Source organism: Dioscorea cayenensis, chromosome 20 (genome assembly GCF_009730915.1).
Source record: "Dioscorea cayenensis subsp. rotundata cultivar TDr96_F1 chromosome 20, TDr96_F1_v2_PseudoChromosome.rev07_lg8_w22 25.fasta, whole genome shotgun sequence".
In the NCBI taxonomy this organism is placed as follows: domain Eukaryota; kingdom Viridiplantae; phylum Streptophyta; class Magnoliopsida; order Dioscoreales; family Dioscoreaceae; genus Dioscorea; species Dioscorea cayenensis.
The window spans coordinates 27472267-27598431 of NC_052490.1; the positions used below are offsets into that span (position 1 = coordinate 27472267).

Sequence of the window (126165 nt, forward strand, 5' to 3'; positions counted from 1 at the left end):
ATAGCCAAACAATGCTCGTCTTGTATGCAAATTGCTCCATCACTTGCAATTATCTTAATAAGACCCAACAAGGTCAAATCAAGCCTAACTACCGGAAAAAACTATTGCATAATAAAAAGAAAAAAAATCAATCCATTATGTCAAATAGCAATCAGAGTGATCAAACTCAAGCTATGTGACCCAAGTTATCAAATCAAGGTTGGAGGACTCAAACAAGTGAATGCCCACAATTTAAAACTAAACCAGAATCATAGTCAAGAGACCCAAATTATGAAACAAAGAGTTTTGGTAAATAACAAAAGAAGTAGAAGATTTGACATCCTATAATGAAGAAATGGAGATAGATGTCAATTCCAACGAGATTGAGGAAGAGAAAGATTAGGTGTTAGAAGCCTAGGACTATGAAAGTAGAGTGACACAGGCACCAAAGATTGGAGAGAAAGAAAGACATTGAATCTTGGGATTACTTCTTTCTTTGCAATAGAGATATTTTACATTTTGACATTTATGAGCCAGAAGTCACGACCATACTTCCCTGTATAGATCAACCTCGAAATCATGCATGGTTTTAATTTTTAAATTGACCATTTTGAAGTTTTGACGTGCCTTTTACATTTAGTTGGCTTTGCTTAGTAGTTTTGTCGACAATCTCACTGAATATTGTTTAAGAATTCAGAAACAATATATTAAGAAGTATTATTTTTTGTCAAAATATTTGGTGTCTAGTTACAAGGCAGGCATCTTGGTGGTTGGGATGCAAAACCACCTGAGACACTGCCTCACCTCCTTAACATGCCTTGTTTTCCTAAGCCCTAAAAGCTTGAATATCTGCATAGTAAACCAATGATCAAAATACAAACCAATATGATAGAAGGCATTGCAAATGCCAAACAATGATAGGTAGATCTACAAAAGTAATTGATTTGATGCAGAATAAGGTCAGCACTTTTCACAGCACTACTATTTAACGCAATTTGGTTTATAAAGTTCTAAAATTCCAAATCTTGTGTTTTCCTGAAATTATAAAGTAGTTTGGTAATCTCAGAGTCTTTGCAGGCTAGGGTACTGCTGAAAATCTAGTGGATTGGTTTTTGAATTATATTCCATCTATCAATACATTTATCCAGCAAATTTCAAGTTCGGATAAGTGTTTATCTTGAGTTTATCTGGTTTATTTGTATTCAGAAAACTTCACTTGGATAAGGTCTCAAGTCTCTTATAAGAAAGAAATGGATCTTTTCTAAAAATTAGTCCATTAATGAATGAGATGAATTCATGTTAGCACAATGCTATATTTTTAGGTGTGAATCTTAAATTTTCTAGGGTGTTGTTGCCCTAGTTCATCCAGCAGCACAACAATTTAACTCATTTGGAACCACTTGGTTGCATATTCAGCCATCTCATTCAATATGTGACATAATATGTTAGTTTAAATCACAGTTGGACTGCATCCTACCACATCAGTAGATGCTCTCGGCATGGAGACCTCACTGAATATGAAATTGCCTATGTGATTAATAAAAGCACATCTTGAAAAGAGCTTTGTGTCTTGGCAGCATGCATTTTAAGTCCTTAAATAAGGCATTCTATTGTACTTCTACATACATTAAAAAAAATTAGATGACATAGTGAAAAAAAAACCTTGCTTTGTTTATAGAGCAGTTGCCAATACTTCAACTAAACTCTGCATTTCAACAGCTGCCTTAAGAGAATAGCAATCCAAAAAATATGATGATCATCTCACTCTAGTTCCAAAGGGCCAAATTAGATAGAACAATGGGAAAATTAAAAAAAGCTGATTATGAATTGGAAGAAATAAATCAATGTCTGGCTTGATCCCCCTTACCATTTCCTTTTATCAGCAAATTTCACTTGTAAGTATATTGTTACAGCATAAAAAAATGCAAAATAATGATTATTATCAAGAAATAAAAGGTACTGATGATGACTAAATTTCATTCCAAAGGCTGCAGCCATTTTCTCTCTTGAGGAAAGACCAACTGACATTATGCATTCTGCCCCCTTCAGTCCAATTTTAACCAAAGCCTCTTCTTGCCTCTAACAGTCCTAGTAAGGCATCCCAATTAACAAGGTCACGCTTCAAAAAATCAATTCAGTCCACTTGTGTCGCTACTACACATTCCTATATGTTTCTACCTTAGCGAAAGCCTTTTGGGCTTTTATCAAGCAACTTATCAATAAAAGCTTTAAGCAGTAAGAAGCAAGCATTGTGACTATATTCATACACAGTTATGAAAAAAAATTATATGAGTAAGTTCTTTTACATCATTTTTACTTTGCTACTTCAGATTAAGTCAGTTAAAGAGTAATTGATTCTTTCTAGCTTGCTTGTCCATGATATAGTCTTGCAACACCACCCAAACATCATCTTTAATCAACTCTCCAAGTGTCTTGTACAAGAAAATGGGATCCATCCACGAGTACACTAATTTTTTAACAACAGCTTTTGATCAGTCCTATAAGTATCTACCCAGCTTCTTACTAGCTTAAATTTTCAGGCATATAAAAACAGCCTTCCAGCCATTGGAACTTCAGTAAATGGAATTCACTTTAAAAGAACCAGAGAGAAAGAAATCAGAGAACAGCAATATATCATCTGTTCGACCAGTAGCAACTGCTCTCAATAACAAGTTTCTAGTAACATTAAGCTCACCTATTATCATCCCACTGTTCCCACACAAACTGCGGCTACATTTGATGATGTTTACTAAATGCCTCCCAAAAGTCATCCCTTTAAATTACTAACATTCTGGCAATAAACATCAGCTAGAAACTACTTCATATTAATCTAAACATTACTGAAAATGACCAGAATAAATATTTACCAACATGATACTGCAGCTCAGCCAATACCATTAGCTCAAACTGGAAAGTTCCAACTGAAGCACCGCTGGAAGGTAGCCACATCCACTCATTAATTCCTCTTTCCAATTTCTTTAGCAACTTGCAAGCATCCTCCCAATTTCAGGTTCTTGGATGCACTAACATGGACTTCTTAGCATCAATCAAATTCTCAAACCTTATTCTCTTACTAGCAGAGTAAATGTCCCAAATATACTAAAAGAAATTAACACATAAACCAAATTAGAGGTCCCCATAGCATAGCATTAAAATCCAAGCTCAACTGTGATTGCACTGATGGGACCTCCAATGGAGTAAAATGCATTGAAGTCCTCTTATCCTCAAGTTCAGAAAAGCCTACAACAATCTGAATTACCTCACATAATTTTTCCAGTGACCAATTGTTAAACATCATCATAGTGTCATTTAATTCATAAGCAACAAAATTCCCTACCCACATACAAACCAATATATCCTCTTGTCATCATTCCCACTAAGGAAAACAAACTATCTTCTTCAAACATAGCTAGTTGATCATTTAGATTTGGATTTCTAGTTCATAGGAAATTTATCTAAGGAAATATTGAAAAAAATAAAGTAATGAAATCATATAAATTTCTCGTTATAAGAGGATTGATATGTTAGCAAATAGAAGTACCATGTAAATAGCAGTGTATAAATAAAACCAGATACCATAATGGAGTTCAGAAAAACCAAGAAATTCAAGGTAACCAATATAATCTAAGGTGTTCCTCACCTAGGGTAGCTTTCCCAAGTTGCCCACATATGAGTTCACTGTTCCGAAAATAGACATAGCCATCTCGTGGACACATTGTCAGGCAAACTCTATCAAGTTTACTGAAGATTTTTTCTTTGACAGTAAAATTCAAATAGACTCTTGTATTTGCATTAGGCCGTACAAGAACACTGAAGAGCTGCTTTCCAGTCCAAAGTTCAACAGGCTACAGAAGACCAAGTATTCAACATAAGCAAAATCAAATGGTGTCAACTAGTTATAAATATAACATGATTGGAACATCTTGTTTTTCCAATATATTAAATGAGAAACAACATAGTTGAGATGCATTATGTTCTAATTTATTCCAAAAAAAAAGTAGGCAAAAGAAAAATCCTACACAGTATTCACAAAAAGCAAAAATGAAATGGTATAAACAAGGTATAAATGATAAACAGTATGACTAAGATGGAAATAAATGACAAACAACATGATTACATTTTAGCTCAAATATATTGTTAACTGTGCAGGAAAAGAGAATCATATACTCAATATTTTTCATTTGTGGATTTTAGATCAATATAAATTATATAAAATTTAACATGTTCAAAACTAACATTATGTTCTAGTATCTTGAATTGTGAATAAAATGCAGGGAAAAAGAAGTTGTTATGTATGCAAATAAACAATGTAATGGGAAGATCATCTCATTTGCACATTTGTTTTATTCAATTCCAAGTAAAATCCCATCCAACCCATATTTGTTTGCAAGGTACCAAATACCACCTTACAGTTTTCATTTTCTATTTCTAACCCCTCCAGCTTGCCAGCCATTCTTCTAACCTCTCACCACCTACTTTGCATCTGCCTTATCACCCATGCCCTTTTCATCTTTATATCCCCTCCTCTCAATCTCTACCTTCCCCATCACCTACTCTACCTCACCAACATTTCTCAAATTAAATTATTCACTCTCTTATGCAAAGAGCAGTACTTTCCAAAAGCTAATAGATCCTGCAGTCCATCATTGATACAGTCAACAGTATTTTCTCTAAAATGAACAGACTTTTGGCCCAAGTACCCAGAATTTTGCAAGTGGCTATTTAGCTCCTAAAATAAGTGGTCAAGTTGTCCATTTTCATAATTTCCTTCATAAGCTACAGGAAGGAAGATTTTTTTTTATTTATTTTATTTAAGGTTGTAAATAAGGGTCGTGACTAGAAGATTTTATCCTTATGCCCATTCTTTTTAGTGAGAGATTAACAATGGGTAAGGCAATGTAACCTACCAAGTCTGTCAGTTTATCAGACCAATCATCATTAAACTATACATCACCCTTGTTCTATCCTGGCGTACTAATTCTTCCAGTTTTCCATTTTTAAGTGTTGGCCTGCATTACTACCCATACTATACCATGCCACATTTCTATCTAAATCAATGCTACCTATTTTTTTCTATTGCTTCAGTCTATTTCATTGCTCACTAGCTCTAACTCATCATCCCTTTTCTCTTTCTACCCCACTGGCAATCATCTCTCTCCCAACCCTAATGGCTTCTGTATCTCTACATCCAGCATCTTCCTTTCACTACCTCATTGACCAGCAACCCCCTTTCCTCTCCATGTTAAAACTTCTCTAAAGCTTTCACTATTTTATTACTCTTCTCTATCCATCTCAAAACTATAAATGCTTTCAACTAAGTTAGGAGCATCAAACACATAAAAAAAAACAAATTGAAAACCATTTCACGCAAAGAAATAGAAAATGAAGGTAAATTTGGGCGTGGAAAAACCACCAAACTTTTAATATATAATATTAATTTAGCTCTTCTGTGAGGCTTAAAAGCACTAATAATTGTTGGATGCAAAATAAATCAGTGTAAATGAAGGGGAACAACGTAACACCTTGATTAAAGCTAGCGTTGGTATGTCAATTGATTCCATTCCATCACCCATATATGAGCACAAAAGACAGAAGGTAGCACGGTCATAAAAGGTGTCCTTTCTTGTGATGAGATAAGATGAGGTCAAGAAATCTTGTGTTGAAGCCACTAGTATTTCCCCATTCTTTGGTGTACACAGATTGTTTTGCACCTGTTAAAACAGAAATCAAGTTGTGAATCAATCATCAAAAGCATCTGTGATGGCAAATATAATATCTTGATGATTAAACATTAAATAAAGACAAAAATCCAAATCCAAATTAGATAATTGGCACCAAATGAATATAAAGGCAATATTATGATTGCCTCATGGACTAAAAGAACTGGAAGAACTAAAAGAGGCACTTATGAGAAATTGCACGTAGTCCCTATTGGCTGATTCCTTATGTATGAGATTTGCATGCAGATTATTCATATTCACTTTTTCACTTTTCATGCTTTCTGGCCAAGTTTCAATCATTGTGCATATATTCTTTGAATTGCTATGTTCCTGTCAAAGGATTCTGGTTAGCCACAAGTCAAACTTTTAGGCATTTCAAACTTAAAAACTTATTTAAATGTTACAAGCTTGATCCCAACTTATTAAGCCAGCTGGCGCTCAAGCTTGACAAATTTCAAATTAATTAGAAAATGACCAGCTCAAGACGAAGCTTGAAGCAAGGCACTTTGAGAGATTTAAATAGAGATCAACCATATTTAAGAAACAAATTGATGACCAGGTTGCACATAGTTATGTCATTATGCAGCATCATCTAAATAATGTAAAAATGAAATGATATGTAATACATGCATTATGCATCTTGAAAAATTATCTAAAAATTAAAAGACCAATCAAGGCAAACCCACATGAGTTGGACCCTACCCAATCTCCTCTCAAGGTAGAGCTCATGCTTGACTAGGCTACACCAGCTTAGCACATTTCATTAAAAATCCAATCATGCTCCAAATGCTTGCAAATGTAAATTTTTCATACTTGCAACATTCAATATACCCAACTTATGCAAGACATTAAATAATATTAGTCATCCAACGTATAACTAATCATGATCAACCATTATCTCTCTTCATCATACTACTTTTGTCACCCTTTATCAATAAATCCGAAGATGCCAGCATGATTTCAAATTAGCTTCTTCTATTCAAATGGAAAAAAATATTTTCATCACTACTTAAGGATAATATGTTAATTATAAGAACTTAATACTTTCCAATTGAACCAAGGGGCATGCTATCAATCATAAGATTCTAGCTGGTTAAATGGCTGAGCAAAGAAATCCCAAAAATTTGTATAATTAAAAAATTATGTTATGGAAGAATTGAGTAGTAAGTAAAAACATAAAAATCTTATCACACACATCAAATATTGAGTTTTTTATCCTCTATAATTCAGAAGTCGTCTTTATTTTTGGAGCTCTTTTAAAGCCATAAGCCGACACATCACTAAATATAACTTTCCATGTAATCCTAACCAAGGTGGAAAGATTCCCAATCATGAGGTAATTGATATTCAGAAAGGAAAACTAGAAACTTCCAAATCCTAGGACTAGAGACAGCTAAAGCATTTTCACAACCAATTCAACAACTGTTAAATTAGTTCTAGTACAATTGACAACAAAAGTATCACATTTAATAAAATAACATCTAAATTCATGATAGAAAGATCCACAAAAGTAAAATACATAAAAATGGAAAAAGTAAAAGATACCTAAACAAACTATAAATGATAATGACCATACATAATGTATCTAGCAACAATATAACTCTTTGTAGTAATTATAAAAATATAAATACTCTATTTGACAAACATAAATATACCAAAATTAAGTCTAGCTCCTGATAACTGCATTATGGGTCATTTGATCAAGATACCAGCAAAGCACCTGTTAAAGCTAGCAGTACTTCTGCTTCTTTCGTCTCTAGAAAAAATTGTGATTACATTTAAAATATTAAATCCTAACTTCAACATTATGTTATGATTTTATTACATCATCCTTATTTCTGCCTCTTGGAAATATATGTAAGATTGAAATTCAAAAAAAAAAAAATAAAGAAAGAAAGAAAAAACCGATGAACCAGAAGATATTCTTCAACAAACTACTAGAAAAGATTAAGTTGTCCTTTGAAACATAAAACCTACTTGAATATTCTCAAATTAAATGGCATTCCCACAGGTTACATTGTAATAACAAAATACAATTTCCCCTTTTCATGTAGCATAGTTTAATCCAAATCACAATAGCCACACACTCATTTCTACAGGGTTCCCTGGTGAGAATTGCACACAATTCACCCTAGCTAGACAACTTCAATTATCTCAGAGATGTCTTTATTGTACAATACCAAAAGATGCAATAGTTGGGATGAGAAGCTTTCAAAATTTAAAACAAATCCGATAAAGAAAAAAATATACCCCCATAAGCATGAGAGCTTCTGTACGAGCTTCTTCTGTTTGAGGAACATGTAAATTCATCTCATCACCATCAAAATCAGCGTTATACGGATTACAAACAGACTCGTTGAACCTCAATGTCCTCCATGGCATTATCCTTGCCTACATGAATACAAATAAGTATGACGAAAACTAAATAGAACAACAGTTATGTAATAAAGAACAAGTATAACCCTGTGAGCCATAATTGACATTCGATGTAAGCTTGGTTGTCTGTTAAATAGAACCACATCTCCATCTTCCAGATGCCTTTCCACAATATAGCCATATTTCAGTTCAGCAGCAACATTTTTCTTCTCACCATACTTCAAGTGCTTGAAGGATAATTATTTTAAACCGTTAAGCTTTACTATCAATCACATTTTATAAGAAAAATTATTTAACAGTTCCAGCAGAATATTTTCTTTCACATTCCATTGGATAAATTTTATTTCAAATAACCCCATCCATTTCAAATTCACTAACTTTATCATCCATTGCCCCTTGCAATTACAAAAGTTAAAAGAAAGAACAAATACTGATGCAATATAAAATAGAAGCAAAGGTATTAAAAAATGGTTTCAAAAGTAAATAAAAAAAAGGAATAAATTGGGCAAAGGACCAATTGATAACACAGCAAATTGAAGGGAACAATAAGGAAAATAATACCCACAAGGATATTTAGATAATTTTCTACTTATAAGATTTGTGCATAAGCACTTACAGCCTTGTACCATCCAGAAGCACAACAAAATTGGCACCTGGATATTTGAATGGACCATTCCGAACACATTGTCTTAGTTTCTCTATGTTGTGACAAGAAACTCTTTCTGGGAAGGTTAGCACCTTGGCTACTAATATAGGAATTGCAACCTAGAAACAATAAAATAAATCACAGATATCATAAATACATATGTAGGATTGGGAAAAAGAAAAAGCCAATATATGCCACAGAAACTGAAAAGTTAAACTGGTTACAAGACAAACCTCTGTGATTTTCAAATTTGGATCAGGAGAAATGACCGTCCGTGCAGTATATTCAACACGTTTCCCCGATAAGTTGCCACGAAAACGTCCTTGCTTTCCTTTAAGCCGTTGTATAAGACCACGATGCTTTGACTCAGTGAGAGAAGGTGCTTCACTATTAATATATTCAACAACCTGAGTTTGAAGGTGAGCCCAGATTTCCTACAAAATAAACAGTCCAAATAATAAATTTATTCAATTCACAGATGATAGAAGGCCTTGATGGTACTGGATGCAATCTGCAGTAGAACACTTTGCAATACCAATAACTTAAATTTGATGACTAAGCATACTCAATAGATGCATGATACACATCCATGCCACACATTCAAGCACAATGCTCATTGTTAGAAATATAGTAGCACATCGGTTGTGTAATAGAAGTGTAATGGGTTTATATAGGTATAGGGGTTGAGCCACTAAGTCTTGAGACTTTTTAGTGTAAGACCCCTAAGCCCATATAGAGCCCATATAGGGTCCACTAGTACTAAAATATAAAAATCTAACATTGTATCAGAGCAATATAGTGGAGCCACCGAATGTGTGAGCATTTGTATTAAAAAGAGCTGCTAAAGGCAAGAATGTAGTATAAATGCCGCCATTTATGAATTTACATCAGAGAAATTCTGAGTTGATGAATGATATCAATATCAAATACTCTATCTCCAATGAGTCTAAGCGAGGATTGCTGAAATCAAGACAAATGGTTTAGAAATATCTTACCCTATTAGCTTCTAAATTTGTGTGCATGGTGTACTTCATCAAAGGGGCCAGCACCAAAGGGTAACTTTATGTACAACAGCTTGTGTACACCAATAAAGGCATATGGCAACAGAAGATCCAAATTTAATGCCTATCAATCAAGCCCTTCTTAAATTTTAATTTGGGTTTGAGCAAAATTAAAATTGCAATGGGGTTTGAATTCAGAGGCACTTGTATTTTTGTTGACATATATGGAAGTCAAAGACCATTTAACTGAAATGCCATATTTATTGCCCTAATTTGCAAACTTAACCCAATAAAAGTCAAAAGATGTGTCTTACTCTGTTCAGTTTTAAACAAAACTGAACATTCAATTTTAGAATTTCAACTCGAGCATCTTCAACATTAGAAGAGTCAGAAAGAAAGGCGTCCTTCATGGAATAGATCATTGTTCAAGTGATATTGTAATGAATAAAGGGTGGCTCATAACAAACAAACAAGCATGCACGCAAGCACCTAGGCAAGCACCAAAAAACACACACACACACACACACACAAAAACCCAAAAACAAAAGCAAAAAACAAAACACAACAAAAACAAAAGTGTTCTTTTGGCTCATACAGAAAAGAACCACCACCAAATCCTAATTTCCTAATCATACTTAATGAAGTTCAAAGTTCTTCCAAGTTTTGTTAAAATTGAGTTTCAATAACAAAATCCCCACACGCCATGTGGAGAAGTCCAAGTGAGGTAATTTTCATTTGCACTAGTTTCTACAGAAAACAGAGCCCAAAACTTTTTTTTTTCAAGGTGACAATTCCACATGCGGTTTCATAAGAAAATATATATATAGTTCAAATATTCTTGAAAAGCTTAGCAAGACAGCTAGAAGCAACAGTCCAAAAAAATTGCTAGAAAAAAATAAAAACCATCAAAATGAATCTCACCCAACATTTGAATAAATAGCCAGAACCTTCAAGTTCCTCCCGAAGAAAAGAATTTGTGTTAATTATAAGCCTCAAAATGCTAGTAAGGCTGTCCTCATTGCTGCAAGTGAAACAATAATTATGTGTTAAAAATTAATATAGTCGGCAAAGATTACTTATCATAACCCTTTGACTTATGGTAGCTCAATAGACAACATTTTGAACACAACTAACCTTGATCTTCCAAAATCAACAAAAGCAGAAGGGCGTATAGCTAAAGGTGGTATCGCTACGTCTGTCACAATAAGCTTTTCTGGCCTATCATAAAGATTCAACAATTCACAATCCTATAGAACACAAGAAGTAATAATATCAAGAGAACAAGCAAACATGTGCATTGTAAAATGAAGTTCATGTTAAAAAGGAAAATTAACAGAATAATGAACCCGTAGGGTTGTTAACTCCTAGAAAAGCATCAACCTCATCAAGCATCTTTTTGAAAAGCGAGAGAACCGTAAGAGGAGTAAGAACATGAAGCACTTGGGAAGACTGATTTCCTCTTAGATGTGATAATGCAGCACGACACTCATCTGAACCTTTATCAAGCATTTTACCAAAATCTTGCACAATAGCCAATGGACCTCTAGCTTTCTTCACCACACCTGCAATTGAAGATCACATTAGGCATGAAATGGGCGCAAGCAACTCTCACAGCAGAGAAGACTCTTCTAACCCATATGAGACCAAATAATGATCCCACAAGTACTTACAATCTTACAATTTTTTGCCCCAGAGCAAGACCAAGAAATGGTTACAAATTCCATTTGCTCAAAGGAATTAAAATATTAATAAGTAAAATCAATCCAAAGCTACAACAAAAGTCAAGTGAGAATATAATTCTTTTCCAAAGTGCTTAACTGCTAGCATCTGGTCCCTGATTTTTACCTGACATTTTTGAACATGGGAAAAGCCCCTGTTAACACTATCACCACTAATCTATTGAAAGCAAATGAGATGCACATACTTACAACAAAAGATCTTACTTTGATTCTTGAAACAGCGCCTCTTTGGTAGGTCAAGGAAGTTGGTGTTAACTAGGAGGGAAGGGTTTCACATATTCACCTAACTTAGAAGAAAAGAGGATATGGTTGTTTGTGATCAGGCAACGCAACAAGTTAAAGCAGGGCAATGCTACTCTCTCCATAGCCATTGCCCCTGCCATTTCGTTACAGATGAGATCTTCTACATAGTCAATAAATATAAGGACTTGCAAACTTACAACTTTCCAAAACTAGTCACACCATAATAATATAATCCAAGTCAAACCAAGGTTGTTTTCGTAATTATACCACAATATCTCTGCCTCCTCTTCACCCCCAACCCACTAATCCATGATCTCTGTCTCCTCTTCACCCAAACCCTAACCTCTTTCGCCGACACTCTCATCGCCGAGGTCACCTGCGTCGAGGTCCTTGATCCTGACGCCATCACTCCGCACGTCGCCGGCCCCGTGAGCCCGACGCCATCACTCTGCACGATCTCAAGATTCACCGCCCGCCCCAACGCTCGATCCGAGGTCCATCCCCGCCCAACTGGTAACACACACACTCCCTACCCTAAATTTCCTCTCTCACCACTCTGATTCGACTCGATCCAGCGAAGTTGGCCGCCGTTCACTGTTTCCAAGGCTTCTCGGCTTTGTTCTGCTCTTCACTTAGGTTGTGTTCAAGCACATTTTGATCTTGCTCAAAGTGTGCTAGAACCATTAGAGTAATTGTTATTTTAATCCGTTACTATCTTACAAACGGATTATAAATCCGTTTGTAATTTACCAATGGATTATAATATCCATTTGTAATTGTTATTTTTAAAATGATGTATATTTTATCTTTTTAACATTCATTTTCTCTTGCAATAATCAATACATTTACAAAATCTAAATATTCTAATTTTGTTTGAAAAACTTATTACGGCTATTTTTATATTTAAGTTATTGTCATATATATTTTTAAGAAAATTATTGGTCTTGAGTAATTAAAAAAGTCCCTAATAATTTTTTGTCCTTTTTATCCTAAAGAATATTTTCATAAAAAAAGGTTAATAATCTGTAACATTAAACATATCTAAAAGGAGTTAATATATATTCATAAAAATAATTTAAAAATTATTATTCTTTGGTGATTACAATTAAAAAAATTATTTATACATATACATAAATTTATTAAAATCAACTAGAAGTGAAATTTTATTTAATAAAATATAACTTTACAAACGGAACCAAACTCCGTTGCTAATTTACAAACGGATTATGTATCCGTTGTTAATATACAAACCGAATTTTAATCTGTTACTAATATTTAGAAACCGATAAAAAATCCGTTACTATTTTACAAACGGACTATGTATCCGTTGTTAATATACAAACCGAATTTTAATCCGTTACTAATCTTTAGAAACCGATAAAAAACCCGTTACTATTTTACAAACGGATTATGTATCCGTTGTTAATATACAAACCGAATTTTAATCCGTTACTATCTTACAAACGGATTACAAATCCGTTTGTAATTTACCAATGGATTATAATATCCGTTTGTAATTGTTATTTTTAAAATGATGTATATTTTATCTTTTTAACATTCATTTTCTCTTGCAATAATCAATACATTTACAAAATCTAAATATTCTAATTTTGTTTGAAAAACTTATTACGGCTATTTTTATATTTAAGTTATTGTCATATATATTTTTAAGAAAATTATTGGTCTTGAGTAATTAAAAAAGTCCCTAATAATTTTTTGTCCTTTTTATCCTAAAGAATATTTTCATAAAAAAAGGTTAATAATCTGTAACATTAAACATATCTAAAAGGAGTTAATATATATTCATAAAAATAATTTAAAAATTATTATTCTTTGGTGATTACAATTAAAAAAATTATTTATACATATACATAAATTTATTAAAATCAACTAGAAGTGAAATTTTATTTAATAAAATATAACTTTACAAACGGAACCAAACTCCGTTGCTAATTTACAAACGGATTATGTATCCGTTGTTAATATACAAACCGAATTTTAATCCGTTACTATCTTACAAACGGATTACAAATCCGTTTGTAATTTACCAATGGATTATAATATCCGTTTGTAATTGTTATTTTTAAAATGATGTATATTTTTATCTTTTTTTAACATTCATTTTTCTCTTGCAATAATCAATACATTTACAAAAATCTAAATATTCTAATTTTGTTTGAAAAAAACTTATTACGGCTATTTTTTTATATTTAAGTTATTGTCATATATTTTTTTAAGAAAAATTATTGGTCTTGAGTAATTAAAAAGTCCCTAATAATTTTTTTGTCCTTTTTATCCTAAAAAAATATTTTCATAAAAAAAGGTTAATAATCAGTAAAAATTAAACATATCTAAAAAAGAGTTAATATATATTCATAAAAATAATTTAAAAATTATTATTCTTTGGTGATTACAATTAAAAAAATTATTTATACATATACATAAATTTATTCAAATCAACTAGAAGTGAAATTTTATTTAATAAAATATAACTTTACAAACGGAACCAAAATCCGTTGCTAATATTTAGAAACCGATAAAAAATCCGTTACTATTTTACAAACGGAGTATGTATCCGTTGTTAATGTACAAACCGAATTTTAATCCGTTACTAATATTTAGAAACCGACAAGTAATCCGTTACTATTTTACAAACGGAGTAGAAATCGGTTGGTACTTTACAAACGGAAACTTAATCGGTTGCTAATATTTAGAAACCGATATATAGTCCATTACGATTTTACAAACGGGGTACAATTCCGTTGGTACTTTACAAACGAAAATTTGATCCGTTTCTATTTTAGAAACGGATTAGCCACCGATGGAATTTACGTTTTAAATTTCGAAACGGTCCTAAATTTTGTTTGTAACATTGTAACGGACAGTCTAATCCGTTGCTAATCGGTTATTAAATTGCAACAGAAACAGTCCGTTGCTAAATTACTGTTTCTAATTCAACAGTTTCTTGTAGTGAAAACATGCTGAAACGAAGGCTTTTTCTGCAAAAGAGAATCAAAGCAAACAGAGAAAAATTAGAAGAACAGATGCACTAAAATAGATCGAACAAGATGGAGACCGATCATGTAGCTTCGAAAAACTCACATTCGCCGAGGGCCGACATCCTCGATGAAGGGTTCCTTGGTACATCGCAGCTTCTCCTCGCGACGCACCATCCCCATGGCCATCGCGGCCAATGGCGATCGCCGGGAAGGGAAAACCGATTTTGGGAATTGGGGTTTTACTCTGTCAACAAGCACCAGAGGTTTTATTATATTTTTATTATTATTATTATTATTATTATTATTATTATTATTATTATTATTATTATTATTTGCATGTGAATGAGCAGGCTTCATCGGGTTGGGTCCGGTTCAAGCTTGGCTCAAAATTAATATATATATATATATATATATATATATATATATTATTGCATTCAAATGAGCCAGGCTTGATCGGGATGGCTCCGGTTCCAACTTGGCTCAAAAATTGGTAGATTGAGCTCAAGCTCGAAATTATCTTGAAAGGTGAATTCAAGTAAGGTTAGGTTTATCTTTAAATTATTATAATAATTATTATTATTGGAAAAATTTAAAAACCTTTGTGATTTCCATGTTTTACAAAAATAGAAGTAGAGGTTTGTTTTTTTTGTTTTTAAACTAGTTGTTAACAATATTAACTCATGGGGGTAAAATTATCATTTTATTTAAAACCTTGCTCATATGGTATAAAAAAATTATATATTTTAAATATATTAATTTTTTCTAAAATTTTAATAAATAAAATAAATAATGCTAAAAACCAAATAAAATTATGTCGAAAATCATGTTTTTATGCCACACGGTGGTTTTTAATATAAATTGATGTCTAAGTTAACATCATTAACAGTTTATTAATAGGTTTTCTCTTTTTTGCTAGTTGGAGAAACCACATAGTTTAAAAACAAAAAAAAAAAAACTTCTGTCCCTATTTTGTAAAATTGGGACGCCACAAGTTTTTTTTTTTAATTTCTTTTTTTTCTTTGATAAATAGATGACAATCGCCCTTCATTTAAAGAAAGTCAGGGATGTTCACAAACATGGAGTGCAATCATAAGCTTAACAAGCACCTATACCCTCACCTTGCGTGAGTTTTGATGTTCAATTTTGGGTCCTCTCTGAAATAAACACTTTATAGAAGGGACTCAGTACTAATAAGCCAAAAGACCCATTATTTCCCATGCTGAATCTCCTTCTTACCCACCTGCATTGACTGTCTATCCTACTACTGTAAATTTAGCTCTGTTAGAAGAAGGAAGAATGAAGGAAAGAAGGAGTGGATCAATGCTCATTTCATATGTATGTGAATAAGTGTGATCAGTGGGGCTTCATATAGAAGCTAAGTATACAGGTATACGCAAGTATATACATACATACATCTAATATACATACACATATCTAACACCCCCCCTCAAACTCAAGGCGGATCATGTGTCTTGAGTTTGGACAACATAAATAGATGCTGATCACGTGTCTGGGCTTTAGTGAAAAAATCAGCCACCTGAACCTCGGTAGGAAGATAATGAAGCGACACAGTATGAGCACGGACGTGACAACGAGTGAAGTGTGCATCCACACCAATGTGTTTGGTCAGCTCATGCTTGACCGGATCAGCAGCAATCTGAAGGGCTCCTGTACTATCACAGTGAATAGGTATAGGAGAATGAATCGGTACACCAAAATCCTCTAGAATGGAGCGAATCCAAAGCACCTCCTGTACAGTAGAAGCCAAAGCACGAACCTCAGCCTCAGCACTGGACTTGGCAATAGTCTGTTGTTTCTTAGTCTTCCAAACAACAAGTGAAGACCCAAGAAAGATACAGTAGCCAGTGACAGAGACCCTATCATCAGGGGAGCTGGCCCAAGTAGCATCAGAGTAGGCCTGTAGCTGAAGAGTGGACTGGTGTGAGTAGAACAAGCCACGCGAGACAGTGCCACGAAGATATCGCAGGACCCGAAGTAGATGTCCATAATGAACAGTGGTGGGAGCCGCAACAAACTGACTGAGAATGTGCACAGCATGAGAGATGTCAGGACGAGTGACAGCAAGGTATACCAAGCTACCAACAAGATGCCGATAGCGAGTAGGATCTGGTAATGGAGTCCCATCAGAAGCACGAAGCTGCAAATGCAACTCCATCGGTGTAGCGGCAGTACGAGTATCGGTCAAGCCAGAGCGAGCAAGAAGATCAAGAGTGTAACGCTGCTGAGATAATCGATAACCATCAAGATGAGATGTGATCTCGATACCCGTAAAAATAACGAAGCGGACCTAGATCGCTCATTAAGAAGGTCTCACACGCTTCGCTTCACAAAAAGTAATATGAGCGAGTAATCATCACCAGAAGAATCATATCATCCACATACGAAGAAGAATGGTCCCAGCCACGAGGTGAAGAATGAATAAAGATCGCCGGATCATGGATGCTCGGAGTAAATCCAGCAGACCTCAACAATCAGATCTGAATCTCTCAAACCGAGCACGAGGGAGCCCCGCTGAGACCATAGAGAGCGTGGACGAAGACGACAAACAGATCCCCGGAGGCACTCAAGGCCGGGAGGAGGAGTCATGTAGACCTCCTCTTTCAGGTCCCCATGAAGAAAGGCGTTCTTCACATCAGTCGATGAAGAACCCACCGACGAATGTACCAGCAATGACAACTAATGTACGAACGAGTGTGCATGTGGGCTACAGGGGCAAAAGTCTCCTCATAGTCACGACCATACTCCTGCTGAAAGCCACGAGCAACAAGACGTGCTTTATAGCGCTCGAGAGATCCATCAGAACGGGTCTTCACCCGATAAATCCAGCGACAAGTAATAGGGAATGGCATGGGCAGGGAGAGGGACAATATCCCATGTGTGAGTCCGAGACAAGGCATCAAGCTCCTCAGCCATGGCGGTCCGCCACTCAGGGGATCGAACCGCTTCCCTGTAGGTACCGCTCAATGACATCTGAGATACTAGTGCTAGAAGAAGCATAACGAACAGGTGGATGTAAAGTGGAGCGATCTCGTAAAGAGTAAGGAGAAGAGGATACCTCAGGAGCTGGATCAATAGTAGGGGAGGCGTCAGAAAGGACCGGCACTGGTGGAGTCACAGTGGGATCTCGACGATGGTAAAGGAAACGAACTGGCGGGTGAGCAGGAGGGAGGGAAGAAGAAGAGGTAGACATAGTAGGAGATTCAACAGATAGTGGAGAAGGAGGATCAAGAGAGGAGTGACTAAGAAGCTCTGGAGAAGTGAGGAGAGGAGGAGATGAAGGTACAAGGGAAGTATTTGCAGGAGAAAAGGGAGGGAAAAGAAAAGAGAGAGGAACCGAAGGAGAGGGAGACTCAGTGGAAGAAGGAGAGGTATAAAAGAGGTTGTCTTCATCAAATGTGACATCTCGAGAGACACGAATACGACGGGTAACAGGATCATAGCAACGGTAACCTTTATGTTCAAGGCTATATCCCAGAAAAACACAAGAGACACACTGGGCGGTGAGTTTGGTCCGTTCCCGAGGTGAGAGCAGAACAAAACAGCGACAACCAAAAACACGAAGATGATCATAGCGAGGAGGTGTGCCATGAAGACACTCTCCCGGGCTGCGATCATGGAGATGAGATGAAGGCTGAAGGTTAATTAGATAGACAGCCGTACTAACAGCATCAGCCCAAAAATGAGGAGGAAGAAAAGCACCAAGAAGAAGGGCACGAGCTGTCTCTAAGATATGACGATGCTTGCGTTCTGCTACCCCATTCTGAGGATGAGCCCCAGGACAAGATAACTGAGGCAAGGTGCCCTCAGAGGACAAAAAAGCACGAAAAGCGTGAGAAATGTATTCACCACCGGAGTCAGATCGAAAGATCTTGACTGAGGCAGCAAACTGGGTGTGAACCATGGCTATAAAAGATCGATAAATAGACAATAACTGACTACGATTATGCATAAAGTAGATCCAAGTAAAGCGAGTGTAGTCATCAATAAAAATAACATAGTAGCGGTTACCTCCTTTAGAAACAAAAGGAGCGGGACCCCAAACATCAGAATGAATAAGTTCAAAAAGAGCAATAGTCTGAGATACACTCATAGGATAAGGACGTTGGATCTGTTTACCAAGCTTACAGCCAAGACAGACAACATCAGAGGAAGGAGAGACGGCTCCTAGGACGCCAAGACGAATAAGAGATAACAGACGAGAGTGACACAAATGACCAAGACGATGATGCCACATATGAGGAGATAAAACGGTAGTATGACAGTGATGAACGGCCGTAGCGGGAGATGATAGGTGAAGGGTATCTAACACATAGACTCCATCATGGCGGCGGCCAGCTCCAATCACCTTCCCACTTTGATCCTGCACACGACATGAGGTATAGTCAAAAATAACCTGACAGCCATAATCAGTAAGCTGACTAACAGACATAAGGTTCATAGATAAACGAGGAACATGAGATACAGATGGAATAGAGAAGAAAGTAGAAGAAAAATGGCCAGTAGATGAAATAGGAAGCAAGGTGCCATCAGCAGTACGAACACGTGTAATATGTAATGGTGGACGTGAATGATGAAGATAAGTAGCATCAGGAGTCATGTGAAGAGAAGCACCAGAATCAAGAAGCCAGAGAGGACAGGAACTACCTGGAGCAGGAGGAACCTGAGCTGACCGTGCATGACCAGTGGAGTCTGCGAGATGAGACTGCTGAAACTGGCGAAACATCGCCAACAACTGATGATCAGCAGGTGACAGAGAAGGAGAAGATGATGGAGCCGGAGACGGTGGAGCAGGAGAGCCCTGAACAGAATGTGCCTGCTGGTGGGAGTGAGGCAGTGGTAGAAGAGGTGGTGAAGGAACAGTACGTGGAAGTCCACGCTGCTTCTTCCGACACTCACGCTCAAGATGACCAAACATGCCACAGTAGTGACAAATCACAGTGCGTTTCGGCCGTGTAGAAGAAGAAGGCCGAGGGTCTAGGAGATGAAAACGAAGAGACAGGAGAAAGGCGAGGGACAGCAAGGGCACTACCTCCCCCTGTAATGGAAGCCCGGAGACAGGTTTCCTCAGCACGAACAAAAGTGAAAGCATCATCCAAAGAGTAGACCGAGGGGGCATGCAGCAACTGAGCCCGAGTTTGCTCAAACTCAGGACGAAGACGCATAATGAACTCATACATTCGTCGTGTCTCATCATGATTACGGCGACGTGAGCAAGACTCAGAACAAGTAAGGATCTGGGCAGAATGAGCAGAACAATAAGGAGGAGTCAAAGCATCAATCTGACGCCATAAGGCACAATACCGACTATAGAACTGGTCGACAGTATCCTCGCCTTGCTGAAGACTAGAGAGAGTCTGATATAGGGTGTAAAGTTGCGCCTGACTGGAACCACAGTAGCGACGCTCAAGATAATCCCACATCTCCCGAGCAGTGGGAAGGTCAGCAATCTGAGTACGAATATCAATAGTGACCGTCTGACAGATCATCATCTTAGCTGTAGAATCGTCAGCAGCCCATTTCTCAAACTGCTGCTCAAAGACCGTGAGAAAAACAGAGGCCTCGGTGGAGGGAATGGTGTCAGGAATAGAAGGAGCAGAAGGAGCAGTACCTGTACCGTCAACATGACGAAGAACACGAATGCCATCGAGAATTCGCTTGAGAGTGAGCCGCCATGCAATATAGTTGGTGCCATCAAGTACAAAATCAGAATGATGGAGATTGAGATGACGCATATCAGATGGCACCCCACTAAATCCATAGCCATCCATATTAATTATATATATAATAATAAGATTTTTTTTTTTTTTAGTCACATGTACAGTGTACAGGAACAATCAACTCAATGTAGTTGCTTTTGAGGACAGAGAGCCACTTGATCTTGGTATCATATGCTTGGAAAAAGGCATAAAGCCTTGATTCAAGGAATTTGAAAATAGATGGCTCGGTCGACCGAACATCATCTTCCCATGAGTCGCGGGGCGACGAGATTATCGTCCGTGAGCTACCGAGTCGGGAGCCGGGCGCGGGCGAGCAGTGGGCCGAGCGCGCTGCCGAGGCCGGAGCCGGGCGCTGCGGGCGCGGGAGGCCGGGGCTGGGGCTGGCTGGGAGGCCGGAGCCGGGCGCGCTGATCGGAGGCTTTCGGGCCGGGCGCGGGCCGAGGCTCTGGAGGCGGCGCGTGGTCGAGGGGTGGAGCTGGTGGCGGCCGGGTCGCGGAGCCGAGCGCGGCAGCTGGGGAACGCGGGTGGGGGCCGAGCTGGGGGGGGCGGAGCCGGGTGGGCGGGCGGGTCGCGGATCCGTGGAGCCGAGGGCGTGGAGCCTGGGGCGCAGAGTTTTTCTTTTTGAATGTATGAATGAGGGGATGGAAAAGAAGAGGTATAAGAAAAAGAAGGAAAAAAGAAAGGACTGGCCGGAGAGATGGTCGGAGAGATGGCCGGAGAAGATGGCCGGAGAAAAAACCTAGTCTGATACCATGTTAGAAGAAGGAAGAATGAAGGAAAGAAGGAGTGGATCAATGCTCATTTCATATGTATGTGAATAAGTGTGATCAGTGGGGCTTCATATAGAAGCTAAGTATACAGGTATACGCAAGTATATACATACATACATCTAATATACATACACATATCTAACAAGCTCCACCGTGCCAAATCTTGTCCAGTTGGTATTGAGCCAGATTCAGATCATGTTAGCTATTTGCACCTCCAATTAAATTTTCTGTTGCCTAATTAAGTGGAATCAATTGAGGCTATATTTGCTGGAACAGAGTTGAAATTTTCTTCAATAAGACTATACACAGCTAAACTAGGCAGAATTCTGTTTAATTGAGTCTAAATCAACTAGTGGGGCCTAACCAAGTTGAACCTAAATGTGGGCACTGAATTTTGTTTCTTGCTATGCTGGTTGTATTTTAAAACTATACCTAGGTTTTTGTTAGCCTTTCAGGAGATCCATTTGATTTGAACAACAAAGTTTTGATTGTTTCCACCCGATTATGCTTTCCGCCTGAATGTGCATATTTCAATATGCAAGCATTGAGTAGGTTTAGCTTTTAAATGTGATCATAGAATCTTATTTTTATTTGGCTCCGTTTTCAATAGCAAATTATCACACTTACAAAATGTTGATTTTACAAAGATGTGAGTGCTATTTCTGTTATACATAACACAAAATTCTTTGAGAGTAAAGCTTGTCAAACTATTCTGCTACAATGGATATATTGAACATTTATCTCCTGATCAAGTTCCCGATTTGTTTGATTTGACTTTTTAGTTGGTACTTGTCAAATAATCTTGTTAACTGACACTATGCCATTTTATCATGATTCTTTCTTTTTTCTATGCTCTTCTTGATGTGCTAATGGTACATCTCAATACTATATACAAGTTTTATATGATTTGCTATTCCTGCTAATGTTTTCAGGAATCCTCAAACTAAGTGGTAATAGTTAATTTTTGCAGTCACTAAAAATTATTAGTTTATGTGGATGGGAGCCTCGGCTACTTCCTTATTCTGTTGACCATGAAGATCATTCGAGTCCTGCAAATGAAGCCCATTCATCAGGGTCTTCAGTACAGATCCCTACTGATGAAAAGATTATAATATGTCCTGCAGGCCATTCTGATGATGTTAAAGTGGATAAGCATATTCCGCACACTCTTGATGAATATCAATATGATCCAACTTCGGTTGTATTGGACTGCAGACTTTGTGGAGCATGTGTTGGATTATGGGCTTTTACAACCACGCCACGCCCTCTGGAACTTTTCAGTATAATTGCTTCCCCAGATTCCAATGGTCAAGATGAGTTATTGACTTCTAAGGATCTCCATAGCGTTTCAGGTGTTCTTAGGACAGAAAAGATGAAAACAAGCAATACGACTTCTAATGACGGGACTAGTGGTACTGAATATAATGGTGTGACAGCCGGTGAGAAGCCTCTTAGGTTAAATTTGACAATTGCTGGTGGTCCTCCACCAACCAAGCAAAGTTTTAAACCAAGAGTATCTTTTCCTATAATTAGTCGCCATTTAAGAGCTCAGTTGGGTCCAGATTTGTGTTTCAGAAATTATCATTCATCTGGTAGTTCCACATGCGGATGATCTGCCACAAAATAAGAAAGACACTAATGATGTTCCAGTTATATTTGAGCACTCAGGGTCATTGAAGCGCAAAAGAGTAGATGATGTTACTATTCCTGAACATAGTCAGGTCAGTGATTTATTCCTGTAAAAAGGGATTCACTCAATATCCTCTTGACTGAGAATAATGATGGTATCTTCTGATGTCTCAATCCTTGATGCTCTGGGTTGTCCATCTTTGCAGGAACACTTTGTCAATTCTGAAGATCAATTAGAGATTATGCCAAATGGTATTAATGATTCTGGCACTACTGATAATAACCCAGGATATGCAGGGGAAGAAGCACCCCATGCTGTCGGCGCTGTTGGAGATGATGCTAAAGTTGAAGGGTTATCTTCTACTTCAAATGCTACTGCTATCTCTACACATGCTGATGTCATTGAGAAAGACACCTATAGTTCTACAACTAAGAAGTTGGCTCTCCAAAAGGCTACAGAAAGCAATCATCATGAAGTATCGGGTATTGTCAAAAACTACTACTTTGCTATGGTGTTTCCTTTAAGCAACTTACTGAGTCCAAAAAAGGTATGTTAGTTCTGATGCAACAATAGATCATCAAAAGATCAATGTGTTGAGAATAATTGTCCAAATGCATGTCAATAATAATGCAAATGAAGCACAAATGCGTGACAATGTTCAATATTTGTCAATGTACATCATGCATATTAGCTTTAACACAGCTAAGGAAATAATAAATACAGTAGATTCATAATCATTGTAGGAAAATGATCAGTTGGAGACATTGTTTAAGGTTTTCTCTCTACTTGGACTTGTCATTTGTTCATAATACTGAACATGTTGCTGTCAATGCGATGGCATGTTAGATGATCTCATTTATATTAGTTTTCTTCCTTATGTTAGCTTAAAGAGATGAACTCTAGTACTATTATATCAATACAGAAATCCAGCATGAGTCTTTAAGTCAACTGTTGAATGTTAATGTTTAAATTTTTAATAAAAGGATTTGACTTAGTGCTATGTTTCCTATGTTTATCACACACTATAAAGTAAGCTTCGTTTAACATGACATATCAGAGAAATAACTATATTGATCAACTGTTATGATTTTATGTTTCTTACCCCTCCTTGCAAGAGCTATATCACCTACTATTTTTTGAGGGAGAGAATAACCTTCTAACGCTCTTTGAGAGAGAGAACCTCCACAAAAGTAACAATCTAAAGAACTATTATTCACTGGTAACTAAAAACTTCAAATAGCCACCTCCTGGCCTATGCCATGTGCATCACCCAAGTTCAAGTCTAACTCAAACACATGATACATACTAATTAAGGGTAAACAACCTAAATAGTTTCCTACTTTTGCACATTTCTATTTTAATCACTTAGTTTTTAAAAATTATAATTTGGTCCCCAATATTTAGTTTTTGTTACAATAAGGTCAATCAGATTTATAGTGTTAACGGCAATTATACGCGGCTTGCCACATATGAGGTTGATGACGTAGAAAAGAGATGCCACATAGTAAGCCACGCATGATCGCAGTTAACATTGTAAGCTCGAGTGGCCTTCTTGTAATAAAAACTAAATGTAGGGCATCAAATTGTAACTTTTTAAAGTTGGGTGACCGAAATAGAAATGCACAAAAAGAAATAGAGGCGTATTTAATAAATCCTAAATGCTAAATCTTAAGCTACTATGCTTTCTTCTGTTTCACTCTTTCATCAAATGCTCATTTAGATGATCTATGTTAGTCGGATAGCTCTGATTACATGAATTGGAGATCAGACTCCAACAATCTTCCTTGGTTTTCTTGGCTCTACTTGATTAGACAGTGGCTTCCCTAATTATTGAGTCTTTTCAGTTGAGTTGTCTAAGGGTCTAGGTAGGACTTATGTGTTGGCCTCATCATTAAATAGTCACATACACAGGTGAACAAGTCATTCCATGTTCACCAACAGATCTGAGGAACCTATTTTTCTATTATTAGATTGTTAGGCTGTAAGTAGTTCATCATCCAATGGTATACATTCCCAAGCCCAGTGAAGTATGGGAAGGTCTATCTCCAAATTTGTTTCACTGTAATTTGTGGGATTCATACCTATATTCGTATTCAACTTCTATCCAGTTTCAGATTAAATTCATAAATGTCAGATTTCTTTAATGTTTGGAAAAATAACTTATCTCTTCAACAATGACATTATCACTTAAGAACTTCAATGTATAACTGGAAGGTAACGGTATTCATTGTTTGTGATCGGAGACATGCAATGAGAAGCCATTGCAAGTCTTTGAAGTCTGCTGTTCCTGTGTCATGTAGTCTATCATGTGTTTTAGCAATTGAATATCACTGTTTTCATTCATAGTTTTAGTTTGCTGGCTTCAAACAAAATGTGACCAATGTGTTTTTTGATGTTGTGCCTCGGGTAAAATATTTCAATTTAAGTTTTGGTCGTGTTTATAGATGCCATTATTTATCAAGATCAATGGATAATGAATTCTAATTCGTTAACTAAATGTAGATGCTCGAGATGCACACAGTAAATTCAGAGAGTTTGATCCAATCAGACAACATAGTCCATTCTGCCCATGGATTGCTCCTATTGATGGAAAAAGCACTTATGGTTGGAAACTAACTCTTTCTGCTCTAGTTCAATAGGAGAAGAGTTCTTCTCTTCCTTCTTCGCAGTCAGAGGCACCACCTGCTTTACTTGATGAGGTAAACTTTCATTGCCTAGTTTCTTCATCAAGTCTCATTGTTTCTAAAGCTCCAACATGCACATTGACAAGGTCTAATTTGATGAGCCACTCATATTGGTGAGAGATTTATATTAAATGCACTACACTACTTTTATTGTTACATTCCGCTGTTTTGCCATATTCGTCTTAACAGGTTGATGATCCGGTCGATTCTATTCGGAAACTTTTCATGTCCCCGGCAGCCAAAAAAATAAAAAGCAGTCATTGAAATGACGATCACCACATCGGTTCTGGACATTTGCTGTTACCGGGTTTTTGACAGTGGTTGGTCTGACCGCACAAGTTAGCACCCGGAATTTGCACTAACTACATCCATGTGGATGGCATTTTGAGGTGTTTTGTTTCCTATGTGAAAATTTTATGTGTATTACATTATATAGGCAACAAAGAGCTGTGCTGAATTATCGGAAACTATAGTGAGTTGATGAAATACAAATTTCAAATAAATTATTTGTCTTTAAATGTCTATTATTTGATGTTGTTGTTCCAAAGGTGTTTGAAATGATCAAGTGAAACTTGGCTTCCAATGTTGGCATATTTTTTGAGAAATATGGAATTATCAGCGTGATCACTGTAAATTTATGGTTATTTTTGTGCTTGCAAACAGCTCAGGATACACTCTTAAAGGAACTTTGGTCGATTGGCCCCTTTGTGTGTGTGTGTTTTATTTAAATGAAAAGAGTAATTCAAATTGTTTATTCCGAAATAAATTATGAGGAAAATGTATTTTCAGCTTAAATCAAACAATAATTCTCAATACTAAATGGTTATATTATAGTTAGTATTAAGAGTTACTAATCAACCAAAATGAAAAAAAGTTCTATATTAAAACAAAATTTTACTAATGACCCCCTTGTGTGTGTGTGTGTTTTATTTAAATGAAAAGGTGAGTATTTGAAACGACCAGGATTTTTGTAAATGTTTTGTTGAATGTAATGCATCAAAATCATTGAATATGTTTGATGGGGATCCATATACTATAATTGTTGTTGCATACATACTAGATTTTTTTTTATTAAGTGGATAAGCTATGTCAAACTCGTGCATAGACAAAGAGTTAATATTGCAACCCACTAATGTTTTCATCTAGGAATGTCACTGGGCCCCGCTCCCAACAGGGAATCCGATTCCCCCTTGGCGGGGCCAAGGTCGGGGAATTCTTTAAGGGTCAGTGGTGGGGTCATGGCCGAAAAAAATTTCTCTTTGGGGTCGGGGCCAGAGCCGGGGCTAGGGAATATCCTCCCTGCCCCAGCTCAACCCCGAAATATTAAATATTTAATTTAAATAATATTTTATGTTGTAAATATCTAAATAAAAATTGAACAAAAAACCATAAATTCAAGAAAAGGGGGGGTTGTCTCATGTCTATCCCTGATCTATTTCTGTAACATACTGGGCATACTTATTAAGATAAATATCCCTAATATAATTATATAACTCTATTATATCCATAGATTAATCTCTGCTATTCAGAATGAAATAAAGATTAAATTTTAAAATTATGCTTACTAGTTCCATGGATTATTGCCATAGCGAAACCCAAGGAAACTTATAATAATAACTAGTTTACCAACTAGTTTATTTATACTAGAAATTGAAATAAATTCTGAAATTAATTATAAACTTAACCTTACTAGTTCCATGGATTATTGGCATAGCGAAACCCAAGGGAACTTATAATAATAACTAGTTTATTTATAGTAGAAACTGAAATAAATACTAAGATGGCCTTTGCAAAGATAAAACTATTTTAGCTTCTAAGATTATATTTGCAAAAATAAAAACTACTTTAGCGACTAAAACTACTTTAACAATTAAACTATTTTCATAACCCATTTTTATGAAATTTTCGTAATTCAGGAGTGTCTGAAAGAAATAATCCTCGCATCTTCCTTATCTTTCATGGATTCAAACCTTATCTCTGATGCCATAACCTTATGTTACTAGATTTTAGTTTTTCTTTTCTTGCCAAGGTATTGGTTTTCCTTACTGTTTGCCTCAATCACAAGCCTACAAAAACAAGTTAAATGATAATATCATTTTATATATTCCTTCAGTCATCATATCTATGCTACTCTTTTCCCCTCAAAAAGCCACTTGCCTCAATGGGTACTTTCTTCGCCGGTCCTTTAGCCTTAAGAATATATATACTTACTCTTAAAGTTATCCCCCAAAAATCTTCTCTTCCAAATTCATTTGTGTGAGGACATTTGGCCATTCCATATTGGTTGATTTGTTTTTCAATTAAATGAATGAATTTAAAATAACCAAAACATCACAATCAATGGTTGATGCTTATCTCCTCTATCATTAATATTTCTATAAAACCCATTTCGGTTTTCCATGATTAGTCTTTGAGAAAAGCACCAACTATAAAACTTTTGAACATCCGTGAGTGAGCATACCGGGCCTTTGTTCCCTGGTAATTTGTCTGGCCGGAGCTTTTTATGATTTGTTAAGAAGGTAAAAGCAGACCATAATGAGCATTCCTCCAATCATAACCATCCATTACATGATTCGCTTGCTGAAGTGGCCGGCACCGGTTCCTCTACTCCTGCGGCTCAGTATATCATCACTCTAGCTCTCCACCTCCCCTTACCGAAACCCTAACCCTAAATCCCGAAATCCCGGACTTTCCCTCTCCTTCTCCCTCACTTCCACCTTTCCCTCTCCTTTTTCCTCTTGCCCTTTCCTTCTTCCTCTTGCCCTCTCCACCGTCGTCCTCGCCAAAACCCTAACTCTAAATTCCAAAATCCATGATCCTAACATCAGTTCTGATCTTATTTCCATCCTCTCTTTGATGCTACCCTAAATCCTCGAATTACCACTTCGTCTACAAGGATGTCGAGGGAGACAGTATGCAGTGGCGGACTACCACTCCTGCTCCTCCTTCGATGATGAAGTAAGTACATGGCCACTCTCTAGATCTCTCTCTCAATCACCAATAGAGTAGATTTCAGTGTTTTTAGTTTTTTTCCCTTATTGGCTGTAGCCTTAGCAAAGATGGGTTCTGCTCGCTTTTTCAATCCATCATGGAGTCAAGCTCGAGCCCTCTCTACTGGAAAATCATCAACCCAACCCTCTCACCTTCCCATCTTCAAGGTAACACTGTGAATAGATACTCTCAAGAGAAAGATGGATTCCTATTATTTTCTCTGGATTAATAAAAAAATATGGAGGTAAAGAAATTAAAGAAAATAAAATGGCTTAGTTGATGAAATTTTTACTTTTGGTTTTAATTTTCCATGTTTTTTCTTGATCCAAATGTAATATTAATGGTTAGTTTTTTTTCCTCAATCTGAATACTTGATGGTTGTTTGCTTAAATGCTTGCTAGATTTGTCTGGCTTCACTCGTAGTGTGTACAAAGGAAATCATGTACGTTTGGTGACGGAGAAGTAAGTCTCATAACGATTTTGGTTGATAAAAAATGAGGTCTTATTATATCTTGATGTTATTATATTTTTTTAATATTTTTATTACTCATTCATGTACGTTTTAAAATTATTTTTTATATTCTTTGGTGATATTGTTAGTTAAATAATTTTTTTTAGCATATAAATTATTGATATTCCAAAAAAAACATTAACCAACTAAGATATACTCTTTGGTGATAAAGTTTGTTAAATAATTTTTTTTAAAATTTGATAACTTAATTTTTTTCCCCAGCTATTTTATTTATAAGTTCTTTGCGAGTTTATATATATATATATATATATATATATATATATATATATATATATATATATATATATTTGGTGAGATCTTTTTACATGGAAGTATAATAATGATGGATGTTTAATTGTTGTTTTTTTATAAATGTGACCCACCTAAGTATAAGCATGAGCCACAATGCGTACTCTAGATTTTTAGTGATTTATTTTTGACTTTTTTATGGTCTTATGCAGGAAACAAAGTAAAAAAAATTGATCCTTTTAGCTATGTGTTTATATAGAAGAAGAAAAATCGCATAATGGTTTTGGAATTATTGTGTGAATATTTTGAAAGAAGGATGGAGTTGTATTTATGCCATGATTTGTGGAGGTGGCCAAAAGGGCAAATGAGTGAAAGAAGAAGGTATTGTGAATAGTGAAGTGAACTTTTTTCCTGTGACTTTTTATTATTGGAGATCTACTAAGTTTTTACATCTATATATATATATATATGTGTGTGTGTATAAAGTTACTCGATTTTTGGTTTTTGTTTATTTGGTTGCTCAATGAATTAATATGATGATATTGATAAAAATAAAATTACCATTTGGTTTAGTTTGGTTATGTTTGTAGTATAAAAAATAGAACATGGATTAAGTTATAGACTACTTTTCACTATTCAGAATTTTTATTAAAATAAGAAGCTATGTTAATAAATAAATAGTTTCTTATTAAATTAGATAAACCAAAAGAAGAGTACAAGCGATCATAAAAAAAAAATTGAAGTAAATTTTTTTATGGTGAAGGATATATATACACACATGGCATGGTGCTAAATCACAATCAAGCCTATATTTTTAAAATGAAACAATAAAAAAAAAGAAATTAAACGTAATGAAAAAAAAAATAAAAAAATGGTTGTAAAAATTTGGGGGATTATCTGGTAATAAACTTTATACTTTTTAAAAAGAATATAAGGGGGAAATGAATTACAGTGATTCGTTGTTAACTATAGTGATTTGTGGTTAACTTGGTAGCTTATCATGTGTTGACAACGTTGTGTCATTATACCGATCAAACACATCAATTCTTAAAAGTTTTCCTTCCAAAACATATGTATAAACCTATATTAATATTAAAAATTAAATAATTATAATATAATATAAATATATAACTATTTAATTGAAAATTTCTAATAGGTTATTTTTTATGATAAATTAAACTTATAAATTTAATAATAATAAATATCTTATCAAACTTATGAAATTATTATTTTTAAAAATAAATATTTAAATATAAAAAAATATTATTATTTATCATATATCTATGTCAAATTATAAATTTAATAATAACAAATATCCTATTTTATATTAATTAAAACATTACATTTATATATATATATATATATATATATATAACTATTTAAATATAAAAAAAATTATTATACATCATATATCATATATATCAAATTATAAATTTTATAATAAGAAATATCTTATTTTAGATTAATTTAAATATTACATATATATATATATATATATTACATTAGCAAACATAAATCTTATATTATTTAATGTAAGTTCATTAATCAATCAATTAATGAAATTAGTATTTTTTTAAATAACTTTGAAAATACAAATATAAATTAATTTATGTTACTATAAATAAAAGTTTATTAATTAAGAGAGGAAAAACAAAAGAGATAACTCTCATAAGATAAATATCAAATACAAAATTTCGTATTACAATCAAATAGAGACCAGAAAAGATAGAGCCTGTGTGTGAACACACACATTTATATATTGGATATTTTTTAAATCAACATAATTAAGAGCTATTTTTTTGTTACATCAATAAAATATTAGAATAATTTTCCTTTTTATAAGATATTTTATTAAATCAATTAATTAAGATAATTTTATTTGGTTTTTAGATAATCTAGTAATACAAATATACATAAATAATGGTTAAAAAATCTTCAGTATATTCAAAATTGCATCATATCATTTCTTGCTCAAAAGGATTTTAACAAAAAAATGAAAATATTTCTTATAATTCAGTACTCTTTTGGTAATTAATATATGAAAAACATCATAATTAGAAAGAATATGCAAAAAAATTAAAACAATTTGAAAAGAATTAACACTAAAATATGGTTGGTATTAAATATTTAATTATTATGTTTAAGAAGATTTATTGAATAATATTTTCCCATAACTTTGTCATAAAAATACAAAAATAGTAAGAAAATTTAAAATTTGAGAATATATACTTTTCATATTGAAAATTATCTTAGAAATTTATATTAACAATGTCAGTACACTTTTTTGATATATTGAGCCCGCAGCATTAGCGCGGGTCTTTACACTAGTATGACATAATAGACACCATCCTTTATTTGGAAATTATTTATAATTAAATAAGCATTAGTATAAAAATTAAATAAAATCTTAAACTTATATTAACTATATTGCATTTTTAAATTTTTTAAATTTTACAAATAATTTATTGGTGATTGTGTATGTTGGAATTTGTGCTATGTTGTATTTGTAAATGAGTTTGTCAATTATTAAAAACTTTTATGGTATTTTTAACAAATATTTTATAAGTTTTATTTTAAATAATAATATATTAATCTATTAATCAGGGCTAGGAATCCCCGAACCACAAAAAATCCCCTCAGTGACGGGGACGGGAAAAAAAATACCTTGTATTGAAATTTGGGGCAGGGCGGGAAATATATCCCTAGGTGAATTTCTAACCCGTTGACATCTCTATTTTGACCCTGTGTAAGCTGATGTTCAAATTCGCTTCTTCGGTAAAGATACGAACATTCTACACAGAGACTTGGTGCCAATAAACTAATACGTGTATATCAATATTTAGAAAAAATAATAATAAATTTTAGAACAAAGTAAAATACAATATTTATATTTAGTGAACAGTCATGTTATCTTAATATTATTATATATGATCCCAAAATTATAATTTATCTTTTTCTCTAATGGTGATGATGTTTCAGCAAAATTCTTCATATAAGATAGGTATGAAAATTAACGAGCAAGATGTGTTATCCTCATTGTCTTTTTAACAATGATTTTAAATTGACATTATATTTAAATACATATGTATGTATGTAACAAATAAGATGTTTACTTTTGTTTAGTCTAGCCCATTTGGTGAGTGGATGAAATAATAGTTGGGCTCCAAGGCCCAAGTTATATATATATATATATATATATATATATGTCAACTTTTGGAGGGCAAAAGAGTAATTGAAAAGAGAGACTTGGATGATGGTCTTCCATTAGGGATGTCAATTGGCCCCGGCCCGATGGAAAACCCAATTCTTTGCCGCGTTGGGGCTGGGGTCGGGGAATTTTTTCGAGGATTAGGGCCGGGACCGAAAAAAAATTCCCCATCGGAGTCGGGGCCAGGGCCGGGGAATATCCTCCCCTCCCCGCCCCACCCCGCCCGGCCCCAAATATTGAATATTTAATTAAAATAATATATATATATATATATATATATATATATATATATTATTTATGTTATAAATTTCTAAATAAAAATTAGAAAAAGCCAAATATTTATTTATTTAATTAGTAAATTATTAATAATTAAATAAACATCAGTATAAAAATTAAATAAAATTCTAAACCTATATTAACTATATTGAATTTTTTAAATTTTTTTAAATTTTACATATAATTTATTGGTGACTGTGTATGTTGGTATTTTGTGTTAAGTCGTATTTGTAAATGAGTTTCTCAATTATTAAAAAATTTTATGGTATTTTAGCAAATATTTTATAAATTTTATTTTAAATAATAATAATAATATTTTAATTTATTAATCCGGGTCAGGGAATCCCTGAACCCGAAAAATGCCCATGGGGACGGGGACAGGGAAAAAAGTTTCCCTATATTTAGGTTCGGGGATGGGAGTATAATTTCGGGGTCGGGGCCCGGGAATGTATCCCCCGAGTGAATCCCCACCCCGTTGACATCTCTATCTTCCATCATTTTTGTATGATTGAGGAGAACTGTACCCAACTTTGGGGGAAAAGTGAGAAGAGAAACCAAGAAGAAAGTGGAAGGAAGAAAGAGAGGGTTGAGCTAGGGCAAGAGGTTGATCGGCAAATCGGTGTCAGAGTTCATCTAAACTTGTTGGAGTGATCCTTGCAAGTAGCTCTCCTCGGCCTTAGGGTTTGCTTCCTTATTTTATCTTCTTCTTGATGCTTGTTGTGTAGATCCATTCTTGAGATGATGAATGTGTTGATGAAATCCTCTTGTTGATGCATTGTTGTTATTCCTCTAGTAGTATCTAGAGAAGACTTTTCTCATTTCATAGTTGATATAGTGAAACACATTTAAGAGGCTCTAAGGAGTCCCATGATTTTTTCCTCGATTCGAAGGGTTTTCCATGCTATAATCGCTGTTTTGCATTGTTGTATGTTTGATCATATCTTTCTAACAAGAATTGAGGGGTTTGGTAGTGTTTTAAGCTTGTTTTGAAGCTTTCAAGGTTTGTAGAAGGCTTGAGAAGACAATAGAAGCCTCAAAGAACCTCTACAAACTTGGCCATGAGATATACATGCCATATACGGGCCCGCACAAGGCCACATGTAAACAGTAATTTTCTTACAGTATAGTGAATATCGTTTTTGCTACAGTGCTTGTTGTTTGGAGAGTGTGCGGGCCGCATACTGGCCGCATAGGATCGGCAGTGAGGTTCACGGACAAGTGTGTGCCCGCGCAGACGAACCACACAATATGTGAACAGTAACATTACTATAGTGATTTCCGCTAAAATTTTTATTGTTCAAAAAAACCCAGAAAACCACAACAATTCAAATTTGTGATGGGAAAGGTCCCAAGCACTGGTGCCATCTTCATGGATTTCAGTACAAGCAGGTAAATTTTTTTTGTTTTACTTTTAATAACTCATGTAAAAAATTTTAAAATTAAGAAAGAGTTAATTTTTAATGCATGTGGTTTATTTATTTAAAAAGGAATTAGTCTTACTTTGGTTTATCTGTTTACCAGTTTTGATCCCCATCCAAAGGATGAATTAAAGTTGAAGTAGTGCAGTTGAGTTTTTTTTTTCTTTTCATTTGCTTGTGTATATAATCCTAGATTTTTTAAATCTGTATTCATATATTTCTAGTATATTGTGAGGCAATAATGTTTGATTAGCTTAATTTTCTTTTAATATCTTTTATAACTCAAATGGAAGCATTTTTTTTTATTGTAGGATGTTTATAGAAATAGAAATATATTTTTTTAAGCAGTGGAAAGTCATTAGTGTTTAGTGGTCCTTTTCTATTATTTAAATATATAAATGATGGTGTTTTAAGAAATTTTTTAACATCTTATGTGTAACAAGATTTTGTTAATTTTTTAATTTTTGATAAAAGTGGATAAACGTAAGGAGATATTTTATGAAAATTAATTAAAAAAATCAAAATAATAATATGAAACTCTACTTAAGTTAAAAAAATTCAATAAATAGTTAGATTATATTGTAAGTGATTATTATTGATTAGCTTAATTAGTCTCATCAACACAATTAAGTTGGTCATAACCTAAGTTTCTAAAAACATAGCGATAGATGCAATAAATCAAATCCAAATTATTGATTCTTGGCATCAAAGTCTTATTGTCAGATAGAGAATTCAATCCCATCACAAATCACACACCACCCCTTCCATTCAAATGAATCAATAATTGATATCATGGTAATTTTGTTTTTTTTTTATAATTTGAATAATAAGAAATAGATAAATTATTGATTAACTCACTAAACGATTTTCTTTATTTTCAAAAATAGTTCAATAAACATGATGTTTTGGTGACTTCCTCTGAGTTTTAACTCTAGCATACAATGTCCTTGATGCATCATCAACAACAAGCTCTAAAAATATTAGCAGGCACATCATCATTTGTGAAAATAAATTCATTCATGGAACCTCCCATTTTTGCCAAACTATCTACAACTCGATTTGCTTCTCTCCATACATGAGTGAGAAGCCATCTTTCAAAAGATGATAAAATAATATAAATCTTGTTCAAAATGCTCTTGTACTCCCCCGGTGTTATTCCATGAACATTGTTAATTAAATTCACTGCCACAAGTGAATCAGATTCCAACCACACAAATTTAATGCCAAAATCTTGGGCCTTCAAGCATGCTAAGTGAATTGCTACAAGTTATGCTTCTATCATTTTCAATTTATTAAAGTTAACTGCTTCACCGAATATCACACAACCTTCTTCATCGTGCATAATGTACCCACACCCAACACCTCTAGTAGAGACAAATGCATCACTGTTAATTTCGATGTGAGGTGAGCTTGGTTTTACCCATGTAAATCTATGTAGTTCATAGACAGGACCCTCATCCTACATGCATCAGAGTGACAAAGGGATTAATTTTTATGTATAGCTTGAAAGAATGAAAGAAAAAAAAAATATTGTGCTTATACATATAGCTGATCTAGGATTTCTTTTGAGAATTTCAAAAAAATAGATCCAATCTTGATTCATGCTATGATACTTCAAGTAATTGATTCACCATGTAATGCTTCTATATCCCTTTAAAATTATTTATACATTGTCTTTGGTTTTCTTCTTCTTAGTGTGATGCAGATATCCAATTAGTTAAAAAATTATGCTACTATTTTGTAATCAAATAATCTTTCTATCTCCTAATTATCAATGTTTTATCCTTGGTTAATATAAGATTAATTTAAGTTCATCAACTAAACAAATTCATAACTAGTAGTACTCAGAGATTTATTAGGTTTTCATGAATCATGATATATATATATAATTTTAATTAAATATAAATATATAATATATAACAATTTGAAAAAAAATATACAAGGTATAACAAACAAATAATCTTTTTAATAATCTAAAATTACCACAAATAATAGTAACCCTAACAAACCTAATGCTTTTTTAATACCATATAACAAATTATTATAATTTTTATATAATGATTAGTATATATGTATATGGATGAGGTAAATCATAAGCATATATTTGATGACTTTATTAAAAATATATAGTGTAAAATGTAAACCAAATTTAAGGCTGAATCCAATTATACTGATTCAAGCATCAAAAGTTTGGTATTAATTGATATTTAATTATATTATACATATAAATATTTTATGCAATTGAGAATTAACCGGTGCATATATTTTTTATTTTCGAAAGATAGGAAAGTACAAAATATTTATTATTTATAAACTCAAGTTAATCTAACCTGATGACCTGCCTGGTTTAACCCGGGTTTCAGAACACTACTCAGAAGGTTTTTCACTTGCTTAATGCAGAATTTATGGTAAAGCTTGTTCATAAAGATCTTTTATACATATATGCAGGAGTAGTGATGCCTTTAAAAAATATCAAGGCATCAAGATCAAATGTTTACTACTAAATCGTAATTATACTAGTAGGGATTAGCATTAAAGAAATATAACGTAAGAATTAATATTTTTAATTCATCCATTGGGCATAATCACAACTAGTAACAACCAACTATATAAAAGTTTAATTTGTTAGAGTTTTGTCAATTACCTATAAAGGAAGTGCCTCCTTGATTCACTGAAATCCAATGTGGAATGACTGCTGCATTAACATGAAGCATATGATTATTATTAAAGCATCATCATTATTATTATTGTTATATTTAAAATTAAGATTCATAAAACTAGATGAAATATATATACTAAGTCAGATTGATAATTGTTGGAGATTTAACAAAGTAAAGCATACCATCTGTCGATGCCATCAGGAATAGACAACTTAAGAAGAAGAAGAAGAAGAAGAAGAAGATGATTGATGTTATCACATAAAATAGCAATAACAAGTAATTGCCAATTGCATTGTCTACTTTATATAGCAATGGTAGACCATTGTTACAAACGTGTTACGCTACGTGTATTTTTATCTTATTTTTAATTTCTTTTTTTTTTGGGTGAAAAGTGATTTGGATTTTGGATATCAAAATTTAAAAAATAAAAAAGAAGAAAATTTAATTTGAAATTTGAAAAGAAATGGACAATCTAGGTTTAGGTTTTGCTTCAACTTGGATTTTATTCAACTAAGTCTTAACGAACAAGTATACTTCAAGCTTCGTTCCAATCGTGAGCTCCGTTGCAAGCTCCATGCATGTAATCCATATCCATCCTAGCCTCTGTTAGTAAAATAAACTTGTGTTATGTCTATGCTTAATAGTTTGTCTTGAGATGTGTTTTCTAAATCATGTGGTGTATGATAAGTTGGTTTCCTTGAGATATGTGTCATTTGATCAAGTACTTGTAAACTTATAAAGTGCTTATAAACTTAAAAAGTAATGCACTGAGAATATTGGAATGTGAGTGAATGTTGCCCTTTTCTTTTGCAGAGTATTGTGAGCTTCTTCATTAACATAGAAGCAGAACATCATCTATTTCTCTTCTCCTCTGTTGGTAGATCTGAAGATACAATTGAAGCTTGGTCTGCTTATGAGCATACACTAAATCCGGTGCACTCTATGCTTTAATTGCTTCTTGTTTTGCATTTTAATTGTCATTTGGTTTCATCTATAGTGAGTGCAAATTAGAGTTATTGTTTGTAAGCTTGTGTATATCTGAGAAAGGCTGTGTTCTTCTCTCAACAAAGTGGCATCAGAGATACTAATGATTGTGTTAATTTCCTGCTCCGATCTCGGATTACTGTAGACCTAGCCCTAATTTCTTCTAATCAGGGCTTAATTGTGTAAGTTGTAAAGTGTAAGCTGTGTGGAGGTGTGAAGACCCATAAAACAGCTGATTCATAACTTGATAAAGGAGAAGGTGAGTAGATTTCTAAGGAAGGTTTTGAAGTAGTAAAAGACCAAGGAGTTCATCATTACATGAAATCATGAACAACATGTTTCCATTTCAGTTTCCTAAACTCACAAAGGACAATTATGAGAATTGATGCATTAGAATGAGGCATTGTTGGGATCACAAGATGTTTGAGAAATAGCGGAGAAAGGTTGTTTGCAGCATGCAAATGAAGAAGGATTGACAACTTGTCACGCCCCGAACCTGGCGCAGTGACAAACAGCCGCAGACCCATAGGGTGGAGGGCCAGTGAATGTGTGAGGCTTTAAAACCTAAACACAAATTGGAAGTAAAAGATAAACTGACAGAAATACAAAATACGAGTACAATTTAAGGTTTACAACCAAGTATGAATACAAAGCAAAAGAAATACAGAATGACCTATAAGGAGGTTCTTAAACAACCATACAACTGATACAACATAAAACACAACTCCAAAGGAAGTCATCTACTGGAAGTCTTCTAAGATCACTGGTTCTGCTGCTCCTGATCTGAAAAGGATTTTAAATAAATCCATGAGCTCACTAGCCAAGTAAGTAATCCAAAAACAAATTGCAAGCAAAAGTTTAGGTCTGAAACTTACACAAAAATCAATAACACAAAATAGTATAAACAAAACCAAAGGGTAAAGCATAAAATAACATATTCTAGAGTACGTCTCCAAATTCACTATAAATGCCAGAGATCATTTGTTTATCCTCAGTGACCCAAGCCAGAATAACAGAAGTCATTTATTTACCCTCGGTGACCCGAGACTAAATATCAAATGGCCGTTGATTATTTCACCGAGCGGACACGGTGTGAAAAAGGAGTATTATTTTCCAAAATTTCTTGTCGACAAAGTCAGGGTTGAACCCCCCACTAACATGGTTACATATCGTTCATTTGGAGACTCAAAATATTCAGACAGATTTCAAAGCTAAGAATACAGAATATTCACACGTATCTTCCAAAAATTCATGTAATAATATAAGGTAAATAAATAAATGAATAATAAATAATTAAATAATTAATTAAACGCAAAAGAATATACCAACTTTGCCAAACCTTAGCCAAATAACAACATATATATAAATAATGAATTCATAATTATTTTGTCAAAAGATAAATTCAATAAATAAATAAATAAAATATCAATACATATATACACGTGCCAAATAACAACCTGATTCTCTCATTAGAGGAAAATAAAATAATAATATATTACTATTAAAACAACATAACAAAAGACAAATTCAATAAATAAATAAAATATCAACGTGTATATATATATATACACGTGCCAAATAACAACTTGATTGTCTCATTAGAGGAAAATAAAATAATAATATATTACTATTAAAACAACATAACAAACGACAAATTCAATAAATAAATAAATAAATAAATAAAATATCAACGTATATATATACACGTGCCAAATAACAACCTGATTCTCTCATTAGAGGAAAATAAAATAATAATGATAATATATTATTATTAAAACATCATAACACATGAGTGGAAAATTTATTTGATCCACAACTCAATGGAACAAGAAATAAAGAAATCAACTGGATAGAAACCAAGTAATACACAAAGTCCCTTAAACAAAGGAAATAAAAACATAAAAGTTTGAAAGGGATGGCAGCATGACTTCAATGAATTTAAAAGTAGAAATAATTCTCCAAAAGTACTAACCATGAGATATACTTATAATCCAACTAATCAAATATAGTTCAAGGATAGCTTGGAATAACTAAACAATAATTTATTCACAACTGCCCCTCACTCTCTCAAAATAAGTAAAAGAACTATATAACTAAATAAATAAAATATTTGGAATAATTACTCAATGAATTTAAACAAAAGGTAAAATACAATTAGACATAACCTAGTAATAATGTAGAAATAACCAAATGATTAACAAAAAGTTTATTTTCAGAAATTTCTAAAAATAAAGATGTAAAAATAACGAAATATATACATATATATATATATATATACAAAAGTATAATGGTGGATTACTTACTTGATGATCTTCTAATTCCAATAGAAATCCAAGGTTTTCTTCTCAAGTTGGTCCTATAACCCAAGGGGAGAACCAAACCAAATAGATATGAATACTTGGAAGAGTTCAAGCACAAAGGCTAAAGATAAGCTAGTCTAAAATACCAACACTCTACAACAAAGCATGGTCTTTCTAACCACAAATTAGAACTCAAGGATTCAAAGGAAGCAACAAAAGCAAAGCATCAAAGCTATAATTAATTGAACACAACTCATGCTCTACCAACATAGTGGTTTATTATGTCAATACATATATAATTCACATCATCACAACCAGGATGCATGCCACTTAAGTACTACTGTAATGCACACATATTAAAGAAATATAATATATATATATATATATATATATAGGGTAGGTGTATGCATGTAAAACCCACACACCAATGCATGGATCATGCAAGCTAACATTCAAGGGTGTAAACATATGGTTTCATGCAAATGAGAACATGGTTTCCTGCACATGTATGAGTGGTTTCAAACATATATGTATATACGTATGGAGGTGGTTCCATGCGTGTGAGTATATATGTATATTCAAGGCCATGAACTACAATTAATCACTAGACACCAAGGTGTTTTTTAGCATAAAGAAGGTAGGGTTTCATGCATGAACAAGTCCAAAAATCCATCAAAGAGTGCAGGCCCTCAAGAAAACAAAGGCATAAATGCCAACAAGGTGAGTGTACACAAAGGCCAAAGATAGCTAGCATGAACAAGCTTTGCACTAAGATCACCACCCACTAATTATCATGCAACTAAAAGCTTCCAAACATGCTTCACACTAGAAATTTCATCTACAAACATGCTATAAACTTTGATTCAAGCAAGTTTCTTATACTACACAAGCACCAACTCTACCACCAACAAGAGAGCAAGACACCAACCTAGACTTCGGGGGAGCACCGGCGGTTCATTGATCTCCTTAGCCTCGACTCTAGCAGTCAAGATCTCCGGTAGAAGTATGAGCTCCGGCGATGGTATTAACTTCTCATCAATTGTCCCAAGAGAGCAAGGTGGAGTGGGAAAATGGAGAGAAAAGAGAGAGATAGAAGAATGGAGGAGGAAGATGGTTATGGGATGTAAAGGCTCGGCCAAGAGGGAGACAACGACGGGATGGGAGTCTGGGAATCCCTCTGGAATTTTCTCTCTCCAAAAAACTCTCCCAGTAAGGTGACAAGAAGAAGAAGAAGAAAGGATTAAGGGAGTAATTTAAAAGCTTAGCAACCTAACTAGGCATTAATGAAAAGGGGGTAGGTCCAGAAATGTTGGCGAGGTCCACACAACTGCCCAAAAGGATGAACTTCAAAAGGCAAAAAGGAAAGATCGGCAAGCACTTACACTCATTCATATGTGTTTGGATGAGGGTATGTTTGAAAAGGTTGCTTCAGCAACAAGGGCAAACGATGCATAGGAGATCCTACAAAATTCCTTCAGAGGGAAAGATAAGGTGATTAAAGTGTGTCTGCAAGATTTGAGAGGTGAATATGAATATCTTAAAATGAAAAAGTTAGAAACTATTGAAGAGTATGCCAATAGTGTTATGGAAGTTGTCAACCAATTAAAAAGGTATGGAAAGACTGTATAAGATGCTCAAGTGGTTGAAAAATTTCTTCACTCATTGATTGCAAAATTTGGTTATATAGTAATAGCTATTAAAGAATCCAAAGATTTGGATTCAATGACTGTAGATCAGTTGTTATGTTCTTTACAGGAACGTGAAGAAAGATTGAAGAAAAAAGAAGATATTGTTGTTCATGCATTGCAAGAAAATCTGAATTTAAGAGAAAAAGGGGATATATAGCAACAATTGCTTGAAGGCTGTGGTGGAGGACGAGGAAGAACAAGAGGTAGAGGTCAAGGTTTATTTCATGGCAGTCATGGAAGAGGTAGAAGTAGTAGGATATTCTCTAAAGATGAAGAGTCAAGTGTTAGGCAGCAAAACTTTAGAGGAAGAGGCAAAGATGGTTGGTTTCTAGGTGGCCGTAGGCGTGGCAGATACACCAATGTAAAGTGCTACAATTATGAGAATTTTGGGCACATTGCAGCAAATTGTTGGTTGAAGACAGGTAGGGATGACAAAGCAAATTATGTGGAGGTCAAGGAAAGTGAAGAGTCAACTTTATTATTAACTTGCAATGGAGAAGAAGACAGAAATGCCAAGTTTTGGTACCTTGACTCAAGAGCTAGTTATCATATGATTAGGAATAAAGACTTGTTTTATAGCCTTGATGAAAGTGTTGAAGGTACCACCTTTTTCGGTGATAAGACCAAAGTGCCAGTTATGGGCAAAGGTGATATTCTTATCAAATCAAGAAATGGTGATCATCAATTTATCTCTCAAGCTTCTTATGTTCCAGCCTTAAAAACAAATATTTTGAGTATTGGGAAGCTATTGGAGAAAGGGTATGAAATAGATATGAACAAGAATGGGCTACTTATGAGAGATGGAAAAAGGAGGATGATAGCAAAGGTGCCATTATCTAAGAATAATATGTTCAAGTTGAAAATTAATTATGACACTCCCATGTCCTTGTAGGCTTCTGTAGGTAATCTCTGTATCTCAAAATGGGTCATTTGAATTTTGGTGGGTTGGAGCAATTGTTCAAGGAAAGCATGGTGTATGGTTTGCTATACATATATCATCCCAATCAAATATGTGAATGTTATATGTATGGGAAGCAATCAAGGATGAGTTTTCCAAAGGAGTCATTTTCTAGAGTTTTTAAGCCACTTGAATTAGTATATGCTAACATATGTGAGCCTATCCAACCAAGTTCTTTTGGTAGGAATAGGTACTTCTTATTATTTATTGATGATTGTACTAAAAAAACTAGGGTTTATTTCTTGAAGGAAAAATCAGAAGCACTTGAAGTCTTCAAGACATTCAAAGCTCAAGCTGAAAATGAAAGTGGCTATTTGATCAAAGCATTGTGAACTGATCGAGGAGGGGAGTTTACATCAAAACAATTCAACCAGTTCTGCAATCATTGTGGCATTCGTTATTTTTTGACTGTGTCAAGATCACCTCAACAAAATGGTGTTGTAGAGAGAAAAAATAGAACAATTCTCAATATGGCTTGTAGTATGTTGAAGAGTAAATTAATGCAAAGATTGTACCAATCATGGTGGCAATCCCCATCCCGTCAATGAGGTGATGGATTGGTCAGGGATGCTGAAGGCACAAAGGTCAAGCTCAGGCCAAGAAAAAGGAAGACGATGAGACCTAAAGTGTGGAGGACTGAGATGCAGAGGCGTCTTTGCAGCGAACCTGATGGATATCAAATGATCTAGCGTTTATTCTAATACATAAAATAAAATTTTATTTATATATTACAAAATTTGCTAATCTAAACCAAATCTGAGAAGAGCTGGATATTTATTTATTTACATATTACAAAATTTACAAATCTAAACCAAATTTGCTCTTCTTTTAAAAAGATCTGACAAAATCATCACTGATATCTCTGACAAAAGATACAACAATATTATATGAAAAATGCAACTTAAAGAACCATATCAATAATAAAAGAAGAAGAACCCAAACCACCCATCTCTCTATATATATGCATTTGTGTGGTATTTATGGCTAAAAAAAACCTAATAGAGCTAGAGTAATCTTCCCAAACAATATTCCATCATCACTCTCTTAAATCTAGCGTGTGGTATATTCTCCCTTCAGTGTTTGTAAATTTTAATCCATCCAAGATCCCTTTTTGCTCAAACTTCCTTATTATTATTGTTTAATTGTCAAACAATTTTTATTTTTTGCAGTGAAAATGCATATCGTTCCTTGCATTTTTAAGTTATCCTTCCTCTTTATTCAAGTTTTGAGTGCTAAAATGAAGAACATCATGCACAACATGTTGCCTTTTAACTGCAGAAATCTAGATATAGTAACATTGGTTTATGATATCTAATATCTAAGTCCTATATGTGTGTGTGTGTGTGTGTGTGTGTGTGTGTGTGTGTGTGTGTGTGTGTGTGAATGTGACTATTTGTTTGTGCCTTGGCCAAACTATGCACCATATGTATCTACTTTCTAAGAACATTAAATGGGTTATTATGATGTAGTTTTTAAATTCTCAAAATCCATACTAGCCTAAGTCCAAACTTATTTTGAAATAAATAAATAAATTACTAAACAAATAAATGAATTATAACAATGAAATGTTAAACATTGCTTCAAAATTCCATTACATATTGGTCATTAAAAAAAAACACCCATATAACACTACATTATACGCATATACAACTACGATAAAAAAAGAAGACCACTACAAACATTATATAAGTTTTGTAAACAAATTAAATTCATATTTCAATCTACAAACTTGACTGCAAAACTCTTTCACTAATCCATCTTCACCTAACCAGTCATTAGAAATTATATCACTGGTTTTTCAACCACACAAATGGCTCTCACACTACCATCCCTCTTTTTCTATCCATTTACTTTTTATACTCCATACTATATCTCCAAACAATTTTGCTACAGAATGTCTAAAATTATTTATTGTATAATTATTAGTTTTTTTGCTTTTTAATGGTTTTAAGACATTATCAATTTTTCCATTAGCAACCATGTTGAGTATTGTCATGCCAGAATGACAGGTTTTCTGATTTTTATACAAAATAATCCCCCCTTCATAGCCAGCAAGTAAATGACCTTTAAAAGTTGCACTTGTTAGATGTTGGATGCCTGAATCTATTTTCAACTTGATACATAACAATTTTAAAAATATTTTTCAATATTAGTACTATAACTTATCTACCATGAAAAACAAAATAAATGATAAGTTTTAATAAATCAAAGCACCAAACTAGCTTCAAAATTGTCTCTTCGGGCGCAATTTTGAAGAAAACAAATATACTCTTTGATGTCAAGACACCATAAATTGTCAACTTGCATTACCTGCCCAACTTTTTTGATTTTTAGATGTTGCATTAAAACTCTTACAACTGCAATATATATACTCATAATTCAAAGAAGCAATTATGGCTTTTATGCTATGAATAATGAATGAAATTACCAAGCACGTAATATTTTGAGATCATGAAGAGATCCAGAAAATGTTGAAGCTATAGATGCAACGATTTCTTCGATAATATCTTGAGGGATGACTTTAATAAAAAGGTTGCAATACTTCTTTCCCATACTAACATAATAAAAAAATGATTGTTAGGAATTTGAGAAAGAAAATGGAAGACAAACAAAAACTAAAGCAAGCAATGGAGAAAAATAGTTAGAGAAAAAAATGTAGACCTAGATAATGAAAGAAAAACATTCTAACAAACTAGGGAATAAAGATTGGCACAAATGCAAACTCCAAAATTAAGTTGCTATAGATGGATGTATATATATAGATAAAATAAAGAAAGTAACACATAATATTTATATATATGCATGCACACACACACACACACACACACACACACACACACGAGAGAGAGAGAGAGAGAGAGAGAGAGAGACAAAGAGATAATGAGATGATGGAAACAACTTGATATGCAAAACACACACTTCCTGTGATATTACAATACTATTGAAAATGATATGACTATTAAATGGTTAACCCAACCACAAAATAGTAATATGATGAAAATTTTGAAATATAATAACATAATCTGTAATATATATATATATATATATATATATTTTCTCAACCCTTGACATCATATCTCTATCCCATATGGATTTTCTTCACAACACACATGATGTATTCTAGTTCAATAATAATAGCCATCTAATGGCTTGAGAAAATTCTTTGGCCAAATAGGTTAAAAAAACATTTATTTATTTATAGAAAATTTTGAAAATCAAAAGCAAATCTTATCTTCTTTAACAATGACTTGACAACAGAATCCTTGATATCTCTAACTAAAGATGCAAACACATCACACAAAAAAGTTATGTTTGAAAAATCATAACCCTCAACTATTAAATTGAGACAAAGTGAATAGCTAAATACTATTGAAAATGATATGACTATGAAATGGTTAAAGCAATCATAAATCCATAATATGAAGGAAAATTTGAAATATAACATCATAACCAACAATTTACATTTCTCAACCCTTTATATTGTATCTTAATACTATATAGGTATTGTCCTAATCACTAAATTATGTATTATCATTAATAACAACCATCTAATCTATAGAAATTTCTTTGGCCCAATAAGTTCAAAGAAAACACATTAATTTATTAAAAAAAATGTGAAAATCAAATCCAAATCTTAGCTTTTATTACGAAGAGTCAACAACAAAATGCATGATATCTCTAATGAAAGATGCAAACAAATTATATAAATAGTCGTGTTTGAAAAACCATTTCAACAATGAGAGAAGAAAAGGCCAAACACACTATATATATATCTATATATATATATGGATTTGTTTGCTATTTGTAACTATCCCAACAAGACAACCACTTCATTAACTACTACTAGTATGGTACTCTTCCCAAACAATGCTTCGCCATCGATCTCCGAGATCTAAAATGCTACATAGTCCCGTCAGTTTGCATCAATTTTGATATTTCCTTTCTATTGTTTAATTATCAAAGGTTTTTTTTTTGAATGAAATGTGTGAGATTCTTTCATTTGTATGTTATTCGCACACTTCACAAACCAATAAAGCCTATCTCTTTATTGGCTTGCAATTAGTCATTTATTCTCTTCTTACTAATATTCATTTTCACCACTTGATTTATAATATATATGTACTTAAATTATTAATGTTTCAATTTGCAAAGAACTTGCATGATACTTTCTGATGCTTAAGACAAGTCGTAACAAAAAGCCTATTTTTATACCCAGAGTTAATAAGGTAGAAACTACTAGCAATAGAAAGAAACAAATGATAATTCTAAACTCTAGAAAGCTCCAACTGAAAGATAAATGCCAATTTTCTTCAACATCTACACATATTGTAATCCGAAAAGAATGTAATGAAGGGTAACATCCATTTTAATCCTCATCAATTTTTTTTCAACTTATATGTCAAAATGTTTTGCTTTAGCTATCTCTTTCTTAATAACACTTATTGCATTATGATTTGCATGTTAAATTCTTAAATAAGAATGATGGATAATGCATGAATTTTGACATGTTTTTATTCAGATCTAAAGAAATACCAATCACTGAATCTTTGATTGAAGTACAGAAAAAAGCAGATGAAATCACATTCACTAAAGCTTTGAGCTATCGAATTGAAGTACAAAAGTAAATAGATGAGCAGCTAGAGATAAGTGTTGTGATTTTGTATATTAGAAAATTATATTAACTATGATATATATTGAAATTTCCAAATGTTTAATATACATATAATACTTGCAGGTTTATGAATAAGTATAAAATAAAATGCAAAACAAATGATGTAATTTTATTATGATTTACAAGTGAATCTAACACTAAATTATTTTTAGGATAAGTTATTATAGCATAAGGATTTGTATTGAATTTGAAATAATAGTTTCGCTCAAAATTCTTATCACAAACCAAGATTAATACATTATTCTTCTACAGGTTGAAAAGATACTACAAATGAGAATTGAAACTCAAGAAAGTACTTACATACAATGCTCCAAAAAACTCAAGAAAATCTCAATGTTGATATGAACACTACAACTTCAGAGATTGCAAAAAAATAGCTTGCAGATTCGAATGTAGTTTTGTTAGACTAAAAGAAAAGTATAAATTAAATAGGGGAATCCAAGGTTAATGAATTAGAAAAAAAGATATGCATAAATAGCTTTACAAGAAATCACAACTCACCTTTCCTACCATATGAAGATAGTACAGTAACTGAAACTCAAGATGCCAAGTTAACTACAAATAGTCCATCCTTAGAACAAGATGCAAGCATAATAGAAAATAAAATTTTGTTGTAATTTATTTATATAAAAATAAATCCTTATTTAGTATGTAGATTTTATATTTTTTATTTCAACTTATTATTATGTAATGTACTCTGTATAATAAAAATTATTAATAAATTGAATATTTTAAAAAATACAAATAATTTGTTTTTGAAAAAAACATATTTAATCTATTGACAAATAGAAAACATATTCAATATATTTTCAATATATATATATATATATATATATTATTAAGATTTTGTATATCTTTGTATTGTTGGTAAGGTCCTTTATGGGATAAATCATGTGATATTCTAATATGTATTTTAGGTAGTTGTAATATTTGGAGGCGTAATTGTAGGAGGTTGTTAGGAGTGAAAATATTTGTATATAATGCTCTTGAATAATGAAAGAAGTGTGATTGAACACACACCAAAAACCTAAAGATTTCTCTTCATGGTACCAGAGACAGGTTCTAATCAAAACAACCACCACAAATGAAGCCTGGAGAAATCACGACATCAATGGAATCAAAACAAGAAGCTGGAAAGAAAACTTCATCTCCCTATGACCTGACATCAACAGATGTTCCCGGAAACATTATTACGCAGGTGCAACTCCGTGGGGAAAATTATAAGGAATGGGCACGTGCTGTACGGACTTCATTGCGGGCTAGGCGAAAGTGGAGCTTCATCGATGGGACTATTAAGCAACCTGAGGAGGGGGCTTTGGAATTGGAGGATTGGTGGATAATTCAATCCTTGTTGGTCTCATGGATTATGAACACAATAGAGCCGAGCATGCGATCGACCATATCTTACCTGGAGAATGCGAAGGATTTGTGGGAAGATATCAAAGAACGCTTTTGAATCGCTAATGGTCCACGTATTCAACAACTAAAATCAGATCTGGCATATTGCAAGCAACGCGGTGCAACAATTGTTGCTTATTATGGGAAGATGAAAGTTTTGTGGGATGAGTTAGCCAACTATGAACAAATACCAAACTGCATCTGTGGAGGATGCAAGTGTAATATAGGGGCGCAGTTGGAGAAACGTCGAGAAGAGGAGAAAGTGCATCAGTTTTTAATGGGGTTGGATGATGCAATGTTTGGGACCGTGCGCTCAAACTTACTTGCTTCTGAACCATTGCCACCATTGAATAGGGTGTACTCAGTTTTGATACAAGAAGAGAGAATGAAGTCCATCACTCGTACCAAAGAGGATCGAGGCGAGATAATGGGATTGCCAGTTCAAGCTGGAAACAAGATGAAGGGGCGTATGAATTTGAAGGACAAAGATGTAACTTGCACAAATTGCGGCAAGTCAGGACATGAAACAACTAGTTGTTTTCAACTTGTGGGATATCCGGATTGGTGGGGTGATAGACCAAGAGGTGAAGGAAGAGCCGGTGGTCGAGGCAGAGAGCAACAACGAAATGGAGCTGGATGTGGACGGGGCACCGCATTGCGCGCTAATGCAGCACAAGCCACGAGAGGAGTTGACGCTACTGCAAGCAACATGGGATCAACAATAACAGACACAGACAAATCAAGTCTAATGGACTTGAGTAATGACCAATGGCAGACCTTACTTTATATGTTGAATGATCGTAAAAACAACACCACCGAGAAAATGACGGGTAAGGTTTTAGATGTTCAATGGATAATTGATACTGGTGCATCAAATCACATGACTGGATGCATAGAGAATATGTGTGAAATTCAAGATGGAAGCAACTGTCCAGTGGGGCTACCCGATGGACAATCAGTGTTATCAACGAAAGAAGGAACTGTTATCCTTGATGCGAATATGAGACTGAAAAATGTTTTATACGTGCCAAGACTCACTTGCAATTTGATTTCTGTGTCACAATTAATAGATGAATCGAATTTTTTTGTTCAATTCACTCAAAACTTGTGTGTTGTGCAGGACCGCACTTTGAGGATGCTGATTGGTGCGGGTGAACGAAGGGATGGGCTCTACTACTTCCGCAAGGTACCAAGTGTGAAAGCTTTCAAAATGAAAGGTGTGGGCTTGCTGGACCTTTGGCACAAAAGATTGGGGCATCCGTCATCAAAAATAGTTAAGTTAGTTCCTAATGTCACCATTGATCAAAATAGTGATTTATTTAATAAAGCTTGTGATGCATGTCAACGAGCAAAACAGGCTAGAGAAAAGTTTTTCAATAATCATCATAAATCGGCCGATGTTTTTGAACTTATTCACTGTAATTTATGGGGAGCATATAGAACCCCGTCATCATGTGGTGCTTCTTATTTTTTGACAGTGGTGGATGATTATTCTCGTGGTGTTTGGGTATTTTTATTGATTGAAAAGAAGGAAGTTTATAGAACCATGTTAAACTTCTTTGCTATGATTGAGAGACAATATAACAAAAGGTTAAAATGGTCAGGAGTGATAATGGGACAGAATTTATTTGCATGAAAAAATATTTTCTTGAGCATGGTATTATTTTCCAAACTACATGTACGGGAACACCTCAGCAAAATGGTCGGGTGGAGAGGAAGCATCGACACATATTAAATGCAGCACGAGCACTAAGATTTCAAGGAAATCTTCTCATTATGTTCTGGGGAGAGTGTGTGTTGGCGGCAGGTTATTTGATTAATAGAACCCCCTCTATGGTTTTGAATGGCAAAACACCTTATGAAGTGTTGTATGGGAAGTCACCATCTTATGATCATTTACGAGTTTTTGGGTCGTTGTGTTATGCTCATGATCAAGGAAGAAAAGGAGATAAATTTGCTAGCCGTGGTCGTCGATGTGTTTTTGTTGGGTACCCGCATGGCAATAAAGGATGGAAATTATATGATCTTGAAAAAAAGGAATTTTTTGTATCAAGGGATGTTGTTTTTTTTAAAATGAGTTTCCTTTTTCTCATGAGGAAATTCATGGTAAAGAATCTCCAGCTGGAATTGAATTGCCAATAGAAGCAGCTGATGATGATGTGGGCTTTGAGATGTGTGTATAGGAATCTGATCAAGGTGGCACTCAAATGGCTTTGTTAGACAATGAGACACCCATTTTTGAAGTGAAGGGGGGCGTTTGTGATAGTGGATAGCATGTACAAAAGGATGATGTGGAATCTTTGACTCAAGATAAGGTGGATGCATTGATAGGAGACCAATTGTTGGGAATAGGGCACCGAATAAAGCAACCTTCCAGTCGTTTGCAGGATTATGTGACCCACACAATATGGAAGAAGAGCCCATCCTTGAGTACATCCGCTCCAATGCATACCTTAGGTACGCCCTACTCAATAGCAAACTTTGTGAATTGTGACAAATTTTCTTTGCAACACAGGAAGTTTTTGGCAGCAATTACATTAGAATGTGAATCCACTTCATATGCCGAAGCCGTCAAACATGAGAAATGAAGAGATGCAATGCGTCATGAAATACAAGCATTGGAGACCAATGAGACTTGGACTCTCACAACATTGCCTCCTGGAAAGAAAGCTCTAGGGTGTAAGTGGGTGTATAAAGTGAAACAACGATCCGATGGTACAGTGGAAAGATGTAAGGCCCGTCTTGTGGTCTTCGGCAATAAACAAGTTGAGGGCATCGACTACACTGAGACATTTGCCCCTGTTGCTAAAATGGTTACAGTGCGAGCATTTTTGGTAGTGGCAGTGGCAAAATAATGGGAGTTGCAACAAATGAATGTTCATAATGCGTTTTTGCATGGTGATCTTGACGAGGAAGTGTATATGAAATTGCCACCTGGCTTTCGTGTGCAACGCCCAGGTATGGTGTGTAAGCTTCAAAAGTCCTTATATGGTCTCCGACAAGCTCCACGATGTTGGTTCGCCAAATTATCTGAAGCTTTGGTTGGGTATGGTTTTCATCAATCTCTTTCTGGCTATTCTTTATTCACTCTACGTACAAATGATGTGCACATCAACATGCTAGTCTACGTAGATGATTTATTGATCTCTGGGAATAATCACTCGGCGGCTATGCAACAATTCAAGGAATATCTGAGTGCTTGTTTTCATATGAAGGACTTGGCTATTCTCAAGTATTTCTTGGGGGTTGAAATGGCAAGGAGCACTGAAGGAATTTTTTTATCCCAACGTAAATATGCATTGGACATAATATCCGAAGCTGGTTTGCTTGGAGCCAAGCCTGCTCCATCTCCAATAGAGCAAAATCATGGACTTGCGCTTGCTGAAGGGAAATTTCTTGATGATCCCGAATGTTATCGGCGTCTTGTTGGGCGCCTCATCTACTTGTTAATTCACATACTTTCTCAATTCATGCAACAACCCAGAGAAGAACATTGGCATGCTGCTTTACGTGTGGTTCGATATCTTAAAGGTACACCAGGGCAAAGGATAGTATTGCGTAGTGACTGTGATATGAGATTATATGGGTGGTGTGACTCAGATTGGGCAAGTTGTGCTCTTACTAGGAGATCTCTCACAGGGTGGTTTGTCTTGCTTGGTGACTCTCCCATTTCTTGGAAGACTAAGAAACAACTTACTGTTTCTAGATCATCGGCAGAAGCGGAATATCGAGCTATGGCAACCACTGCTTGTGAACTCAAGTGGTTGAAAAGTCTTTTGTCTAGTCTTGGTGTGGCTCATCCTGCCTCAATGAGCTTGTATTGTGATAGTCAGGCTGCGCTTCATCTCGCCAAAAACCCAGTTTTTCATAAACGTACAAAACACATTGAAGTTGACTGTCATTTTGTGCGTGATGAAATATCGTGAGGAAATATTCGTTTAGCCCATATCTCTACACATGCACAGCTTGCCGATATTTTGACGAAGGCTTTGGGCACACAACATTTCAACTCATTTCTTAGCAAGCTGGGTGCTCGGAATCCTCACGCGCCACCTTGAGGGAGGGTATTAAGATTTTGTATATCTTTGTATTGTTGGTAAGGTCCTTTATGGGATAAATCATGTGATATTCTAATATGTATTTTAGGTAGTTGTAATATTTGGAGGCGTAATTGTAGGAGGCTGCTAAGAGTGAAAATATTTGTATAAAATGCTCTTGAATAATGAAAGAAGTGTGATTGAACACACACCAAAAACCTAAAGATTTCTCTTCATATATATATATATATATATATATATATATATATTTATATATATGGAAAGAACAAACCCGAAGTGTAATCTCGGGCCTTAACACTAACATATTATGAAGAATATATTTTAAATTAAGTTCAAATTAAATATATCCATAAAAATAAGCGCATGACGGAAAAAATGGCCATAATCATAAATGCCGAGGGGTGCAGGCAAGAGATTTATATATAAAAAAAACTAATAAATCCCACCACTCGATCCTAAACTTTTTCCCACTCACATAGGTCGGGGATTCGAATATATCTATAATGGGTTTGTCACATTTCTTAAATAATAATAATAAGGGAAAATTACTGTTCACCCCTCGTGAATTTCAAATATTCCCAAACTGCCCCTCTAAGTTTGGTAAACCCCAGACAACCCTTCAGTTATTGTTTAACTTCCCTTTTACCCCCTACCGTTCACTTCAAATGGGTCCATGTTGTGAAATCCCATTTTTGCCCTTGAAAATAGTGGGAAAAAAGCGCCCAATCACATCATGTCCAACCTTTATGTGGGGCTTTCAGTTTGCTTTCTGTTAGACAATGTTTAGAAGTTGTATTACATCTTCTTGTTCTTCTCCTCATTTGGTTTGTTCAATTTCAGTTCTGCCGGTTTCGTAATACGGTGAGAATTTCTTCATTGTTATCACTTTGACCATTCTGCGGGAGGGAGGGAGTAACAGAATTTATAAACAATGCAGGTTTATTATGGAGAGTTTTTGTGGTATTGATAGATGTAAATCTGTTTCAGAAAATGAGTCAGGGTGAAGTTTATCATACCCGATAGATATAAATCGGTTTGCCCAACAGAAAATGAAGTTGACTTCCAGCGGATTGGTCAAGTGCACTCCATCTTCAAATGCGCTGTTGTCGATCTTGTTGTCGAGATAGACGATGTGCTATTGTCGAATCCTACTGAAAACGAGTTCATTTCGTTGTAAAGTTCTTCTCGTTTATGTTTATCTAGTTGTATACGTTAAATACTGTTTAACTGTGCTATTCTATGTTTAAATATATTACATATTTGTTTAAAAATTGTCGTCTCCATTTAAATTTGTCTTTATCTGTTTAACTATTCATATTAACGTTTAAATATTGACCTAACGTGTAAACTCTTTAAGTTTCTGCGTAAAATATTGATTTTTTTCGTTTGATTTGAAGTGTTGGCATGTGGCATATGACAAATTTATGGTATCCCGTGCAGAAGAATTAATGACGGCATTAAATTTTATAAATTTTAATATAAATATCTGAAGACCCGTTCGTCATGATCAGTAAAGCTCGGTCCACCGTGCGTTTCCCTTTTTTTCTCGGATCTGAAGCGTCAACCGGCTTGTGGACTTCACACCATAAATGAGAAGGAAGAACCCTTCCCCTAGACAACCCCTCCTCGTCGTCCTCCTCCTCCTCTGCTTCTTGTCCAGGATATTCGCTGGAGTCAGGCCAAAATTTTAAGATCAACTCTATCTTAAAGGATGTCTCATGATCCTCCTCATCTTGAGAATCAAGCAGCCGTAATCATGCAACAAGTTAAACTATCTTTTCTTGGCCAAGTTGAAATTCCCGTGTAATTGCCTGAATGCGGAGGATTCTCCAGCGGTGAATGATGGGCAAGCAATTAAGCAGGCATTTTGACTTGGGCAAGAAAAGAAAGTTTTCACTTATTGCTTGATTGCGGAGGATTCTTTAGAGGAGGAAGATCATGAAACATCCTTTAAGATGGAGTTGATATTTATCACTTGAGAATTGTTCTCACCCTTTAAAAACTTTTCCTCAATGTGAAAATATTATTTTATGTGTTTAACTCTCAGGATCTCCTCTTAAGTCATACCATGACACATCGATTAATAGACATTGTTATCAATGTATTTGCTTAACCTTTTTTAACTGTTTGTGTTCTATGTTGTGCAGGTTCAAGTTGATGCGCATGTTATGCAACCGCCGTGAGCATTTGAAGGTACAGATACTTGGTGAGGAAAACCGAAATCTTAATAGACGAACGAGGGTCGACTTGCAAGTGTCCGAGGTCCGAGAAGACGTTGTAAATGTTGTAAATATTTTATTTTAAACAAAACAAAATGTTAAACAGAATCGATTTACTCTTTAAACAGTGACAACGGTGTTTAAGCAAATACATAAAGATGTTTAAACAGTGACGTGATAATTTAAACACTATATACCGCCCATGCATATCATCCTAGAGCAGGTAACTCATCGACATAGTCAACTCTCCAGTTCCGATCCGAGCAGGGCGTGTTTGGGAAAAGGATTGTACCCAGGAGGTACCCAGGAGGTTTTGGAAAAATATCGTAGGTTTTGGAAAAATATCCATCTTAACGTGATGTCAGTGAAAGCATTTAATTTAAACAATAACATATATTTTAAAACAGTTAAATCACTATATTTAAACGGTTTACATATTGGTTTAAACGATATAGAAATTATTTAAACAGTTAACTGTTAGTTTAAACACTATATGTAATGGTTTAAACATAAAAAACTTGACGTTTAAACAGAGACTCATGATAAGGTGAGAACTTTCCTTCGAGCGATGACAATATGGCTTCCTCGAGATAATGGTGGAAAGCGGAGGCCAACTTCCAGACAAGGATGCCTGGCAGAAAAGAAAAGCTAAAGATACGGAAAGAAGAAGGAAAAAGGTATAATGGCTCCAGTAATATTCGTCTCTAGGGATTACCCCTTGTCTGTCACTTCAAGTGGGTCCACACTAGTTATTTCTTTTTTTGCCCTTGGGATGGAGCGAAAAATACCGCCCAATCACATCATGTCTAACCTCTATGTATATAATTGTGCACTTTTTTGTTTGCCTTTCTGATTGTTGTTTGTTTATTACATTTCCTTCTTCTTCTTCTTTTTTTTGTTCTTCTTCTCTTCATTTGGTTTGTACGATTTGGTTTTCGGCCGATATATTATGGAGAGTTTTTGTGGTATTGCTAGATATAATGGGGAGGGAAGAGTGCTAATGTTCACGGCTCAGACTTCTTGGGAGTTGGTGTTAGTTGAGATATGTGAGCGATGGGGTCTCAAAGTTTTTCTTGTCAGGGTGAAGTTTATCACACCCGATGGATATAAAACGGTTTGTCCAATAAAAAACGATATTGACTTCCAGCAGATGTGTCACGTGCACTTCATTTTCAAATGCGCTGTAGTTAATCTTGTTGTCGAGACAAACAATGTGCCATTGTCGAATCCTACTGAAAATGAGTTTTTCTCGTTGTAAGTACCTTCTCTTTTATTTGATCCAGTCGTATAGGTTCATTATTGTTTAAGTATGTCAGTCATTGTTTAAAATCTTGTATTATTCGTTTAAGTTAATTATTCACTATTTAACTATTTAATTTAACATTTAAAGTTTTAATTTATCACTTAAACAATTTATTCGCTGCTTAAAATATTGATCTTTTTCATTTAACTGAAGTGTTGGCAGGAATTCAGATTCTGCGAGCGCTCCCGTTCAACCCCATGGTGACCCTAACGGTGTGGGATGTCTTCCTTCCTCGTCAGATCATTCTGAAGTGCTGTCATTGGATATCGGACAACGTTTTGAAGGTGTTGAACATTTCAGGGACGTACTTCGAAATTTTGCAATTAAACGGAATTTTGACTTCATATTCATAAAGAACGAAAAACATCGGGTGACTGTGGAATGCGCTGCCGATGGTTGTCAATGGCGCCTTTATGCATCAAAAGAATATAATAAAAATACTTTCAAAATCAAGACAATCAACCCGTCACACACTTGCGGTGGTGGAATAGGTTCGGCGTCACATCTGAAACAGTCCAAAAAATGGGTAAGCACACGAGTGCTTCAGAAGCTCAAGGACCGGCCCTTGTACAAGGCCATCGACATTCAGAAGGACATGTTGCGGGAACCTGGTGTCCACATACCATACAAGCAGGCTTGGTTGGGAAAAGAGCATGCCCAGGTGGTCCTCGACTGCAGCGACATCTCCAGCTATGATTTGTTGCTTTGGTACGTGGATAAGATGGCTGAGATAAACCCCGGCAGCATTGCGATCATGGAAAGAGACGGTGATCATTTTAAACATGCATTCTTTTCTTTCAGAGCGTGTATTGTGGGATTAAAGAGGGCTTGCAGGCCACTGCTGTTTCTCGATGGTACCCACCTCCTTGGAAAGTAACGGGGTACTCTACTGGGTGCCACAGGCAAAGATGGAAATAATGATTTTTTTCACGTCGTCTTCGGTATTGTCGATAACGAGACCGATGCCAATTGGACTTGGTTCATATCCAAGTTAGGCGATGCTTTATACAATGAAGGAGATTATCATGAGATAATTACCTTCGTGTCGGAGAGGTCCAAGGGCCTTGTGAACGCAATTGCGAGAGTCTTTCCTTTTTTGCCACATGCATACTATCTTCGACATTTGGAGGCCAATTTTATGAAAGCCAACGTCAGACTTGGGAAGCCATTGAGGAAGGAATGCTGGTCTATATGCTTTCGCATTGCGTGGGCATCCACGGCTAAAGAATTCGATGATACCGTGAATGAACTGCAGGCCACATCACCGCGAAGCCCATCACTGGTTGATTAATAAATTGGATATGGCACATTGGTCGAATTATCTGTTCAGAGGTGATCGTTGGGGTGAGATGTATTCAAATGTCACGGAGTCGTTCAATGCTTGGATCAAAGAAGCTCGCCATTTACCAGTGACGAAAATGATCGACTCCATAAGGTCTTCGAATGTTGATTTACACTTAATATTTGGAGTCATCCTTTAAAACGTTTCATAATTGTTTAAATATTATTTTCTGACTTTAAATATTATTTTCATCATTTAAATATTTATCCTACTATTTAAAACATTATACCAATTATTTAACCATCACTACCTTTGTTTAACCTTGTTTGATATTTGTGTTCTATGTTGTACAGGTTCAAGTTGATGCGCATGTTATGCAACCGCCGTGAGCAAGCGAACAAATGGGAGACCTACTTATGCCCAGACATACATTCGAAGGTAGAGATAATTGTCGAGGATAGCCGAAATCTTCGTGTTGGTCGTTGTGTTGATGATCATTATGAAGTGATCGACCAGTGCAGCAACTCTGTAGATATTGGCATCATAACTTGTTCATGTCGAATATGGCAAGTTTATGATATCCCTTGCAAACACGCTTGCGCTGCAATAATGTAGACATACACCAATGTTCATCGATTTATTAGCGGCTACTTCACCGTCGGCAATTACAAACTGGCGTATAAGGAAGCTATATTCCCCATACCCGACGATGACAAGCCTTCGGACGGAAATCGTGAGCTTCGTTTGCGACCGCCTGTGACGAGAAGGCAGTCTAGGCGTCCTAGACGAAAAAGGATCGAGTCGCAAGCATTTGATGTCCGCGAGTTACATTGCAGCCGCTGCCACGGCTCCGGTCACAATCGTAGATCTTGCAATGAAACTGTCGCCGATTAGGTATTGTAAATAAGCTCATTTCTAAAGAGAAACAAACTTAATTGAGTGTCAACTTTTCATATTTAAACAGAGAAACTCTTATTCTTAAAAGTGAACGCATTTATTTAAACAGAAACAGTGTAATTTTAAACATAGAAATTGTAATTTTAAACATTTAACACTGATATTTAAACGATGATGGGTAAATTTAAACAATGAAACTGAAAGGTAAACAATGACACTGTAAGTTAAACAATGAAACTGAATTGAATTTAACCTGCTTTACAATTGAAAACAAACAAAATTTACATTGAGAAAATTTGTCATGTTCTTCGAAAACAAAAACAATGAATTGGATTTGAACTGGTTTACATTTGAAAACAAACAAACAACAAGAAAATCTATCAACCCGCTTGCTGCCCTCCCCTTCTTAAGTATGCGGGAAACATACTCTAATCTCAGATACGCGATGTCTGTCTGCGGTAGCCGTAGTTTCTCATCGGCGAGTAATTGCTCGATAAACCGCATGACATAGACGACGCAGTCGACACTTCCTTGTTTTTGTAGTAGGGTTTCCATGTCGTGAACTAGTGGGTACTTTGAGGTCGCCGACTCGCCGAACTCCATATCAACACTAATGTCGAATAGATTCCGCTGTCGAGGTATACAAGTTGAGATTAGAATACCGATTATTTACCAAACACTATTAATCGGACACAATTTATTAAAGAACTTACCATGTCCAACGCGTCTTTATCGTACCCCGCGCTTTGGCATGAAGAATAATGCCTGTATTCTTGTTTCTCATTGTCAAGGACGACGACATGGAAGTGGTCATTTATGATTATCGGGAGGATGATAATTTTAACATCATGCAAGTTGCGCACGGCATCTCCGATCATAACCATAGTGTTTTCATGTGCGTCGTCCTGCTTTGACATAAACAGCGCCAGTGGTCGAGTGATGGAGGCGCGCTTCTTATAAGGATATGACACTTTGCTCAGCGATTTTTGTATTATGCATACGAAAGCGTCCATCACATCGTCTGTGACCATCTCCTTCCCCTCAAGCAGAGTGTATAGTTTGTCCCGTGTGGTGCTGACAGCGTCATTCTTCCACACGACAGTGCTGAGGTTAAACGATACCAGTTATAATTAAACCATATTGTAACTATTTAAATGATATAGACAATTTTTAAATGATATTATAAATACTTAAACGTTACATAGATAAATTAAGTGATAATATATAAATATTTAAACACTATCATAAAAACTTCAAACTTACCTGTCCATAGGGCAGTTAAGGAAGATCCTTATCAACTCCTGCTCGTATTTGTTAAAACGCGATTGGCCAACCCATTTTTTCGTCTTCGGAACAAAGACTTTCTGAGCCTTCTCGTCTAATTTTTTATTGGCCTCGATCATATATCTCGTTGCTTGGTCGGGGTCATCATGCGGTACTGTTGTTGAGCCTTGACGGTATTCAGCACCAGCATCATCTTCCTTCGATGTGGGGACGAAGACAACATCAACCGCAGACATATCCTTATATGCTTCTTATTGTTGTGGGATTGTGTCTGGCTTCGATGCGGTACTGTCGGCCGTTGGTTCCACCGTCCCTATACTTTCGTTGACAACAGAGTCAACGATCTTCTCAACTGTGGCCACGACAACAACATCAACGGGAGACACACCCTTAGCTTGTTCTTGTTCTTCAGGGATTGTGTCCATCTTTGATGCCGCACTCTCGGCAATGGCAACAGAGTAAACAATCTTCTCAATCACGGCAATGGCAACATCATCTACGATCTCCTCCACCGTCACAGCCATGTCATCAACGGCGACAGACTCAGTAACAGCATCAGCCGCCGATGGTGTTGGTATTGTTTCATCGTCAGCCGGCGGTGGAGACAGAGACATTATTGTTCTCCTCTTTTTCGCAAGTCTCTTCGAATGTGGCCGCCTTGGAATGGCCACCCCGATGATGTCGTCATCGTCAAATTCCGACGCTTCGTCAGTCCCGGGTGCTTCTTTTATTTAGAAGGACGGCGCAGTCGATTGTGACCGTCCTTCCAGTGCCTCAACCCGAGCGACAAGCCGAGGAAACTCAGTCATCAATATTTGGCACGCCTGCATAAGAGTTGCAGTGACATCTTCGCCTAGTGCCGTCGATGGGGCTGCCACGGTCGGAGGGGCTGCCACAATCGGGGAGATTGTCATTGTCATGATCGGTGGGGGGGGTTGCTGCAATCGGGCGGGGTAAGGGAGGGCTTCTCCGGCGTCGAGGAATGCGTGCGCGTGGTGGGCTGGAAGTAGGAGAACGGCATCGAGCGCGCACGGAATTGGCTGCCCTCTCATCCTGCCTTCGAGCAAGTGGTTCCGGAGCAATAGCATCCATCCGTCGGTTGGCCCGAACAAATATATCTTCTTCAGCATTCGCCGGAACCAGCTCAGGAAACTAACATATGTAAACCAAACAATTTCAGCGAAATCATTCAGTTTAAACAATAAAAACTATATTTAAACAGAGTATTTATATATTTAAACATTATAGAATATATTTAAACGGAGAAATTTTTTTTAAAACTTTTATGAATAAGTTTTAAACTGTAAATAATACAGTTAAACACTAAATAATATGTTTATACATTAAATACTTCTGTTAAACATTGTTCATGATTTATTACCTCTTTTCCTTCGAGCGATGACAAGCTGGTTTCTATCGTCGCTTGCTTCCGGTAAGTACTTTCACCATAGCACAACATCCTTGGGATCTTGCCGAAACGGACTTTCTTTCCGGTTCCGGTCAGCTCGTAAAACCAGATGTTAAGCGCGACCGAGCAACCCTTAATATACCCTGTGTTGGTCTTCTTCCCCGCGCATCTATCTTGCACTCGAGCGGCTGCTTGTGGAATGTCCTCCATAAGTCACTTGTGAGTCGTCTGCGCCCATGCGTATCGCCCCATGGTGGGTAGATCATCGACATAATCAACGATCCAGTTCGGAACCGAGCATGATGTATTTGGGAAGAGGACTGTACCCATGAGGTACACCATCAGGAGTTTGACAAAATTTTCTTCTTCTCCCTTCTGTCAAACAAGTTGCACAAGAGTGCTCTTGATGAAGTCTCTGTGTCTCTCGTAGGTTTTTGATAAATACCTCCCTTCGAAAGTTGAACCGGTTTTCTTCTTCTAAAACACGACTGTGTCGCCATCACAACACAGACCAAGAACGAGGGCCACATCTTGAGGCCTGAAACTCAGCAGGCTTTCCCCGATCCTGAATTTATTGGTGCGGCCATCGTACCTTTGCAACAGAGAATCAAAAAGGGTCCGCTCTTGGAATACAGCTTCCAACTCAGTAAATGCTGCAAAACGGTGTCCTTCGGATGATCTCCCAGTGTCGAGGGATCATGTGAACTTTCAATTCAGCCAAGGTCTCCACTACCGGTGTCAAGTAGCATCGCCCATTAACTAAGTTGACCGCCATAATCACTAGCCTGTGACAATGACAACACATTCAGCAGTATTTACAAAATTTTAAGCTGGAAATGAAAAGTTTTAAACGGTAACATGTCAAGTTTTAAACAAAGATATCATTTGTTAAATGGAGACATAGTTTGTTAAAAAAGACAACAATAGTTAAGTGGTGACATATTTTTTTAAACCACAACTCATATCTTAAAAGGAGACCTCATTTGTAAAACTGCAACCATATCAAATGAAAGGGGAAACGTACATTATAAACATTACACAAATCATAACAATCGAAAAACTAATTCGATCGTGTAGGCAGACGAAAATGTAAAACAAAACAAAACCTTAGGCAAGAAATCTCCGTGCAGACTAACAAAACCCCAGCCGATAAATCCCCCTGTAGGCTTCAATGTCTTCCAATAAAAACGGAACCACAAAACAAAATCAAAAAATCTTTCTTTATAACACACCTTTAACATAAAACCATAATCACAACTTTTTCAATACCTTAGATTGTGAACTGATGAAATGCCGAATACTTGCGCGGGACTTCTCCTTCGAGACACCGGTGGAAAAGGAAAAGCTGAAATTACAGAGGATGTTACGGCAAAGACGAAAGAGAAAAAGCTGAAGAGGTGAATTGATAAAAATCAAGTATACGGCTCCAGTAAAGTTATCTCTAGGGATAACCCTAACCCCCACTTCCTCTCTAACCGCTGAAATGATGGCAATGCCACGACTTCCCATGCGTGGGCAATTTCGCCCATAAAATTTAAAAATCACTCCGTTTACCACCGTTATATATTTTGGGGGTTTGGAAGAGAATGAAATTAAAAGGAAGGGGTTTTTAGGGATTCCCAAATTAAAGGGGTGTTTTTGGAAATATTGCAAACTTTGGGATTTTTTTGGTAATTTTCACTAATAATAATAAGTTATTTTGGAGTTATATTACTAAATTATTCCAAAAAATTTAATTAAAAATTTTTCCAAGGTGAAAACCGCAATAGATCCAAGAAATCAATCTCAGAGAGCTCCATTGAAAGCTCATCGATATCGAAGAGAAGTAGCCAAGAAGAAGAAGAGTGAGAAGGCATCCATGGCGGCAGAGGCGTCGAGATCCGGCACGGCGGTGGACTCGTACATCGGGAGCCTCATCAGCCTCACCTCCAAGAGCGAGATCAGGTACGAGGGGATCCTCTTCAACATCAACACCGAGGAATCCAGCATCGGCCTTCGAAATGGTGATTTCCGACTTCCAATCTGGCTTTTTATCTTCTGATTTTTGTTCCAATGGAGTTGCGAGTTTTAGGTCTCGATTTTGTGCCACGTTTGTTTCATGCTTTTGGGGGTATTTCCTAGGGTTTATGTCTTGGAGTTGCTGTGCTTGCCAAATTCTTGTGCTTTTATTGGCACATTGTGTTGAGGATCTGTGAGAATACCGTCTCTTATGTTTTTCTTTTGGAAATCTCTCTTTGTTTTTGTGATTTATTGCATTTTCTTTTGTTCTGTTGAATCCTTGCCTGTGAATGTATGGTAACCCGAAGAAGTTTGAACCTTGAGTACTTTGTCGTGATAGCTCGGAAACTTTCTCTAGTATTGGTAGAATAATTTTTTAATTTAATTTAATTTTTTATATTAAGCGGTGCTTGATTTGTTGATATGAGTATGGTAGTTTAGCAAGCCAAGTTTGATTGGTGCTTGAAGTCACTTCTTGTTGTGCTTCTGATGCCATGAGGCTTATAAAGACTCTGAAACTTCAAAAGCCAGTTTGGTTAATTTTTCCATTTTTTTTTTCTTTTTCTTTTTGTGTCGTATTCAAATGACATTAGAGTCTTACTATTCAGTCTTCTTTCTTTCGAAAGATTTAGTTAAGCGAATGTTATGTATTTGTCACTTGTGCTTGTTCCCAGTGTGGAGTTTTCTTATAGGTACTCTTGGAATTGTACTAATTTACATGGCCAATTGTTTAAGGCGTCCTTGACGATTAGGATAGCCATAGTCAGACCTGTTTTGATCAACCTGAGATAAACACTCTTGGTTTTTGTAAGCCGCTGGCTGTATTTTTCCTCTCCATGCCTTTTGTTATTTGCCCATCTGAATCCTGTAGCATGTTAAAACCAAGCATGCTGACTGAAATTTTGTTATATGGGAAGATCTATCTCTGTTAAAGTAAATTAAATTCTGAGAGGATTGACAAGGTGATGCATTCGAATGGCTAAATTGATCAAGGAGTTAAGTCTTTATTCTTTTCCTATCATTAATTCTGTTACAATAACAGTATCTACATCATAATTGTTGACGTAACATGGCGAATGTATTGGCATGCATAACTTTCAGCATATATTCAAATGTCTCTGTCCATGTAGCTTACCATGGAAGAGTTGTGTAATGCACAGGACATCTCTGACTGAGTTTAATTAATTGTAGCAGCCATATCTATGTACTTTGTATATATATATATATATTTTAACTGTGATGGCAAATATATCAACAATCAATCTTCCTGGTGCTGCCACTCCCAGACCCACCCTTCAACTTGTGCTAAACATGTTTTAGAAACAAACACTTGTTATGTTGGGGATGGACAGGCTTGTGTCCAAATTAAACCAATAAGCTTATGTGTTTGAAAAACTAATTAGTGATGTAGAAATTTGTGTTTATTACCTGTCTAAATTCTTATGATCATGCCTGCGTATTCTTTAAAGATTTTTATTGTATTGGTGTTCCTGGCCAATGTTGGTTTTCTCTATACCTATCAATAACAATAGCAATCTTGAGCCTTTACCTGTAAATCTTCTAGAAGTTAATATATGACTTCGGAAATTTAATATATCTTTGCTTTTTATAGCGCTAAGAAATCTCCTTAGAGTTACTGCATTGAGCTAGTTTTAAATGGCCTAATATGGTAAGAACTTATGACAATTGATGGCATGGAATGTTTTGATAATTTAGACAAATATTATTTACTTTCTAGATTGATACTAGAATTTGATATTCTTACTGATGAGGACTTGATGTTTGTGAAGTGGACATGGTTTCTAATGGGTTGTGTGCATAAATAAAATTATTTACATATTTGCCTTGGGTAGTTTTCATGAATTAGTTTATGCTATGAATCAAAATCTATCATTACCTGGCTTTTAAGAAAATGATCCTTCCAGATAAGATATTTATTTGTTCTTAGGTTTTTACAATTCTTGTTTTGTAGATTTGATGCTAACATTGTTGGTTAAAACTTGATAATTTTCTTTTGGTAGTTCGTTCATTTGGAACTGAAGGACGAAAGAAGGATGGTCCTCAAATTCCTGCCAGTGACAAGATATATGAGTACATACTATTTCGTGGAAGTGATATCAAGGTATTTTAGAAATATTAACATCATAATTTTATGCAAATTTTATTGAGTTAGCTAGAGTCATTTTATAAGATGTAACTTGGCACCATGAATTTAATAAGCGACTTTAATGGCTGATATGGATATGCGGCAAACATTATAATTTTGTGTGGAAGAAGTATCTTTGAAGTAAATAAGAATTGTTTCGAAATCCCTTTTTAGATTAAAGGTATTCATACTCTAGTTAAGCTAAACTTTTTGTATGCACATCTTTATCTTTCTGAATCAAGGATGTTGGTTTTTGTTATTGTTGCCTAGTTTACTCTACATCATTGTTATGGAGGATCAGTTTTATTTATTTGGTCAATTGAGTTTGTGGGTTGTTTGTTTTTGAGAGCTGTTTTGGTATTCGTTCTCTGTTTTCAGATAACATGTTTATTGTGTAAAATAAATCTTATATTTAAAATTAGGAGATACAGGATAAAGAAGGATTAATGAAATAGGTAGAAATGAAAGGATAAACAAATGGGAAAGAAGAAATCAGAATCAGAAAATAAGGAACATGAAAATGCAAACAAAGCATGATTCTTCACTTTCTGCAAGCATCTTAATGTTTTCCAAGCCAGCAATTAAATGCTGCATGCTGTGTTCAACTTCGACATAACCTTTAAATTGGCTAAAGATGAGTGTGTATTTATATTTTGTGCACATGGACTGTATATTCTACCATTGATGAAGGAGACTTTTGATCTAACATGCATGATGTCTTGCATAAATAGAATAACCCATAAGTTAAATTTCGCAAAAAGGACTGCTGCATTTAAACTGCCGTGAATGTATTCATACTCCACTAGCAGGTCTGTAAATTGGCTTGGTCAGACTCAAGCTGTACAAACCCAAATATTCACAAATGTAGAGCTGAATGGAACAGTTCCAGACCTAGTCTGAAATAGGCCTGTAATCCTGGCTCAAGGCTGGGCTGGATATTGAAAGTTGTATTATATGTATAAAATAATTTTCAAAAATATGTTGAGTAAAAATTATAGCCATGCAGAAAAGCACAAGACTTAACTTTTCATGTAGGGGTCAAAAAACTAGCCTTTCCCACTGGTTGTTATACCACATAGTGATGTTATTTTGCTTGAAATCATGATTGTCAATAACTGGCAGGGAATTTTATATTTATAGCTTTCAATTGGAGTTCATTGTCTTGGATGATTGGTTAGAATATACTATTTGAAATGCATATGTACTTTTTAAAGTTATCAGAAGCTTGGGATCCAAGAATGATGGAATGAAGTAATTGCAATTTATAAGAATAGGATTTTACTGAATTATAAAGTAGACATTTTGCAGGTTGTTTTTTATTAAATCATACAAAATGCACTTTCACGAGTACGATCCTATTAAATAAGCCAAGTAATTGGTTCATTTTGATGGTTTACTGTTCTCTTAGTTTCTCTATATTATGGGCCTGTAAAAGGGACAAAGAATAAAGTGCCCATTTGTCTTCTTAGTGGTAATGCCATACATCTCAGAGAATAAATAACTCTCTGCACTTATAAACTTAATGTGTGATGTGAAATGATTATTATTTAATGCCATTGTCAGTTTGTCTTGATTTAGCTTTTTTATTTTGTTTTCAGGATTTACAGGTCAAATCCTCTCCACCTCCTCAGCCTGCTCCTATACACAATGATCCTGCAATCATTCAGGTAGCACATGAAGCAGCAGATGTCTTATGCGGCTTACCTCAAGCTGTTTCCCCTAATTTTGTCTTAATTATCTGCAGTCACACTACTCACATCCTCCTGCTTCAACAAGCTTGCCTTCCGTAGGCAGTGAAACTGTAGCTGATAATTCTCACACAGCTCAGTTAGGTGTATCACGGTCAACATTTCCAGGAGGCTTGCCTCCATTTCAATCTGGGGCTAGCTTAGGTTCATGGGGCTCCTCAACTCCAGCAGCGAATGAATCTGGGATTGCAATGCCAACAATGTATTGGCAAGGGTATTACGCACCTACAGGTGGCCTTCCACATATCCAACAGCCATCGATGCTACGACCACCACCAGGATTACCAGTACATCCCTCCATGCAGCAGCCTCTGCAGTATCCTGCAATAAATACCTCAATATCATCTGGATCTCCAGGTTTAACTGATTATCGCTCTCCTTTATTGCCCCCTATTGGCAGTAGCTCAAGTCTAACCTCTATGACGTTGCCACCTATGTCAGCACCTGCTCAAGCAAGCTCGTTAGCCGCTGAAACATTACCAAATTTGATGCCTAATATATCTCCTGTTGCCTCTTTTCCTGCATCAAGTATTGGCCCCACTCTGCCATTAGTGCCTCCTATAACCTCTTCTCTTGAATCCATACCTACGATGGCTCAGAGTATTCCATCAATTGTTGGCAGCAAGCCTAGGCCTGTTCTCATCACGAGTTTACCTTATCAAAGTACATCTCAGTCTGTGCCTTCCAACATTGGTCAACTTATATCTAGCCATGTGGAAACTTCAGTTCCTTTGGTGACACCTATTCAACTGTTCCAGCCTCCTTCCTCATTGTCATCCTCTCAGCCATCGGAGACTATAGTTAAAGAGGTGGAAAGTAAACTGCGAGAACTGCCAGAGGCTAAGACTAAACTACCAGTACCTGAACCATCAGTGCCATCTAAGACTAAACTACAAGTACCTGAACCATCAGTGTCCACTCCTGCTGAAATAAAAGAACCCATACTTCCATTACCAACAACAAGTAATTTGAAGGTATGTTGAACTCTTTTAATACTTGAAATGTATCACATTAATAAATCTGGGTTTGGTTTTGTTACAATATCAATTTGGATTTGCTTAGGATGGGTTAAATTCTGCCACATTTGGATGATTTTTATGACTAGTTGACCTCCTAGAACATTGAGCGGACATTAATCAGTTAATCATTGCCTAAATCCTTCACTGATTAATTAGTTAATGGTTAGAGATGCATTGGGTTCAAATAAAAAAGCTGGCCTGGCAATTGTATTTAACAACAGCCAATGGATTTAACAACGTCCCTATAGAAAATCATTGAACATTGAATGCTTAAATTAGGTTGGCTTGCACAAGGTTTTGGTAATTTTTTTTCTTAGTTGAGATTTTACAAAAAAAAATATCTGTAATTAATTTATTTTTTGCTTATTTCCCCAGAATAGCTTCTGGTTGTCTGGTTATGGTGGAATTTGTTGGGATTGGTTAGAATAATGTTCTTGAATTTGAAGTTTTGTGTCAGAATGAAAACCTCTATTCCATCATTGCATGCTATTCTAAGTTATTAGAAGTTTCACTTGGTTAGTACTAGTTAAAATAGATACTTTCAATCCAAGTTGTATTAATTGGAAACATGGCTGATGCTATGCTTAATAGTAATCAATCGTGATATTAGTCTAATTACCCAAGTCTGTAAGAAGAGTTATTCCTATTCCCAGTTAATCCTGTTGTTTGGATAACTAGGAAATACTCTGGATAACCCAATTTCTTTTGGGTTACTCCCAGCCAAACATGACCGGATTTCATTTGGAAATGTTTATTTTTGAATTTGTGTCATTGATTTTTATATAATTTTCAAACAAGAATTATATCTCAAAAGGTATTTTATGGATTGAAAAAAAAAACCAAATAAATGCTTTGGTGTGATTTTTATATAATGTTCAAACAAGAATTATATCTCAAAAAGTATTTTATGGATTGAAAAAAAAAACCAAATAAATGCTTTGGTGTGATTTTTATATAATTTTCAAACAAGAATTATATCTCAAAAAGTATTTTATGGATTGGAAAAAACCCCAAATCTAGTGCTGTTTGTGGTTATGATTTATGAACTGAAAGAGGGCCAAATTCGAGTTTCAGGTTACAGATCATGTAGGCTGCACAAAAACATTTTGAGAAATCTTGTAGGTTGGAGGCCCTACTTGCATTTGCGTTGGTCTTTGAAGACGTAGTGGATATGAATTACTGAATTAAATAGTGTTGCATTAGTTTGTTAATTCAAAACATAGCATTCAAAACCTTGAATGGAAGAAACTTTATATAAGCAGCGACTGCCATACTTTTAGTAATATTATTAATATATTATTGACACTGCCATACTATCATAGTTCTCAATTGCTAGTGCTAGTGTTGATGTTTTAACCTAGGTGATTGAGAATCAATTATGAAATGATTTGTAATGTTGTTAGTTCTTTGGGGTTGAACCATCACCAAACTTCAGTGGCACTAAACATACGTTTTCGTGTTTCGTTGTTTCATGAAATAAAATACTAATTGCTACTCATTGGTGGCTTGAACAAGAAAGTTAAACATGATCTTTGCATGCATGTGGTTTTAGTATGTCTCTTTGATGTTGAGGGACACCCTCCTTACTGCAAGAAGCTATATATATCGTACATATGGCCATGCTCACCTTACATCTACGGGCATTCCAATTTAGGGTCCTTGTTAAATTAAAAAAAAAAATGGAAATGAAGAAAGAATTCAAGCATCTAAAACCTTGCATAACAAAGGATATGGAAATATGATAGAAAGAGAAAGAAGGAGAAAGAAAGAGAAAGAGCTTGTAACTAATTTTTTTCTAATTTATTTTGTGTATTTGGGAATCTCTCAAATACCCATAGTTGTCATGTATTTGTTCTCATATCCTTATCTTAGAAGCCATTAATCAAGGATAATAAAAATTCTTAACTCTTCCAATTAAGCCACCGGCCTAGTAAGAAACCTTCTAATAAAAATATCTAATCCATGTTGAAAAAGCAACGAAAACATAGGTTCTAAGAAACCAAATATAACTGACTATCATAAGAGAATAAAATTTTAAAAAAGTATCCTGACAAGGCTAAACCAAAAATGAATCACCCAGGAATTAGTAGACTTTCTAACAGCCAATAATTCTTTTCATAAACTTTAATGTATCCTATAATGAAGCTCTATTTTACAATAAAAATAAACACTTGAGCCTACTAACTTAATAGTTGCAAAATTAAACTGTAACCTCACAACCATAGTGCATCAAACAACAATTATTTTCCTCATTTGAGTTTGAACTTTGAAGTTTTATGTTCAATTTATTTAGTTACAATATTTTTTGACACATGCACATATACATTGTACAAAATTAAGGAATTGCTTATATCTATTCATCCCTAATTCTGTCTTCAACAAAATATTTATTCTTCATAGTTGCATATATACCTTTCCAGACCCTATAAATTTATGAATGAAGCACTAGAAAAATTTTATATTTTTCTCTAGATTTAAAGTTGCAGATTTTACTAAAATAGGCGCACTGATATCAAGCATTCCCTGACAGAGGACATGTTTGGCCTCTTGCTAATTAACTTTTCATTAGTGACCATCCAAAAAATGGAAGAATGAAATGGTTGAAATGCTATTGCAGTTCTGCCTCTATAATTGTCACGTGTCTCCTAATATAAATCTCTTTCTTATCGTTTATGGCACTTAAATTATAATTTTTTTATTGTGAGCAAATTGTTGGTTTCAGTAGGGCAATAATGCAAATTTTTAGGGTTTTGTAAAAGGCTTAATGCATGTAGACTTATGATAGACTCATGGACATTCTGTTAAATAAATTTAATAGATGGTATTTTAAATCTATTAGGTTATGGATAAGCATGCTAATGTTAGACTTTCCCTGTTTTCTCTTCTGATTTTATGATGATTCATAAGTCAACCTGTGCAATTTGGCAGCCATATGATATTGCTTTGCAAAGCCATCTGAATCACAGAGGGCGTGGAAGAGCAAGAGGAAGAGGAAATGGGGTATGCATTTCTGGCCTTGCTTGCATTCATTCTCTATTCTCCAAGCTTGTTGCTGAAAGATTTCAATTCTACGTACTAGGGTATTTGTTGTTGTGATATATGTAAGTAATGCTCTTATGCTTTTTTTTTAACAAATCTCTTATCATCCTATTATTCTTTTCTTCATCTTTGTTTTTGTGTTTTTATGGATATCCTCTATCTGTCCAAGCCTTTCTTGATACTAATTTATTAAAACCAAGATGATGAAACCATTACTCCATGTAACATTGATCTTGCCTTTGTCGAGAACTTTACTGGGAATTATTACTTAGATCTCCAAAACCTCTACTTGGATTTGAAGCTAAGATTATGATGACTGAAAGCCTATGCAGCATGATTGTCTTGTCTGCTTGTGGTTTTCTGTTGACTTGTTTGAGGTTTAAACATCAGACTTGAAGAAATTTGCAAAATGTATTTAGGTGTATTACTTGCTTATGCTTTAATTTCAATTTTGGCTTCCATGCAGGTTGAAATTGAACTGTTAGTCTCTTTGGTCATAGTTTTGCTTTCTGTGCTTTTCTATTTTTGGAGTGAAAATTGTTGAAAATTTAAATTATGGAAATAAAAGGAAGTACTATTGTCTCCCTTTTCTATTTGATTGCATAAAGCATAAAATTTACCAAAGTCTCTAGCACTCAAAACTCACAGTAAGTGCTGATGTTTGTGCATTACATACGAAAACAGCACTACTCGCATATATGCATGTTTTCAAGGTTTTCTTTTCTCGTACACAATTTTGTGTGTGTGCGTGTGTGTGGACTTAGAGAGTGTCTTGCTCCCTTGATTATAAATTTTGATTATAATAATTCCCTTAAGAAAAGGAGTTCAATCATTATAATAAGGTCTGAATGCTCATCTGATTGTTGGAAATCAGGACTTATTATAATGATTGAACTCCTTTTGTCTGTCAACAAATGCCATATTCTTGCATATGAATCATCTCACATGCAATCAGTATCTATGAAGACATTTTTTCTCAGATCACTGTACCAATACATGCTTGTTGCATTCACTTTCAGCTTCATTGCCATTGTGTCTATATTGTTCCATAGGTCTGACAAACCCAAAATTTTTTCTTTTATGAATTGCAGCATCCACGGCCTGTAACCAAATTCACTGAAGACTTCGATTTCACTGCAATGAATGAAAAATTCAACAAGGATGAAGTTTGGGGTCATCTGGGTAAAAGTAAATCCCACTGCAGGGAAGGAGATTCAAAGGATGATGAGGTTGATTATGAGGAAGATGATGAAGCTGATGTCAAGGTGACATGATCATTGGTTAAAGCTATATCATTTACACCTATCTTTTGTTAGCTAATTTTTCGTCCAAGATTTCTTACGTAATTCCTTTTCTTGCTTTTTCACTTGTTGCATTGTCTATCTTTGAACTGCTAATCAGATTGGTTTTTCTTCCTTAAAGCCTGTATACGTCAAGGATGACTTCTTTGATTCACTTTCTTGCAATACACTTGATCGCGGACAACAGAATGGGAGGACCAAGTTTTCTGAGCAGTTGAAAATAGATACAGAGGTAGACAAGAATGAATAATTGATCTTGTTTTGCAGTCATATCCAGAAACGTACATTTAACTCTTTTTTCTTTTGTTATGCAGACATTTGGTGATTTTCAGAGGCATCGACCAAACCGAGGTGGTGGCCGTGGTTTCCGGGGTGGTGGTCGCTTCCGAGGCTCTTACTATGGCAGGGGATATGGATATGCTGGAAGGGGACGAGGCAATACTGCACCATATCAGGCGGCCTGAAAAGTTACGTGTGCCTTTGATAACAAACAAGCTTTGTAAAGACTGAGATCATTCCATTTCTGCAGAAATATCCAAAAAAAAAAAAAAGTGGCTATTGGAAAGTCTCAGGTATGGATCTTAGATTCTGGAGTGAGCAACAGCGGCTGCAGCAGCATAATATGTTTGAATGTTTTCCAGTGTTTATCATGCTCTTCCTGATGGCTAAGGTATATTATTATATGGCTGCCCTTTTCTAAGAAGCTCTTTGAAGGAATGGTTTCTCACTTGGGGCGAGTTAAATGATTTTAACTGTTTCTTTTTCGCCTTTTATGTTATGTTATTTTGTTGTTTGAACAAGTTTTATCATGTTATTATCTGGGAGAAGGGTATTTTATTTTGCATGAATTATTTTGGCCACACACACACACACACACACACACACACACACACGACATATCTGAATAATATGCCATTCACTTAAAATATATAAAAAAAATCATACTCAAGTTATCTCACCATTTGTCTAGCACTCCTTGAATGTGATGTTTGTCTAGCATATCATAAAATAGAATTAATACTCCAGCCACTCCAATGGCCAAATATTCATGAATAATCCAAATTTTGATTATTTTTTCAATTTTATATGTTTTTTTATAAAAAAAAAAGAAGATAAATCCATTAAAAAAAAAAAGCCAAACATAATAAAAGATTGATCATCTATCATCATGTGTTGAAAAATTAAAGAATTAGAATGAAACATAAAGAAAACTTCAAAAGTATTATTATTATATGTCATTGGTAAACAAAGCTTGCTCATTGCACAACGAGATTACATCCATAGTATTATTTATTACCAACTTATTGAAAACCCAGATTATATGTATATATATATATAGTTAATAATAGATCTTTCCTTCACTTGCATGTTGCAACAAGAACCTTCCTTGGTGGCAAAGATGGCCTTCTACCATGAAGCAAGGCCAAGTTATCCAAAAAGAGAACATCCCCTTTCTCCCATTTAAATTGAATGCTCTCATCTTCTATTATTTCCCCACACCTTTCAACCACATTTGATGGTATTTTTGACCCATCAGCCATCTCTGCTGAGCTTGTTTCTTTACCATACATTCCTACAATAGTATTGAACCACATCTTCCTATTTTGTCTATTTGGAAACACCCGTGTCAATTGCCGCGGCCCTAACATTGCCTTCACTCCTCCATTTGATAGCCATTCTATGTCCATACCAAGCGCTTTTGCCCTTTACATTTATTTATAAAATCAAACAAATATGTTTATATCTATATATATATATGTCAAATAACTAAATAATGCATAAAATAGCTACAAGTTGTGGTATAATTAATGTGTAATTTTGATCCTTGAAATATTACTTTTAGGGTTATTTTGGTTTCCAATGATTCAAAGAGAGAAAAAAAAATAATATACTAAGATAAGATGGTTCCTAAACTATTTGATTTTTGTTTTAATTTTTTTTTTTAATATGTAAATGGACATATTTTTTTCCTTCATAGATCTAAATGAATTTTTCAATAAAATTTAAAGACTAAAGAATCATTTGATACATAGATAAAAATAACACGAGAAATATAGCACAGTACAAGTGGTAGAATTACATTACAAGTACTTTTTATTATATTTTATTGAGATTAGATTATTTTTTAATCATAGGGATAGGTTTGTCTTTTAATTATATTATAACTTATAAAAAATTATATACTTTGGTTTTTTAAAGTAATAAAAAAAAAATTATGTAGTTAATTACTTTTTTACTGTACTCTTACTATATATATTTACAAAGCAAAATGATAAAAGAAATCATGTTATATATATGCTCTACTTCAAGTTTTCATTTGTCAAGCATACCCTAAAAATGCACTACATATACCTTATTTAACCTCACTGACCTTTTCTCAGCTTCAACTTTATCAGAAGTACCAAAAGCATCTTCCCATCCCCTCCCTCTCATGGAACCAGTATCATTCTTGCTCAATGCAGTAAAACTATATCTTAATCCTTTCTCCTCCATCTCCCTCACATTCTCCGGAAACTCTTTTAGCATTCTTTCAGTCACACCCCAACTAGTCACAAATGGTGTCTCACCTCCTTCCGGCGGAGGTACTTCACAAAAGAGTATCACTTTTGTCGGAAATTCCTTAATCTACACATGCATCAATATTAATCCAACATAAAATAACAGAAATAATTAAGACTAAAGATTTACATATCAAATATTGGAAATTCTCACCAAGACCATCTCATGGTGATAATATATGAACTCCGATAACGGGCCTTCATTCGCCGTCCACACCCGCTTATGAACATGAGTTCGTGGCGCCGGACCGACATATCGAATGTCTTCACAACCTATAGCTTCAACCACATCATTGAATTCTTGTGCATCCTTGACATCAAAGCCCCTAAACAGGATTGCACTATGCTTGAGTAACATGTCTTCAAATGCATCCTTGTTGGCCTTAAGAATATCTACAAGAGAAGCAACATTAATAGTATTTGTGTTGCTGTGATCTTGTTTTGGTTTCAAAAGAAGTGGAATTTGCACTCCTTCCACCATCTTTTGACCTTTGCACTCTCCAACTTGGAATTCATCTTGAAGACTCTTCATCTTTTTTTTTTTTTTTTAAAAAAAAACTCTTTGATCTCTTGATTTCTTATTTGTATACTTAATTGGATGTTCAATGTGGTTGGTGTTTATATAGAGAGAGGGTGTTGACTGTCTAGCAAGCAATGGTGTTAGACTTGGTCAATTTTAATATCATGTATTGTTTTTGGACGGCATGAGTTCCTCTACTTGTATTCTTGCTGAGACATATGATTCTTTAGAATTAGAAAGATTATGTCATTTATTTATTTATTTATTTATTTTGATGTGGAGAAGATTGAGCTCTGATGCCCCAAAAAACAAAAGAAATGGCATTGCAAAAATGGTGTTGTGAAAATAGATTAATGTTTTGAGTATTATGGCTTTAGGCTCATGAATGATATGTGCCCATTTTAATGGTTTTTTTAAGTTAATTTTTTTTATAATAAATGATTAATTTGAATTTGGGTTTTTATATCTGGTAAAAAAATTTATTAACTTTATGTGGTAGAAAATATTTTGTTCTAATGATTAATTTTCTTGATAAGAATGGGAGTAGACAATTTTAGCTGAGATGGATTCAGAATATTTTTATTTTGATCAAACTAAGTTGAAAATAACAAGAGAAATGATGAAGTTGATCAAATTTGAAGATTTAAAAATATAATTGATGAAGACATCCCTAATGACAACCATAAAAACTAACAAATGGAAACTGCTTATGTTGGAACAAGAGAACAAGGTGCTCAATTTCAATATTAATGTGCCAAACGGAAAGAAGAAAGGAACACACTTCTTTGATGTCACTATCACCAATTAGGGTTAGGGTTTCACTGGTATAGGACAAGAAATACTTAGGACAAACCATTTGGCAATGGACTAGGAATTTGTTGGTAGTTCTAATTAAATTTATTATTATTATTTTTTTATCCCAATTTTATCACAATGCAATGTCTTTGTTCATCAATTCCTAAGTAATTAGTAATTTATGTCATGCAATGCAATTGATAGGTATTTGTTTGTAAGGATTAGGGTTAGAATTATGTTTCACTCATAGGATGAGAGATACTAAGGACAAACCATTTGGTTAACCATTTAGCAATGGACTATTAAAATTTGTTGGTAGCTCAATTTATTATTTATTATTTTATTTTATATTTTGCATCCCAATTTTATCCTAATGCAATGGCTTTGTTCATCAATTCCTAAGTAATTAGTCATTTATGTCATGCAATGCAATTGATAGGAATTTATTGTAAGTCTTTTTTTTTTCTTGTTGTGGGTCTTGGTTGTCTTTTGAATAAATTGCAACTAAGTTTTTCAATAAAGTTGATAAAACTTTTATTTGATTTATATTAATGAAAATAGATACGCTCTAACAAATATTATATATTTTTGAAGTAATAACTAATTAAGAGGTTTGCTGCCTTTTTTTTTTTTTATAATGATGATAATATTGATTTTATTGTGGCAGATTTAAACAATAAAACATACTAAATGATTAACTTTTAAAATCAAATCTTAATTTTATATAATATGCTCAAGCATCAAAGGAAAAAATCAATATTCTCAACGTTTAAATAATCTTAAGATTTTTTTATTTCAATTTTATTATTCATAATGAGCAGCTAATTAAGTTTATAAAAGGTGTGTTAAATACTTTTATTTTACTCAACTAATGTGTATAAAGCAAGTGTACTAGGTTTGGGTCAGGAGAGTTTGGGAATTTAAATAGAAATGTTTATTTTTTTAATTTTTTTTTTTTACAAAGATGACAAGTGTTGTTAAAAGAATCACTAATAATGAAGATGCACCAGTTATGATAGCTTAACGATATTAGAAATTCATTATGTGGGTCAGTCTACCATATGTGTTCAAGATAATATATCATGGATCATAAACCTATGATGATAAATCTTTCTTTCCATGCAACCCTAAAAGGTTGGAAAATACAGACCCTTCTACAGGAGACTCAATGAATAATGAATAAACAATACTGTAATGTGTTTTTACAATATTATACAGTGTTTGCACATTATTATACAATACTGAGAATAAGGGGTTTCGATTTTTGGGCTAGCCACTCACTATATTTCACACTCAATAACAATGGGAATCCTGTGATAAATCTCCAAATTTAAAAACTTAGACATCCAAAAATGTATGATCTATTTCTAAAAAAGTGACAATTATCATATTATAGTTTTAACTTAAAATCATTGTTGAAGCTAAATAAAATTCATTGAAGTTATAAATTAGAAAAACATTGTGAAAAATAAAACTTTGTTTGTAGTTCAACTTGGCAAGTATAATGAAGTCAAATAAACTTCATTGGAGTAACAAATTAGAATACATTAACTTAAGAACAATATTGAAGATTTTAAAAAAAAAAATTGGAGTTGCAAATTAGAAACATATTAAAATATATTAATTTAAGAACAATATTGAAGCCAAATAAAATTCCTTAAAGTTGCAAATTAGAAACATTGGAAAGTGCCAAAATTTGTTATGGTTTAATTCGAGAAATATATGGAAGCCTAACAAAATTTATTGAAGTAACAAATTAGAAAGCATTGCAAAGAACAAAACTATGTTATAGTTTAATTTGAAAAATATATTGAGGCCAAATAAAATTCATTGAAGTAACAAATTAGAAAACATGGTAAAAAACAGAACTTTGTCATAATTTAAACATTGAGGCCAAATAATAGTTCATTGGAATTGTAAATTAAAAAGCATGCTAAAGAACAAAGTTCGTTTTGCCTCCCACTTGGGGTTTGCATAGTTCATGTAAATTTTTTTTGATTATTATATACTTTTTTATAACATTGATGTGGATTAGAATTTTTTTTTAATTTCCTTTTTCACTCTTATGTGTGATTTATAAGATAGCTTTAGCACATTTAACTCAACCATGGAGCCATCACGTAAATGCTAAATTAACACCAAAATGTTGATCAAGCACATTAAAAAAGCCAAAAGCTTGCAATTTTTTTTCAAGTTGGTGATGGACCTTGATGGCATAATCTTATAAAAATCTAGATAATCTTGATTTCTTGGGAATAAAAAGAGTTAACGGAACCATACTTGTACTTAATGTGTTGCTTGGATGGGGTTCATAGAGGTTTTGTAAAGTATGTAGGGTATGGTAAGATATCATAAAATGTTGTAAAATCATATCTTTTTTAATATAAAAAATAAAGTAAAAGAAGGTTTTTAAATAATGTTGTATTTGGTTTGAAAGTAAGGTGTGGTAAAGTTATATACTAAAATTACAAAATCACCCCTTAAATTTTATATTTCACTAATATATTATTTTTTATTTCATTTAAATATATTTTATATAAACATGTCAAATATATTACTTTTCAATAATATATATTTATTTATTTTATTTAAAGTTGCAAATATAAAAAATTATATAAATACGGATTTATTTAATAAATGTAGAATCCGATATAGGAAGTGCAACTCTACCATTGTCACTTTTCTATATACATTTGAGAAAATGAATTAATTAAAATCATATATAAACCTCTAGGAAACACAATCAATTAAGAAATACAACCTATACACAATCAATTTTATATAATACAGTCCATACATCAATTTTTCCACAAACAATAAAATAGTCAATACAATACATCCCACACTTACATCAATTTGTCTACAAGCAACAAAATAGTCCACGCAACATAGTCCACACTTACATAAGATGACATTCACTAAAATTTTCCACTCATACAAAATTCAAGTTCTTAGACCATGAAACTAGAGCAGTCAAAACGGGCTGGCGGGGCGGGCCGGTCCGCGGCCCGCCAAAACCCGTCATTTGGCGGGCCCCGTCATTTGGCGGGGCGAGCCGGCAAAATGCCAACCCGACCCGACCCGTTTTGGGTTGTGGGTTGGGCGGGCCGCCCCGCCAAAAAATCAAAATAATTAATTTATTTTATTTTTTTATAAATGTTAGTAATACATGAAAACATTGAAACATTCATTATAAATTCATAAAAAAAACTAAATTAAAAAAATTTAAAACATGCAATAATTAACAAAATAAAAACATCCATTATAATATTCAAAACCTAACAAAAATCAACAATAATTACAAAATCTCTAAATAAAAACACTATTATAAATTTACAATCAACAAAATTTAAAAAAACAACAACAAACCACAAGATAAAAACATCTATTACTAATTATAACATTCATCCATTACTAATAAACAAAACTTTAACAAAAATTAACAAAGCACAAAAATAAAAAAACATCCATTACAATCATAATATTCATCAAAAATCAACAAGTCATTAAAAATGTTTTTTGTTATCTCCATATTTCTTTTTAAAAACATAATTAAATGCATATTAAACTTCATTAAAAATTATTTATTTATTAATTTAAATCCTTAACAATATGTCAGTATCAATATATATATATATATATATTATATAAAAATATATTATATATATATTAGAGGCGGGCCGACCCGCTCCCAACCCAGCTGCCCGCCTCACTGCTCCGCACGAGTTAGCTCCATTTAGGCCCAGCCCTCCAGTGGCCTATAAAAGACTCAACCCAACCCGCCCATTTTTATTAGGGCGAGGGCGGGGCTTCATGGCCAAGCCCGAATTGACAGCTCTACATGAAACAACTAATGGCTAACACATCATTACAAAAAGTCCATATAGAAAGCACAACTTCCACAGTTAAATTGGAAAAAAATTAAGAAATACATTAGATTCATCAAGTAATAGAATACAAGAAGATAAAAGAATAACAAATCAAACAAATTATATAAAATAAAATAAAAATAAGAACATCAAAGAGAATACTAACCTTTCATTTTAGTTGTGTGATTCATGATGACATCCCTTTAATTTCAATAACAAAGATTTGCGATGCTCATCCAGACATCTAACCACACATTTCAACATTTTAGGGTCCTTGATAAAGAACACATAGGGTTTGGTAAAAAGATATTGTGTTATTCCTATTTTCTTAAGCATACAGCATGCATCAAAATCTTTAAGTGGATCCCGGTTTGCAACACGTTGTTCCAAAGTAGGTTGGATTTTTCTATATCTCATTGGATGCTTGAATCATTGAATTGGTTGTTTGTAAGATAGCTTCAATTACTGACTCAAAAGCCATAGAAAAGTTAATTTCATCATGATTGTCACATTCTCTTTTTTACTCTTTTTTGGCGTTGGAAGAATTTGGAGCTTCAATTTGTGATAGATGATTTAGTGGTGAAGCTTTATCTTCAACTTCATTGTCATGTGAAGCAATATATTCATTCTCATATAAATTTTTCAAATTTGCTTCATTTTGGGAAACCATGAAATTAAATAATTAGATATGTCCCCTAAATAAGGGATACTTAATGTATTTCCGGAATTTTGAAGCCTTCTTCTTCTCATCTCCAATGTTGTCTCGCCATGTTGCCCAATTGCCCTATCTTGTCCATAAACTAATTTTTGTTGGACCCAATCGATCCTAGCTATGTGGGATATTAATAAAAAAAATTACAAATAAAACAAAAGTTTATACTAGATTTGAGAAAAGGAGAGACATATACGAGGCTTGTGTATCACCCAACGGTTTTCAGTTGAAAGGTAGCATTATTTTACAACTCCGGCAAACTGAATTATATGAGCTGAATTTTCACTACACCAGGGTATGCCTTTGGCGGCGTTTTTTACTCCATTTAGTGGCATTTTTAAACGCCGCTGTTTTAGATGCCGGCGATATTATAAAACACCGCCAAATGTGTCGTCGTTACAGTCGTCGTTAAAATAGCGGCGTTTATATAAATAAACGCCACAATGTTAACGGCGTTTACGTAGAAAACGCCGGTACTATACCGGCGTTTATTTAATCAAACGCCGGTACAATAGTGGCGTTTATTAAATTAAATGCCAGTATTATATCGGCATTATATTATAAAAAACGCCGCCATCCTGCGGCGTTTTATATCTTGAACGCCGGTATATTACCGGCGATTTATTATTGAAATGCCGCCAAAATACCGGCGTTTTATCTGAAGCGCCGGTATCCAAGCAGAACATTCCAACTTAGGTGTTGCAATATAGTGGCGTTTGTAAGATAAAATGCCGCTAAGTTGACATGGTAAATGGATGTACATGGCGGCGTTTTGATTTAAATAGCGCCGCGAAAATTGTCTCAAATTTGAATTTTCTTTTGTAGTTCGCGGCGTTTTCGGGATTAAACGCCGTGAACAATTATAGTAATTTGGTTTCATTTACCTTGCAATATGCACATTTTTTTGGGCATGTTTTTCATTGATGCCTTCTATAAACCTGGAATAACAATTGGCATTATACCACACACACACACACACACACACACACACACACACATATATATATATATATACATTTATATATATATATATACTTGTTTACATACACAAACAACTAAACATATGCAATAATCGATGATTCCTAATAATTAATCCACATGAATTCGAATAAGAAGTCACATGGCTTTCCAATCATATATAATATTACAAAATAAATTTCAGAAACACCACAACTAATGTTTAGGTTTGAGATTGTTGTCCCAAATGAAGGCATAACATAGCAAATATATAATGTCTAAAGATCTCCCATGCATCAGCAACACCACTAATTACTGATCTCCTGAAGATTGATCCTACAAAACAATAAAATTATTAGAAGATGGACCTAGGCATAAACATAATAATCTTTGCACTTGTATATATAATACCTGCGCATGTGAAGATGAGGCAGTATTGTTAATTCCAGGTATAATAACTCTAGGATACTGATTTTGTAAAAAGGTTAGTAGAGCATTGTATTGAGTACGTTGGCATTCATGTTCAGCTGGTTCTTGTGCACGCTCTCTTTTCATTTGTTCCATTTGTTGAATTCACTCCACAAATTCACTTGATTGAGTGCTTGAGTTAGTAGAATTTTGGTTTCTTGGATCTCCACAATAGCTTTTGGGTATTGGACCTAACCCAAGCCCTTTTACTCGGCCACATCGTTCTTTTCCAATAACTTGTGTCAAAATCTCAGTTTCAACCATTTGCATATCTTCATCTATTGTTTGACATCCAGCCAACTTCTCATTTGCCTTCTCCTATATCAAGATACAATTTATAAAAGAAATTAAATACTTTAAAACAAATTGTAAAGTGATTAAAGAACAATAAAAACATAGGTATTACCATAATTTGTTCGGTCTCCATATTCATGTGAGAGCCATCCTTCTTAGTATGGGTTGCTCGAAAAAGTTCAAGGCATCCTACTTTTCTTCCATTGCTAGTCTCCTAGTAATTAAACACAAATTAGTTTGAATCAAAAACATAAAGTTTATAGTTTCTTACCATTTCTTTTTCCTTTCTTGCGAAACTCTTTGATCCAGAAGTATGCGTATATTTTTGTTGCTTTCTACCAGCAATCCCAAGTTTTTCTGAATTCTACATAACGACATGCATATTAAATTAGAAATAACTAAGATATGATACTCTCAATGAAATAAGGAAAATGTTTATTCCAACCTCTCCTTTCCTTGAATACCAAAAATCAATCAATTGCTCCCATTGCCATCAAATAGTACCACTTGGATGTTTATCCTTGTTTGCCTGTAGACCTTGTTCTCGTCTGCAATGTTTTGTTTTTAGATCATGCTTGTAATCTCTCCATTTCTTCCCCAAAGATTTGAGCACATACTCTCTTGAAATTTCAAGAGAAAATCGTAACTATATGAGAAAGTTTATATAAATAGTTTGGATTAGTAATACAACTTACTATCGACACTTCAATATTTATTACGATAAATTTTGAACATTGCAGTTAAGGGAGAGTACCTCAATAAATTTCAACAATTCATCCTTCAATGTTTTTGGCACTTTATGCCAACTCTCATATTGGAGTCCAATCTGTTGTCCGGATCGAGCAAGCATACCTAGAAATCCAGCCAATAATTGTGCTTCGAATCCAATTGGTTGTCCTAATTGATTGGCACTCACTAAAACCCTTTCTTGAGGAGGTAATGTCCATAACTCTTTTAGAGTAGTTCGACCCCTTTTCCGTTGTTGTCCTTGAGTATCAACTACAATAATATATATGGACATGCACAATAACATCAGCCACAAAATTATAACCATTGATAAACAGTTAAAACCGTTAGCTATCAAGCAAACAAAGAAATAAATTGTAATACTTGCTTTCAATTGGATATAATAAATGTTTTTCTAAGGGATTGTGACATATGCCATGAACAAATGGGTACAAATAATGCAAGACTAGAATCAAAATAAGGGAGGAAAAAAGATCTCATATCTTTGACCAAATATATTATTATATGAAGTTTTGATGCCACATCTGGTTTTTTTTTATAATTCAATAGATAAGCAAGGACAAACTAAGGGAATCCATTAGATTTAGAGGAAAATGGGGAATCATCATCTCAAATTTATTAAAATTGTAAAGTAATTTAAAGAAGGAATGACATGGCATAAGACAATTGGGACAAGGAGACATACAAACAGAGACAAAACTCTAGCATTGATAACAAATAATAAACACTTTGTACCTGCATTCCGAAACCTGAATTCAAGTATTCCAAAACACAGAAATTAAATGTTAAAAGAATAAATAACTTTGTGACAATGAAATTTGACAAAAGTTGTCCCTTTACAATGACTGCGATGATTGAATAAAAACAGATGCATTTTTTTATATATGGAGAGTCTTGTTGAAGTAGTCATAGAGTTTTCAAGCTCAAAACTAAACTCAAAACCTACATCACATTATCAGCCTTATATGTAGATTGACTGAAATTTTTTCTTCAGTTTATCATTTATCAAGCAATGGAACAAGCGACATCTCCACCTTTTTTTTGTGATTTTCTTTCAAATTTTAGGGTTGGTGCAACCACCATTATGTATACAATTAGTTGTTAAGCAGTACTAATATCCATTATTTTCATCTTCTATGAAAACATTTGAGGTCCATCATTAGATTACAAGTAACTTGCTTTGATTTGCAATTGGATCAGAGTGATACCAATTGACTACATTTTGTTTCAGAAATGTTAGTGAAACTAGTGATGGATTTTTATTATAGGAACTGTTTGTGAGTAAGATCTCTCATTATAGAGTACATCAAAGTAATACTTAAGTTTCAATACTCATTTCTGTAGTTAATTGTTTGTGACTTGCTTTACATGATTTTCTATTTTTTTTATTTCATTATATTTTTTACATGAGTTAGAAAAGGTTCAAATCAGTGGTTCAAATCCCTTGAAACATTGGGAAAAGAACAGGGTGGTCTGTAAATTGGATATAATCAATCCAGATCTGACCATTCAAGTTCTTTGAAATGATCCCATAAGCAATAATGTGGATCATCAGAAATAAGATGCCGAAAATTCAGTAAAACAACAAAAAATAAAAGCTAACCAAGGTAACAAATGTATGCAAGTTAAGGATCCTGTTACAATCTTATTATAATTTCTGCCAAATAATTTGTTTTCAAGTTTTCATGTGAAAAAACAATCAGTGGCGCGCCTAGAAATAATTATCAGAACAACAAGAAATATTTTTCAAGAGATCATGAGAAATATAAGCTGGTGCTCAACCAATTCAATCGAGTGTTTTTCACTGATGTCAGTATTGACTTTGTACTTGAAAACACATCAGAAATCACATGCATGGGAAATGGTTAGTTCTCAAGGTTTAACAACATCATTTTTGTATACATATATTTTTATACCTATAAAATTTCTGCAAATGGTACTGTACTATTGCTTACTTTTTAAGACATGTATAGGGTTTTTCTCTTGGTTGTTTAACCTTCTGCCCCCAAAAGGATAGATTTCAAATTAACTAGATGGCTAGATCAAATTCATGGCGAGAAACACTAAATTTCTTCAAAACAAAAAAACCAAAAAAAGAAGAGAAAAACAAGATCTTTGAAAGAAACATGAATGAATTATATTATGAGAAACAAAGAATTAAACAAAAGAAATGAATCAAAGAAAGAAAGATGATCACCTGGAGCTAGCAAACTCATAAAGCACAAGCTAATATTATATGTGCTGGAAGTAGCACATAAATGATGACCATGTTTAACATAAATATGAAAATCTATCCACACTTCATTGTCTGAATTACTCTTGATTCACATATTAACTAATGCACAGGCTATTGTCAAGCAAAAGAAAAGGATGGGAAGGCAAAATATAGTAACACCAAGGATTTACCAAAAATGTGCAAACATGTACAACATGCTTGGAAACAGTAGAAAGATTAATTAGAAAAGACCAGGCTTTCATCGTCAAGAAGCATAGTGAACAAGTAAGAGGTAAGAGCAGGATGGTCTACAACTAAAAGAGGGTGAATGATAATACATATAAAGACCAATACTCGTTGACAGGTATTGATTACTTACTATTAAAAGTAAAAGACAAATATGTCTACTGTAAATTTGATCTTAAATCAGTTTTTCATCAAATAATGATGGATCCACAAAGCATTTGAGTGGACTGCTTTCATCAAATAATAATCTGATTTTATTTGTGTATATATTGATCTCATACTAGTATTTTCTGATAATAACTCACAACATGTACAACATTTATGAAAATTCTTTGAAATTTGTAAATCAGAGGATTTAATATTATCCAAAACAAAGATAAAGATAGGAGTTGCTAGGATTGAATTTTTAGGTTTAGAAATAGGACAAGGTAAAGTTTATCTTCAGAGTCATATCATGAATAAAATTTTAGATTTTACTAGCACAGATTTACAAACTTTGAAAGGATTACAGAGCAATTTTAGGAAAAGTTTATCTTCAGAGTTATATCATCAAGAGTATTCTATAATATTTTGTTGATCAGAAACCACAAGTAGGAGTTACAGTCACGAAAAAGCATATCAAAGAATAAACAATCTTGCTGCAGATAAGCTCTCAAGAATATATACATAAATAACAATGAAAAAACCATAGTATATATTAACATAAATATATATAAGATATATACCATCATCACGAAATATTAAATCCCTGATAGATTTATGTGGTTTGCATATTTTTAACTGAAGTTGAAGATCATGAAATTACCTGTATTTAAATCAACGCCTTCATTGATTAGGTGAACATTATCTAATCTTGTACATGTGTTGTTGGTTGCAACTTCATCATTAATGTTTGAATCATCTGAGGATGATGGAATCGAGCTATTTGGAGTAAGATCAGGTAGTGGAGCAGACCTAGTCGAAGCAACATGGACTGTTGCATTATTATTGCAAGTGGTGGTTGTTGTAGCACCGCCAGTATGACATCCAATGCCATTGTTCGCAGCGAGGGAAGATTGGACCATTTTGATACCCTTCAACTTTAATCTCCGCATTTTTTTCCCTTGAATGCAAATTATAAAAATAAGTGTGCATAACAACAACAAGAAAGCAAAATTTTTTATTGTTTCAGGAAGTGAGACATAGCTTAAGTTGGCCCAAAATGATAATGATGATGTTCATTGACTAATTTTAATTACAATATATTAATAATCATTAACACAAACACTTCAAATTTTGACAATGAACATCTCAAAACCAACAAAAGTTTAACGAAATCTTCTGAACAACACTTCAAATAAAATACATTAACTATAAAACACAGAAATGTGCCAGCATAATACTTATGTTGTGATCTTCACAAATCAAGAATAATTATGAAAACATCATCTTAAAGCACTCCTCATGTTTAAATTATTTATATGTTATTTGGCATGATATTTGTGATGTTTAAAATGGCATGGATGATGTTCTGTATAAACAAACGCTAAACTTTTACAATTTAGCTACATGTTAGGAAAAAAAAAAATACAATATGACAAGAGTAGTTCTAACATGAGTATTTCAAAAAGCAATGACAGAATGCTAACCTTCTAATTAACGTATGCTTCCAAGTTGCAAAACGACACTGAAAGTAAAGAAGCAATTGTATACTGCACTGGAAACACAGACGCATCTCAGAAAAAAACAGGAGAAGAAAATTAAGCATCATTGCACGTAGAAATAAAAATTAGATGACGCACATTCAAAGATGAGCAATTCTACACTTGAGTTCTGATAAATCTTGCTCAATGTCCCTCAATATCTGTTAAAATTAACATCCAACACAAAACAAAATGAAGTAAATAAGATGCTACAACATATTTGAAACAATACAAAAATAATAGTGACAGTGATCAATTTCAAACAATACAAACATAATAGTAACAAAGACTCAAAGTAAGCAACCCAAAATTATAAATTACAAATCGAATATACTATCAATAGAAGACTTACGGAATTACTAACTGTCAACAATCATAAATGTCATCATCAACATCTTGACGGGCCCAATGAGAGGCATCACTTGCACTCAAAAGACTATAACCAGATGATGGAAAACATTCGGTTGTAGGTACAATATTTGTACGTTCATCACTCATGTCATACACCTCCCTCGGTTGATTGCGTATCACAACCAACCAACCTGCTTCTTTTGGATCTTCAGAATAAAAAACTTGCTTTACTTGTGATGAAATCACATATGGCTCATCTAGAATGTGTTCTCCCATGTGAATTGTGCGAGAAAAAGTTACCATTGTAAACCCGTATTTATCTTTCTTCATTCCCCTACTACTATTCACGTCAGCCCAATCACATCGAAATAGCACAACCTTGAACTTGTTGAAATAATTCAACTCAATTATATCATTCAATATCCCATAATAGTCAACATTTCCTTCTAATGGATTAACATCCCGTGCACTAGCATAGCTCATTGTCGAAGAAGTAACAAGAACTCCAGAATTTTGTGTTTTCCTACATCTTTCATGAGATTTTGTATGAAATCGAAATCCATTAATGATGAGTCCATTATATCTTTTTATAATCTTGTTTGGACCTTGTGCAAGAATTTAACTTCTTCAACCACATCATTTCCATGAGAAACCTGTTAGAATTACATGTATCTAATTAAATATATGTATCTGAATGTATATATATATATATACATACATACATATTAATGGAAAATTGATTTGGTTAAAATGTTTTCCAATGACTTATAGTTTCTCCCAACCATTCATGGAAAGTTTTGGTAAATTTCCTATCAACATCTCGAGCATTTGAACATCGAGCAGGCATTTGATCTCTCAATATATTTTTATACTCACTGTAAGCAATGATAATACATGTCAACAACTTATGTTTCACCAAATAAGAAATCTAAAATGATTGGCTTACTTTTGGAATGGTTGAATAGCTTCATGGTGTAATAGCACATAACGATGTGCTTGTGCCCAAGATTTATCATCCAACTCCACCACTTCAATTTTACCAATTGGTTCTCCTCCACTTTCGAATAAATAACAGCTCATCATGCACTTGTCGTAGGTTACTCGCAGGTTTATCAAATACAGTTTCAACATTAACCAAATATCTAGAACAAAATGTTACACATTCTTCTGCCAAATATCCTTCTGCAATAGATCCTTCAGGAAATCTTTTATTTCGAACATAATTTTTTAACTTAAGCAAAAACCTATAACAAGTAGATGAAATTATTAACCCACAAAGTTTAGTTGATTAGATATCATAAAAATTGTTACATGAGGAAACTATTACTGTTCGACTGGATACATCCATCGATAATAAACAGGACCACCGAGCTTGGCCTCCAATGGGAGATGTATAACCAAGTGCACCATTATAGTGAAGAATGAAGGTCGGAAAATCTTTTCTAGGTGACATAAGGCTATTGCTGCTCGATGTTGGAGCTTGTCAAGGTCTTCCACTTTAAGCACTTTACCACAAAGGATTTTGAATATATTTGAAAGTTTTGAAATGGCGAGAGACACATTCTTTGACATGGATGAGCGCAACGCAATTGGAAGCAAATCATGTAGTAATATATGATAGTCATGAGATTTTAGAGATTGTAGTTTTCGTTCTTTCTCATTCACAGCTCTGGAAATATTTGAAGAGTATGCATCTGGAAACTTTTATATTTCTCAATACATGAAAAAAAAAAGATCTTTTTCTGCTTTTGACATGGAAAAGGATGCCGGTGGTACTCTTATATCTCCATTTGAGAGATATTCAGGATGTAGCTCTCGCCGAATGCCCAATTCCACCAAATCTAGTCTGCTTTTTAAATTGTCTTTTGATAATCCATCCACATTAAGAATTGTTCCAACAATATTTTCACAAATATTTTTCTCAATGTGCATGACGTCAAGGTTGTGGCGCAAAAGATTATGCTCCCAATAAGGTAAATCAAAGAAAATAGCTCGCTTCTTTCATAGTATTGCCTCATGTGTTTCGTCTTCCTCTACCTCATCCTCATCATTGTCCACATTAACATTGGACACTTGATGTCGCCTTTTCTTTGATCCAGAAGAAGATTTGGATTTCTTCAACTTATCTTTCATCCCTTTTCCATATGTAAATTGCACATCTTTTAACATTAACAAAATATCTGTTCCAGAAGTAGCCGAAGGAGCTCCACGCATCTCAACTGTGCCATCAAACATGTGTTTCTGTGATCGGTACGGATGATCATGTTCTAACCACCGTCGATGTGCCATGAAACAAAACTTTTTCCTATTAGATAACCATCTTGAAGAAGTTGTGGCGCACAACAAGGACATGCATATTTTCCTTTGGTGCTCCAACCTGATAAATTTGCATAAGAAGGAAAATCGTTAATAGTCCATAATAAAGAGGCTCTCAACTAGAAATTCCTTCTCACTGATGCATCAAATGTCTCGACACCGACCCACAATTCCTTCAACTCTTTAATAAGAGGTTGCAAGTAAATGTCGATATCATTTGCAGGACCTTTATTGCCTGGAATAATCATTGATAAGATGAAAGAAGGTTGCTTCATCCCAATCCATGGCGGCAAATTATAGGGAATCAAAACTACTGGCCAAGTACTATAAGATGTACTTAAAATCTTGAATGGGTTAAATCCATTTGAAGAAAGCCCAAGCCTAACATTTCGGGCGTCAGCAACAAAATCTGGATATCTTGAATCGAATGATTTCCATGCCTCAGCATCGGCGAGGTGTCTCAAGTGGCCATCATTTGTCTGACAAGTAGCATGCCAAACCATATCAACTGAAGTCTTAGAAGATATGAAAATCCTCTGCAATCGTGGTATTAAAGGAAAATACCGTAAAAGTTTTGCAGGTCTCTTGCGAACGATATCACCATCATCATCAACCAAAGATTGTTTGGGATCATTCGACACCCAGCGAGAATGGCCACACATATGACAAGATTGTTGATGTTCATTATCTTCCCAATATAGCATGCAATCATTAGGGCAACTATGAATTTTTTCATGCCCAAAACCCAAATCCTTGATAACTTGTAGGAATGACAGCCGAGGGAAAGAATTCTTTAAGAAATTCAATCAATAGATCGAGCCCTTTTCCAATCATCCCACACATGCATTTCAGATGAAAAAGCCAAATGCAAAAGTACAATCTAGAATGTTTTGATCCCTCATAAAGGTTTTCATTCATTTCTGTGAGTAACTTGTAAAACTTTGCAGCTTCCTCCAAAGGTTGTTCATCGTCTACCACCCTAGAAGTTCCATAATCAACGTTGTAAAATAAAAATGTCTAACAATTTTAAAATAATTTATTCTCTTATCAAATTAATAATATTAAAAATAAAACCTTGGGCTAGTTTACGCATCCAAATTTGTTTGATCAGCTTGATGCATGTTAAAAGCATCCCTTAACAATTCTTCCACGCCATCTCTCCTAACTTGAGAAGTTACATTATGAGAATATGAAATTGAAGCATTTCTGAAAATGGTTGTTGTATTAGAAGTGTTTGATGGAACACGTTCTCCATGGAAAAACCAACAAGTATATCCTTGTAAAATTCCATCACATATTAAATGTTCAAGCACTACTTCACGGGTTCGCCAATAAACATTCACGCACTTTACTCAAGGGCACACAATCATACCATCTTCACTTGAGTTATCAAATGCAAACTTGAGAAATTCTTCCACTCCATTCTCATATTTTTGGGGCTCAACCTTGACTTATACATCCACCTCTTATTCATTTCTTCTTAAAATATAAAAATTAATAATTGGATACTACAAATTATATTTCATGAGAAGCAAAGATTAAATATTGATTTTTTATATAAGAAATCCCTTCCATGCTTTAAATTATATAGGTATTATATGTCCTATACAGTACATATATAACTTAAAGCTAATTTTAATTTAAAACTATTCAAAGATATAAGGACTAAACTTAATTAAAACTATATCGTTGATGTTAATAACTATCATAAAAAAAATTATAACATTATCACCAAAGAAAGTAAGTTCATATTGAATAGAACAAATTGAGGCATTTCACAGAAGGAAAAAACAAACAAATTGAGGCATTTCACTTAAGGAAAAAAGGGAAAATATGTTGTGAAATGATGATTAGCAAGTAGTTCCACTTAAGGCATTTCTAGTTTATTGAAAGTTGCTTGATGTTGATGATGTTAATCAGTGAAGTTACTGTGTCATGCTCAGCTGCCGCTCTCATATGTTAACCTTGTTCTTCATTTATTGTGTTCTGACTTTATACATTCTTGAATAAAAAGAAGCTGTTCTAGCAAATATGTAACTCAATGCTGATTCTAAGAGCAGCTGTTCACATGATTCTAAGAGCAGCTCTTCCAAAACCAAAGCTAGTTATCCTCTAAGTAGTAGCCATTGCCACAAAAGTGTGCTATTGGCCATTGGTGCTGTGATATTTGGAGTTGATTTGTTCTAGAAAAAGTGTGCTCCTTGTGTTGCTCTGTTTTGCAGTCCATCAAATGACCAACTAAAATTATCAACAGACTACTGTGGATGAACTTAATGAGGGATGGCTTTGACCTAATGTTTTGGACCGAGAACTCTTTAAGTATTTATAGCTGATTTCTCAACTCTATATTACCCAAAGGAACCTTGAATTAGCAACAAATATATGTTTTAAAAAAAATTCAAAGCTGGCAAAACACAAACCAAATCATGAATCTCGAAGGCTAAATGGAAAGCAATGGCCAAGAAAACAACTGAGACCTATCAGTAGATTGTGAATATAAACAATGAATTATATATTTTTGCAGTTTTGGTGCTTCCTAAAATTTAATTACTTCCCACAGTATAACTAACAAGAGGACATTGATATCTATCCAGAGAAGAGTATGACAAAACCAATTCAGTTCTGGTAATATTGAAGGAAGATTAGGTGCATAGGGCAGGAATGATTGAAAGAAGTGATCTTATCTCAAAATGCAAAGGCAACTTTCTCAAATGATAAAATGGCCAACTTCATTAGTGCACTAAACCCTTCCTACAACAAGCCAATTTCTATTTTTTCCTATATAAAATTCCTTCCATAGCCTGTTAATAATAAATTCACATCTAAATATTCATGCAAGAAAACAATAGCTCAGGCAAAGGAAAAAAGACCAAGATCACTGGCAAACATATCCAAAACATCATCAATTTGACAGAAATACTAATATATTGTTGTTGCCTTTGGCATTAGTGGCCACAGAGTTCAAATCAACTCCAGAGAATTCAGACAAGAATTCAGAGCAGTAATCACTCTGGACCAACGAATCCTCAATGGGGTAATTCATCCATGAACCATTATTATTATTATTATTATTATTATTATTATTATTATTATTATTATCAACTTGTATGTTATTTGGCATTATTACTTGCATTATGATCTGATCCCAGAACATACACAATCAAAAAACCAATGCCATCAATCAAAAAATAAAATACAATACAACAATCATAAACAAACAACAATAACATGAATCAGATCTCCCAAAATAATTATACATAATGCACATCAAAACCAAATAAATTAACTTACTTATTCTTTGAGAAAGCCTTCTCAAGATCCTCCTTATTCCTAAGATCCCCCTAGAAAAATCACATAAAAAATCTCATCAAACACCAAACACAAAACCATCCAACAAAAATTGAATACCTAGGTAGAAAACCAGTAACCTCACTAGTTAGAAATTTGAGATTATTAAAGAGATCACCCCCGATCTACATCTTCCACATGAAAACCATCTGTGAGGAGCTGCACACGGGTGAAAAACAAGATTTAGAAAGGGATTAGCACGAATTAGTGAATGATAAACGCTACATTTTCATAAATGAGAGCAATACACCAAATGATAGAAAGCCGACGATGACGACGAATGAAGCCGATCTAAATTAATGCTCCGCCACAGTGAAGCTCGACGAGGTCTCTATGCCACAGTGAAGATCAACAACGAGGTCTCTATGCCACAGTGAAGATCAACGATCTAAAACCATGAGTACTCTGCCGATTTTTGGGTCTTGGCTGCGCAGGCCTAAAGAGAAAGACAGGGAGAGGTAGAGGGAGAGGGAGAGGGAGAGAGAGCGAGAGCGAGAGAGAGAGAGACAGTGGAGTTATATATATATATATATATATATACTTAATTAAATAAAATTCCCGGCGTTTCATATTAAACGACACGACCTAAAATATTTTATTTCTAATTACTGAGAAAACTAAACATTCTGGGCGTTTTAATACCTAAAACGCCGGTCCAATGAAACAACTTACTGGTGTTTTACCTATCAAACGCCGCTAAGAGAAATAATTTCTCGCGCTAAAGTTTTTATTAGCCCGTGAAAAACTTTTCCCGCCGTTTTCGTCAAAGGATGCCGTAAAATGCAAAATATTGCCGGTGTTTATATAAAACACCGCCTGAAAAATGCCGCGAAAGCCATACTTTGGTGTAGTGTTTGAAAATAAACTTTCTACTAGAGTAGGAGAAAGCGAAGAAAAAGGGGAACTTCTCTTGCTTTGTTGTGTGTGTGTGTGTGTGTGTGTGTGTGTGTGTGTGTGTGTGTGTGTGTGTTTTAAGTTTATGGAAAGAAACCTTTTATATAGCCTTGGAGACTAACCTTTGAAATTCCAAAATTAAGAAGACTAACCATTGAAATTCCAAACTTAAATTTTGGAGTTTCCAATAATTATAAAACTTCTCAAATTCTAACTTAATTCTAGAATTCAAAAGGTTTGAAACCTTTTTAATTATAGAATTAAATTTTATGAAGTTGAAGAACTCTTCAAATTCCAAAATTAGTTGAAATTCTAAGAAACAAAGTCTTTTCAGCATCTAAAACACATTCTTAAAATTATGAACCAGCCTTTTAATTTCCATTCACCTTTTAATTTTTCCAAAAAATTTTCATAATTTTTCACACTCTTGTTCATCCATTAATAAGCTTCCAGTTTAATGTACATATTAAATTATGTCATAAACATTTCAATGGCTAATATGTATATTACATTGTATTACCATTAACAAATAAAAACTAACCTCAATTAGTTGTTGCCACACCTCCGGTTCGGCATTCCACATTTCCGTAGCTGGATTTTAAGCAAATCTGCTCATTTCATTTTTGAAAATGTCATAGCATCAAATAAATATCCTTTTTTTAGTACAAGTCATCTAGAGACGTATGTAGATTTTGAATCTACATACATTGTATTACCATTAACAAATAAAAACTAACCTCAAGTATGTGTTGTCACACCTTTGGTTCGGCATTCCACATTTCTGTAGTTGGATTTCAAGCAAATCTACTCATTCCATTTTTGAAAATGTTGTAGCATCAAATAAATGTCTTTTTTTTAGCGTAAGTTGTATAGAGACTTGTGTAGATTTTGAATCTACATACGTCCCCAGGTGTCTTTCGATTAGCATCCAATGATCTTTTTGCGCCTCCCCTCTTAACATTTCCGCGCCCACGCAACCCATTCTTCCTCAGTCTCTCTTCCTTCTCATCATGTCCCTTATCTGTAGATGTTGTTTACTAATTAAATTTTCATAGATGTAAATATGATAAGAAATTAAGAGGTTAAAAAAAAAAGTTTTTGGAGTCAAAACACTTTCACTTCTAGGGAAAGTTTGCTTATAATACTAGAATTTTGACATTGCATGTAATATATATAACTATTATAAAGGTTCAATCATAAAATTTCAAAATTTTGTGTGTGTATATGCTTGTTAATTAAAAGGATATATTGAATTATTTATTTTCACCTTAAAACATAAAAAATATATAATTTTTAGTTTTTTAAAATTGATCATTTTTTTTGTTGTAATTAATGTGGGATAAAGTATTCAGAGTCTTATAAAAATAAATAATTCTTTTTGCGGTGGGTGTGTTTGTTATACACAAAAATTTATACTCAAAACCATTCGCTTAAGTGACCCAAGCCTCTACCACTTGAACCAATACCATTGATAGATTGATTAATTTTGTTTATTTTGATATGTGGTCTAAATGTAAGCCATATGGCATGCTAACAACTATTAACCTTTGGAATGACATTAATATGACATAACTAAAGCAAAACAAGCAATAAATATCTTATCTTGAGCTCTTCTCAACTCAGTGTATGGCTCCTTAACTTCCACCAATGATTAACAATGGCTTGTCTTCTCCCCCACTTGCCATGGAGAGTGAAGGTGAGCTCCAATAATTCATGTTTCTAGACAAGTGGTAGGGCTACAAAATGCTCCTCCTGTCATGATGGGCAAATCGTGGGCTAAAGTAGTCAGTCGAGAAAAGAAAAACAAAATTCCAATGTTCCCTCTTCTGAATCACAACGAAAATATAAAGAAATTAAAGAGCGTAGCTCAAGAGATGGTTTATATTGGCAATGATTTTCGAATGCATGCTCAAGAAAGGACGCAAACTTCTTTGTCTAGGAAATAGGCAAGGCACTTCCTTTAAATTAATTCAAGCTGTCACTTGTAGACTTTTGAAAAGGATATCACTTCTTCTTGGTTGTAGATTTCTTAAAATGGTTTCTACTATATCTATTGGGGGAGAAGGTAAGAATGACAATGAACACAATCAAGAAAAATTGACTTTCTCAATGGTGTTACTGTAGAAGTGTTACTATTTACCAGTACTATAGCAGACGTTGTGAAATCTGGGATTTCAACCAATGAGCAACATTGTCCTCGGCACGGGGAATGTGACTACCCATATAGCTCCCAAAATTTTATGGTTCTATAGCAATGGTACTATATCACTCGATGCAAATAAGTAATTCTAGCCTAAACACAATCCTCCGCATAGTATTGTAGCAATCGTGACAATCTAAAATTTTTAGGATCTCTTTTTTCCCTTCTTTGTGTACAAAAATGAGGTCTAACCAAACACAATGAAAATATCAAACAAACAACCAAATGTAATACATGATTTAGTGTAAAAAAACCCCTTCAATTTAAGAGTGAAAAATCATGGGACTTCTGAGAGCCATTTGAAAATTTTCCACTATGTCAACTATGGGGTAACAAAGGTTTCTCACTAACTAACAAGAGATATACAAACACAATGATATGATTTATCAACAAGAGAAGATCTCAACAACACAAATGCATCATCATCACACAAGGATAGATTATAATGACTTGAAGGAGAAATTAAAAATAGATCAAACTAGTGAATTAAGAAATCTTACAAGAATGCACTACCCGAAGTGTGGGTGAAATCTTACATTAAATACCACCCAATCTTATTTCAATCACAAACCCTAACCCCTTTCTCTTCTTCTCCTTGGATTCCTTTTTTTTTTTATTTTTTTTATTTTGACTATAGTGTTGTTTTTGTTCTTTTCATGCAAATAAGAATTCTCATATAAACCTCTCTATAAAATTTCTATTTTTCCCTTCCATTAGCTGATATTATATATATATATATATATATATTTGATAATTAGATGGGATGACCTATTTTTATTCATTTGTTGGGGCCCAAATTTGGCAGCATTCCTACAATATCAAGTGTTACTACATAGAGATGGGTAGATAGAATTCTTTAGGAAGTGTCTTAGACAGTAAGGGCCTATTCATTTGGGTTGGAGTTAATGGAAGTCAGAAAGTGGTGGAAATGACACTTCCATGAAGTGGTATCACTTCCGGTGGTTTATGTGTTCATTTGGGCTGAAGTGATACTATCATGAAGTGCCCAGTTTTCCACTTCCTATATTCATTTATAAGAAAATGGGATCACTTTAGGATTGACTTCTATAACATGTTTCTTTCCACGAAAGTGAGGGAAATGAGGAGGAATAAATTGTAATGATAAATATTTGTAATAATTAACTAAGTAATTATAATGATACATAAAGTATAATGATAATAATAACTATAAAATAATATGGTTGTTATTATTACAATTAATATTATTATGTAAATAATTCAGAAAATAAATATAAAGCAATTTTTTACAACTTCAAAAAAAAAAAATGAGAATGAAGTGAAGTTTTATTTTAATGCTTTTAAAATGATCTCAAATGTTCACAATATGAACCTAGTGATATTCTCAATATTAAATTGCAAATTCAAATTATGCATGGCTAAAGAAATTCATTCATTCAACAATCTCATATGTATAAATCCACAAGCGCAAACATAGAAGCACCAACACCCAAAATCAATAGCAGGACAAGGTTTTCATTATGTATTCATTTAACCAGTACAAGGTGTTCATTACAAGTACCAATACAATATTTCCAGTTTCATCACAAAATCATAATCTAAACAAACAACATTTATGAAAAGTGGCAATGCCATAATTGACTCGGTCCCTTGTTTCATGCAAAACAAGCAATTATATTAAACCTAACTTACATTCAATTTGTATTAAATAATGCATATGCAAAACTTACCTTTGATATTAACATCAAGGGCGAGAATTCTTTAAGGATTCAATATAGTCATCCAACCATATTTTTTGAAGAGATGACTTTCTTAAATAGAACAATTCAACTTGCCCTTTGTTTTTCATTAATTTGTCAAATACCATTCCCATATCCTTATTATCATAACCTTCCATGTCCCATAGAGCATCTGATAGTTTTTCCTTCCATGTTTTCTTTCTTGCCCGGTCAATTGATGCCACAAACTGACATAATTTATCTCCAACAATCTCCATTCCAACATTTTCACCCATGGTCCTTCTTGTGCGACTAGACCTAGCAGTTGTCTTACTTGCAGTAGACCTTAATATTTCATGTCTTTGGCTATTTGCCTCAAGAGATTTATAGTCCATTGGCTCATTAGGTTCAGAGACATTATTATCTTCAGGGGTTATACCACAAAATTGGTCATAGATTGATCATGCATGATCACCAGTGGCATGGTCATCTCCAGCAACCAAACGTAACTCCTCAAATAAAGGTATGGGTTTGTTCAAGTACTCTTTGGCTTTTGGTTGTCCCTATGAAAAAAATTAAATTAAATAAAAGTCATCGAACATATGTTAAATATATAAATTACAAAAAAAGGTATTAAATAAATTAAATTCATTCAAGTAACTCCACATATGCACGACACATCTCATCCTTGAGAGCTAGCATTTTTTTTTTTGAGTCATTCCACCCAACACTGCTAAGATTTATTAACTTTTTGATGTCTTGATATTTTTGCTCAAGGTGCACGTGTGGTTCTCCACATTATCCGCGTCCATGCAAGCATTGGGGAATCTATTATTGACAACATTTGCAACTTCAATAAATGCTTGACATTTGAATGATTTATCCACCTTCAAACCACTTTTTGCCATGTCCGCAAGCAATGGTATTAGCACGTTGCCCATTTTTTTTGTCCATCGTTTATTTGGTGTTCCTTTTTCGCTTTTCACTTGGTGCCCCATCATCAATGTTACGCGAAGTTGATATCTTACATAATAGCAAGACAAAGATATAATAGAAAAGGTAAACATGGGTTATTTCATTTCAAATAATGATAGCGTTAACATGTACTAGTATGTTTTTAGGAGTATCCATCAAATGAACAAAATTCAACACATTATATTTTTTAGAAGAAACAATCAAGTCAATGTACATATTTTCCATAAATTAATCATCCAAACATAAATGTCATTGAAAGCACAAAAAAAATGCATATCACAATTAAATAAATGGCATTACAAACATAGTTTTTCTTTTTTAGCCACAATTTAAAACTACATCCATTTCAACCTAAATCCACAATGTCAAAACAAAACATAGCCATAAACATAAACACAATATTATTATAAAGTGCACCCCCATCTAACATAGTCATGCCACATGTTATCCGCAATTTTCTTACGAAATTCCCTCCATTACACTTATGCCTCTCGTTGTTCACCATATGTGCTAGGTCTCTCATATGTAGACACTTCCTCCGCAATTGGAACATCTGCCTGTAGCAATATATCACTAGGGTCTACTTCTTTTATAAAATTATGCAACACACACCAAGCAAGGACAATATCCACTTGCGTGGTAAAAGGGTGCAATGATTTTGTGTCCAAGATCCTAAACCGATTCTTTAGAATCCCAAATGCTCTATCGATCCTGGATCTAAGTTGGGAATGGCAAAGATTAAACAACTTCTTTGCATTTTGTGGTCTACGGCCTATGCGATCTTTTAGATGATATCTAACTTTCCTATAAGGACTTATGAATCCATATGTTGTTGTGTACCCAGCATCGACAAGAGAGTATTTTTCTATAAAAAAAAAAAAACAAAGCTCTCAACATATTTTTTTACAAGTTTATATAACCAATAAATAAAGTATATAAAATTATTATATTATTAAACCTTGAGGAACATGCAAACCATAAGACGGTGGTGTTGACAATGCATCTTTAAGAACTAGATAGTCATTCGCCGAACCTTCCCAACCAGCAAGAATAGTATATTTCTATTAAAAAACAAACAAAGCTCTCAACATATTTTTTTACAAGTTTATATAACTAAGAAATAAAGTATATGAAATTTTTATATTATTAAACCTTGAGGAATATGTAAACCATAAGGTGGTGGTTTTGACAATGCATCTTTAAACCATGTGTGAACCATAAAAGAATAATAACCATAAGATAAGGTCTATCCTCAAAGACTTTTTTTACTGACCCTTGCATCAATATGGATTCCATCAATGAAACCAATACACTCCTGGAATTATAAATTTTATTAGATCTTTTTCAAACTATATGATAATTTTAACAAACTATGGAAATAGGAAATAATACAAGATACCTTGAAAAAAGGATAGTAGTTTGGGTGAGTTCTACATCGGGATGTATTGATGTGTCTGGTTGTTTGACAAACACATCTCTTATAGTGAAAATAGCTTGGAGAACATCAATAAAATATCGGCTCGATCTTGCACCCAATCTAACAAAGTCAATTTTCATTGCTTGATTTTTTGTATGATGGTCAACTATGTGGAGAAAAACTACCACTTGTTCCTCCACTCCAATGTGAATTGTATCCCTCAAATGACCACATTCCTGTAACATGGTGCATAGTCTAAGGAAAGTGTCTTTGGTCATTCATAAATATTCAACACAGTTATGGACCCCTCTATCTAATATACGAGCCATATGAGCACTCCTATGAGAATTCCTAACCAAGTACGGCTCTCGAGGAAGTGCTTGTCGCCTTTCCTGGTTAGCATCATGACTAAAATAAAGGCTATCGTTGCAAACACTAGTGCGTCGATGAAAATGAGTTCATCTAAACTATCATTAGCCATCGTAAACCTATGCATGAATGAAAAAAGGATTTCTGAACACATAATATCATAAATTAAATGCAAATTCTTAATTAAAAAATAATCTTTAAGAAATTACAAATTATTAAAAAATCACATTAGTAGGCCTGATAGCTAGGCATCTCATTAAGTCTTATTATTAATCAAAAGAGATGTTAAAAAGACAACAAAAGACCTGAATAGACGTAATGAAATTCTTTTGAGGATAATTAAACATCTCAAGTGTAGCCTGACATCGTTCAAGTCTATATTAAATATCAATCCAAAAGACAATTTTGTTCTATTTAATCTTTAGTTGAATCCTTCCATAAGTATGAATCTTAGTTGAATCATCCGTTTTATAGTCATAAAACACTACTGCAGAGAACAAAAATCATTTGCATATTAATTGATATAAATCATTTAAATAGATGGGAACAAAAATCATTTGCATATGATTGCAAAGAAATAAACATGTATGCATCACAAGCATAAGCGCAATGAACAAACTTGAAATTTTAACAAACTTCACCAGCACACAAGCACAATAAACAAATAATACAAATGGACTACAACCAAAACACTTCATTTCTTTATTAGGTCAGGATTTCATTAACAAAGGCAGAGTTTGTGGTTGATGACTTTTAGAAGAAAATTAACACAGACATCAATGGAAACTCTGAAACTAACCTAACAACCTAACAAATTCTTATAGAGCATGGTATTAATAGGATGAGAAAATTTACCACAACTCCAATGCACAAAATTGCAGCTAAGTCTTTGAACTTCCCAAGCTTTTGAGCAACCACAAGAATATCAAAGTTACCAAAATCTTCCACAACCAAGCAACCACAGGAATTTTAACCTAGAATTCAAATAACATCATCATCATCATCATTTTTATTGTCATCATCATCATCACCAGACGATCACAAAATAAGACCGATCAAAACCAACAAATGATCCCAAATGCCCAAATCAAGAATGAAAACACCAAAAAACTCACAGATTAAGGAGAAGGAAAAGATCTCAATCACTCGGTTGAAACCCTAGAAGCTCCTCTACAAGAGCTCGAGATGAAAAGAGAAAACGTAGCATTGGTGACGAGAGAAGCGGGATGCGGTAACACCGGCCTGATCGAGATGTGGAAGGCCGACATCTAATCAGGAGGTGTCGATCGATTCACCAGATCTAGAAAAGGGATACCCGTGACTTCCACATGGATGAGGAAGTGAAGAAAATCACATTTTTATATAGAGTCCACTTCACTCACTTCAAGATTAACAAACTCATGAAGTGGGGAAAATCATTTCACTTCCCCCACTTTAGCCCAAATGAACAATCCCTAAGTGGAATGGTTCTACAAACAATTTTTAAAAGACTTTTAAGGAACTAGACTTTGTTACAGTCCGGATCCAGCTTCGTCACTGAATGAGCTACCAACCATCAAAGTTGATAGGTGGTAGTTGTTTATAATCTTCTTAATTTATCAACTCCGTAATGGATCAGATGTCACAAATGAATCATTGGAATAAAAGGCTGAGACACCAACCTGGTTTCTGTAATTGTTCCATTCCATCTGATAAAATGAGTGACAATTTCAATATAACAGATTTAAAAATAAAAAATTAAATACGAAAAAAATAAACCAAAGAGTAATTATGGGCAGAAGCTCCATACCGAACCCTTTTATGACAATAAACATGTACAGCTAGTCTGGTACTACACTACAAATTTCAATTTCTTTTGAAGTGAAAATACAACAGTAGACGTAACCCTAATTGCAAGTTCTTTGCTTGGATAACCACCTACACAGAAGAAAAACATTTTGAAGTACAAAAATGCTCCTTCTACCCTCTTTTACTTCCACAAATAAACATCCGCATGGGAAACTTCATACACAGCTTTATAGTTCAAGAAAAGTGCCCCATCAAATTGCATTACCTTTGCAATCTAGTCTATTTGTGATAAGGTCATCATTCTCTTTTCTGTCATTGGATACATGAAAAATTGTGTGATCATGATGCCAGATCCATCTTTACGAATGAGAAAAATCGGTACAGCCCGAAGAAGGATGATTGCATTACCTTTACAAACCAATAAATGTAGCATTGGATCAATTGGTGAAATACCGCAATCCTGTACATTATCATCTTCGCTTTCATTTCTGTTTCTTCTCAACAATGGTACCAGCAATTTCATTGGCACTGACACTAGCTTCTGTCAATTTGTCAAAGTCAATGAGAGAACCCCGGTACTTGAACTTGTATCCACAATGCAACCATGATTTAATGCACATGAGCGGTTGCATGCTCATGTGAGGCAAACTGAATTGTTGCTTTCTGATGTCATCGCCTTTGCTAGAAAATAACTCCTCTGGCTCAACTGAAGTCCCCTGCACAGCCAAGTAGTCACGAGCCATCACAGAAAGCCGGGGGTAACGAGTGGCATTCACCCTCCACCAATCTAAAACATCAGAGGCAATTGGCACAAGAGGCTCTGTTAAATACTGGGTCAGCTCATCTGTAGCAGCAATCATGCTTGCACGCCTACGCTTTCGTGCAATCTCTTCAGCAAAGGAAACACCAACTTCTTCAGTATCCCGACCAGTGTAAGTATTTGTGATGCACGGAAATTGATTTGGTGAATAATGCCTGGAGAAATGGTCCCTAGCTTCCTCTAAATTCTTCTCTGAGTTGAGACTTTCAGGAATAAGCTCTCTCTTGATCCTTGGATCAAGAACTGCAGCCATGAAAGTGAAAGAATTATAGGCATGGTTGTTGAAGCTTCTAGTTCTTGTTGCCATGTCATCAGCTGCACTCTTGAGCCATTCATTACGACAACTGTCCCTGCAAGCACCAATTACCTCGAAGACATGGTCCATAAAGAAAAGCACCAGACCAATACTTTGCACTTTACTGGCACATAGGTTGGTCGTGATCTTATAAAACGGCTCAAAATATGAATGCAAGAGGTTAATTACAGATTTCTCTGTGGAGCTAAGCAGATGCCTACTTCCAAATGTTTCTTCATGCTTTCTGATGGCAGTATCCATGGAATTAGAGGCCTACAGACACCGATCAAATGTGCACCTGACGATTAGAAAATAGTAGAAGGAAAAGGCTTAGAGATAAAGTAAATTTTGCCACATGAAAAAACATTACCTTGCGTACAATGTCTAGCATAGTGTAGTCACCACTCCAACTTGCTGAAGTATCCAGTGGTAACTTCCATAAACCTTCCTGATACGTTATAGCGATTTGCTTAAAATCTTGAGCAATTTCAGCAGATGAATTCAGCTGAATCACAAATTCCCGTATTTTAGACAGTATAGGTTTTGGAGTTCTCAAGCCATCTTCTATGATCAGATTCAGGGTACGTGCAGCACAGGGAATATAGCAGAAAGGTGCCTTCTGAGCATCCAACTCTTCTGATAACATACGGCAAGCATGAACTGCATGTTGACTGTTATCATGAGTGCAGGAAAGGACGCGGTTATCAATATTGTACATCTTAAGGACCTTAATTAAGACTTGGAAGATCTCTGAGCCGGTGAATGGATAAGGGATGTGACATACATCAAGAAGAACCTTATGAGGATACCAGTTCTCATCAATCCAATGGCATTTGACACACATATAATACAATTGCTCACAGGAGGTCCAAAAGTCAAGGGTGATGGAGACCTTCGAATTAATTTGTTCCAGTGATGCCTTAATATCCTCCCGCATACTTCTGAAAACTTCAAGGATAACAGCTTGAACTTTCTCTTTAGGCCAAAACTTGACCAATGGATTGAGAAACTTGAATGATCTATTTAACATTTCATCCAAGGATGAAGGAGGAAGAGATGCCTCAATGAGCCACTTGAGCAGTAGCCAGTTGAGATGATCAAAATCTACTGTAGCAGGTTTTACCTGAGTAGGAGGCTTCTTGAATGGCACAATAGCCCCCGCAACCTGTTCACTAGTGTCACTTTGCCAATCATAACCTGGATGATGGTGATTGAGATGTCTTCCAAGGTTTCCTTCGACAACGAAGTACATCAAATTATATGAGAGACAAGCTTAGGAATTCAACATCCCGCATCCCACAAGGAACAACTTGTGGGTTGCGTGGAATTCACAATTTCTTGACTATATTAGGAAAAATTACACATGCTCAAAGAATATCACCCATAGATGAAGGAATAGAACCAGACAGGCCTATCTTAAAACTTTTCACATTTATCTTAAATTGAAGAGGTAGATATTTATCATAGAGAAATAGAAAAGAAAATAATACCAGTTGCAGTAGACATAGCATAGCTTTGCTTGCAAAATTTGCATCTCCGACTCTTTCCATCAGGTGCTGTTTCAAAGAATTTAAGATATAATGATGTCATAGACTTTTTTCTCGGTTTTCCTGTGGTGAGAGTATTCCCTTTCTCTGAGGATCCTATTCCAAATTCTATAGAATCTACATTTGGTAGGAGTGACACGTCCATCATGATCTTTGTTCCTGTTTCTAATCAAGACAATAAAAATTTAGTTCACACTTTGACTCACTTGCATTATGTCTTCAGGAAAAGATACAAAAGGAGAATAATAGAAGAGAGATTCCAAAACTTAAAAAAAAATTATTAATTTGAGGCAAGAACTGTCCAACCTGAATAAACAAATTTATAGCCAAATCGCTAGAAGCTTTTGCGCATAAATGCTTCACTAATCAGCAATTATCCTTTCAACACCTGAAACATGTCATTTCAATAATCTAGCAGTAAGGCATTGCTAATTGTGTCACAAGTATTTCTTGTCAAGAACAAACACAGTAAATGAAAATATTTAGCTAAAAAATGTTGGTAAAGCTCAAGGTAATCTTTGAGAAATGACCCAAAATTCCAAACTTTTTTTCAGCATTTACTAAATTAGATGATAGCGTTAAAGACTTTCATACTATGTCATCACAAAGCTTTACCAGCCTCCTACACAAGGTCAGTTATTCAATGGCCTTTGCTATGCACACATAATGTGTTACATGCCCTAAAACTAAAAGAGTAACTTGTTGATGGCAATTCACCACTCCAAATTAAGAATTGTTTTAGAATTTTCTTTAACCTAACAAAAAGTACCAAACCTAAGCAAACAATCCTTCTCAGCAAGGAAAAGGAAAGATACCCCTTTCATAAAATTTCACAAAAGTATGAGAAATATTTCCAAAAGCTACGTGGGAGGCATAATGACACTGTTGAAATCCACTGAAACAACAATACTGCTAATTAAAGAATTGTATGTAGCATAATTTGAAAAAAAAAATTTGAAATCAATGTTTTACCAGATAATAAAACAAGCACCAAGAACAAAGCTAAAAAAAATCATTGGCATGTTGTCCATCTAAAGAGGTGCATCTTACTGCACAAACAAATTATCAAAAGAAGTAGAAATCAAGGTGATGAAAATCAGCCTATACCGGAATACGGCTCTCAATGCTGTGAGTTTTTAATACAATAACATAAGGAGAAACAAAAAAGAATGAAGGCATGAGCACAAATAGAAGGAAGAAAATTGATGGCACAAAAAAATGGTAGAGGAGTGTTTTCCAAAGGTCAAAGTCAAGAATGAACGAACAAGCTCAATATCATAATAGACGAAACAGTTAGCCTATTAAATAACCTCCATCTTCTCACTTCATATATATGCACAAAACTAAATTAATAGTAACTGACAACAGATTGCTTGAACAAAGGTGGAAGTGCAATCTAAAGGGCCTCATGGCTGCCACAGAAAACATACCACATTTTGTTAGTAATTCTTCAATAGTCAAATCTATACAATAACAACAAAAAAGAAGAGCAGGAGAAAAGAACAAAAACGGTACGTACAAAATTCTAAATCAACATATACAAACAAAAATGAAGCATCAAGAAACAGTAGGAACCAGGATTATTTGTGGAACAGCTATTAGGTCCTCAAAACTTTTGTTGGACAACAATCCAGCACTGATTCCTTTTTACTGGTTAATCACAAGCAAATACTCAAAAGTTGACAAAAAGGAACTTCTCATTTTTTTATAAGATTTTTGGAATCAAAATTTTCAAGATGAATATATTTAAACATAGATTAACACCAAAAAATCATAGTAAATCTGCAACCAATGCAAGAACTACACTTAAAAAATAAAAATGCAACAAAGCATAGTTTCGCATTCAATAAAACTAAACAAATTCCCCAATTGATCACAAGAAGAAATCAAATCAGAACAACACACCTTACAAAATTCTCTATCTAAATAGCACGGATTCTGAATTTCATTGCATCTAAAAATCAGAGATAAACGCCAACAGCGAACAATCAAGACCAATTCAACAAACCCTAGACCTCATTCCAATCACAAAAACAAAACAAAACAAAAAGACTGAAATCAAGGTAATAGAAATCGGAAGCGGACCGAGCGAAGCAGCGATGATATCTCCGGCGGCGGAGGACGGCGGCGGAAAGCGACGGATTGAAAACGGCGGCGCGAGAATTGGATCGAAGATTGGCTAGGGCAAAGAGAGGGGTTCCCAAGCCGAGATGGAGCCGATCGGAGCCGGAGGAGTCGAGGGAGAAAAAGAGAGAAGTCGGCGGAGCCGATGGGAAAGTGAGTCGGTTAATGCTGAGTTTTGAGGACGTTTAGACGGCTTGTTTCTCTTATTGCTTATTGTTATATAAAGAAAAAGAAGGCTTTTGGGTTTTGGCTTGTGGCTAAGCTCGCTCACGTGACAGGCTGAGTTTTAGTTAGCCGGGCCATTGAGCTGGTGATTCGCTGTTTTTGAGTTTTAAGTATGGCTAAGTTGATTTGATTGAGTCATGATTTGATTGGGTTTGGGTTTGAAGATGCGAATCTGAACATGGATCTGGTTGTTGAATTTGGATAAGATTTGAAAGGTAGATGGGAAAAGAGTTTTTTTTTTTTAATTATTTTTGAAAGTCAAACCGGTCAAAATTTTGAATTTTTATATTAGCTTCAAATTTGTTTTGATTTGAAATTTTGAACTATGGTGTTTAGAAAAAGTATAAAAAAAAATGACACATTTTTAAAGTGGAGAAAGTGATATGATTTTCATTTTTACTTCTAGTGTTTATTTTATAAAAATGTCACTTCCATGAAATTATTATGTTTATTTACTATAAAATGGTGTTACTTAGGCATGAATTTCCATAATATATATAAATATTTTTTCCCTTGAAGTTATGGAAGTGGCAAAAAAACCAAAATTAATAAGATCATCATTGAAAGGATTAAAGGTCGATATATTTTTTACAAATTTAAATATTTTAAATTTTAATAGAATTTCTAGTTTGCTTCCTCACACTTCTTAAAATTAAATCTTTGGCCATCTAAGTTTTACAAAGATAAGAATTATTTGGGGAAAAAAAAAATCATCCTTATACAACAATCCCATCATTCACTAAAAATTAGAATGGAGAATAGGGGACCCGATTCCCAGCCCCTACAGGGCCGGGGTCAGGGAATTTTTTTGGGGGTCGGAGTGGGAAAAATATCCTTCTCGTCCCTCCCAGCCAGAAATATTAAATATTTAATTTAAATATTACATATATATATATATATATATATATATATATATTATATTTTATGTTATAAATATCTAAAAACAATTGAACAAAACCCCATATATTTATTTAATTAACAAATTATTAATAATTATATGAGCATTAGTATAAAAATTTAATAAAATCCTAAGATTATATTAACTATATTATATTTTTAAATTTTTTTTAATTTTGTAAATAATTTATTGGTGATTGTGCATGTTGGTATTTTGTGTTAGGTCGTATTTGTAAATGAGTTTCCCGATTATTAAAATTTTTATGCTATTTTTATCAAATATTTTATAAATTTTATTTTAAATAATAATATTTAATTTATTAATAGGGGTAAGGGAATCCCCGAACCCGAAAAATACCCTCGGAGATAGGGATGGGGAAAAAATCCCCGTATTCGGGTTTGGGGCTGGTTCTGGGATGGGAGTATAATTTTGAGCGGGGCCGGGGAATGTATCCCCCAGTGAATCTCCACCCCATTGACATCTCTACTCTGTAAAGAAAAATATTTTATCAATGATTGTGTATAACATGTCTAAATTACATCTGCTTGTTTAAAATAAAATATGGTAATCATACGGTTTGACGAGAATAAATTTAAGTAAAATGCTGATAAACAAATCCATTTAAGTAAAAGACAACAGTTATGGTCCATATAGTTTGAGAGAATGGGAATATGGGGATGGGGATGAGGATGGAGATATAAATAGAGGAGGATTGGGGATTGGAACAAAAACAATGCTTAGTTGGAGGGAATAGGGATAGAAATAGGAGAGGATATAGAGAAAATTTTAATAAAAATTACTTTTGTACCATTTAATATTTTAATTAAAATAATATATTTTAATTGTAAAAGAAACAATTATTAAATGACTCCAATTTCTATAAAAAAATTCTAAATGAGTTATTAATGTATTCATTTTCTAAATAAAATTTTAAATTTATACATTTAAATTGACGAATACAATTTAATTATTTTTATTTAAAATAAACAAATGTCTAAATTTAATTATTTTTAAATCACTAAAATATAAATAAATCTAATATTCTAAAAATAAATACAATGTATATCATGTCATTTCTTAATTTTCATCAAATACAATCTAAATATAATGTAAATCACTAAAATTTAAATAAATCTAATATTATAAGGGGTAAAAATCTCAATATCTCATCACGGCATGCTCAATTTCCCCAAAATGAAGGGGATGAGCATGAAAGGTTCAGGGGCATCCACTTCCCCCTCAATCCTTTTCCATGCCTTTGGTGCATGCCCATGTTTGAGCATGCACATACCACAAGGATTGATCCACTTCCTTGGGGATCAATCCTTGCATCCAAACACACCTTTAGTATATTCATCATAAGCTTATCAATTGTTATGGTCTTGGGGCTAGAAACCGTCGCTCTACTCTTGATTCTAATCATGTATTCTAATAATCTCTTGCCTTCAAATGGGTTTTCATGTTCTAGGCTACCTTCTTTTTTTTCAGAGATATTACTTAGACAGATTCTGCTTCCAAATACTTGTATTCTATTAAGCTTGGTCCATAAGCTGCTTTTGGTTTATCTAATGCAGTCACAAAATCCACTGCTTACACATTTTGGAACTGTGGTATTATCCAATCTTTTGGGCAAGAGGCATTTAGTTTTATTCATTTGATTTTAATATTACTCAATGCTCTTTGGAGATGATATTATATGTATCACTAATAATTTTTTTCTCTGCACATGTTCAATTTTGCTTCATAATGGGTCCACTTTGTGGAGATTATCCTCTTTCATAATTTGGTGTTGCTTGAGCTTGGTATCTTCTGAATTGGGTTTATAATTTCTACAGTACAATGTTGCATCTTCTAACCAATTGATCTAAAATATTTGATTTTCTTTTTTCTAGGAAGCAAAATTGGTTGCCAATGCATGGTACTTGGATTTCTAATGAACATCCTTAACACATTAGCTACTTTTTTTTTGTATCAACTACAGGATTATTGTTACTTCATGACTATTGTTATCATAAAATCAAAAGTGGTGGAACTTAAACAGAGGGTTTCTCATTAATATGTTCTAAAGGGGTTTCATATCACCATTTAAAACATGCAATGACGAAATAAAACATTGGTTTACTGCACTAAACTGTTTTTGTATTGTGTTCTATTCATTGTTGTTATTTTTTAATTCCAGATTTCTATCTACAAAAATCATCCTGGAGCTAGCTCACTATCATAATTTCCAAATTTCTTGGCTCTAAACATGGTGTCTTTCCAAAAAGGAGGTTCATATGATTGCACGAAACATTCTTTCATTTCAACAAAGATTCTTTGTTTTGTGATTTATTTATTATCAGTTTCCTTAGCTCTTATTGATGTGGTGAGTCAGTTTGTGCTATGCTAGAATTCAAGGGTTTCATATCTACAAAACTTAGGATCTTCCAAAATGAAGTTTCTTATCTCTAGAACTGAATACCGTCCAACCTATTGTTTTATGTAACATGCTAGTCGTGTTTTTACTCAATCTTTTTAGTCGACATTTAGTTCTTTGAATTGTTAATGAAATTGTCTTTAGTATGTTATTTTTTGTATGTTTGAACTTCAGGTTTGTAACTGTCAATAATGCAAAAGTAGGTGGACTTGCACTATGGCAGATAGTTTCATATTGGTATGTTTCTAAAGGTGTGCTATTCATGTTGTTTATTAAGGATTCTTTCATGGTTGGGAGACTTCTCCAATGTTACTGTTATTCCATGGTGGAAGGCTCTTTCTGATTGAATATGGTTGTGGAAATAAATTTTTCCTAAGTTTAATTATTAATTTCTTTGTTTTATTAAATTCATGTTTGGAAACATTTACTGATTTCAGATGTTTGGAAGCAGTGGTTGATTTGATAATTAGATTGACATTTTTGATTTGATAAATCAAAAATGAATTTTGCTTTTAGTTCTTAAATGAATTTTGGAACTTGTCTAGTATGGAGCTGCATGCATGATTATAGATGGAAGGAGGGTCTCTTATGCAGCTGTAGAGCACAATAGTGTGTGGCCAATAATCTCATTTCATTAAATATAATTATTGATACTCCATATATCATTCAATTTCTTGTAACTGTACGTGTAATAAAGTGAACTTATTACCAATGTGAGGGGAAATTGGAATTGGTTTTCATCATGGTATGTTAGGAAATAATTAATTTTTATCTTATTTGAAGTTTGGACTTGGCCTAGTTTTACTGTTGTGCATGATTGATCAGTAGTTGTATTTTGTTTGATCTGGGTAGTTATTTGTGTCTATGAATAGTTTGTTGATATTACTTTGGGTTTACTATTGAAGGTAATTAATTTTGTCAGCAGATATAAATACTTGGTTGTAGATCAAAGTGTAGTGCTTTGGTCAACGTGTTGATTAGTTTTTATTGTTTCTTAACACTTCTGCTCATTGATTTCTTATGATTTTGTTGTCCTGTTGATAAGTGCTTGTGCGATATGAATGCGAAGCGTTCATTCCTTATGTTGAGCATTACTTTTCTCAGGTTTTTACATTAATATGTGTGTTTTTATGTTACTTTTACGCAGGTAGGGCTGTGAAGCCGAGTATGAAGGAAATAGGCCAATGTGGATCATAATGCACTGATTTTGGAGGAGGTCTTGCTAAAGTTCAAACGCAAAGACATAGGACAGGTGTGAGATGCTAGAGTGTGTGCCAACCTCCTCGCATTCGAGTGAGCACATCCATTTGGAGGGGCACAAAGGCAGTCACACTCGAGCATTCCATCTTATGCATACAAGAACAGGAGCTCCACCAACATATATATCATTGAAGAAGCAAGTGATTCACGACGTGAACGTGTGCCCGTTTGCGTTACCCCGATGAAAGTATGGAATTGGGAAGTTATTCAGGGCGAAGACTGTAGCAGAACATTGTAGCAAGTACTGTAGCAGCACTGTTCACAGCCGGCCGAGAAACCAGAGAAACAGAGAATCCACATGGGCATGTGGAAATTATCCACGCCCGTGTGGAAATTCCGCACGGGCGCGTGTATCGTCCACGCCCGTGGAGTTGCCCGATTCCAGCCCTATTTAAAGCCGATTCAGCCCCGATTTTGGTATTTTTTCTCCATCTTTTCCCCAACTTGCGAGAGGGCTTCAGCTAGGGTTTCGAGGGGTATTGGCCAAGGTTTTGGAGAGGTTCTACGGCTCCAACATCGTGATTCCATTAGGAAGAAGGTTGGTAGGGGAGCTTCGATCGAGGCGTATCCTATACCGGACGAAGGAATCCTTGGACGACGAGTAGAAGACTTTCCACAAGACCATCGACACGACCATCGAGGGGGTTTCTTTATGGATTCATTGCTTTTACATTCGATTTTTTTTATTGTACTTAGCTCCATGAAGAGCTAAACCCCTAGTGGGTACTTGGGTGATTGTGAACCCTAGGATGTATTCGCTTCATTGAACTTCTTTATTATGCTTTCAATAAATTGATGTTTATTATGAGTTCCAACCTTGAATGCTTGATTGTATGAACATTTCCCCTAGAGTGACACTAGGGTTGAGAGTTCTTGTTGGGTAACCTTGTGAGTGAGTGACACACCACAAGCGTTAGACAAAGCTAGGTTGGAGAGGGTTGAGAGGGTGAGTAGAGAGGTACAGGAGCGTCCTCTTTCCCCTCCGACATGATAGATTCTACCTCCGTTCCTTGAGTTCTTTGCGACCATAATAGAGTGAATGGTCTAAGGGATGAACCTCCGTTGGGGCCTAGTTGCGCGTGCAATGGAGTGAAGCGTTGAGATGATCTTAGTATCTAGGGCTTAATTGTGGCTAGGGACCTTCCGCCTGGACCAAAGGGTTAGGTCTAAATCTAGGAAGAGATTTATCACTTGGAATCCCTAGAGCTCATTGCAACTCTATGCGAGTGCGAGGTGTTGAGATTGTTCGATTTCTCCTCCGAGACATGTATAGAGTTAGTCATAGTTGACCTTAGATTTGGGACTATGTATGTAAGGATTTCCACGACTCACCATTGCATTGATTAGGAAGCATAATAGAGAGTTCTTGCACTTGAAGCGATTATCCTAGGTGAAGCATCATCCGAGTACCCCATCTTTATCGATTGCCTTGCCTCCTCCTTACTTTTCCTCTCTTACTTGTTGCTTTTAATTTCTAAGAATTGAATCATTACCACACTTATCATTGTTGATACTCCACATAGCTAAGAATCGAATTAAGTGTCTTTACTCCCTACTCCCTGTGGATTCGACCCCGCTCACCCGGGATTATTACTTCGACAAACCCGTGCACTTGCGGGATATACGCAAGGGGACCTTGTCACCTGTGTTATCTTCTGAAGGGTCTTTACTTTGTTCATTGATTTCTTGTGATAGTGTCATTGCGTGTTATTATCTTATGAGGGCCTACTGCAATGATACAATTTCAGGATTTTGCCACCAAAGAATTCAGAAGTTTATTGTGTTGATGGATCTTGTACATTATCAGAATCTACAAGTTTTCTTTTTCTCATGTTAGTATTGTTTAAAGAGGTTTTGTATATTATACTATTCAGAATATCACTAAAATTACTTTTATATTTTGATTTATGTATTGTATTGTGAACTTGAGAATGTGGTTGATGGATTCTGTGCTTTTTCAGGCTTGGATATGTGTGTGTGTGTGTGCGCGCTTGAATATCTATAGCAAGATCACCGATCAACGTCCTATTCTAAGAAATCTTTCATCTATGTAACATCCTAGTTGAACAATCTATTGCCCTCAATAGAATCATTGGTATAAAAATTTGGTCATACCCTTTAAAATATCTGGAAGCTTTAATTTGTCCGAATAGACTCATTATTAACCAACATGCATCAGTATCTTATTAATAGAGTGTATAGGACTACAAACTCTTGGAGTCATACTAATTTCTCCTTTGTTGGTAAAACTGTTCTCATCATTAATTAGCACTCTACTCTCTGTTCCAATTTACCTCATTTTCTTGATGATGTTTCCAAGGTTGCCCAAAAATTTTCCAGTCTCTGTTCCAAACTACCTCATTTTCTTGATAACATTTCCAAGGTTGGCCAAAACTTTTTCTAGCCTAATGGTAACAATAGGGTGGTTTTGGCAATGATGGAAGATACTTTGGAAACTTAAAGTCATACCTAGAATTAAAATTTTCTTTGGAGATTGCTTCATATTAAATTAGCTTCCTACCTTTGCAATTTTGTATGGTCTAAATCTTGGCCCGCCTTGGCCTTGTCTGTTTTGTTTGTTGTTGGGTTGTATCTAGAGACCTAGAGGCAGTTGATCACATCTTGTTGGAATGCAGCAAGTCTGCTATATATTGGAACATTGTTGCTTCTTTTGTAAGATTTTCTTTACATAGGATCCACAGCTTCTCGAATAGTAACTAATTGCTAGAAAAACTGATCAATAGTAACATGTATAAGGAGGCAAAGACATAAAAGCTCTGCTAGCAACCAATGCTTGGGGTTTATGGATACCCAGGTGTAAGCTAAGCTTCAACAATATTAAGCCCCATTTTTAGAGTATTGCTTGTATGGCTATTAATGGATTGAAAGATTGGAAAGAGAATGGTTTTCAGTAAAACAGAAGAGTTTGTTTTGTTATTATCATCTTATCTCTTATGATAGGTTTTGTGATGCCTCTTGGGGTGATGAGGACTCTCAAGCCTCAAATTGGGTTGGGTTTTGTGTTGGTTGTTCATTGGAGCTTTATTATCATTGCATGCATATTGCTGCTCTAATATTGTAGCTGAATCTAGCCTTTATGCTGAAGCTCTAGCATTGTTTAAAAGCTCTTGAAGTGTGCAAACTGCAAAGAGAGTTATATCCGAATGGAATTTTGATGAATGTTTCTAAATATATGCTATTTTGTTTTTTAATGTACGATTTTTTGATGTTGGGAATCATCTGCAGGGTATGTATTATTTAGGCATGGAAAATTGTTCTAATGGAATATGCATGGTTGTGGAAGTGACTTTTCCCTTATTTTAATTATTAACTTCCTTGTTTTATTAAACCTCTGTATGGATTGGATACACTCACTTGATTTTAGATGTTTGAAAACAATAGTTGATGTTCTAATTGGGTTGACATTTTTTATTTGATAAATGGGCTTTGCTTCATTATTCTTTTTGAACTTCCTGTTTAATATGGTGTTGTTTCAGGGATGGGTTTGGATGAAAAAAGGGTCTTAATTTCATACTGTTGTGAAGTGCAATGGTAACTGAGTAATTAATTGGGAAATTTTATAGAATTGATCATTATATATCATTATTAATACTAGTCACATATATATCATTCAATTTTATTTTATGATGCTTACTAATGATCATAAGTAATAATTATGTTTGCTCCACGTACATACTGCTTTGTTGCAATTAGCAAGTTTGATGTTTGAATAGAATTGTGCTATGATATGAAGATATAGAATCTCATTTTGTTAAAAGATCAAGCCAATAGGAGCCATGGGATGATGACGCTTGTATAAGTCACCAATCCCAACCATCCACTTCTTCTTACTACTAGTTATTTCCTGTTGTTTTGTATAAATGGTCTTGTATCCATAACTTTGGGATTATACGAAGTAACCAGTTTGGTACAAATTCCCTTTCTTCACTCTACTCTTTTGTTGCAGGTGATTCTCGACGAGAAATTCGGTGAGGATTCTCAACGGAGCACATCAATTGGTATCAGGGACTGAAGGAGAGGGTTTTCTAATGTCAGGTATGGAAACCCGGTACCAGGATTTGAGAAAGGAGTTGGTAGCCTTAGTGATCGAGTCTGAACAGCGACAAGAAACAAGACTGCAGGAAGTGATGATGGAGATGAAGGCACTGATCACTGGATTATGCCATCAGAATGACGATCTTTGGGGCTCAAGAAGCCAAAGAAACCATGGGGTTCGTAACCTAGAGGAACGGAGAGAGAGTTCTGGAGCAGGGTCTATGATTCCATGGAGTGGATCTATGAAATTGGAATTCCCTATGTTTAATGGGGAAGGTCTGGAGGATTGGTTGTTAAGAGCAGAGTATTATTTCAAAGTTGAAGGTATAAGCTTGGAAAACCAAGTGAAGGTAGTGGCTCTTCCTGTGGAAGAAAGGGCTATTCAATGGCATCAGGGGTTTGTCAAGGCAAAAGGTGTGGAAGCCTATGAAGATTGGGAGGGTTATGTGAAGGCCTTGAATGCAAGATTTGGCACTCATGCCTATGATGATCCCTTGGCCGAATTAAGAAATTTGAAGCAAGAAGAAAGACTGCAAGATTATTTTGGATGCATTCGATGAATTGTACCCAAAGGCAGGTATCTTTGAATCTCAGTCCCTTAGTTTCTTCCTATCTGGTTTGTGAGATGAAAGACAAATGCCAATCAGAATGCTTAAACCTAGTTCTTTAGCAAAAGCTTATGTTTTGGCTAGGTTACAAGAAATTACTATTGCAGCTATACAGAACAAACCTAGACCTATGTCTAAATCTTTGCCGAACCTCTCAGTTAATTCTTATAATAAACCATTGACTATTACGGCTTTAGTGGGAAACCACAAGCATCCAAGAGACCTATGGGGTATGTGTCCAGTAAGGAGATGGATGATAAAAGGGCCAAGAATCTATGCTACTATTATGATGAGAAGTACACCTGGACATAGATGTAAAAGGAGACAGGTTTACATGATGCAGCTGAGAGAGGTGTTAGATGATCAGGAAGAAGAAGAGGAAGTAGAGGAAGCAGCTACTGAAGAGGAAACGGAGGCTGAAGTAATTCTTATGGGACAACTTTTTGTGAACGTTTTATAGGGTTTTGGAGATAACATAACTATGTTGATCAAGGAAAGGTATGGCAGGAATAGACTGTGCATTTTGGTGGACACAGGTAGTACACACAATTTCCTTAATAAAAGAGTGGCAAGACAGTTGGGTTGTAAAATTGTAGAAGTTCCCGGCATATAGGTGGAGATTGCTAATGGCCAAGAGATTAGGTGTTTTGTAGTATGTCCAGACTTCAATTGAATCATGAATTAATAGAAATTTTAAGAAGAAATGTTTTTATTACCCATTGAGAGTTATGATATCATTCTGGGCATTCAGTGGTTGAAAACCTTGGGCTCAATCAGTTGGATTTTTGTATACTTAACTATGCATTTTTTATTGAATGGGAAACAATACTGTCTACTGGGTAGTCGAAGTAATCAATGTCAAGTTGTTAATGTTTTCATTGTCAAGGAATTGGAAGATTATCGAAAGGTCTTTGATTCATAATTACTGACAGTGAGAATTAAGTCCGAATGGCAAGAAGCATTGGAAAGGAGTAAGTGGCCAGAGTTGGATAAATTGCTACAACAGTTTGCGGATATTTTTAAAGAACCTTAAGGTCTTCCCCCATACAGAGAACATGATCACAAAATTATTCTGAAGTCAGATGCACGGTCCGTTAGTTCTAGACAATACAAGTATGCTGCAATTCAAAAAATGCAATTGAAACAATGGTTTCAAATATGATGAAAGCTAGTGTCATTAGAATGAGTTCAAGCCCTTTTGCTAGCCCTGTAGAGCTAATTAAAAAAAAAAGATAGTTCATGGAGATTGTGTGTGGATTATAGAGTGTTGAACAAAATGACCATTAAAGACAAGTTTCAAATTCCTTTGATTGAAGAGTTGCTGGAGGAATTGGGTGGCCCAATGATATTTTCCAAAATAGATCTCAGATCTAGTTATTGGAAAATCCTAATGATAGAGGAGGATATTCCAAAAATTGCCTTCAAGACTCATGAGGGACACTACGAATTTGTTGTGATGCCCTTTGGGCTAACAAATTCCCCCTCAACATTCCAAGCTTTAATGAACAACATTTTTAGGCATTTACTAAGAAAATATGTGCTAGTGTTCTTTGATGATATTCTAGTATATAGTAAAAATAAAGTTGAGCATCTACAATATCTATAAGAAGTGCAAACTTTGATGCAACAACATCAACTATTTGCAAAAGACAACAAATGGCAATTTGGAATGTCCAGTATTGAGCATCTAGGCCATATTATTTCCGCAGAAGGTGTCCAGACAAATCTAATGAAAATTGAAACTGTGAAAGAGTGGCCAGTACTAATTAATGTGAAACAATTGAAAGGATTTCTTAGGTTAACAGGTTATTAAAAACTATAGCAAGATTGCAAGACCACTCAACAAACTGCAAAAAAAAGGAAATTTCAGTTGGTCCCAGGAACCCCAAGAAGTATTTGATCAATTAAAACAAAAGATGATTTCTGCTCCAGTTCTCAGCCTAACAGATTTTTCCAAGACTTTCATTGTTGAGACAGATGCATCAGGGGATGGTATAGGAGCAGTTTTGATGCAAGATGGATATCCATTAGCTTTTATTAGCAAGGCTTTATCAAATAGCAAATTGACACTGTCAACCTATGAGAAAGAATTGTTAGCAATTTTTTTTTGCTATCAAGCATTGGCAGAATTACTTGATGAATGGGCACTTCATCATCAGGACAGACCATATTAGTTTAAAGTATTGATTGAGTAGAAATTGACTACTCCAACTCAACAAGCATGGTTAATCCAGATGCAACATTTTGATTTTGAGATTCAGTACAAGAAAGGGGTTGAAAATCTAGTAGCATATGCAATGTCTAGAAATGAAGATATGACACTTTCCGCAATTATGGGATACATTATTCCTAACCAGCTGTTAGCAACTATTGAATCTTCTTGGCACAAAGATGTAGCATTGAAGAAATTAAGTGCAAATTTAATTGAAAATCTTGCTACACACCAAAAATTCTGTTGGCATAATGAAGAATTAAGAAGAAAAAGGTAAGTTAGTGGTGGGCAATTCAGATCTTCTTAAGACCAAAATCCTAGAGCTTTATCACAACTCAGTGATGGGTGGTCATTCAAATGTGACAGCTACTGTGAAGAGGATAGCTTCCATATTTTATTGGAAGGGTTTGTGGGGTATTGTTAGAAATTATATCATAAGTGTTTGAATTGCTAGTAGAATAAGTATGAGAATGTAGCTATACCAGGGAAATTGCAACCCTTACCTCCACCTACAGGAATTTTCAATGATATTACTATGGACTTCATATAGGGTCTTCCCAAATCTGCAGGAAAGTCTGTGATCATGGTAGTTGTTAATATTTTGACAAAATTTGTGCATTTTGTGGAGTTATCTCATCCCTTTATAGCTAAAGATGTGACCATGGCTTTCTTGGATAATATATATAATCTACATGGGCTGCCCAGAATTATCATTTCTGACAGAGACACCATCTTCACTAGAAATTTCTGGCAAGAGTTCTTTAAGTTACAACAAGTATCACTTCATTTATCCACATCATATCATCTGCAAACCGATGGCCAAAGTAAATTGGTTAATAGGTCCTTAGAGACCTATTTAAGGTGCATGTCTAGTGAAATTCCAAGTGAATGGTTCAGATGGCTGAGTCTTGCAGAGTATTGGTAGGGTAATTTTCTTCTGTGCGTACCTAAGTATGTACTTATTTCACTTTGAGCACCTTATTTCGATTTGTATCAATTTGAGCACTGCAATTTGATTTCCTTACAACGGGAGGGCACTGAGATGATTCCGGTGAGGGTTTGCTGATGTGTCCACCGGAATGTAGCCGTGGATTTTATTTTTCCGTGTCGGATGAAGATGTGGCATTACCAGCTGGATGACTTATCCGAGTGGCGGCCCTTGTTGCACGGAGGATGCCACATCAGCCTCTTCTCTCTCACTCTCCTCCTTTCCCGTTCCTTGCCCGTTAGGTTTGCCCTAGAGAAAGCCAGCCGTTCCCCTCCCCTTTGCCGTTTTGCCCCTTCCCCTTGCTTTGCTCGCCAGCCATCCGTCGGGGTTGTCATCTTTGCCTTAGAGAACGCCAACCATCCTAACGCCAGTCACACACTTTGGCCTCCTCGTTTTGCCCCCTCCAGAGGCTTGGAGCAGAGGCCCCGAGACCGCAAACCAGTCCTCAAGCATATAATAGCCTCCATTTGCACCTAGTGACTGCATGATGGACGTCGATTGGGCGATAAGGCCCCCGGAATTAGGATCTCCAACTTATCGTAAGTACATTGCCAATTTGTCATGAAATTAGAATTTTATATCAATGTTAGCATCAGTGGTGCTTGTGTAAATTCCTTTGAGTACATTGATGATTTGCATTCAGCATCTGTAATAGATGTAATTTTAATGCTAAAGTGGCAAATTTTATATTGCTTAACTGACAACTTTTATAATTCAATAAGGTGTACTTTTTTTAGACTACATGTCTGTCTTTAAATATAGATATTGAAGAGTGGTCCCTAGGTGAGTTCTTATTTCAATAAGAAATTAAAATAAATGGACATTGAGGAGTGGTCCTGGGCGACTACTTAATATATGATCGCATAGACTGGAACCTAACTAGTAATCAATGTGCAAAGGTTGGATTATCATTCTATTCTAATATGTTTTCTACTTTTGTTAATAATTCAGTACAAAGAATTATACTTTACTTTTGTTACACTATATGTTTGTTAATAATTCAGTACAAAGAGTTATAAGAAAGAGAATTTTAGAAGGTCATAGTATGTTTAGGAAATGTCTATGCAATACGATTAGGTAAACTAATAGTAAGCATACTTACTTAATATGCTTCTATGCAAAGTTCATATTATTCGCTAATGAGTATTCAATTGTCATTGTGATGCAATTTAATTTAACTAAGGATGCTGTTTATGTTTGTTTTTTTCTATAATAGGAAGAAATGTAATTGCAACTCATGTTTAAGCATGTTGGCATGCGGTGATACAGAACTCATATTGGATATAGTTTAACTATATAAATCTAAACATTTTGTGTCTCATGTAATCTCATCAGGCACCTTTAATTTGCAGCTACCATTTTCCCGTATTATTTATCCCTATCATTGCAGTGGTCTTAGCAGAATAGAAGAATGTAGACTACCAGCACATATTCCTCTTTATATTTTCTCGAAAATCTAATTTGTGGTCCAATGGCAAGCTTATAATGCTAATGTTCTGCAAATTTCGGATGAGTTCCTTATTTTCATAAGTTTATTGGTTATGATATGCAATTTTTGGCTTTCAGCTCTTCCAGACATTATCTACAGTGTTTTCAACAAAAAATATGACAGCATCTCTTGTTTGTTTGTTATCGGCTTTTAGTACAATATGATTAGTTAGCTTCTTTTGTTTTCCATGTCTAGCTAATTATGGTTGGGAAAATTATATTTCAGGCCCTGGCAGTGATTACTTCACAATAAAATTGTCTTATACAAGTGATGATGTGCATAAGTGGGAAAAGCAGGGAGCTTGCCGGCTATATTGACTATTGCTGCATTGATAAGATGTCTAGATTAGAACTGTTGAGCATGGCCAAGGAGTTGGATATGCAAGAAGAAGGTTGCACATTTTGGTGGTTGAGATTCAATGGTAATGGCTTGAGCTTGGCAGAAATAAAAAATGATGCAGATGCCTTGGAGATGGCCTCAAATGTTTCCCGAAATAGGCTGATGAGTATATATGCCAAGGTATGCAGCATAAGTACAAGCAATGATGCTGATAAACCATTTGCTGAAGAAAATGTTAACCTGCAAGATGCTTCTCTTGGGAATAATGCCAAGGAAAATCAGGAGGTTGAGATTACTAGACTAAAAGCTTGGAGGGCAAAATCACTTGCTCTAAGGTACTACTATATGTACTTCATATTAACGCTTATGTTAGTGCATGTTACAATTTACTGCTGATTATTTGACACCATTTCATTTTGTCCTACAAATAGCATGTTAGCTGGTGATGAACATGAGCAGATGAAGAGCTTGTATGACTACAGGCTTGAGCTTATGAGGACACACCCACGGTCTACTATCAAATTCAAATGTCGTGAAGGTGTTTTTGAAGGGATGTATGTCTGCTTGTCTCCATTGAAGGCAGGATTTCTAGAAGGATGCAGACCAGTAATTTCAGTAGATGGGTGCTGGTTGAAGGGTTTGTTTGGAGGGCAACTACTTTCAACTGTGGGGATAGATGCAAATGATTGCATCTATCCCATCGCATGGGCAGTGGTGGATAGGGAGAACAATTATAACTGGAGATGGTTCTTGGAGTTGCTAGCTGTCGATTTGGACATCAACAACAGCCAACTTTGGGCTTTCATGAGTGATCGGCAGAAGGTTTGTTCTCATAACACTTCCTCTTCAATTAATTTTATATAGGTGTTAAAATATCAGCTTTAACTGATCCATGTTGTTTTCCTTTTCTTTGTCTCTTGTTGTCTTCTTGTTTGTCCTTGTGTATTGTATAATATATGGGAAATAAATATCATTATAGGGCCTAATACCTGCATTGCAAGACCTATTCCCCAATAGTGAACACAGATATTATGTTAGGCATATACACACTAACTTCAAAAATAATTACAAAGGAAAAGCTCTAAACGATCAACTATGGAAATGTGTGAGGGCCACTTACAAACCTGCATTTAATAAAGAAATGGAACTTTTGAAGGCAATGTCCCCTGGAGCTTATAGGTTCCTGCAGAAAATAGCACCTGAGCATTGGTCTAGGGCACACTTTAGACCTATTTTTAAATGTGACATGCTCTTGAATAACCTTTGTGAATGTTTTAATAGTGTAATACTTGGAGCAAGGAGCAAAGGGATAGTGACATTGAATGAAATTATTAGAACAAAGTTGATGTGCGAGGATTCAAAAAGAAAAGAGATGCTATGCGAAATGTGGCGATGAGTATTGTCCTAGAATAATGAAAAAAACTAGAAAAGGCAAAGGCATTGAGCTTTTACTTATAGCACAACCTCGGGTCGGGGAGGTGCACAATACCAAGTCCTAGGCAATGAGGGCCAATTTGTGGTTGACAGAATAGAAAAAACTTGCTCTTGTAGAAAGTGGCAACTAACTGGAGTGCCCCCGTGCTCATGCAATCTCTGCATTATATTACAACCGAGACAGAGCCCCGAAAATTATATAGATGAATGTTACAAGGTGTCCACATTTCTAGCAATCTATAGCCACATTCTATATCCCACAGGGATAGGAGTTGTTGGCCTAGTAGTACCCATAGCCCTATGATCCCACCTCCACCTGTAAAACAACAAAAAGAGGAAAGAAAAACAATGTTGAGGAGGAGAGAGCCAAAATGAGGAGGTCGGATACACCAAAGGAAAGGTCAAGATGAAGGGCGGGAAGATCACTTGCAAAGATATGTGGTGCCGCCGCCATAACAAAAAGATTCCATGGAATTGAGGTACCTTTGCAACTTTTAATTTATGAATTGAATGAAATAAATTTTTATTTAGTACTAAGCCATGATTTGTAACCATGCATATATATATATATATATGATAGGCCAGGTTGCAAAATGAACCAGGACAGCCAAGTGATGCAAAGAACTAATGATGTGGAACAACTGAGGTGATTTCTTTTTTTCCCCTTCCGCTTATGTGATTTTCATGTATTGGGTATAAGAATTAACCATCCAAAGAATATAATTGCAATGATTTCGACAGACAATGCCAATAATCCTATGGATGCAATTGATCCACGTGTTTTGGAGGAACATTTCCAGTTAGTATGTTTGAGTCATTTCTCTAACATTGTTATGGTCTGATTTGTTTTCCTTGACATTGTCAGGTTAATAACGTCATTCAAATAGAAATGAATAACCAACCTAGTGAAACTCAACAAATTCAAGTGACAACCATATCACAGGTAATGTAATATTACTGCAAAAAAATTACAACATTAGATAGGTGATCTGTTTCCAAAATTGTAGGTTATTGATACACAGCAACCTGCTCTCCAGAATTTACCAATTGAAACTGAAAGGAGGCCAATGAAGAGCAAAATTGAGACTAGAGGAGGAATGAAAAATAACACAGTTGTAGGTGCTAAGCAACATGATGTAACAAATCCTGTGGAACCTACAACCAATAGAGAATCAAGCAAGAAGGCTCCTGCAACCTCAACAGCTCCTGTGTTGAGACCCAGAATGAAGAACAAAAACATGGAAGCTAAGACTCAAGCGGGACCTCCAATGAAAAAGAAAAAAGAATGGGTTCCTCCTGGTATTGGAAAGTTTGCACCAGCTGCAGGAAATACTAGCTGAAGAGCAATCTCATAATCTTATTACCTTGTTTTGACATATTAGTGGCATTTTGACGATGTAAACCTACTAATAGATGTGCTTAGTTTCTATTGACAGGCTACTGCTATTCTGATATTGTAAACATATATATTTTTGTCTCCAAGAATACTTAACATAATATGAATGAAAACTGCAAATTTTGATCCCAATATTTTTATATCGAGTTCTCAGGGTCATTTGTTCATTAGGAAAATGCTTATCGTTATAAATGGTAATTGTTAAAAAGATGCAGGAAATACAAACTTGGTATTGATATAAATGGCTTGAATATCATGTTGAATTCATTGATATTTAAACAACTGCTGACTCAATTCAGCTAATACAGATTATGATAAGACAACACATTAGTTAAATTGAAATTCAAACATTATCAAAGTTTCTGCTGTATCATCCATCCAATTAACACAAAATTAACTTTCATTAATAGCAACAAAAAAAATTATTACAAACAATTTCGAAAGCAAATAACCTGTAGTTTCTATACAAAAATAACAGTGAAGATGAAGCAACTAATTCACTGCATGAATTTCTATACAAAAATGATCTAAATATAATGTACTCAAATAATAAATTCAAGTAACATTGTAACTATCTAAAGTCCTCCAAAATCTTGAAGAGTTCGGAAGAGGATTTCATCTGGTATATGGTGGATGGTCGTTGGTTCGCTGCTCTCCAAGCCTCCGGAGGGGCAAAACACGAGGAGGCCAAAGCGTGGACTCAGCGTTAGGATGGTCAGGGCGTTTCTAAGGCAAAGATGACGCACCGACGGATGGTCACGAGCAAAAAGCAAGGGAAGGGGCAAACGGCAGAGGGGAGGAACGGCCGGCTTTCTAGGGCAAACCCTAACGGGCAAGGAACGGAAAGGAGGAGAGTGAGAGAGAAGAGGTCGATGTGGCATCCTCCGCTGGCAACAAGGGCCGCCACTCGGATAAGTCATCCACCGGGTAATGACACATCTTCATCCGACACGAAAAATAAAATCCACTGCGATTCCTGTGGACACATCACTGAAACCCTCACTGAATCATCTCGCGCTCTCCCGTTGTAAGGGAAATCAAATTGCAAAATTGACTCAAATCAGACAAATCGAAGGTGCTCAAAGTGAAATAAGTACATA

General features: G+C 34.7%; 6 protein-coding genes and 1 pseudogene across 12 annotated transcripts; 4 read left to right on the top strand and 3 right to left on the bottom strand.

The window, feature by feature from the left end:
• Positions 1 to 2935: 2935 nt before the first annotated feature.
• Positions 2936 to 12110, bottom strand: LOC120251375 (DNA-directed RNA polymerase III subunit 1-like). Its single transcript, XM_039259910.1, has 11 exons — positions 11972 to 12110; positions 11103 to 11284; positions 10857 to 10969; positions 10644 to 10743; positions 8955 to 9155; positions 8692 to 8840; positions 8162 to 8303; positions 7950 to 8090; positions 5502 to 5690; positions 3620 to 3824; positions 2936 to 3015 (listed from the first exon to the last, which is right to left on the bottom strand). The coding sequence occupies exons 1-11, from the start codon at positions 12108 to 12110 to the stop codon at positions 2936 to 2938; spliced, it is 1641 nt and encodes a 546-aa protein (XP_039115844.1).
• Positions 12111 to 22225: 10115 nt separating this feature from the next.
• LOC120251948 lies at positions 22226 to 25482 on the top strand. The gene is made up of 3 exons (XM_039260600.1): positions 22226 to 22932; positions 23047 to 23323; positions 25344 to 25482. The coding sequence occupies exons 2-3, from the start codon at positions 23083 to 23085 to the stop codon at positions 25478 to 25480; spliced, it is 378 nt and encodes a 125-aa protein (XP_039116534.1). The 5' UTR covers positions 22226 to 22932; positions 23047 to 23082; the 3' UTR covers positions 25481 to 25482.
• A 2478-nt stretch (positions 25483 to 27960) lies between these two features.
• LOC120251810 ((S)-ureidoglycine aminohydrolase-like) lies at positions 27961 to 29744 on the top strand. The gene is made up of 4 exons (XM_039260463.1): positions 27961 to 28483; positions 28574 to 28683; positions 28918 to 28978; positions 29489 to 29744. Exons 1-4 carry the CDS (start codon positions 28440 to 28442, stop codon positions 29508 to 29510), a joined length of 237 nt encoding a protein of 78 aa, XP_039116397.1. The 5' UTR covers positions 27961 to 28439; the 3' UTR covers positions 29511 to 29744.
• Positions 29745 to 48551: 18807 nt separating this feature from the next.
• LOC120251376 lies at positions 48552 to 52764 on the top strand (annotated as a pseudogene).
• A 10279-nt stretch (positions 52765 to 63043) lies between these two features.
• LOC120251665 (protein decapping 5-like) lies at positions 63044 to 73384 on the top strand. 3 transcript variants are annotated; one of them, XM_039260272.1, is made up of 9 exons: positions 63044 to 63292; positions 65309 to 65409; positions 67032 to 67100; positions 67178 to 67538; positions 67623 to 68155; positions 71129 to 71200; positions 72331 to 72504; positions 72641 to 72772; positions 72855 to 73384. In XM_039260272.1, the coding sequence occupies exons 1-9, from the start codon at positions 63148 to 63150 to the stop codon at positions 73002 to 73004; spliced, it is 1737 nt and encodes a 578-aa protein (XP_039116206.1). In that variant the 5' UTR covers positions 63044 to 63147; the 3' UTR covers positions 73005 to 73384. The 3 variants fall into 3 exon arrangements, with proteins under 3 accessions (XP_039116206.1, XP_039116204.1, XP_039116205.1); XM_039260270.1 differs by having other exon boundaries at positions 67178 to 68155; XM_039260271.1 differs by having other exon boundaries at positions 63045 to 63292; positions 67178 to 68155; positions 72662 to 72772.
• Positions 73385 to 73782: 398 nt separating this feature from the next.
• On the bottom strand, positions 73783 to 75622 carry LOC120251927 (clavaminate synthase-like protein At3g21360). The gene is made up of 3 exons (XM_039260577.1): positions 75253 to 75622; positions 74912 to 75165; positions 73783 to 74244 (listed from the first exon to the last, which is right to left on the bottom strand). Exons 1-3 carry the CDS (start codon positions 75577 to 75579, stop codon positions 73899 to 73901), a joined length of 927 nt encoding a protein of 308 aa, XP_039116511.1. The 5' UTR covers positions 75580 to 75622; the 3' UTR covers positions 73783 to 73898.
• A 27313-nt stretch (positions 75623 to 102935) lies between these two features.
• On the bottom strand, positions 102936 to 107977 carry LOC120251573 (putative AC9 transposase). 5 transcript variants are annotated; one of them, XM_039260140.1, is made up of 5 exons: positions 107706 to 107977; positions 105927 to 106008; positions 105564 to 105779; positions 104444 to 105306; positions 102936 to 104346 (listed from the first exon to the last, which is right to left on the bottom strand). In XM_039260140.1, exons 3-5 carry the CDS (start codon positions 105766 to 105768, stop codon positions 103441 to 103443), a joined length of 1974 nt encoding a protein of 657 aa, XP_039116074.1. In that variant the 5' UTR covers positions 105769 to 105779; positions 105927 to 106008; positions 107706 to 107977; the 3' UTR covers positions 102936 to 103440. The 5 variants fall into 5 exon arrangements, with proteins under 5 accessions (XP_039116074.1, XP_039116073.1, XP_039116076.1 ...); XM_039260139.1 differs by having other exon boundaries at positions 105564 to 105785; XM_039260142.1 differs by lacking the exon at positions 105927 to 106008.
• Positions 107978 to 126165: the final 18188 nt, after the last annotated feature.

Coding starts and splice junctions, on each gene's coding strand:
- LOC120251375 (XM_039259910.1), bottom strand. CDS start 12,110: ATGGCGTCAGGATCAAGGACCTCGACGCAGGTGACCTCGGCGATGAGA. Junction 5,691..7,949: donor AAGCTCTCATGCTTATGGGG/GTATATTTTTTT, acceptor CTGTTTTAACAG/GTGCAAAACAATCTGTGTAC. Junction 3,825..5,501: donor CAACGCTAGCTTTAATCAAG/GTGTTACGTTGT, acceptor GGTCTTCTGTAG/CCTGTTGAACTTTGGACTGG.
- LOC120251948 (XM_039260600.1), top strand. CDS start 23,083: ATGCCAAATGGTATTAATGATTCTGGCACTACTGATAATAACCCAGGA. Junction 23,324..25,343: donor CAATCATCATGAAGTATCGG/GTATTGTCAAAA, acceptor AACTAAATGTAG/ATGCTCGAGATGCACACAGT.
- LOC120251810 (XM_039260463.1), top strand. CDS start 28,440: ATGCAGTGGCGGACTACCACTCCTGCTCCTCCTTCGATGATGAA. Junction 28,484..28,573: donor GCTCCTCCTTCGATGATGAA/GTAAGTACATGG, acceptor TATTGGCTGTAG/CCTTAGCAAAGATGGGTTCT. Junction 28,979..29,488: donor GTACGTTTGGTGACGGAGAA/GTAAGTCTCATA, acceptor GGTCTTATGCAG/GAAACAAAGTAAAAAAAATT.
- LOC120251665 (XM_039260270.1), top strand. CDS start 63,148: ATGGCGGCAGAGGCGTCGAGATCCGGCACGGCGGTGGACTCGTACATC. Junction 71,201..72,330: donor CAAGAGGAAGAGGAAATGGG/GTATGCATTTCT, acceptor TATGAATTGCAG/CATCCACGGCCTGTAACCAA. Junction 72,505..72,640: donor ATGATGAAGCTGATGTCAAG/GTGACATGATCA, acceptor ACTGCTAATCAG/ATTGGTTTTTCTTCCTTAAA.
- LOC120251927 (XM_039260577.1), bottom strand. CDS start 75,579: ATGGTGGAAGGAGTGCAAATTCCACTTCTTTTGAAACCAAAACAAGAT. Junction 75,166..75,252: donor ATCACCATGAGATGGTCTTG/GTGAGAATTTCC, acceptor ATGCATGTGTAG/ATTAAGGAATTTCCGACAAA. Junction 74,245..74,911: donor AAAGTTGAAGCTGAGAAAAG/GTCAGTGAGGTT, acceptor ATAAATGTAAAG/GGCAAAAGCGCTTGGTATGG.
- LOC120251573 (XM_039260142.1), bottom strand. CDS start 105,768: ATGATGGACGTGTCACTCCTACCAAATGTAGATTCTATAGAATTTGGA. Junction 105,307..105,563: donor TGCTATGTCTACTGCAACTG/GTATTATTTTCT, acceptor TCGTTGTCGAAG/GAAACCTTGGAAGACATCTC. Junction 104,347..104,443: donor TGCTAGACATTGTACGCAAG/GTAATGTTTTTT, acceptor CGGTGTCTGTAG/GCCTCTAATTCCATGGATAC.